At 32.4% G+C, this 109,591-nt stretch overlaps 14 protein-coding genes and 1 long non-coding RNA gene across 20 annotated transcripts; 5 read left to right on the top strand and 10 right to left on the bottom strand.

Annotated features, from left to right (window-relative positions):
- Positions 1–1,235: 1,235 nt before the first annotated feature.
- On the bottom strand, positions 1,236–7,039 carry LOC114413623 (ubiquitin-conjugating enzyme E2 variant 1A-like). 4 transcript variants are annotated; one of them, XM_028378112.1, is made up of 6 exons: positions 6,824–7,039; positions 4,644–4,783; positions 3,959–4,084; positions 3,759–3,885; positions 2,044–2,107; positions 1,236–1,509 (listed from the first exon to the last, which is right to left on the bottom strand). In XM_028378112.1, exons 1-5 carry the CDS (start codon positions 6,849–6,851, stop codon positions 2,049–2,051), a joined length of 480 nt encoding a protein of 159 aa, XP_028233913.1. In that variant the 5' UTR covers positions 6,852–7,039; the 3' UTR covers positions 1,236–1,509; positions 2,044–2,048. The 4 variants fall into 4 exon arrangements, with proteins under 4 accessions (XP_028233913.1, XP_028233915.1, XP_028233916.1 ...); XM_028378114.1 differs by having other exon boundaries at positions 1,236–1,489; XM_028378115.1 differs by lacking the exon at positions 1,236–1,509 and adding an exon at positions 1,746–1,832.
- An 806-nt stretch (positions 7,040–7,845) lies between these two features.
- LOC114413622 (histidine--tRNA ligase, cytoplasmic-like) lies at positions 7,846–14,437 on the bottom strand. The gene is made up of 7 exons (XM_028378110.1): positions 12,984–14,437; positions 12,045–12,224; positions 11,498–11,764; positions 10,748–10,882; positions 9,493–9,774; positions 8,849–8,989; positions 7,846–8,373 (listed from the first exon to the last, which is right to left on the bottom strand). The coding sequence occupies exons 1-7, from the start codon at positions 14,271–14,273 to the stop codon at positions 8,074–8,076; spliced, it is 2,595 nt and encodes an 864-aa protein (XP_028233911.1). The 5' UTR covers positions 14,274–14,437; the 3' UTR covers positions 7,846–8,073.
- A 1,867-nt stretch (positions 14,438–16,304) lies between these two features.
- LOC114413620 (40S ribosomal protein S15-4-like) lies at positions 16,305–17,716 on the bottom strand. Its single transcript, XM_028378109.1, has 3 exons — positions 17,608–17,716; positions 17,299–17,514; positions 16,305–16,766 (listed from the first exon to the last, which is right to left on the bottom strand). Exons 1-3 carry the CDS (start codon positions 17,608–17,610, stop codon positions 16,518–16,520), a joined length of 468 nt encoding a protein of 155 aa, XP_028233910.1. The 5' UTR covers positions 17,611–17,716; the 3' UTR covers positions 16,305–16,517.
- Positions 17,717–19,101: 1,385 nt separating this feature from the next.
- On the top strand, positions 19,102–22,770 carry LOC114413619 (protein XAP5 CIRCADIAN TIMEKEEPER-like). 2 transcript variants are annotated; one of them, XM_028378108.1, is made up of 12 exons: positions 19,102–19,325; positions 19,416–19,481; positions 19,568–19,632; positions 19,701–19,813; positions 19,975–20,053; positions 20,173–20,249; positions 20,466–20,527; positions 20,619–20,750; positions 20,881–20,934; positions 21,960–22,025; positions 22,184–22,258; positions 22,517–22,770. In XM_028378108.1, exons 1-12 carry the CDS (start codon positions 19,155–19,157, stop codon positions 22,565–22,567), a joined length of 1,011 nt encoding a protein of 336 aa, XP_028233909.1. In that variant the 5' UTR covers positions 19,102–19,154; the 3' UTR covers positions 22,568–22,770. The 2 variants fall into 2 exon arrangements, with proteins under 2 accessions (XP_028233909.1, XP_028233908.1); XM_028378107.1 differs by having other exon boundaries at positions 19,701–19,819.
- A 1,161-nt stretch (positions 22,771–23,931) lies between these two features.
- LOC114413618 (transcription factor MYB21-like) lies at positions 23,932–25,619 on the bottom strand. Its single transcript, XM_028378106.1, has 3 exons — positions 25,323–25,619; positions 25,078–25,207; positions 23,932–24,748 (listed from the first exon to the last, which is right to left on the bottom strand). Exons 1-3 carry the CDS (start codon positions 25,468–25,470, stop codon positions 24,073–24,075), a joined length of 954 nt encoding a protein of 317 aa, XP_028233907.1. The 5' UTR covers positions 25,471–25,619; the 3' UTR covers positions 23,932–24,072.
- A 7,555-nt stretch (positions 25,620–33,174) lies between these two features.
- Positions 33,175–35,107, top strand: LOC114411583 (transcription factor BEE 1-like). Its single transcript, XM_028375219.1, has 6 exons — positions 33,175–33,511; positions 33,616–33,735; positions 33,939–34,004; positions 34,115–34,183; positions 34,273–34,350; positions 34,722–35,107. Exons 1-6 carry the CDS (start codon positions 33,203–33,205, stop codon positions 34,818–34,820), a joined length of 741 nt encoding a protein of 246 aa, XP_028231020.1. The 5' UTR covers positions 33,175–33,202; the 3' UTR covers positions 34,821–35,107.
- Positions 35,108–40,988: 5,881 nt separating this feature from the next.
- LOC114411416 (putative F-box/LRR-repeat protein At5g02930) lies at positions 40,989–44,015 on the bottom strand. Its single transcript, XM_028375108.1, has 2 exons — positions 43,418–44,015; positions 40,989–41,398 (listed from the first exon to the last, which is right to left on the bottom strand). Exons 1-2 carry the CDS (start codon positions 44,013–44,015, stop codon positions 40,989–40,991), a joined length of 1,008 nt encoding a protein of 335 aa, XP_028230909.1.
- A 1,337-nt stretch (positions 44,016–45,352) lies between these two features.
- On the bottom strand, positions 45,353–48,709 carry LOC114413617 (cleavage stimulating factor 64-like). Its single transcript, XM_028378105.1, has 7 exons — positions 48,520–48,709; positions 48,371–48,448; positions 47,760–47,798; positions 47,133–47,675; positions 46,955–47,047; positions 45,730–45,897; positions 45,353–45,651 (listed from the first exon to the last, which is right to left on the bottom strand). The coding sequence occupies exons 1-7, from the start codon at positions 48,610–48,612 to the stop codon at positions 45,526–45,528; spliced, it is 1,140 nt and encodes a 379-aa protein (XP_028233906.1). The 5' UTR covers positions 48,613–48,709; the 3' UTR covers positions 45,353–45,525.
- Positions 48,710–53,307: 4,598 nt separating this feature from the next.
- Positions 53,308–56,575, bottom strand: LOC114413616 (NAC domain-containing protein 92-like). The gene is made up of 3 exons (XM_028378104.1): positions 56,252–56,575; positions 55,264–55,526; positions 53,308–53,967 (listed from the first exon to the last, which is right to left on the bottom strand). Exons 1-3 carry the CDS (start codon positions 56,403–56,405, stop codon positions 53,419–53,421), a joined length of 966 nt encoding a protein of 321 aa, XP_028233905.1. The 5' UTR covers positions 56,406–56,575; the 3' UTR covers positions 53,308–53,418.
- Positions 56,576–62,739: 6,164 nt separating this feature from the next.
- LOC114413615 lies at positions 62,740–66,469 on the top strand. Its single transcript, XM_028378103.1, has 6 exons — positions 62,740–63,136; positions 63,231–63,628; positions 64,128–64,436; positions 64,517–64,891; positions 65,383–65,597; positions 65,700–66,469. Exons 1-6 carry the CDS (start codon positions 62,988–62,990, stop codon positions 65,946–65,948), a joined length of 1,695 nt encoding a protein of 564 aa, XP_028233904.1. The 5' UTR covers positions 62,740–62,987; the 3' UTR covers positions 65,949–66,469.
- Positions 66,470–76,358: 9,889 nt separating this feature from the next.
- LOC114413613 lies at positions 76,359–78,503 on the top strand. Of its 2 annotated transcripts, none has more exons than XM_028378102.1 (4): positions 76,359–76,533; positions 76,808–77,054; positions 77,147–77,210; positions 77,813–78,503. In XM_028378102.1, exons 2-4 carry the CDS (start codon positions 76,891–76,893, stop codon positions 78,083–78,085), a joined length of 501 nt encoding a protein of 166 aa, XP_028233903.1. In that variant the 5' UTR covers positions 76,359–76,533; positions 76,808–76,890; the 3' UTR covers positions 78,086–78,503. The 2 variants fall into 2 exon arrangements, with proteins under 2 accessions (XP_028233903.1, XP_028233902.1); XM_028378101.1 differs by having other exon boundaries at positions 76,362–76,533; positions 76,831–77,054.
- A 1,138-nt stretch (positions 78,504–79,641) lies between these two features.
- Positions 79,642–88,560, bottom strand: LOC114411415 (kinesin-like protein KIN-14C). The gene is made up of 24 exons (XM_028375107.1): positions 88,452–88,560; positions 88,196–88,353; positions 87,998–88,108; positions 87,365–87,587; positions 86,793–86,920; positions 86,591–86,674; positions 86,364–86,441; positions 86,171–86,263; positions 86,026–86,055; positions 85,686–85,922; positions 85,183–85,407; positions 84,640–84,876; positions 83,711–83,962; positions 83,546–83,627; positions 83,361–83,456; positions 83,105–83,281; positions 82,901–83,007; positions 82,632–82,811; positions 82,374–82,540; positions 82,030–82,283; positions 81,766–81,929; positions 80,989–81,362; positions 80,052–80,152; positions 79,642–79,946 (listed from the first exon to the last, which is right to left on the bottom strand). The coding sequence occupies exons 1-24, from the start codon at positions 88,558–88,560 to the stop codon at positions 79,891–79,893; spliced, it is 3,723 nt and encodes a 1,240-aa protein (XP_028230908.1). The 3' UTR covers positions 79,642–79,890.
- A 1,745-nt stretch (positions 88,561–90,305) lies between these two features.
- Positions 90,306–91,522, top strand: LOC114411414 (AAA-ATPase At3g28540-like). The gene is made up of 3 exons (XM_028375106.1): positions 90,306–90,798; positions 91,113–91,245; positions 91,375–91,522. Exons 1-3 carry the CDS (start codon positions 90,306–90,308, stop codon positions 91,520–91,522), a joined length of 774 nt encoding a protein of 257 aa, XP_028230907.1.
- A 7,009-nt stretch (positions 91,523–98,531) lies between these two features.
- On the bottom strand, positions 98,532–100,405 carry LOC114413612 (zinc finger protein CONSTANS-LIKE 16-like). The gene is made up of 2 exons (XM_028378100.1): positions 99,444–100,405; positions 98,532–99,071 (listed from the first exon to the last, which is right to left on the bottom strand). Exons 1-2 carry the CDS (start codon positions 100,323–100,325, stop codon positions 98,844–98,846), a joined length of 1,110 nt encoding a protein of 369 aa, XP_028233901.1. The 5' UTR covers positions 100,326–100,405; the 3' UTR covers positions 98,532–98,843.
- A 2,189-nt stretch (positions 100,406–102,594) lies between these two features.
- Positions 102,595–103,302, bottom strand: LOC114411595. The gene is made up of 2 exons (XR_003666494.1): positions 103,155–103,302; positions 102,595–103,048 (listed from the first exon to the last, which is right to left on the bottom strand). It is a non-coding gene; the product is annotated as an uncharacterized LOC114411595 (long non-coding RNA).
- Between the last annotated feature and the right edge of the window lie 6,289 nt (positions 103,303–109,591).

The following is a 109,591-nucleotide window of genomic DNA, read 5'->3' as shown; positions in this document are numbered from 1 at the left end:
TAAATAGTGTAATTTGTTGTCTCCTAATAAAAATATTTATATTTAAGTTTCTTAACTAATATTCATAGGATACTAATTAACATTTTCTTTATACTAATACTACACACAAACTACATGTATGGATATGGGAACACAGAGACAAATTATTGAAAACCCCATACTGCTTATTGCTAGCCATATTACTTTGCATTCACCTTATCCACATGTCAAGTTGCCATTTCTATCTTACTCATTATTGTTATTATTTCATGTCCTAGTAAATGTTCATCAATGTATAGTGCACCAGCCATAACAAAGTTTTAAATACAATACCCAAAACTTGCTCTCTGTATAGGAGAAAAAAATTATATAAAAACCACATGTGCTGTATTAATTTCTTTTGTAAAAAATGGGGCCTAATTTTTTTGTGACTAAAATTAGCATTCACCCAATTAAAATTGTATCTCGCATCAAATGCCAGTTATCTTTATAACCTGGCGAATTAATCAAAATCTTCCATATGGATTTATCCCAAATAGAAAGTGGAGTTTACAAAATGAATGGATGGACATTTTTTCCCTTTCTCTTTTCTTCTGTAAATTAATTAGTGCTGTAGACAGCTCCACATTCGTATCACTCGTACCCATAAAGACTCGTATACTAACGTGTCCCTGCCACTCTCATTATTCATAATGCTTGGGGAATAAAATTGACAAAAATGTCTTCTTGCCCATATGATCATGTGCTGCTTCCATCTTCACACAAAATAAATGGAACAAAATTTGCACTATACTATGATTCGTATATCGAGTTAGATGAATCGTAACGCGATTATTGTAATATCAATGATCATATTATCTTATTATAATTATACTATATATATATATATATATATATATATATATATATATATATTTTTTTTTTTTTTTCTGACCAAGATTGGTTTATGATATTAATACTATTACCTTCCGCTTTATGTCTTCTGATAATAACTCACTCTTTCGCTCTTTTCCCTCAATTGTAATTCCTTAACTACGTAATAGTGTTTTTTATCAATTAAGTCGTTTCTTTTCACTTGCAACAATTTTTCATCAGTCTCTTAAACAATGTTCCCTGACTCACATTTTTCCTCTCTCTTTTTTAGTTCTTTAACTTCAATTCTCATTAACATCTCCACCTTCCTTTTTTGTCTTGCGATAATGATTGCTCGGACATTACGAAGTTAACCATAATTATGTTATCCATAGATCAAATAATTTTATGGATTGAATTTTACTTGATTGTCTATTGTCTATGCATCCAACACAGCCTCCTCTCCCACACCATTAGCCAACAATGTAGTGAAAATAATTTGAAGGTCTATATGGAAATGTAGCATGTTGGATTGTCTGCAATTATTGCATTTTGAGGGTTATGATGCAGCTCAAACACCACTTCTTCAACACCACTCTTCAACACCAGATCTTGTTGCTTCCACAAAACAAAACACAGCCGCAAGATCCAATTCCTTCTGTAGAGAACACATGCATTCTACAACTCCCATCAAAACAAAACCCTCATCATATTTAAAAAAAAATCTTCTTTTGACCTTGCAATTCTAATCCATTCCATCCCATATTTTTCTATCAATTCAAATACAGCCTAAAAGATAATGAAAAATAAGAAATATAATCCTGAAAGATATTTTAAGATATAATGATTAATAAAAAAAATTATATTCTAACACTTAATATAACCTAATTGTCATATGGTAAAAGCACATGATATTTTGGAAAAGAAGTTGGAAAACAATTCAATGATAAATTGAATGTTATCCCACAATATTAGGATCAAAGTGTGCATACGGTTCACACCTACACAGATGAATGTATACACACTTCCAAATTAGAAACCACAGTAAAATCAGCTTCAACACGATTGACTATAAATTTTCAAGGATTCGTAGTCGCTCTTTAATTGCTCCATGTTACATAAGCGAATGGTCCATAATTACATTTATAAATGAGTTAACCCACAAAAGGATTATCTATTGAATTATTTACATTATTATTCTTTGGTTCTCACCTGAATTACATGACACAACATCTCAGAGCAAGCCCCTTTTGGTCAATCCTGCCATCTTCATTGCCTAAAAGTCATAACACACGATTCAGCTTCATCTTACACTTTACGATTCATAGGAGAAATGCGAATCTTCTAACAACCGACTACAAGTTTCAACAGTGTCATATCACAGCAGCTTATAATCTAGTCAGGGACGGATCCAGAAACTTATTAAAGGGGGGACTAATTTTTTTTTCAGTAATTGTTTAAATGTCTAACTTTAAATAAGTAATAATTTCTTTAAAAAATATTTACTATTTTTACACATAAAATTGAAATTAATTTTTATTTTAAATGATAATAATCTTTAAATCATCATCATAAAAACAATAAACACACAATTGTTTAATACAATTTTATTCTAGTTATCACTTCAACTGCTTAATCATAAAACAATTAATTTTATACTAACTAACCTTAATAATTATTATAATAATAACAGATAATTAAATTTACACAATTTTACATTGACTAACTTAAAAATATATATCTATATACATGAGAAGTGCCAAGGAGGGGGCTGCCTGCCCCCCTTTCCATCCGTCCCCGAATCTAGTCATCACAAGCTAAAAGCTAGGAGCCTAGGAGCTTAAATTTTTCATCCAGTTAATGCAAGCTTTCTTACACTAATTCAGTGACATGCTTAACTTACTAGTGTTGCAAACTAAATGGGATTGGATTAAATGACACCAAGTATCAAATTTGGTAAAATGAAATCTGTAATAACGATTTTTTTAAAGGATTCTGTAATAATGTTTTTATCAAAAGTAAATTCTATCAACCCAACTGTTGAATTATGTTGTATAAATGCAATGACCATAAAAATAAAAGTTTACATGAATTAGATATTCATAGATATGAAATCAAATTGTAACTATTTAATTATATTTTAAAAAACATGTTAAAGTTGAAATAAAGTGGGATGATGAAATATCAATTTTTTTACAATACATGACAATAGCGTGTGGGTGTGTGTACTTCAACTTCTTTTTTTATGTAATATCATGAAAAAAGATATATAATGCTTTTGTAAATTACCAATATATAAATTTATAGTTACATACTGATCATATACATTAGGCACTGAATCGGTAATTTTTAGCTAAAATACTTGTCAAACATTCAAGTCTATAAATATCAAATCCTGGGAATACCCACACTAATGCAGTGTCTCAACTCTCAACTAACAACAAGGTGTCTACAAACAAAAACTCTTAATAAGATGACTAACACAGAACAATCCATTTGAAAATTATATTCTTGAACTATTCTAAGAAGTTAAATGCTGAATAGCTCATAAGTAATCAGGCACGTCTTCATGTTTTCAATTACCTCATTTCCAAAGCATTACAAGCTCAACAGGATCAACAATCTCAATAATCTTTGACAATTAATATTCAATCAGATAACCCACAGATACATAAAGTTCACATCCAATAACTAATCGATAGGAATATCCAACTAAAATTCAATCACTTACTTATCCAACAGATACAAAAATTTCACATCCAATAACTTATCGATATGAATATCCAACTAACTTTGTACGCAGTCCATCTAAATTGTAGAAAAAACTAAATTTGCAGAAAAACATAGCAATAGATAAAATAAACTCATAAAGATGAAATTATAAATAGACTAACAAGTAACAACAATCAGAAATAAGATTGACACACCTTCAGGTGGCTGAGCTAGCTTCCGATTTTGTGGAGATATCATTTCTTTCTTCAATTGCATCAAAATGTCTTCCATTGTACACTCTCTTTGCCAATTAGCAAGCATAGGAAACAAATGTGGCTCAACCTGGTAATTTAGATATTTATAAGTTCAAATTCAATCACAAGTACAAGGAATCCTTAGTGAAAATGTTACCTACCACTCCAGTTTCTTGGTTGACACAAGTCATGTTAATCCTAGTCTGAAATCTAACAGTTGGTGGATTGTCTGGATAATCCTTGCCACAAAATAATTTCAGCTGGTATATACGCCCTTCATGAACAGTCTGGTAAGAGAACAAGGTGGACAAGAAAAAATCATCATATCTGCATATTGTTTTGGCAGACACTACTGGTTCCACTTAACAACTAGAAAGCAGTACATACATCCTTTGTATGGAATTAATTTATTAAAAAATACTAGTGGTGATAAAAGTAATTCAGATAATGACAGAGTAAAAAAGTATCTTGGAAAGATGATATGGATTTAATTACTTGGAAACATTAACCTATATATTTTAAACCATGCTAGCTCGAATTACATGGTTCCATAAGAAAAAAGACTCCAAAGGAAAATGCTATTGCCCATAAGGTAATGACCATTTAGTTGCCAAAGCAATGTTCTTGGAAACCAAACCCCTGGTACCCACCTACCTCCCATTCTGATTGAACTATAATCAGTTCCAAGATGAGATACACAAACACCAAAGTTTGCTAACATAAGTTAACAAGGATGAAGTGTATTTTTGATAAAACTCATAAATTTCTATAAAAATAGTAAGTTCTACAATTTTGCAAAGAGGTTTTCATAGTAACACAATTTTTCCAAAGAACAGGACAGCTTACACCAGGGGGGCCAATAATAGTCCCAGTCCAGGACTGCATGTAGATATCATCAGCATCATCCATTCCATAGCTAACAGTTCCATCTCCAATTCCCTTCTCACCTCTCTCAAGCTCTTCCAATAATCTGAAGTTCCTAGGAACTACATACATAGACAAAAAAAGTTTGACAAGATAGGTGCCAATTACAAATTTAAAAAAAAAAAGTTACAACAAAAGATGAACACAATCAATGATAAGTTAAATTTACAAGTAAATTGGAAAAAAGGGAGCATATGCAAAAACATTAAATTGCATCATAACTTGAGCATATATTTGGTCACTTCTCAATATCTGAGTTCACATATCCACTATGATTGATAAAAGGAGAATGACTGGATCCAAATACTGTCAATTTTAGTACCATAGTTATTGGCCCAATGACAGCCCAAAAGTTGTTGGTCTGATTTTAGATCAAGTGTGATCAAGCTGGGTTGGTATTAGCCCACACGTGATCAAGCTTGCTTGATTTCAGCCCAAAAGCAAGTGGCCCAATTTCAGATTATTAATAATAGCCTAATAGGTCCCTATTCACCTGCCTGAATCTAGTCTATTGTTCCTTCAAATCCAATAAAAGAAAGAACCAATGTCAACACAGAAATCCCATTAACTGATCTTTAGAAGAGTGACAATTTTACAGTACATGTTACACAAAACTATGTTTAGCTGAATAGTTAGGTTTCATCTTCTTGCTCATCATATGCCGCCAGCACCACGAACAGCACATTCTTCCCCTGCTTCATCTCTGCAACTGGCAAATTTGTGTGCTCTCATTTCCTCCTTTTTTCGTTTTTGCAATTGGATGACAATTCCTCCATTCAATGTCTTTATTTTTTTTCCTCATATTTCATTAAGTTCAAGAAGCTGGTTCACCATTTTGCAAGATCTAAATTGCATTCCAGATCACAAAAGTACCACAATTTAGTTTTGAAACTTTGCTATATAGGACAAGGGTGGTAGGAGCAAATTTAGCAACTATGATGGAGAGAGTAAATGTGACAAGAAAAGGAAAGATTTCAAAGAAATAGGATTTGCCCCAATCACACATCCTCCCAAAATCGAAAGCAAAACCATTCCCCAGAAAAGGATAAAATAACAGGTGTAACAACAAATATAACTACCAAAAACTGACATGTGGCATGCCACCCATTCTAGTGTAGGTCAAATAACTACTAATTTTCAATAACACAGGTCCAAAGGGAAGCATCAACAGATTAACCAATAACCACTAAGGAAATATTTTTAGACACCAGATTCCCAGGGCCAGTCTAATCCATCCGACTTCAAAAGTCATAAAAGACATTTCCTAGCAGACTTGATCCCTCCTATAATCTCCTGCTCCTGACCAAAGAAAGTATTTCATAATCTCCTCCATCTTTTGCATCACATCCCCAGAATAAGTGGATATACAAGTTTTTAAATGTAATGACAATTTATTTTAAAAAGATTGAATTTTATTTTTATAAAATTAATAGAGAATTACATCACCACTTTGACCCTCCAGTTTTTTCCTAATTTTACTTCCACTCTACTCTTTCAATCTTTGTATTTAAACTATTTCCTAACCTTGCACACAATTGTGAGCTCATTCAAATATAGTGCCAGGGAATGATGCCAAAGTCAGTGGCATGGTTAAAGGACAGAACAACAATGCTGCAAGATGCAATTAAATATAGAGAGAATATGCTAGAGCATGGTGCCTAAGTTTCCACACTAAGTAAACTAAGCAGCAAAGAATTTATGTACAATCTCAGCAAGGAACAACACTGAAAAAGAAAATATATTCGCTAATAAATAGGAAAAGAAAAAAAAAACTCAAAGCTCATTATTACACACTACTCTTTAAAATCAAAGCTTTTTGGCTTTTTTATTTTTTTGTTTTGTTTTGCTCTTGCTGTTTGTTTATCATACCACTAATTTGTGGTTTATCTTAACAATATAGCACAAATTCCACGCAACACAGTAACAACTTCAAACACAAAGCATTTGTATCATCATTATCCATATACAACAGTAATTGTAGACTCTATCCAGAACAACCAAAAACTCATAATTATAATTAGCGAACCACAAGAGTAATTGATAGAGAGAAGGAAAAAAGATATTAGGAAATGAAGATGGATGTGAAGAGGTTGAATACTGACCGACGACAGTGGAACCTTCAGAACCCATGATTGAGGGTGAATTGGAATTGGATGGGGGTAGGGTTTTGGAATTGAAGAGAGAGATAGAAAGACACAAAGTAAGAGAGAGAGAGAGAGAGAGAGAGAGAGAGAGAGGGCGTGAATATGATCCTGAACAGACGATGACTGTGACTCAACTCAAGTCTAACAGCTGTTCGCAAAAGTAGAAGGTCTGTTACACTTACACTAACACGTACCAATATATATAAATTAAATATAATAGCAGTACTACCAACAAAGTTTAATCAAACAAACTCATCCATTATTTCCGCTACCGAATGATTCTGATAAGTTCCAACTCACATAATTTCTTTTTACTAAAAAAAATATAATAGTAATACTTAAGGTAATAAAGTGTACCTAGCCACCTAGGCTAAGTGCATGTATTTGACTTCCAACTTCTTGAATTAACTTTTTTTTTTACTAAAAAATAAAATAATAGTAACTCACATACATTACTTTAGATTAAAATTAAAAATACATCTTTTTGGTAACCAATATTACTACATCTTATTCCATGAAATTTTGGAGAGTTGGTATAATAATTCTTCAAATTTTAAAAATATTAAATAAATTTGTGAAATTAAATTTGTTAATCATATTAATGATAATAAATTATAAAAATTAAGAAGTATAATGATCATAAGTTACACATGTCAAGGACTAAAATGAAATTTTAGTTATTTGTTTGATATTTATCTAATTTCAAAGACTATTATCAAATTTCAATGACTAAAATGATAATTTAAACCTCTGATTGCACGTAGTTCAGCATTTTCCCATAGAAATTTACGTCAACTTAGAAGAAAGATAATTTAGCTTCCACGTATTTTCAATTTTTTGACGTGAAACTTTTAACATAATGTGCATTAAAATAATCTTCGAAATTGTCTTGGTTTAACTTCCATTCGCGCAAGAATAGCAATAAAAGCTAAAATGAATTACTTTTGGAGATTTACTCTAAGAAAAAGAAAGAAAGAAAATTAAGGCAGTAAAACAAAAAAAACGGCGGAAAAGTAATGGTACCATGGGATAAAAGGGACCATCAATTTACAGCTTAAGTCGGGATAAAACATGTCATTTGCGCAATTAAATTTGGTAAAGGAACATGAAACAAACACCAAATGTCATCAAAACCTGTACTCCTTCAAAATTCTGATGTCAAAATGAATGTGGAACTACAAAGTTGGCTCCGGCATATACTGGGGACCTTAAGGGTATAACCGTCTCCGAAGTTCCTCCACAAATTCTGCTCTAGAAATCTTAATATCGATGTTGGCCTCGAGATTTTTCAATTGCACCACGCCTTCTTTTATTTCCTGCTCATAAACAAGTACCATCCAAGGGATCCTTGATTCTTTTGCATATTCGAAGTGTTTCGCTCTTCTTTTATTGACCAAGAATTCTGCTTTCACCCTAGCATCCCACAGTTCTCCTGCTAGCTCTGCAGCAAGTGTAAAGTCATTCCCCACTATGCTCACTAAGACTTCTGTCTTGGTCGGACGAGCCATCTAACACAAAAAATAAAAAAATTAAGACATACTACAAAGACAATGCCACCGTTCAAACTTTCTTGGCCATGAAATAACCCAAACACGTTCACCACGTGATAAGAGCATATAAATTATAAACTTGTCGTCAAAATTAGTAACCAAAGGAGGCAACTGGGAGATCAGTTTTATTTATCATCATTATATGCAGCAAAGTGATGCAAAAGAACATGTTTCCACACTAAAAAAGCAAAATATTAGTTATACATAAAAGCCTTTCGGTTAGTATTATCATGCAGAACAAGTCACCGTAATTAAACCATAATAGAAAATGTTGGTTATCTGTGTATGCATGAAGGCATGTATATGTTCCACGATATTACAAGAAAATTGGTGTTCAAATGTGATTTTATAGTTGATCCCCAGAATAATAATCAAAATTTATTTTTTAACACAAGCAACTAATAAAGTTACTTATCACAAGCATTTTGGTCACCTGGTTCAGATTCTTCTGTTGTTGCTCCATTATGGCAAATACTCTCTCAATTCCCAGACTTACACCAACTGCAGGCACTGACCTTGAGCCAAACATCCCTATAAGGTTATCATATCGGCCACCGGCAGCAATTGAACCAACCTGCGTAAAAACCATATGCCCATTCCTAAATAAAAGCTGAAGATTTCAACAAAAACAATGTAAATGAAACACAGAAAGAACAGGGTGTGTGCACAAATTCAACTGTCATAAAACTACAGAGAGTTAACCCACTTAAAGAATCAAGAATTTCAATTTAATTTTTCATATTCTTAAGCTTTTTCAATAACAATTTTAATTACAGAAAAGTGGTTGCAAGCCTTCAATTTCAAATTAAATATGGTACTGATTGATTGAACTTTCTATACAATAAAACACGAGCTGAACTGAACTACAAATATCAAATCATATTTCTGATTAACGAAAAGTTTTGGTAAATGATAATATTCAATTAAGTTGAATTATGGGAATACATGTGCCCCAGTTTAGGGTGTCACACAATATACCTAAGCTGGCAGAATGCATTGTTGCCCCTGGAAGGATGAACAAGAGATGAAAGAAGAAGCATTTTACAATGGAGAGAAGATAAAAGACATGAAAAATACCTGAGTGCCTCCTTTAAAAACAGCTTCAAATATAACTCCAGTGTAATAATCCAGACCTCTGGCAAGACTCAAGTCAAAAACCACTTTATCAATGCGTTTTGATTTTTCCAGAGCTATAAATAAAATTTCCAGCTCTTTCAATGCTTCAGAAGCTCCTTTGTGTTTTGAGAAATCACTACCCTCTTGTTTAAATTTAGATAATAATGCTAAAGGAGATCCTTTTTCTTTAACAAAAGTTTCAATTCTGTCAGCTGTCTCAGCAGTTAATCCTTTTTCTTCCACCTACAGCATCACAGTATAAAGCACATTACCAAACATAACATAATCATTAAGTTAATTAACAAAACAATAACTTCCAGATACTAACAGTTAAAATGGGATATTAATGTAAATTTTAACCAGAATTATACCTAAAAGTAAGACAACAAAAATGACAAGTCTCAAAGACCTAAGCCAATGGAATGGATGATACTTGTAGTTCTATAGATATATAAATCAAGAAACATAATTTCTTTTTGATTTTATCGAAAAATGTAAATTAGAAACAAACACAAACACACAATATGAGCATATCGACAAACATACTAAAATGCAGCTAACACAAATGTATTACACAAGCTAGACTCTTAAAATAATATGAATACATGGAGACTGGATATTAGATCATGCCACTCAAACAAGACATATTCAAGCAGATTCCAGACCATTAACATTTGATGAGATGTAAGTTAGCTTTCTAACAGAATAGTAATACTTTACTATATTATAACAAATGCAAAAACAATATAACCAGTTTTGAAGATAATTAGTCTAGTAACTTCAGCACAACCTTTTCTCCTCAACTCCAACACATAAAGATCAGACATTTGTTACCAGTAATTTCTAAATACAAAATGAATGAATATGTAAAAAAAACATTTTTCTTACAACCCAGATGGTTCAGGGATGAAGAAACCGCACAAAAAATTCTATAGAATGAGGTGACCATACAAACAGTGACATGGTGTTTTGCTACCTCAACAAATCACATGAGAAGATTTACCCAAAAAATGTGAAGGTAACAAAATGAGTTTAATCCCTAACCAAAACTGCTTCCCATAATAAATAAAGCATAAATTATGAAGTATTTTAAAAATGAATATTGAAAAAATAAACCATACATCATTTATAATGTGCAACAGAATGAACAATATAAGATCAAAAACACTACCTAATCATCCAATAAATAAAAGACACAAGCAGCATATATCCTCACCATTTCTTTTCTTATCTGTTGAAAAGACTGTTTGTCTAACTTGTCAATGCTTGAACATATTGTTCTAAACTTTTCAGGAGGTACACCACATATTTGCATCATGCTATCCAGTAACTTTCTATGATTCAACTTTATCTGGAAAAAAAAATCAAGAAAAAGGTCAAACATGAACACACTTGTATTGCAATCTGAATACAGTATTGAATATGGTTTTTAACCATTAAGTAGGAAAACCACAGTCAATTGCCAGCCACATCCAAATGACTGATATTAGGTTGAATTCTAGCACATAAGCTGGGCAGAGTAAAGCTGATCAAATTTTGCAAGAGCAGGACAAAGATCACTTCGGTTAGCAAGTAATCTGATAATTGACATAATAAAGACTTGATAACAAAGTTAGGCTATACCACAAGTTAGGTAGGCATCAGCCAGCAGGTAGCAAAGACCTGATGCAATCAACAAAGATGCTAAAAATCCCACTTCAAAGTGTAAAATGAAACACAGCACATATATCAATTGTAGCCCAAAGTCCCCATATACTAAAGCACATTCTGATTTCTGACAGTATCACTTCATTCACTAGGCATAACTATTACAATGATAACCAACCACCAAATAAGTATTGACAGACCATGAAATAATAAACATGACGGTTTATGCCAATTTAAATTTATGAACTGAATAGACAGTTCCACAATTTCAGAAAATCGATACTATTAGAGATTAGAAAATGAATATTAAAAAATTTACCTCATATTCCCCGATGTCCAGCTCATCAAGTAGTTCAGTCAAAATCCTAACAACCTCAAAGTCCGGACCCATAATTTCAGATGGAGTAGGAGTACCAGCAATATCAAAGTCGCATTGATAAAATTCACGGTATCTTCCCTTAGATGGGTTATCCCTTCTGTAAACCTTGGCTATTTGGTACCTTTTGAAAGATGTCAGACCATTCATAGCCACAAACCTAGCAAATGGAACTGTCAAGTCATACCTCAAAGAAAGAAGCTCCCCACCCTGTCAAACAAGTTGATTACAAATTAGCATGAAATTAACATTCAACTCTCTATATGGAAACAGGAGAAGGGGGGGGGGGGGTTATCAATCTGGCATAGAATTCTAACTGCATACATTAAAAACACAGCTCCGATTCAGCATCAGACACAAACAAGAAAATTTCTAGATGAAAAAATATCCACTCTTCTCATACTTTTGAACATTTTAAGTTTATCCTCACCCACAGAAAAGAGAAAGGCTTTGTCATAACATCAAAATGAACAGGCAATAAACATATTACCTGGTCAGCAAGATCATAAATCAACTTCGAATCTTCTCCATATTTTCCCATGAGAGTTTCTCGCAATTCAAAAACAGGAGTATCTAAGGCAGTTGCGCCATGCCTCTCAAAAACTTCTTCTATTATTAGAAAAGCTTTCTTTCTAATTGTCATTTGTTCTTTAGCAAAATCACGAGTCCCCTGGTACGTTATATTGTGAAACTCAAGGTAAGACTACTGACAAACATATCCCATCCAGAAACAGAAACAAACATTAAACAATTCCATTATCTATAGACAACCCCATCACATGACAATATGACATAAAAAAATAAAAATAAATGATAGCTACATCTTGAACAAAATGCCTTAAACTATGGATTATACAATTAATATTATCATTCTCATGTCTCTATCAAAGTGAAATATGGCTTACAACAATCACTTGATATTACAAATACATAAGCATACACCCACTCTTCCAATACCTGGCCAACCCAGTGTATAATACTGCCATACAAAATTTCTAATTGATTGTTCTGTTATTAGAATGGCCACTAGCAAACAAAATAACATAGTGCATATTTCTTCCATTATTCTCTGCCTCTTTAGATACAATCTATCCATTCCATTGAAAATTGCCAATGACTGCACACTTCCAATTGCATAATTCAATAACAAAATGTCAACAAGTCAATTGGTAAATTACTTTTATATTCAGTCAAACTTGCTTAGTACTAAGAATGTAACTTCCTACAACTGATCAAACAACCAGCTCTTTTAATGAATGGTGATTTAATCTTCTCCTCATAGCAGTGTGCAAAATGCATTGGATAAAATGCCCAAACATAATTTCTCTTTGTCTACAAAAGAGTGGAAAATTTAAGCAGACTATAACACACCTAGAAAACAAAAATAATCAAAATCATACAAGTAACCAAAACTAGAGAGAATTACTACCTTAGGAATCTTGGGTAATCTCCTGCTTTCATTGCTCTCTACAACATCCTTTACTTTCAATAAAAATTCATTAAACTCAGGTTTAGCCAAATCCAAAAGTGATAGAAAATCTGCCACCCAAGTCCCTAAAGCTATCTCTCGACCACTCAGTAACCTCTCCTTGATCAATGCCAAAATCGAGCTAGTCCCTTTCCCCAAAACAACTTTCTTCTTCTTCTTCTTCTCCTCTACTTTCGTGTTCCCCTCTACTTTCATTTCCTTGACACCTAGGATCACATCATTCAACTCAGCAGCCTCAAGCACCGCAACCGCCGTCACAGCTTCCCACACCACAACTTTCCACACAAGTCCAAACATCACAAAGACCTCGTGTGCAAACTTACCATACTCCTTTCCCAGAAACAAGTTCACAGCCTTATTTAAACCACTGCTCAAACCATCCTGAGTGGGGCATTCCTTCCCAAACACCTCCCCAATGCCCAATCTCAAACCATCACCACCAATAACCTCCGAATTACTCTTGGCACGTGCGAAACTACACTCACCAAGTTCTTTCAGTGCTGCAGCCAACGGCAACAGCACAGTGCATACAGCTTCCTCACTCCCAACAACAACACCCTTAACCCCCGAATTCAACTCAACACGCATTCTCGAGTGCACGGCTTTGGCCTGCTCCCTCACACTCCCGTGAACCTTGGGAACCCTCGCGACGGATCGAATATTCTCCTTGCCGACGGACTTGGATCCGTTGAGCAGAACCCGCATGTCGGCGGCGACGGCGACCTCGGCCTTGGAGGCGTGTCCGTCGCCGGAATCCATCAAATTGAAGGGCGCTATGTCGGCCTTCAAGGCCTCACAGGAGAAGGCGGCGGCGACGTCGGCGAAGGCGGAGAGCGCGGCGGACTGGCGGTCGAGAATGGCGGAAACAGCGAGCAGCGTGGAAGAGGTGAGAAGGTCTGGTTGGGTGACGTCAGCATCGAGGAATTGGAAGGTGGGAGGATTGGAATTGAGGGTTTGGGATAGGAGGAGGGGAATGCGGGAGGGGGCGTTGGAGAGGACGAGGTTGTTGAGGAGGACCAGAAGGAAGGCGCGGGATTCCTCTAGGGTTAGGAAATCGGGGACGCAGATGCGGTGCTGAGACGACGTCGTTTCCGTGGCGGTGGTCTTGGAGAGTCTATCGAGCGCGGATGAGTCGATCCGCACGTGAGCGAGGCCCGTGGCGACAGCGAAGACGGAGGAGGAAGAGAGAGAAGAAGCCTTGCCTCCAACCGTTACGGAAGCTTCGGCCATTGCTAATGCTAAAGAGTGGCAAGTGAGGGTTTAAGTTTTCAGGGTTACTTTGCGGCCGCAACGCTTTCTATGTTTCTCTGTGCTTTCTTCCAACGGTAAAACGAAAACTACAGTTATTTACAAAAAGGTAAAACTATATTGCCTTGTGTTCACATTAAAATTTATATAGTAATTTTCACACATCTCACCCGAAGTTTGATTGAATTACATTACATAAGGCTTCCTTGCATTTTTGCACATTACTTTTATTTTGTCAAAACTGTTAAGTGAGGCAAATTAAAAAAAACTTCAAAAATTATGTTATTTCCCATCGTGCCCTTCTCGATTAACACCATCACTCTCTTTCTCAGCCTTCTAAGGACAACCATGGTGTGGAAGTTGTTGGTGGCGGACAGACCGTCGTCACCGGTGCTGGGAGGCGAATGAGCATGACATGGAAAGGAAGTGTGTGTCTGTGTTTGTGATGATGTCGTTGGACAATATGACTGCGGAGGAGGTTCCAAGTTAAGGGGATCCGGCCACATCTGAAGCCAAGAGGGTTCCTGTTCTTTCACTGCTTTTCATTTTTGCTTGATTGGTGTTTTGAATTGTTTCTAATTACTGGGTTCTATTTTACATCAACTTCGTTATTTTCCTTAATGTTAGGTTTGTGTTTGCTGAAATGGAGGGGCTTGTACCATGGTCATAAAAAGAAAGATAAACAAAATTCACTAAAAGTCATGTGACATGTAAATGACTCTTTTCTGTCAAAATTAGTAAGATGAACATTGGGGAAGAGGAAAGAGAATTAGAATGAGGAGACTTGTGTAATTTCAAGAAACTTTAAGTGAAAATTTGTGTAATTTACTTAAATTTATATTTACCAACACTCGTGCAATGCACCTAAATTATTCTTGTATGGCACAATTTTATTTTTTTTGCTGATATTGCATTGCAGGATTAAGAATATATTGTTTTATATCTTTATTTTAGTTATTCTTGCATTGCACGATATACAGATAAAATGTTTTAAATCTTTATTTTAATGTTTTTTATTATTATTAAAGAAAATCTAATTATGGATATTTTGTTCTTTGCTAGATGGCTTTTTAAAAAATTAAATCAAATTTACTTTACCGCAAACAAATTTGAATTTGAATAAATCCAATTATGTTAGAAATTAAATAACCAAGTAATAGACCAGATAACAAATTCAAAGGAAATGATAAATTCAAAGGAAATCAATCTTAAATTTAGTTCATCAACTTATTTAGTTCATCAATCGATTATATTGTTTTACATAATTAAATTTCCTATTCTTTTATATACGCATGATAGAATAATTTTTATTTATAAAAACCTAATTATACTTTTTTCATACTTTGTCACTCTACATACATGATAGAATAAGTTTAATTTTATCTTTTAAAAAAATTAAACAATAACTTTATCTCAAAATTTACTAATAAATTATTAAAAATTTGAAATGTACAGAATTTCAAAAACTGATATGGTTTCTCCTCATACAAAATGATGATACCGAAAAAAAAATTCTTTGGCATTTTTCACATGGCTTTTTTGAATAAATTTCCAAACATCCTATAAATGGGGCTGTCAACATGTTTTCTATCATTAGACAATCGAAGTCGATCCTGAACCATTTATGATTGTTTTTTCAATATCACCGGCTTTCGCATTTCAACAGTATATATATATACCATATTTTTTTAACTACTCTTTTATGGCACCTAGGATTTTTAAAAAATAACAAAAAAATGGGTTGCGTCATCCCATACAATTGAAATAACAAGAGTTGGACAAAATAGTAATGAACCTTGAAAGAACAAGAGTTGGGCAAAATGGGAACCACCGAACCAAACCAACTCAATCTGATAGAACAGCCAATCCGGCTCAACCCGTGAACTCATACAATTGGGGTACCAAAGTTCCAACCTTTTAAAGATCCAACCAAGAACGAAATTCCATTCTATCCATTAACACGTTCAAATAGCATGGAGAATCGGCCTTTGATTCCATCAAGTCCCAAATTCGTTTAAATACCATTTCAACAAAATAAAACTAACTTCAAAAGATTAAACAGAAAAATCTTGATACTATGGAATTAAGTCATGATAAACCATACGTCCAAAATCATAGATAGGCAACTCAAAATCAAATGCGCAACAACAAACAAAATCTCTTATAGGAGTTGAAATTTTCTTCAGAACCACTACAAACTAAAATGTAGCTTCCCAGTAACAGTTTTCACTTAAGAGGAATAAACCTGGATGAGTGAGTAGCACCAATACCAGGTCTCCCGTGCTTAACGGGTTTGTATGAAATAGAAAACTCTGCCAGATAATGCCCAATCATCTCAGGTTTGATTTCAACCTGATTAAAGGTCTTGCCATTGTACACTCCAATAATGCTACCAATCATCTCAGGCACAATAATCATGTTGCGGAGGTGGGTGCGGACAGGTTCTGGCTTCTCACCTGGTGGAGCTTCTCTTTTCTGTGAAAAAACAGAAAGGATTGTTAAGCAGACAAGTCATTTCCTACAATTAAACCTCACAGGAAATAAACATCTATAATCCATCTCAAACAACAGAATACACCTGTCAGCAAGTAAATGAAAAATGAACACATTAACAGATATTCATGGTATGAAGAAATTAAGAGTTTGCATGTTTTCATGGTGGGAATCATAAGAATTCACTTCGTAAAATATAGATGTTTGATTATTGCTATGTAAATTTGATTTTATCTCAAAACGTTGATTCAACTAAATAATAAACAGTAACTTTGTTGTTGTGTTAAAAAATTTACAACAAGTTTTATAGCAAACTTATTTTCAGGGTAAAAGCATCCAAACACGAATCAATTTTGCAAAGCCAAACCTTCCAGTCATCTGGGGCCAACACAAACTAAATTAAATGAATTGATTGACCTTAAAGTTCATCGTACGTGTCGTGCAGGACACTAGTAAAACATAGCACATAATACCGTATGCATTAGAAAGCATAATTGGAAGCAGAAAAGAGTACCGCTTTGCGAAGCTTCTTGATCAAGGCCATGGGCTTTCTGGTGAGGCCTCTCTGGAACCTTCTACGTGCGCGAGCACTGAACATCTTCACGAGTTCATCGGTGGACATGTCCAGAAGCGCATCGAGATCCACGCCCCTGAAACTGAACTTCTTGAACGTTCTCTTCTTCGGCTGCCCTGCTGCTGCTGCAGCCGCCACATCGACCTCAACGTCTGCCTGCAAATGCAATTAATTCCGACCATTAGAAACAGAAAAAATAACGGAGAAATCAAGCGTCAATGTCGTCGGAGAAGAAGAAGAATAACTCACCATTGTTCCGCTTGCTAGGGTTTCTTTCCAACAACAAGAAGCAGATCTATCTGGCTTGTGAGAGTCCCCCGGCTTTGCTTAAATATGAGGATTTATGCAGTAACCCTAACCCGTATAGAGTTAGTGGACTGGGCCTCAATATCAGTATCTCCATCCCAAAAGCCCGTTCAATTTCAATTTTTTTTTTTTACTACAATTTTACATTTTAGCTCAACAATATTATATACTCCATCAAATTATAAGAATTGTGTTTTTATTTTCGGTAAGTATTAAAATCACATGATCTTTTGTTAAATATGACGAGTAATAAGAATATTATAAAGACTAAAGTATATTTAAATTTAAATAAAAAATAAAATCGGAGGTGATATATTAATATTGCGAGCTCCACCCTCTCTTAGCTGTGAATGAGGCACCGTGGTAGCAAGAAAAAGAAGTAATATATAAAAGGATAACAGGTGTTGTACCAATAATTTTATAAGTAAAACAATGGTTCCCTATGCATTGAGTATGTGGGTGAATAGTGTATAAAACAAAGCATGCCCTATCTTGTATTAAGAGTGAAAAACTAAAAAACCCAAGTGTTGTGAATGGTGAAGGGGGAGTGCATGAGTCACTGGTGCCTAAGATCGTGCTCTATAAATTTGGTAGTTTTGAGCGATCCATCTCAGTCTAAGGGTGGTCGATCGACACAAAATTTTAAACATCTGTGAGACTTGTTCTGGTGCCCACCTTTGCAATGCACTAGTGTTAGAAATAAAGAAGTTGAGTGTTATTTTCAAAGTCTTGCATATTCTATGAGAGGCCAACCAAGTACCAATGTGCTTGCAAAATCTGCTTTATTCATGTAGTGTAGTTTTCAATTATCTACTCACTTATCTACTTTAATCTTGTATATTCTTCGAGAGGCCAACCAAGTAGCCATGTGCAATTTTCTCATATCGAGAGATGCTAATTATTTTGGATTCCCTCGGAGTTTTTAATAAATATTTGGTGTGGGATTAGTTGCCCATTTTTGTTAGAAAAAAAAAGCTAATAAATGTTAAAGGAAAAATGTTTATATCATATTTTGATAAATTTTAATTTATTTTACTGATAAAAACACATCTGGGAGTATTTGTAATTTTATCTTTTAATTAATTTAAACTTGTTGTAATTTTTCATTTATCGAACAATTATTTTAATTATATTTTTAGTTTCAATTATCATATTTTTTTTGTATTGTGTATTTTACTATTATCTTATACTATACCCTTAAATATTTCCAATCAAATTTAAAAAAAAAATAAAAAAAAAAACATACCGTTCATGACTTTTTGTTTGTTCTGTGTCAATTTCTTATCCAATATAATAATTTTAAATTGAAAAATATTTAATATTTAACAGCCACAAGATTAAAAAAGTATTTTGGGTTGGTTTGGGGCTTTTGGTATTATGATGGGCCGAATGTAGAATGGAAGCCCATAGCAGTAGTTAGTATTCTAGTGAGCAAGGCATAACATAACGCCAGACCACAAAGCTGTGTTGCGTGTTGAAGAGGGAAGAAGATGTCGGGTATGGGAGACGGGTACGTGGGCACCGCCCAAGACGCGGTGAGGATTCGACGGTTGGAGAAGCAGAGAGAAGCGGAGCGTCGCAAAATCCAAGAGCTCAAAACCAAGTCGACCTCCGCCAAGGGCCAACCCGGTCTCCTCCAATTCGGTTCCAGCACTTCCGAGGTGCCTTTTCTCTTCTCTTCTAGGGTTCTTTCTGCTTTTAAACCTATAATAATATTAGTTAACCTTTTTATGTTTGTTTGCATGTTTCAGATTCTTGAGACTGCCTTTAAGAAGGAAACTGTGGGTTTGGTCACTAGAGAGCAGTATGTAGAAAAGGTACCTACCCTCTCTTGGCTTTTTAATCCCTAATTGCACTACTATTGTGATGTGTCCGATGTAATTTTTGTATTCGTTGATTTTAGAGGGTTAACATTCAGAGCAAAATTGAGGAGGAAGAGAAGGAGAAACTTCAGAAGCAACAGCAAGAGTACGTCTTCTCCTCTCTCCTTCTTCTTCTTCACGATTTATTACTTATTATTCCCCCTCTCCAAACAGAGAGGAGGAGCTTCAATTAGAAAAGCGTAAAAAGAGGAAGATCAGGGGCAACTCTCGATTGTCCTTTGCTGAGGATGTTGACAATGATCCCCAAGACGACGAACCACATCATAGTAAGGGTAATGCTTGCTGTTTCAAATTAGAGTTTTTCTTCATTTATCAGTGTAGTGGGCATGTTGCCAAGCTGGTTAAATAGAGAATTGTGAATGTTCATTGATCAATGATTTATAGAAAATACAAAAAAAGGCATTAAACTTTGCTATACTTCTAGCAGATAATCTGGAAGCAAATAGATTACGGTGTGGTAAGCTTGGTAAAGACCCTACTGTTGAAACTAGCTTTCTACCTGACAGGTGTGTGTGTGGCATCTCATCTCTTATTCTTTCTTATCCCCCCTTTAGTACCCCTGTCCTTTCTTTATTGGTTGTTGCCCTAACATTTGGGCATAGGAGTGCTGAGGATTCTTGTTCAGTGAGCGAGAGGCTGAGGAGCAAGCTGAGCGTGAAAGGCTGCGGAAACAGTGGCTTCGTGAGCAGGAGCAAATTCGAAGTGAGTCTTCTCCCTCTTTTATATTAGTTTCCATTGTCTCTTAAACTCTTTTTAAACAATATCAAATAAAGGGTTAAGAAGTATAGCTAATGCAATATGATTATATTAGTGGTGAAAATTATGCTCATTTGACCCCTATGCATATAAATTAGCTGATGCAGAAAACCCTTATAACTAAATTAAAAAGTTTATGATTAAGTTATTTCTGGGCATCAGATGAGCCTCTTGAAATCACGTACAGCTACTGGGATGGAACTGGCCACAGGCGTGTGATCCAGGCAAGTAAAGACCTTAAGCTTCAAGTTTTCAAGTTCCTGAATATACCTTTACGATATGATATTGTCTGAACGATTTTATAATATGATTCAGGTACGCAAGGGTGACAGCATAGGAGAGTTTCTTCGAGCAGTTCAACAGCAACTTGCTCCTGAATTCCGAGAGATTCGAACAACTACAGTAGAAAATTTGTTATACGTGAAAGAAGACCTTATCATTCCTCATGTATGAGCTTTGAATTGGTTTTAATTTTAGAAAGTCTGTGTGCAACTTGCTATCTTGTTTGTGTCTGTATAAGCTATGTTAACCAAAGGATATCTGCTAACTTATTTACCTGTTTCCATGTTTATTACAGCAACATAGCTTCTATGAGCTAATTGTGAACAAAGCTAGAGGCAAAAGTGGACCGGTATGTTTCTTTTATTTATTTATTTTATGTTCTTCTCTATTGGAAGGTGCATCTTTTGTTGTTAATAATATAATCAATACTTAATTTCTTAATGCTCAGGGGCAAAGCATAGTTAGGATTTAGGTCCCTCCAAACTTTTCTGCAAATCATTACTCATTTGTACTTCATTTTTCCAAAATAATGTTCCCCTGCCCCAGTTATTGTGTTTGTTCTTTTTGGCTCCTGTGAGAAAATTTCCCTAGTTTTTCCTGTGTAAATGGCTTCTTTGATTGACAGTAGTAGTATTATAGATTTAACATTCTGCTTATAGGATTGATTTCTTTATCAGAACAAGGAAGAACACAATCAAAACTATATGGTTACTTGGAAGAAAGAAGTCATAAAATAAGCAAAAATAATACAAGAGTGACAAATGTAATAAGATGGAGGAAGATACAACACCGAGTGGAGATTTTTTCCACAACTGCTTACTTAATTGATAAACCAAGTTATTTTTTTCTATCAGTGATTTTAGTTTTTTAACCCTGGGAGGAGGGAGGGGATGCTGTACTGATTTTAGTTCCAACTTCCAATTTTTAAGTTGCATGGTTGTCTGTGTTGCCTTGTAATCCTCACTGATGGCTAATTAAATATGTTAGGTTCAAGCATGTCTCTTTTTTCCCCTCACAAATTTATTTCCTTTTTACAAATGGTATTAGAGATACTAAGTCGAAAAACAATTAATAATAAATTTTCATTTCCGATCTTCTGCAATGAACTTAACTGTGATGGTTTACATGACAACATTCAGTTCTCATGAGTCATGACCAGTTGGAATTCTTCTGATAATTGCTGGGTTTTTTCTTGTGATAATGCTTCAATGTTGTAGTGTTTATATGCTTGCATGCTCCTTCAAAATGGCATATCATCTGAAGTATCTCATCCCTAAATAACATTTGCATGCCATTATAAACTTGAAAGTGTCCCCTATTTAACTTGTGATTAATTTTGCGGTGTTAAAATTACTTGTTTTTCTATCTGTACAGCTTTTTCATTTCGATGTGCATGAGGATGTACGAACAATTGCTGATGCCACTATAGAGAAGGATGAGGTATACTTTATTCCTAATTATTACTGCTAGTCTACTACTATTTTCAAAATCTAAATGTTAAAGATAATGAAAACAAGTGTGCATATTTGTCTTTTCTGGTAAACTTCTGAGTTTTTTGCTTAATTATCTTACTCTGATGATATTGTCTCAACCAACAGTCTCATGCTGGGAAGGTTGTAGAAAGGCATTGGTATGAAAAGAACAAGCATATATTTCCTGCTTCAAGATGGGAGGTACTCTCTCTCTCTCTCTCTCTCTCTCTCTCTCTCTCTCTCTCTCTCTCTCTCTCTCTCTCTCTCTCTCTCTCACGTATGCATAGTACATGAGTTGGTCTTTTCACTCTTTTGTCCTCCTCTTGGCTTGAGCATTTGTAGTGATGTTTAATAAATCTCTATTAGTTAGGATATTCTGAACTGACTATTTATTATAACAGCCTGTCAGATTAGAGTGCATTCTGATTCCGGTCACCATTTTTTCTCCTTCTATTGCAGATATATGATCCAGCGAAGAAATGGGAACGTTATACTATCCACGGGGATTGATTTGAGGCTGCTAAATAATTTGCATTAGCATTTGCTGTATTGGCATTTAAATTGATCATGTGTTTGCACTCCTTGGTGTTAACTATGCTATTATTAGTCATTCCAGCGTTTAGAATGACTAGGTTTTGTGTTTCTGTGATTCATTGTAGACAACTTGGACTTAAGTATTTGGTAATTATTATAGAGGATTTCGTGTCAAATAAGCTAACTTCTAATCTATTTACTAGCTTATGTACTTGTTTACCGAAATTAAGTATTTGGTAATTAAGCTTTCAACAATTATAAAGTTTTATTTCACTACGTGAGGTGGGTTACATGATGAAATTATGATATTTGGTAATTAAGCTTATTTTACTATAATGAGCTAAGTTAAAATTTTGTAAACTGTAAATGTACCAAAAGAAAGTAGTATTTTATTGTAATACACTTCTTTTTTAGCCTTTTAAAGAAAAAAAACTCATTTTAGACCCAACCTTTTGAAAAAAAGTAGCATATTAGTGATGTGTATGGTTTAACTTTGATCGAAGCTAAAATGCCAGATATCTAATTTAAACATTTTGTATTCTTTTAAATATACGTTAATTTGGTTTGATAGTTAAATGAAATGTTAATTACTTTTTTCAGCAATATATCTATCCATATTTGTAGAATCAATGAGTTAATTTTAATCTGTCAATTAAATTGTTTAAGTTAATCTCTTGATAGATTGATTAAAACTTTTTGCACTAATTATTTATAGAAAGTATTGACATATAAATTTATAAAGATTTTTTCTATAATCTATTTGGTTTCGGGTTGAAGACTAATAACGTGCTTAAAAATTGTAGAAAGATGAAAGTTATAACCTGACTATAAACGTTGAAATTGGACATAAGTTTCCTTTCATATCATATTAATTATCATCAACTCACAACCTCTTTCCTCATAGTTCTTTCCCAATCACTAAAACCACCTTAAAACTCTTACCAAGTCCATTTACTTTTCTCATGGTCTTTTCTCAACCACCAAACTCATGTTATAACTCAGACCACGCCCAATTACTGAAAGACGAAACTATCTTTATTAGCTTCAAAACATGAATGTGGAAATCTACGTCGTGAATGGATAAGCAAACACGCTATGAGTCATTTTGCAGCTTTCTACTTTCATCTCCAATTAAATCCTCATTGGATCATGGGCCCTCTTCATTTATATATCATAGTGGCTGCAATTCGATTTCCACTACAAATACACCAAAGTTTCCAAAAGTGGTTACTTCTATATATTTACGAAATCTTTATTAGCACTCAATCTCCAACTGTTTGTGTTTTGAACTAGTGACTAATTAATGACTTTTCTCAATCAATACAAATTGCAAAACAGAGTAATGCAAAACAGATGTACAGAAAACAATCACCATCTGTATTAATTAATTTGGTAGTAGCTAATCAACAGTTCATGATAACAATAATAACATCACCAAAGATAGAGTCTTGGTAACTCCAAAAAAACCAAACCCTAAAATCTTATTTTTGTAACTTGCTAAATTGCCACAATTCATCCATGTTCCACATGTTACATGCAAAATCGCTGTTTACCCAATTGCTTCCTACCATTTGACAATCACCAGTTGGGTATTGCGCATCCTCAGCCACCCTTGTAGTAGGCGTTTTGAAGTTGTCCATCTCATAGACATTGTTGCTTACATTGTAGCCGTCATATGTGAAGGTGCCAAAGTCATTGTTATTCAAGGCATGATATTGGGTGATGGTGGTGCGTCCAAAATGCTGAGGCACTTTTGGAAAATTTGCTGACTCAGACAAGGAGATGCATGAACCATTGTTGTGTTCAGAGTCTGAGTTCTGCTCATGTTGGTCCATGTAAGTGGGACCAGCTTCATTCATACAAGGTCCCTGCCAAGGGGTGTGTGAATGTGATGGTATGGTCCCAACAGTTGAATGCTGAGAAACACCATCAAAAGGCATAGGAGTTGCCTGGTTTTGAATTGACATGGCTGAAGAAGATGATTCTTTGGCTTTTTGAAGCAATCTAGGCATCCAGAAACGCCTAACAAGTTCCTGAAACTCTCTGCTGTCAGTGTCAATTTTCAAATGTCTTGCCTGTTTCTGAATCCTAGTTCTCCAATAGTTCTTGATTTCATTGTCTGTTCTGCCTGGCAAATTTTGTGCAATTTTTGACCACCTACAGTCATTAAAGAAAGAAATGAAAATCCAGAGAAAAGACAATATTTTGGAATGGAAAGCATGCTTGTTGATAGTGGCAAGATTTGCATCTTTGCTTCTACCAGCATTTTGAAGAGGCAGGTTTTAAAAAACAGTATGTGATCACGATTTTGGCCGCGACCTCAAGGCTTTGAGAGTCTTTGTGACCGTTTCAAGGCTGCATTGGTCGCATTTGTCTACAATTTCTCACAATACAAAGAAATCGCGATAAAACGCCGACTGTAAGCACAACCTGGACCACAATTTAAAACCTGTGGAGCTCAAGAATCAAATGCACAAGATAAGCACCTGTTTCCCCACTTTGAGTGGAGTTCGAGGATTATAAGTTGCTCTTGTGGGGTTAAATTTCCCCGTTTTACATCTGGCTTTAGATAATTTAGCCACCTTAATCTGCAACTTTTCCCAGTTCGCTTTAATCCTGATTCATAAAAAGGAAAGAAAATTAATAAGCATGAGAATTGATAAAATTAAAATAAAACTACAGGGTAGCCTTTCATTTATGTATTTAACTTGTTGTGTTGTTGTCAAGTTACCTGAACGTTTAGCTAGCAAATTCCATCGCCCTTCTCCATGACTAGAAATATATTGGGAGAGCAAATTATCCTCTTCAAGAGTCCAAGGCCCTCTTCTAAGTTCATTGTCATCTTCACTAGAACTGCTGACGCTCTTTGAAGTAGACATGGCTATTCTCACTCACTAAAACTATAAAAAAAACTACGCATATATATGCAGGACTTAAATGGGGTCAAGGGAGAAACTAAAGTTACAAAGCAAATTGGCCTACGCAAGATGCATAGTGTATAATATACTATTACTATGTCTGTATCCCATTTTGGGGAGTGAGATCAAGTCAAAGTGAATACTATACACTTTAATACTTCTCTAAAATCATGCTCTAAATTCCATACGACACCTTCCATTCACCTTCCATAGTCATTGCCACAGGAAACATTGAAAGGTGGATAGGTTCATTGTTTGGCATCTTACCTTTATTTCTTGACAAAACGACACGTAGCTATGAAATTAACGTTACAAGCTTATGGCATGCCTTGAGCTACATTAAATTGTTCTCAGTCAAAGAACAGACTGAAATGAATTGAATTCCAAATTAATCACTCAATATTCCATGCAGACATCAATAAAAGTCTCCACATTTGTTTATATGGATAAAAATGAGTGTTATGTCACATTCTTTCTGTTATTCAATTTGCCCATCTAGGATGTGGTGTTGCTGCAGTCATTTCAACATTTATCTTTGAATTGTCTCGGACTCTTCCTTCTTTCTATTCTTTGTCAGTGGTTTTATATGTATTCTCGAGTTTCATCAATCAATCCAAGTGAAGTGGGTGAGAGAAAAGCTGTTAACTTTGGTATTATTTGGTTCCAAAATCATCTCAAACTTATTATTCTAAATATGGCCGAGAAAAGAAACAGGGATAAAAGAAACGAGAGAAATTGAGAAATTTCTTTCTACTTGTAGAGTGAGTGAAAAAATGTGTTAAGACTTAAAAAAAGGTAAAATAAATGGAAATAAAAATGAAAAGAGAAAATTTTCCGCACATAAAAGAAGTAAAGTAGATTTTTTTTTCTCACTCAAGTACTTTTAATCATATATTCATTTTCTCTTTCATTTCTTCTTATGTTTCTTTCTTTTTGTTATATTACATTATTTATTTCTTTTTTCTTTACTTTTTTTCGTATTTTCTATTTCTCTTCCTTTTATCTCAATTCACTCAAAATGAACAAATTATATTTTTCCACTTCTCTTAATACGAAAGAACTAGAGAATTTAATTTTATCCAATCTTTATCTTATTTGATTCTTACCACCGTGCTTGTTTCATGTTTCGAATGTAATTTTTTCACGTCTGGAATATATTTGTGATGAGTTATCGGTATAGTTTCCACATCTTGAATGTGATTTCTTTTTTCTAAACGGGTTTCCAAAGACATTATCTCTCCTAAAGCTCAAACAAACAAGAACGGCCAAGAGCCCAAACGTGATTAACATTTCATGCTCATAAAAAATTGGTTATTTTCAAATTCGTTATCATCAATGGTCGAAACACTTGAATGCAGCCCTTATCTTATGAAGCTATTGTCATGAGTCATGAGAAGAAGGCATTGAAAAATCGATGAAGTAATTGGCTATTTGTCATAACATAACAGTGACAGAAACGTGCTTGACTGAACATAACAAAAATTAATAATAAACTTACTCAAAACGTGTGGTAATTGGTGTTGGCAAAATAAGGGGCGGCATGGAAAGCCTGCTAGGAATCTTAGAACAGGACCACTTTTTATGTTTGATTGGTTGTCACTTGTCGCATGATGTCAGTCTTGGCATAAGAATAGCGTTCGGTACGTGGTTCGCGTTAATCCAATTTTTTTCGTTGGTGTTCTGAACGTAAAGACGAACAAACAATACATTAGAAATTTAGAAAATTTGCTACGATATTTCGCTGCTGCTTGCTATGTTTGACTTACGATGTACTATTATTTACTTTCTGCATTTTCTGTTGTTGATTTTTTAGTTAAAGACAACCACAGAGCGCTGCATAAATGTGACAGGAGTGATTATATGTGACATAAGTGATTAGTAGTTTGCATGTTTTTAGTATATGATACAGGTTTGATCCTTAATTATGCACATAGAGCAACACTTGTGGGTTGAAAACTTGTATCTTTATTAACTGCTGCTTTACCTTTTTAGAGATTAGTTTTATGACTTTTCACCACGAGGATATTTTAGAGTATCCAATTTTGGGATCATTCCATTTTCCAAATCAAGGGGCAAATTATAATTGTAATTGAAGCTGAGCTGATACGAAAAACTTGGTGGTCAAGAACACTGTAGGATAGTCAATGTTAAATTAATGTTAAATTGTCTCGTCTGTTCTATTCAAATTCTATGGGATGTGTTTGTCAATGATGGGTTCTTTTTATATTTGGAAAATAACCAATTTTTTTTTTCAGCATATATGTGCTAAATTCCAGCCTGATTTGTTTGATTGCATTAAACTAATCAGTTACCACCGGTAAAAGATGTATCAAGAATCATAGTTTAATAGGAGATATTGTAATAGCATGGATGAATCACATTTCATTGAAATGAGAGAAATTTAGAAATTATGTAGGTAAGAGATTGTACAATTAATGATAATTTAAAAGAATTAATTAGTATTATTTATAAAAATAAGATATATCTATTTTTCGGTATTATATAACTTAAAAATTTTCTATAATTAAGTGTGTTTTGATTATTTCTATTAAAGACTCTCATTCCAACCACTTAAGTAAGTTGCTAAGTGTTTATTTGTATATTAAAACACAATGAATATGATTAACTTCACCCTAATATTTAAAAAAAACAAATGACTTTATAACATCTTGCCATGGCTATATGTAAGGGTGACAAATGAATCAATTTATTTACTATCCATTAGATTCATCTACAGTAAATTCATTTAATCCATCTATCACAAAAAAATAAAACAAATGGATGGATCCAAATCCATCCATTTTATTTTATGGATGATTAATGATTCATCCACTAATTTTCAAAATCCAATTGATCCTCTTATCAATATTTAATGGATAAAAAATTGATCAAACTTAAAAATTCTTGACTAACATCAGTCAAATAATAGTCAACTGACGTCGGCAAAAAAAAACTTAATTGATATCTGTCAACATATATTATTTGTTGATGTTAGTCAAAAAATACTCTTGACTAATCTCCGTAAAAAATTACTCTAGATCGAGATCATCCAAAAACAACCTCAATCATCTTTTGTTTGAACTATTGTTGTTTTAGAAGGTATTGTGAATTTTTTTAAAATATATTAGTTTTAAACTTAAAATAATTAAGTTTTAAAATATATTTTTTTTTATGGATTGGATGGATATCCATCCATGAAAAAAATGTTGATAAATGGATTGGATTCATTAAATATTTTTAATGGATCAAAATGAATTATTTTGATTCAATCCATTAAAATACATATTGATTTAATCCATCCATTTGTCATTCCTAATTATACATGATATCATATGTGATTTGTGCAAATATGCAAGAGATACATTTGAGACATTTCAAACAAAATATTAAACACATGATGAGTGGTTTAAACTAAGATAAAACTATAGTGCTTCATCTAGATGATTTAAGAAATTTAGGTCTTCGTGTAGAAAAAAAAAATTAGGTTATAACTATATGCTATAGTTTTTCACAAAAATGATATGCGCTTGATTTATAATCCTCTTAGAGCGTTTTTGGAGCATTTCTAAAGCGGGTATTTTATAAGTTGGTTAAAATTAAATAATATTACGTAATAAGTTTGTGTCATTAAAGTAAATTTTTTGATAGTGTATTGTTTAATTAAATTGTTTATATAAATAATTGCTGCTTGATTCATTTTTATCAATTAAAGAATCATTTTTCAATTATAAAATCTATTGTGGTTTAAGTTAGACACTTATTCTAACAACTTTTGCATTAGAATAAATTTTTGTGTAAAAATTTTAAATTTATGTAACATTGTAATACTTACAAATTTAAAACAAACAACTTATTTAAAAAATGATGCATTATAATTACTCTTAACTAAAACCCAACAAAATATAATTAATGCATCCCCTTAGAATTGGGATAGAATCACGCCTAGGGTTCAAATGGCAACCAACAGAGCAAGTCTATGGCATTTTCATTTTGTGAACTTCAATAAATCTTTGATGATGTTAATGTTTTCGATTAGATTTCTAATAGGAGATCTAGAAGAGACAATAGACAAGACAGGTTGAGTGACAAAGTTGTACAAGTATTCGCAAGAAATACAACCAATGGAATGGAGAAAAAATTTGACCCTTGATTATTCACGGGCCCATATTTAATAATTAATACCACCAATCCACCGCCACATTAATTATAACAACAATTATATGTAAATTTATTTTCTCTCGTATTTTATATGTTTATCATATTTTGGAATGCGCATTCTGATAAAACATGTGTCCCTTATTGTCCAAGAAACATGTATCCCTTATTTTCTCTTTGATTTTTTTTATTTTTAAAAAAGGATAAATAATCAAAAGACCTAGATTATTGATAATGTTTATAATATTCCAGAATAAGTATTTTAAAATATGAATAAATAATTGAGAAATCTATTCAAAATACTTATTCTAAAATATGAAAATCTTATTTTGAAATATATATTCCAAAAGTATAAAAGGTGACATTGACAAATTTCTCTTTTTCTTACAAATTCCACACCCTCTTCGCATTTGCCCTAGTTTATTCCCTCATTCCTTGTGTGTCCCCATTCATGTGTGTGTTGAGGTGGATGCAAAATCTTCTACGAAGGGGCAAGGTCGACGCTCACAGTGGTTACGGAGGCTTGCCCTCTAGGGTTTGATGGGAGAGGCAGGAATGTAGGGTGTCTGATGAGGGGTATTGTTGTCCTTTTGGTTGTTTTTGGGGTTGCAAGTAGTAAAAAAGGGCAGGAAGTATTGTTTACCTCTCTTCGGTGTTTTTTTTTGTCATTATGGATTCAAATTGGATCTTTAAACGATACTGAAAGATGTATTTGGCCCAATAAGAAGTTGGCATGCGTCAAATATTGGGGATATCTTACACAAGGCCACTTTTAAATTTCTCCCAGAAAATGTTTCCTTGGCTGTACCAATGATGTGAAGGATGCACTTGGACATCCATAGCTCTACCTAAATCAGTGGGTGCCATATCAAATGATATTTTGCTCCAAAAGTAGCTACATTCACGTCCTTTGTTTTTTTTATCGGCATGTCCTTTGTTTTATCATTTTTCAATGTAATTCAAGTAAAGCGTGTATGATTGCATAACGGCTTTTATGATAAATTTATATGTCAACATTAAAGAAAAATAAAATAAAAAATGAACAGTTGAATTCTGTGTACTTGGATAAGCTTTAGATGTCACATTTGGAAGAGTCTATAGATGAGTTCTTCATATATTATAATCGATTATTGTGAATTTAGTTCTTTTGATTTAAACTAAAATATGAAATATCACAAAAGCTGATATATTTTTACTTTTCACTAAGAACCTAATCTGATTTTTAGTATGATTGAAAAAGAGTGACACTTTTCAACCACTTTTGCAAATGAACCCCTCTATTATCAATAAAGTTATATTATTTTATAACAATTTCTGATAACATTTTTTACTTACAACTTTACTTTTTCTCTATCATATAGCTCATTTTATCTTATATATTTTTCTTCTTATTTCTATATAATTGTATAAAGAATTGTGATTAATTTCCGTTGTACAAAATAGTATGGACAATTTACTCTCCCAATAAAATATATTTTAGGAGTGATTAGAATTTTTACCTGAATTAAAATATATATAAAAAAACAAGAGAAAGAAGGAGAGTAGGAAGCAAGGTAGAGAAACTAGAAAGTACATAGGGTTGTCCCAAAGGTCAAGTGCAGTTATGTGTTAGATAAATCCAACCTAACTAGTAGCCATTCATAGGCCATCTTTGTATATGGTATCCTCATCCAAACTCGAACTTGTTTGGCTGTAGTACCTTAAGGATTAAATGCAAGTGCATGGGCAAGTTGATCGCACGTTTATAACATGGAAGATAAATATATCATCGTCCAATTAATTAGGCAAATGTGATAACTAAAAAATCTCATGCAATCTCGTAAGGTCTTACATTCAAGTTGTCAAATTAGGCAATGCCTGCTATATGGCTTTGAAAAGGGATAGTAAGGCCTTACTTCTATAGGGAAGATTGTCCCAAAGTTTAACAGTTTGTCTTTGTATACGAATCCTCGATGCTTACAAATGTTCAAACCATGTCCACTTTTGTAAGGGCTACAACTACAATTGGGTACATAGGGCAACCACTATTGCTATTTGCCCATATGGTTTCTTTAGACATTGGAGGCCTAAGAATCTATCCCTTAAATGAGAATTGAATGAACTGCCATACGCCAAAGGTACACTCCACATGTCATAAGGCCGGTTCTATTCTAAAGTTTGGTTCATTCACTTCTCAAATGTCAGTTCAAATCAGAGGCAAGTCACCAAACAAAAGAAAATAAAGTGCGTGATTTAAACAGCAGTAATTGAAAGGTTTTAATAGCTTAGTAAAACTTGCTTGCCAAGAAATCCCGCAGAGTCTTTTCCCACTACGTGTATGATCAATTTTAAAATTTATACTTTCAAGTTTCAACACAACACTTTTTTAAAGAGGCAGAGGGAGTAAGGTTCCCAGTATCAAACATAAAGCACCATGATGATATGGCATCAAGTTTGAACAAAAATGCTGGAAGATCAACTTCGAGGAAAAGGTTGGGTTGCAAACATGTATCATTTGGACTATGTTTCTAAGTTCTACGGCTACAATTACCATATACTTGCTTATTACTGTGTTAATGATGCAGGTAGGTACCGAGTAATTCAACAGGTAAAAATTATAAGAATGGAAAACAAATAGTATTACAATCAATTTTTAAATTACTGTTGAGCAAAAATGGGAAGGATACAAAATTATTGTATACAAGGAGATATTGATATAACACCGATTGAGAAAAAGATAACAAAATCGGTTAAAGTGATTTTGGACACGTAAAAACTACAAAGAAAGTCACTATAGAAGCATCGGTGAGGAAATTATATTACATGGTTTTTAGTCTTTTGAAAAGGGGGATTTGAGACCAAGAAGGATATACAGAAAAGTTATTAAGGGATCTCTCGATAAATAATTTCTCTGAAAATCTAGTCTATACCCAAGTTGAATGACCCTATGTGATCCATGAAGCTGATTTCAACCGGTGGAAAAAGGATTTCATTATTGTTGTTGTTGATTAAGAATTTAGAAGTTAAAATCAGGAAATAAGCCCTTGCTTCCGAAAATGTTTGTCGAAAGAGACTAAATCTTCCAGTGCTAAAAGCTAGAAGAATAAGTTCCACTCTGGAATACAAACTCAAGAGTCATAAATCATAGTGTTCAAATCTGGGAAGAGTACTTGAAAAACTATGTGCTTCTACAAACAACTACCCTTTTCCCACTACAGTTTAAACTTTGATAAAAGATCTCAAAGATAGGATCCCAATTAAAGGTTTTTTTTTTCTTTCTAAAAGCTCCAAAAAATAGACCGTGCTTTCCTCATAAAACATTGACCCATATTACAGCGCTTGTCTCACAAAGCATGGGCCCATATTGAAATTGGACATTTCTCCTGTATATGGGGCCAACCAGGGGAACACAACTAAAGAAGCTTGAGTTGCCACGTGGGTTAGTTAGACTACTCCTATTGGTTAATGTAGCTGCAATCTCACATTATAAATAACAGTGTCAGGAACATTATCCAGATACCAGTTAAAACCTTTCAAAAACTTTGTTCTTAAAATCCACATGGCAGAATTCACTGCAGATTTGCAAAGTCTTAGATTTCCTTTCTTAGATATTGACAACATGGAAATGCAGAACTTGATGATGCCATTCTCCTGTGAAAGCTTCTTAGGTTCTCCAGAAGCTGAATTTGCAGGAAACTTGGAAGAGAATTTTCCTGATCACAATGAAGTTCCAGTTTTAGTTCCTATTATTAATTCAGTTAAAAATGAAATCCATGAAGGTCAAAAGAGGAAAGCAACTGATATATGGGAGCCAAGTTCTGCAAATTCAACTCCTGCTGTTTTTGAGAGTGGAAGCAAGACAAAAAATGTAGATTTTCTTCATCTAGTTCATTTTATTATTTTCTTCATGCATAGTTTTTTACACATATACGACACAGTGATTGATGTTTTATTTGTTCTGCATGTGTTCAGAGTTGTGGAAGAGGCAAGAGAGTAAAAAGGAATATGATAGAAGACAAGAAACCGAATGAAGTAGTTCATGTTAGAGCCAAACGAGGTCAAGCTACTGATAGTCACAGTTTAGCAGAAAGGGTATATTTTCTTAATCTCCTTCATCATTTGTGACTTTTAAGATGTTTATCCTAAAAGTTAACAAACTTATCATAATGATTTGTGTTTATATGACAATATAAAAACATTTTATACTCTCGTTACAGAGACTATATTTACTCTAATTTTTATGCTGGTTAAGATAAACGTGGGCTAATACATATTTTTCATTTATTGGTATTCAGGTTAGAAGAGGGAAAATCAATGAAAAACTTAGGTGCTTGCAGAACATTGTCCCAGGATGTTACAAGGTAAAGATTTGTTTATTTACTTATTTATTATTGTGCCAAGTTAGCATGTGTCTAACTTTAAATGTTAAATCTCTGATTTTCTTTTTCCTTTCACATAAATGGACTTGCAGACAATGGGTATGGCAATAATGTTGGACGAGATAATAAACTATGTCCAGTCCTTGCAGCACCAAGTGGAGGTAAGTGATAAAAAAAAAAAAGAGTGAATGATCGAAAGAATACTTGAAACGTAACATTAAAATCACTTAATGTTTGATTTTACTTGCAGTTCCTCTCTATGAAGCTTAATGCAGCAAGTACCTATTATGACTTCAATTCAGAGTCAGATGTTTTGGAAACAATGCAGGTGCCTACTCCTAAATATTTCTCAGCCTTATGTTTCTGAAGGATAGGCTAGTTTTAATGTTGCTCATTACTTCATTATGTGTGGTGTGCAAACAATTGAGACTTGTGATGGATAGTAACCTCCACTTTATAAGATTTTGTACATCTCCACTATTGTCCTGACTTTATAAAATATTGTAAGGACTAAATTAAATGAAATTCAAGCTAGACTAAAGTAATAGTTTTATAGATTTAGGAATCAAAGTGAATAATGTCTTATAACTATAGGAAGCTACGTGAAGGTTTACTCGTGAATATAGGTTAGACATGGTCATGAATTAATGAATAGTTGATTGTCAAATTGTTTATTTATTTATTTATTTATTGTGGCAGAGAGCAAGAGCATCCGAGGTGAAAGAGTTGGACAGGTATGTGAGAGAAGAATGTGAAGGAGTTTCTTGCTTTGAACCAACATGGTCATGGCCCCTGTGACTTGGGTTTTGGATGTTGTAACACAAACCAGACCATGAATTGAAGAAGCTCCATTGCATGCACTTCTTCTTACTTTCTATAATTTTAAAGGATCAGATTGTTTTCACTCCTTAGTGTATAAGTACAGAATAGACATTCTCGTTTGTACAATCCCATCAAACACGTGTAGAAAAGAATTGGAATGGAAGTGATTAAAAGCCTACATTTCATTTATTTTAGGGGTGTGGCTGTTGCACTTGTGTTATATACACTTTTGGCAATATATGTACTATTAAATTGAGAGTTAATTTGGATACCCTTTTTTTTAAAAACAAAACGGAGAAGGAAATAACATAAATTTTAAAGATAAAATAAATTAAACATATGTCATAAATTAAAATTAATTTATGAAAAAATGACAATATTTAAAAATATATTAAGCTAGGTACATAACTTAAAACATTATTTATTTTTCTTTTTTTAATTTTTTATTTTATTATTTATGAGTATTTATTAAGAAGTTTATATAAACTAAACATAATAAATAACAAAATTCATAAGAAAAAAAGAAAAATAATATGGTTAGTGTGTGATAACGACCTAAATAAAATTAGATTTGGAGGGCGAACAAGTTTCAGCTCAGTTAGTTGAACCTATCAAAAGTTGTTTAACCTTTTTTTGCAACAGTCCACTTGTAAGTGTTAAGAAAAAATCTCAAACAGGAAACTAATATTATATACGCCATTAATTCGGTGATAGTTACAAAATGACTTATAACAATATATATCACCTTTTATTACGAAGCCGGAGGATACATAATCTCTAAGTTTTAAACTTCAAAATGCCATTGTATAATCGCAACAAAAGATGATCACAGAAATTCAAGACAATAGAAATTTGAGCGAGCCATATTACATAAAGTATAAAAAAGAGGTGTGCGATTCAATTTGGTTTCATTTACCATATGATTGAACGCGAGCTACAAATCAATTTATGCGCGCCAAATTGAAATTATTTAAGAGTAGTTTTTATTGACGGTTTCATCATTTTTCGTCGTTCTTTACTTTACATTTCGTCAGTATGAAATTTAAACATTGACTTGAATATGTATATATGCCTTTCCATTCCCTCTCTCTTTTTGTTGAGATTGGCAAATCTTACACAAACCCCACATTATTATTCCAATGATCTTGCTACAAATCTTGGCAAATATTTCACATACAAATCTATTCACGTGATTGCCGTCATGGGTCAACTCGAGGTCCATGTCTTGTAGGCCCTACGGCAACATCAATGTTCTCAAGCTAGTTTTATTTAGAGAAACCTCCTTTCCCCCGTATAATAACAAAATTGTTGATCCATTTTCACGGTGCAATGAGTAGGTGCCAGTCTAAAATGGATCTTGTTATTTCAAGAAAATAGAGTAAGTTTGATTTTTTTTTTTTCACTTTTTTATTTTTAAAACTGTTTTTTAAATAAAATAATTTTTTAAAATAAAAATCAAGTATGCTCTTAAGGTTTATTTGGTTGTCAAAATATGATAGGATAATGGTCATATATAACCTACTACTTATATTATCTTGTTGACATCCTAACCATCATCTTGTCACTATTATCATCATCATTATCATTATCATTGACATTGTAATTACCACTACACTCATTATAACAATTATCATTATTAATATTATTGACATAATAGTTGTTACCATTATTATCGTCACAATCCCACCATCATATATCATTATCAGGTTCATTTCACATATAATACAATGTTATATACTGTGCGCCAAACATAGGATAATATTAAAACATATATATTTTTATCATATTATATTCTCATGATGCTTTTTGTATCTTATTCTATTTGACCGCCAATATAATAGGCCCTTAGTTCCTATCTTTTGATGGAAACGGTTTACTCAAAAAATGAATAGGTGGTAGTGCAACCAAATTTAGATATATGACCAACCGCAAGCCTTAATCTTATGTTCTTTGTCTGTTTTTAATCTTGTTTAATTTATCTTTCATTCGTATAATATGTTTTGTGTCTTATACCACTTTTTATCAGTTACTTTTTTTATATGTGAAATATTCACGAACTTCTAATAATATTAATTGTTTGAATATCCTTATTTATGTATGTTTTGAAAATTAAAAATATTTATTGAAACTAAAACTCAAACATATCTGTACGTAAATTTTATATTTCAATATGGGATGGTTCATCCAAGAAATGAGTAAGTGGAAGTGCAACTAATTTTAAATATATGCCCAACAACAAGCTAAATTGTAGAATCGGCTCATAACATCCACTTAAACTAATAAATTAGTAAAATCTTGTACCTGCTGCCAAATTCATCAAGTTAATGATTGAGAGGGGTAAATATTCATAAGATTACAACATATTTGTTGTCGTTGTTTAATGAAAAGTGAAAGGGGCCTGATGCATTGCATCAATGTAGTTAGGAGAAAAAAACAGTTTGAATGGGCCACAGCGTGATCAAAAGGGGATGGGCAACGTGGGCTTGTAACTTCGGAAAAATGATCAGACTTAAACCTTTTAAAGGCACTTTTGCTTCTTCACAACAACCCTTTTTTATTTGACTACTTGTCTTTATTTGTCAACTAGCATACATGAATGAGGAGGAATATATAAAGACTTGAAGTTGAAGGGTCTGTCCGAAAGGTAAGTTGATAGATGGTATATCATACCTTCCCAATATTGATTTAGATTTGGGGACATATTTAGGAGGTAGTAGTTGAAGGGAGGCTAGAAATTAACTGGGGCAAGTTCAAGGACTCAAGCAGTGTGCCCTCACTATCAAGCTTTTGAGGTTGTGAGTGGAACTTGTTGACGGGTCTGAATATTATAGATATAAACCGACCAAATTAGCCAAAATAAAAAACAAGGTTATACGTGCATGTATGATCTTGGAATATTGAAGATTCATAAGAAAGGTGGTCACCCAATTTCGTCAATATATTCTCAAAAGCAACATGTTAACCTCCCACTACTGAGCAATGATTTTAAAATTGATTAAAGCAGTTATATATGTATCATCAAGCATAACACGTTCATAATCCAACAGTTGAACTAATCAATGTGACGGTGTGTTAAGACGACAGTCCCTTCAGCTTCGGGATGTGACTTTTTATTTTAAATCTGCCACACTCAGTTCATCTTGATAATTTTTATTTGTCTCGCTCCGTCAAAAATAGGGAAACATAGAATCAAAAAAATAAAAAAGCCAATTCATCTAAATAATAAAAATATAAAAAATTAAACCAAGTAGAAATAAATGAATGTGAGCGAAAAAATGAAAATAAGCATCGAATTAAAGATAAAAATAATTTTATATTATTATCCAATCATAAATTATTATTCATATAACTTTTAAAATATTATAAAAAAATCAATAAACTTATTATATACAATAAATTCTAATTTGATAACTATGTAAAACTGAATTACATGTCATTTGTCATTATATAGCCTATTTTCTCACAAGGATAAAAAATGAAAAATAGTCAAAACAAATTTAAGTTTTTGGGAACTAATGACTTTGAAATTAATAATAATATAAAAAATAATTCAACTTGACCTATGTAATTTGTGAATTATATAATAACCAATAGATAAATTAACATTTTTTTATTCATGATAGATTAACATGTTTACAAAGACATATAATAATACGGTTCCACGAAAAAAAAGTATGAAAAGACAAAAAAGCCGTCGAAATTATTGTCCTTTATTTTACAAAAAGAATAACCAAAATGCTATCAGTTTGAGTGTTGGACTAGAAATGAAGTCATATGTGATTGACGCGTGCTAGTTGTGTAGAACGATTAGAATATTAAGTGAAACGTTAATAATATATTCTTTATGACACTTTTTTTTATTTATTAAAATTTATTGAGACTAAAATAAATTACAGCTCTTACTTTTTATTTATTAAATTTTACACGTAATTTGATGAATTTTATTAAATTTTAATAGATATTAGACCAATCTACTTTCAAATTGTGAGCTTTAATCTGAGTATTTTTTTTTTAAAAATAAAACCACAAGAAAAATGCAGTGCTGTGAAAATGGGATGAGGGGGTGAAAATGTTTGAAAACTGAGGAAGGGGTCAGGGTGAGGGGGTACCGTGGAGAAAGTTGGGGGTGAGGAAAATATTATATAAAATTTTGAAAAGCATGAAGGTGTGAAGATTAAATAGAGAACTGCAAATAACAGCTTCCTTTAGCAAATCGTTACCTCTCCCCCCTTTTACCAATCCATTTCTTCTTTTTCTTTGGGCCTGAAATGCCCATCTCATGCAGAAATTCATGGTAGTTTTTGAGATATGAGGTCCACAATCATGCTCCGTGTTATTCATGGTACTTTTAAAAGATTGAACGAGTAATTGTAAAAGAAAGATATACTTATAGAAGACCCATATGTTCTTGCTACTTGTCAATAGTAGGTTTCTATATGGCCCTAACCAGATATCAGATCAACTACTTCCAATTATTGTAATTAAACATAAATAATTAGATTGATTCAATTAATTAAATTTATTTTCAAATAGAAATATTTCAGTGAATAAAATTGAGAATGCATGCAACAATATCATTTTTGTATAGAAGCCAATAAAATATGCAGATTCAGTGAAATTAATTGGGATTGAAGGATGAAGGAAGGGAAGAGAGTAGAGGGTGCATTGGGGGCTTGAATCACAGTTTGACGTCTTATTTAGAATAACTAAGTTAACTATTAAATTATTCAGAATTGTATAACTAGTAAGAATAAAAAAGAAAATGGCTCTTTCCAATTAAAGGAGAAGATCCTAACCCAAATGATTGGGGTAGTGGTGTAAAACTCTTTAAGTTCACATGAGTGAAAACAATTTATTTAATAGAAGAATCTGTCTTCAATTCTTATTTTTGCAAAAAAAAATTTGGGCCAACAGCAATCACATATCATAAGTGAAATTAATCTCTAATCCAATAGATTAGAAAACACCCATAACTTCTAACCTAAAAAAAATAAAAGAGAAGCTCCACCAGTTCAATTAATTTAGTGATTGGTGAACGTTAACATATCAAAATTTTAAACACATGAAATTCTTTTTAGGGAGACATTTTCTGAATCAGCCTAATAATTGAAGCCCAATTTCTAATATGGGTCAAATGTCCTCTCCTAATGACATCATGTTCGTAAGATCCAGAATCCCACCTCAAGCAATCTTTCTTTCAACCAGACTTTCTTTTCTTGCATTCCTTAAGAACATTTTTAGTGTTAGAATAAATTTTGGGTTCTTGAATTGTTTTTATGGTTTTACGATGCTAAAAAAATGTAAGAATTTTTTTTAATTTTTTCTCTAGTGATAGGTCTCACTTTTATATTTAATTACAATAATTTAAAAGGATTTTTAAATTACTTTTATGAGTTTCACAATAAACTTTATTTAAATATATTTTATTAGAGAGACGTCAAAAAAGAAAGAATTCAACCTCTAGAGAGATCTCTAAAGTAAATATAATAGTAAATCTGGTATAGAGAGATTCTTGAACTCTCAAGAACCCCATTAAATATGCCTAACACAACATATTAAAAAGTTCAATGTTCATATATTTGACCATTGTTCTTTGGTATAGTATTAATTTGTACATTGACTCCCATCGTGAGGAACCATATAAATTTGAGTCAGCAACATTTATACATGGACATGGACAAGTAACTTGTTAGGACTCTATATAGTCAGATCCTACTATCCTCAACTCAATAATCGATATTTTCCCATTTCATTTGGTATTTTCTGACAAAACTGAAAAATGAATTATATTGCAGGGGAAGAGAATGATCATCTTGGCAAAACTCATTGATACTTCATTGTTTATTCGACCTTTTCTTATGCTTATTATCATTGTAGATTCGCCTTCTTTAATTATCTTAAATACAAGTTACAAACACAGTACCTGAGATGGATTTTTTTTTTTTTAATTTTTATTCCGAATTCAAACAACAAACAGTTCCCTGTATATTTTCAATGGAATCAAGTTTATTAATTAATGCTTCAAAAGTACTAGAAATTATATTATTAAAAATGAAAAAAGAAAGTCCTATCGGGAAAACTAGAACTCCATATTATTGGGAAAATAAATAATAAAAGAAAAAAGAGTGAGGAAAGTTGTTCATCTCATCCTGAGAAGAAGGAGGGATTCGCGAAGGTGAGCAAGGGCTTATTCAAATCGGATTCAAATACCGCATAATTATTGGCGTTGTTGTAATCAGGGATCAGCGGAGCCACGCAGTTGCAGCAACTACTCTCCACCTCCTCCGGCGACGCCGCTTCGTTCGCCTTCGGCTCCTCCTTCCGCGGCGGCGTCGGCGGTTTCAAGTCGGCCTCGTCGGCGTCCTCGGGGTCGTGGCCAGCGCGATAGAGTCCGGTGAGATTCTGAACGAGTTCCATGAAGTTTCTGCGTGCATCTGAATCACCTTCGGAGAATGCGTGTAGATTATCACCGGTGGCCTCTGGTGTGCCTCGTTCACTGATGATGATTTCTTTATCAAATGAGATTCCTTGTTCATTTTCAAAGCACCTTGCCCCTTTCCCATCGTCAATTAATTTGGAGGGAGAAAATTGATAAGAATGTGTGTGTACATAGGTAGGTTAGAAGGAGAGTGATGGAAGTGTTGGTTGATAGAAAGTGGAATGGCTAACTACATTTGTTAAGCTAACTTTCATGGCATCGAGCCAAATATTTTCTCACTTTTATGTTCTTTTCTAGTTAATTTGGATTGAGGGCGAGATGAATGGAACTTCTTCACCTACAAAGATGTGATTACTAACCCTATTTCTACACATAGCACATGTCATCTCAACAACTAGAAGGACATTTTGCCACACCCTTCTGCCAAATCCACTTGTAAATTCCATCATGTTGTATTTTTTATAATCAAGTAAAGAGATACATAAAATGTCTATCATTAGTATTTATTTATTAATCATCAATGATTAAACAACTCAGGGCACTTAACTGATGTTTAGTAGGAGTCGTCTAAGATGAAATTTAATAAAAAAATATATTGTTGATTTCTTAACAAATACTATATACTCTATAGGCACTAAGTAGTTAGACATTTTTATTTATTATCATCTTATGTCATTTACTTAAAAATATTAAATGTAATATATAAATAGACGACTATAAGTTATCTTTAAAGATATAATTTTTTATTTTTTTTAATTAATCAAAGTTAATTATTAATTTTTTTATTAGTTAAGAAAGAGATTCATATTCACCTCCCTCTTGCACCCTTCAACCCTTAAATCTTTTTTTTTCTAATCATCAAACCAACATTATAACTCCCAAATACGTTTTAGAATACTTATCTAATCGATGAAAATATGATCTGCCTTATAAGAGAAACTACTAATTTACAATAAATTAGTTAGTAGCCTTTGCATATCACGTCAAATAGATTTAACCATTTACAATAAATAGTAGCTTCTGCATATTTTCTCTTATTCAATGTGATTCGACGCACATATAAATTGTATGCCTAAACAAGCAGTACGTCTTACACCAAATGCTATTTTGTTCATTGCTATCATTTTGTAAGGAACATATTACCATTTATATCAAATGGTTAAATCTGAAAGATATATCGATTACAAAAAATTACCGTGGAAATATATGAAATATGCATTTGGCTCGCAAACAAAAGGACATAACATTAGATCATGAGTGCTTAAATTTGATCTTTACTGCTGTCATTGTAAATAAAGAAAATAAACAAGGCGCTGACAATATAGCAATCTATCATTTGCTACGAGTGCATCAGTGAGAGATATCTATAAAACGAAGTAAAAATTGAATAATTTGCAAAAATTCTCCACCCAAAGAGTTTAGACATGAATTTTACTAACCAGTCAAAATATATTTCCTAAATAGTTGAGCATGAAATAGGGATATAATTTTCAGCACTTTATCACACCAACTCTGCAGGTTAGTGGAGAGTTCTGGAGTAAGTACTCGGTTATCGTCTTTACTTCATCATCGGATATCATGTTCCACGGAAGAACCTTTTTCATTTTCAATGACTCCAATCTAACAAAACATGGAGGTTGAATTTTCGTTGCAGCGAGACTTGATAGATCCTACACAATTAGAAGACATATTTTAGTAAATATTTTGAAATTCAAGATTGAGCATTGAAAAAATAATGCAGACATCTAATGAGCATTATGAAAATAAAAAAGAGGAGAAAACAGAATAAAGTAACTTACCTTGATATGGGAAGAAAGTGTCAATATCTTTACATAAGAGAGCACTTGTAGCCAGCTTATGATGACTGAAGAATCTATAAGCGCACCGGTGTCAATATTTACTTCTTCAAGAAATGGAAGATCACATGTGGAGGCAAGTTCGTAACAAGATAAAAATAAACTAACATCAATTGTGACCGAAACAAGATTTGGAGTAGAAAGCACAATTTTAGGTTGAAAGGTCGGGTTGACGATATTGACCAGTTTCAAGGTGGAAAGGTTAGAATTAGATATGCAGAAGACTTGTGCATCATGGTGTATGGAATGTTGTAGGACCAAAGTATTCAACGACTTACAATTTGAAAAGGGCTCAGTGCAGCCATTGTCACTTGCGGCAAAACTAACATTGGTGAGATGCAGGCTTTTTAGTGATGGTAACAGCAGAGATTTTGGAAGATTCAAGGTAGAGCCAGAACTCATGAAAAGCTCAAGAGATTTCAAAGAATGACAGCCAAAAATGAGAGGGACAAAAGAATTGGGTATTTTTGTTAATGTGAAATCTGTTGTAATTGTCAGCTGCTGGATATTGTGCGAAGCAGCATGTTCTAGGATGTTCTTCAGGAGTTTGCTGCGTGCAGTGGAACGGAAGACAATGAAATCAAGATTGAGTAGCGAAATCGAATCATCACGACAAAACAGAAACCGAGACAGAAAATTGTTATAACTGTGAATCCTCCCATTGTAGTAACTCATAGAGAAACTAGTGAGACGTTTCCAAAGGTCCTTCCATCGTTTAGACAACACACAAGTCTGTACGGCATGTCTTGTGTTCATAAATTTCATTATATGGAGCAAAATGCACTCAGGCAAGTCACTCAGTCTTTCCCTCTCATAATCTTCTCCGTCTTTTCCACTCACCATTTGTCTCTTTGCATTTATCATCTCCTTTTCCATTTTGCACTGATGGTGGTTGATGTAATCGTGCAATCGGGTCAAGTTTACGCAAGTCTCCTATTTATTATTTTTAGTGGGCAATAGATATAAATAACATACTAAGATATGAGAGTAGAATACACCATAAAATATGATAAATAATCTTTAATAATATCTGTTATCAAATAACAATACTGTGTTTTATCTTGTACTGTATTTATCACGAATCAAATAGTTACAGGATAATGACAAAATTATTCTTTTTTTTAAATTACATATAATTTTTTAAATTTAATTTGTCTTAGGATTGTTTTATGCATCATGTTCAATCTTTTAAAGAGGGAAATAAAGTAATCATCCTTCATGGATGACAAAGAAATAAAAAAAAAATTGAGCGACATTTTTGTAGGTATTTATAAATAATAGAATTGAGTGAGCTTTTATAAGTATTTATAAATAAGTGGTATTTTTTTATATGTTGATTTAGATTAAATTAGAATTAATTATAATAGTAACATATTTTTTAGGGTTGCAGTTTAAAAAAACACATTTTAGGGATTAATTTCTTTTTAATCCCTGAGTTTTTTTAGAATTTTTGTTTTTAATTCCCAAATAATTTTTAGCGTTTCTAATCCTATAATTTTTAAAATAAATAATAAATAAACAAAAGCGATCGGTATTTCTAATGAAGTTAATTCAACTTGACAGAAAGAATAAAATTGATGTATTTTTTAAAAATTTAAAAACTAAATTAAATTTTTAAAAAACTTAAGAACCAAATTAAGTCTCTTAAAATGATTTGGGATCAAATTGATAATTAAATCTTTCCTTAGTATAGTAGGATAAGATATTATATCCTTCTTGTTTTTTTGGTAAAAAAATAATATGATAAGATATTATACGAAAACAAAACAAGATGAGAAATATTCAACTTGATTTTCGTAACTGTTCATCTAATTTCAAGAGTTGTTATCATTCTCGTAAATTGATTTTCTAATTGGGTATTGTTTCAACATTTTTTTTTAAAATATAGCAGATAGTTAAAAAATAATCTTATATCACAATATAAATGATTTATCATAAATTTAAATTATAATTTATATGTTCAAAAATCAATTAAAGTTTTAATTTTTAAAAACATAAAAAATAGCATTTTAAATATAGTTAATTAATGTACTTTTGATTTTTCATAAGTAAATTATGTATGTTTTAAAAAAATTATATATATTTTTCGCTGTACATTTATAACTTTGCAATTATACTTTAATGAAAGATAACATTTATATCATATATGAACTATAACTTAAGAATTTACTCTTTCATTATACAAAACTAAGAAAAGATGCAGTCGTGCCAAATTTCAGAAGAAACGAATAATATGGTCTATAATTAGTTGCATGAATTTGTATTAATTTCTATAAAACTTGGCAGCCAATCGGTTTGAATATATACGACATAATAACCTCTTCCAAACTAGGATTAAACTTTAAAGATTGCCTAACTTTCATGGTGAGTATATATGCGTATTATATCATTGACGCAACATCTGTTGTAGCTGCAGCACTTGATTTCTTTGTTCTGGAGGCAGGAGATTTATCTGCTCCGGTGTGAGGCTCATGACCTGCTGAAGCAGTGCCTTCTCCATCTCTGGTGTCAACTGCATGTACGCAAGAAAAGAATATCAATAAACAGCCAAACTATTTATACAAACTAGATGATAATTCAAAATAATTACCCCAGGAGGCCGAAGAAGCTGATTAGCAGCAGCACTCATCTGACCAGGAGGACCAGAAAGATGTGCTAGGTTTTCTGAGGGACCAGGCAACCAAGAAGACCCTCTATCTACTTGCATAGCATTTCCAGCTTGATTGCCAAAATCGGGCCCTAAAGGCATATTCCCAACCTAACAAGCAAGCATCACTTAGCACGCGAAAAGTCAAATACTACAAAGCACAGATATCAGGCACACATTATCATGATTGATACTACTCGCTTTGCAAGTCCTGCTATTTAGATTTACTTTCTTCTAGTCAAATCACCAAAATCAACTTGCTTTTAGGTCCAATGCCAGCATGGTTGTCAATCAACCAAGCTGATTAAGTATCTTAATTGTAAAATTCGAATGAAGCAATGATAAATTTGTCAGGAATAAATTGACAGTCATGTACAGAGAAGATTCACATAAGAGGCGGGAAAGAAATGATATCTCAAAATTCATGTTTCACTCAAATGAGGTAAAAAATGCTAACTCCAAATGTAAAAATAGATTTTTAATAAATTATCTGAGAAAACTAGAAAAGAAAAAATAACTTTCTACACCACAATTAAATTATTATTAATTGGCTTTCCATATTCAATTGTGCCCAAAATATATTTTTCTAAGGTTATGTTCCTTAAATTATGTAGAAGTTGAATTTTGAACAGAAAAGAAAGGAATGACAATTTTTCTATTTTTAAATTAAGAGTTGAAAAAATAAACAAAAAAATTAGCACATCAAGTTTATAATAATCTATCATTTGATTTCTTTTATTAGAAAATATTATTAAATAATTAAATTAAAGAATATTTATTAGAAGTGAAAATTTCCCCGTCTCATTTCCCTTACCCAAATCCTAAATAGACCCTGAAGCAAATATAACTTTTTGTTATAAAAGCTACTTTATAAGCCAGCATCCCCTTTAGCCGACAACAGTGCCATTACTAGTAGCAGATAGCATAATGACTAATAGTTTAGGGGGGAAAGGCCTATACTTTAAACAAAAGAATTAGGTTCAATGCAGATAAATTAGGATTTAACTAGCCAATGAAACAAGAAATCATAAATTCATAATGATAACAAGAAAGCCTAATAAAGCGCCAATAATGCAGGTACCATAGAGCCTAATTGCTTGCTCCCCTCAGAGTTCATGGTATCAATGCACAATCTTAAGTCTTAAGCATCAGTTACAGCTCAAAATACCTGATAAGGTGGCTGAGATGATGGTTGACCTGGAAGTGGTGTCTGCCCCTGTGGGAATGTGGACCCAACACTAGCAGAAGGTTTTGTACCAGGCTGAAATTTACCCAATATCATAATATTCAACTTGCATGAAACATGGGAATAGATTATGAATTGTAAACAGAAATATTCAACTTACATGAATCATTGATTGCGGAAGATTGTGAGAAGTACCAGCATGTTGGAAACCCATGTTTGCACCCACCTGTGGGGGATACTGGGGATGGAAAGTTGGCAATGCAGTTGGTCTGATCTGTGGTGGCAGAGGTGGTTGCAGAGGTGGAAACCCCGATGTCTGCAATGGTTGCTGTAACTGACTGGAAGCAGTTGCCATTTGAGTTTGATGAAGAGAAGGCAGAGGTACGTTTGGAAGTTGTGATGATTGTGGAAGAGACACTGGAGCCATTTGGGGAGTTGGATGTCCTTTATGCTGTTGTGGCATTGGCAAGGAATGTGCAGCCATGGGCTGAGATTGATGACTCATTGCAGGAACAGCAGATGAAATTGGCACTGAAGGTTGGTTCTGGTGTTTCCTCAGAGGAATTTGGGTTTGAGATACACCTGCTTGATCCTGTGCACCACCGTGCCCAGGCAATAATGGAGCAGGCTGAATATTTGGTTTTTGTATTAGTTGTACTGACTGCTGATTGCTCTGTGAAACCATTGGCCGAACTTTTGAAACCTAGAAGCAAACAATTTTCGTCACCCAAATTTCTACCGATGGATGATTGTGAAACAGACATCAAAAGAAAGCAAAAAACCATACCACTTGAGGTGCTTGCACCATTCCAAGCATAATTTGTGCCTGATTAAACAAAAGAAAACGGACAAAAATTTCAAAGTATAATGTGGCTGAAGAGTGAAGACCCTCAGGTAAATACTATGGTTACTGAACAATAAAACCAAAGTGGAAGTCCGATTTTTCCAAATATAATTCAAGGGAAGTCCAAGAAAAAGATACACTCATACATGCACGAAACATCAGGGACCCTCTAAAAGAATCTTAAAAGTGTTCAAATTTAAAGAAATAAATAAATCTCCATCACCTCAAACTGGGTAACTACATTGTCAAGGGCATCAACAATTGAAACACTAATCACGGGTGAAGAGTGAGAACTGTTTCTTTAAACCAGACGACAACTCAATACGAAAATTAATCGATTTAGGTTTAATCTCATGACAAAGCATTAGGGAAAATAGCTCCTCTAAATCTAATCAACCGAAAATAACTACACGAAAGTAACTATCAAGTATCAAACACGCGCATATGGTCATCAATGTAATTAACTGAAATTCAGAACTTGAATAAGCAAAATTCGAAGCATTTAGTGAATAAAAAAAAAAAAAAGAAGAAAGAGAATTGAAAGCCCTAAGAACCTGGAAAAGCGCTTTGGTTAATATAGGATTTTGTATGAGGATCTGCCTGGCCTGTTGCTGGTTCTGTTCGATTAGATTCTGAGGGACAACAAACGAAATGGTTAGCGTGTTGTTCTTCGCTAAGAGTGAAAAAGAAGTATTGTACGTACCTTCATCTGAGACATGATATCGTAGAGCTGATTCTTCGACATTCCGGCGAGGTTCGCCGCTAAGCCCTCGCCGCCGACATGTTTTCCGGCCATTGTTCAGCCCGCAAAGCCAGAAACAGATGTCGTTCGTTATTAGTAGCTATGAAGGATTCAATTCAAGAATCAAGGTGAAATTGACCCTGATTCATTTGGGCCTCATGGGCTTACCTTCGTGTGTATGGCGCATATTGGAACACAAAGTCAGGGACATGCTAGGCACACCAGCGTTATTGCATCCAGTATTTTTTTTATTAATGTTCAAAATGCTCCTAGCTTGTTGTTCCTTTTTAAGTTTCTTTTTCTGCTGTTTTTTTACGTGTTTATGGTTTTGTGTTTCCTGTTCTCCCTTTCGTGTTGGTTTTCCATTGTTGAGAGAGGTAACGATTCAGTGGAGGTGAAAGTGTTACCGGTTGGTGATTGTTGCGATTGTTGGTTCGTTTTCATCGGAGGTACATCAGATATGCTTTTCTGGCTGAGTAGTGATCCGTAAGCAGATTTGAACATACAGATCAACTTAATCCGTATGAATTATACAAATGAAGTTGATCCATAAGTATGAAATTCATATGTATAAAGCATACGGATGAAGTTGATCCGTATGGTTTATATGGATGAAGTTCATCCGTATAAAAAATACAGATCAAGTTCATCCGTATGGTTTATACGGATGATGTTGATCCGTATAAAGCATACGAATAAACTTGATCTGTATGCTTTATACGGATGAAGTTGATTCATATAAATCATATGGATGAACTTGATTCGTATTGGTTTTTTTAATTCCTTAAATTTTTATTTTTTTTAATTATTAATATGTTAAATTACTCATTTGGTCCATATAATTTCATGATTCATACATTTTTAGTCATTATAGTTTGATAGTGATTTTTTTAGTCCTTATAGTTTACATTTTATTACAAATTATGAATTATTTATTTATTACAAATTATATATAGTATTAGTATATAATTTAATTATTTAGCTACAAATTAGTTATAAATTATCAATTATTTTTTATTACAAATTTTCTTATGATAAATTAATTACGAATTACTTAGTAATATTTATGTAGTTAATTTTTATTGATAATATTAATCAAATTTTGATGGTAAGGACTAAAATGGAATTAAAATATAAAGTATAGGGACTCATATAGGGTTTTTGTTTATTGATATATATGACTATGAATTGTAGTTTGTATAGAATGGTGTGCGCTAAAAGATTGTGTAGAGTTTTGTATGATGTGAAAATTTTTTATTTGTTGTTAAGACGAATGAAGATTAATGGATGTATGAAAGTATAATGTATAAAGAAGTTGATATGGATGATCAAAATGAACAAGAATGTAGTGTGAATGAACAACATGTTGATTGTTTGGATGCGTTCAATACTTCTCAGGTAATAATGTTCATTATTGTGAGTGATTTGATAAAATGAATGTGTTGTAGAAGACTAAAATTGTCTAGGTTGTGTTGTAGGTGTTTGATACCCAAGATGATGTTTTGCAGTGTGCTCGGTCAGTTGCTCATGAAAATGGATTTGTTGCAATCATTATGAGGTCTGACATACAGACTGGTAGTAGATGAAGAACTTTATTTTTGTTAATTGATTGTGAAAGGAATGGTCAATATAGGTGTAGGAAGAAAGATTTTGTAAGAAGAGATATTGAGTAGGAAATGTGGGTGTCCCTTCATGCTTCATGGGAAACCAATGATTGGAGGGCAAGGACTTAATTCCTGATCGCTAGTGGCTAATGAACATGCGATCAAAGGACATAATCCTGTGACAGCGACTAGCCCTTCAATTTCTGGAGCAAGCCTCCCAAATTTATGAACCTTCCTTCCATGGGAGGATAACTTTAATTCAGGACGTTCCTGAATTGAAGTATAAATGATTCGATAATTTGTAAACACAGTAATTTAAATTATGAAAAATTTAAATAATAAGAAATACTTAACAAATAACTTTACTTAACAATTTAAAATATCTCTCCATTCCATATGCTCACTGCAACATGGTCACAATAGTCAATTAGCATTGATGGGTCACGCGGCTCACCTAGGAATCCCTCAGCATCATCAACAACAAATCCCTCAGCACCATCAACAGCTTCTACACCATGTGCAGGTACATCCTCAGTCATATCAGGAGCATCCTCAATAACATGGGCATTTTCTCGTTGCCTACGTGCGGATGTTGTAGACCTTCGTCACTAGGAAACATCATCTGAATCATGATGATCCTCTCTCCCTAAGGCTTTACCTATAACCTTACCTAGAGCACAACCTAACCCTCCAGTTCTAACCATGATCTGTAAATCATGACGCACATGTATTTTTTTTTTGTCAAATTCAATATTTACTATTCAAATAAGAATACGACTACATAATCTTAAACCCTCAACCCTAGCAACTAAACCCTAACCCTAATCCAAGCACACTAATCCCTAAACCCTAACAACTACACCTAAACCCTAAACATCTACATATTGTAAAACTACCAATAACATATGACCATATATGACTACCTAATTAAAACACAAAACACATAATTAAATAACATATGACTATTTTCATTCAAATAAATTAAACATAAATAAGAATACGACTACATAGCCCTAAACCCTAAACCCTACACCAAGCCCCAACATCCATAAACCCTAGCCCATGAGCACTAAGCCATAAACCCTAGCCACTACCACTAACCCCAAAACCCTAAACACCTACAAATTGTAAAACTACCAATAACATACGACCATATATGACTACCTAATTAAAACACAAAACACATAATTAAATAACATATGACTATTTTCATTCAAATAAATTAAACATAAATAAGAATACGATTACATAACCCTGAATCCCAAACCCTTGCAGCTAAACCCTACACCAAGCCCCCACATCCCTAAACCCTAGCCCATGAGCACTAAGCCTTAAACCCTAGCCACTACCCCTAATCCCAAAACTCTAAACATCTACAAAATATAAAATTACCAATAACATACGATCATATATGACTACATAATTAAAACACAAAACACATAATTAAATAACATATCACTATTTTCATTCAAATATATTAAACATAAAAAACTAAAAAATTCAATTATTTACTATTAAAATTTAAAAGTATTTCATACCACCATGCAATCATACATATTATTTTTATAAACACAAAAGATACCTATTTTTAATACAAAACAAACAAATACAAATACTATTTTAATTTTTTTTTCAAAACAAATAAAATTTTTTGCAAAAAAAATTAAAAACCTTCATATGGATGTTGCACTTATGAATCAACTTCATCCGTATGAATCATACGGATGAACTTCATCTGTATGAATGTTACAGATTAATTAACACTTATGGATGAAGTTCATCCGTACCAATACAAAAGGGGAAATGCATAAAACGCCATTAACGAAGACGCGAAGCTTACCCCGACCCTTGACGGTGGAAGCCCAAAGCGTAGCTGCAAGTCCTCAATGCCTCAAATCACCAAATGCGACACGGACGGAGGAAGAAGAAGTTCAATCGGCGGCAAGAGGTAGAAGGCACTGCGGAAGGAAGAAGAAGCGTACAGAAAGAGACCTGGTGTGCCACTTTTAAATTTTAAGTGAAGGACATTTTCGCCCATTCACTTACAATGCTGGATGCACCAGCAATACTGCTGGGTGCACCTAACAACACCCACAAAATCACGATTCGTTTGGGCCTCATAGGCTTACCTATAAGCTAAATCCTCGTTAATTTAATGACATTACCAAAAGTTGAGTCCTTGCTAATTTTATGAGTAATTACTTGGGACTAATCCCTCAATAAAAAAATACATCCATATCAATATACAAAGGGGTATAATTTTGTATAACTATTTTTTATCTCCATATTTTTAGAACATTTTATTTTTATTCTTAATAATAATATTAAAGTAATAGCAATAATTAATCATTTTTAATTATGTAGATTAAAACTGACTCATTTACCAAAATTAGAAAATCACTCTGTAACCACTTTTCATTTTTATTGGACAATTTTATCTTTAAATCATTTTTAAAATTTTCAATTTTTCTTTTAACTTACTTTTATATTATTAGTTTTTATTTTATCATTTTTTTATTAACTATATTTAACTTCTACTTTTATACTATTAGTTATAATAGTGAGAATTCTTATTTCCTCAATGAAAAAATATAATATTGTGGTGAATTTCTTATTTCCTCAACTCTTTTTCTTGTACTAAAGAATATAAATGTTGATGGTTTTTCTTATTTGGTCCAAAACAATGCTATTTTGGGTTTAGATGATCATGTGTTCATGATTCAGACTAATCTCTAGATTACAAATATATAATCTAGTTTTTCAATTTATTAAAAAAACACTCAATTATATATGATGTAAATATTAATTGAGACCACGGTAGTCTTCGAAATTTGTAATACAGACACAGATATCATCATCATCATACATATACAGATGCAACTGAACCCTTGAATGCATTGTAAGGATTCATAACAATTATTTTTTTTCCTTCACATTTTTCATTCAAGTTAATTCTGTTGCTGAGTACCGGCAAAGGAGATTTTCCTTATCAAGATTGACGAGGATAAACGTTGACAGTAATCCACAAGTTTCCTATAATTTTGACCCCACCTGGTTACAACAATGCATGAGCTAATGTTTAGTCTTTACAACATCAAGAGATTTGAGTTTAGTTTCTCTTGAAAAGGAAATAATGACGTACGTATAATAAAGTGATTCCATTCTACTTTGAAATGGCCTGGGACCATATATATATATAGCATGGACTTAGGATAATAATTCACAAGGTGTAAATGATTTACACAATTAACTTCGTTCACCAAATGGAGTCCATATTGAATGGTTGCTCCTGCTGCGGCACACAAGATTCTAAAGCTTTGGAAGAAGAAGAAGCACTGAGATTTGGGGGGAAGTGATGTTTATCAGTTCCAATATTATGATGAGAAAATCCTTGAGGAACATATGTTGCAAAGTGATGATCACTAGTACTGGTCGTAGTTTCTCTTTGTTGATAAGTATTTCTAAGTTGCAATGCCTTGAGAAGCAATGAATTCACAGAAAGGTTAGGATTCAGCAATCCAGAAGGCCATGGGAGAGATGGAACCAGCTCAGTTGAAGAAGGCCAATTCATGGTCAAATTCATATTATTGGTGTTAACATTGCTAGGATGATCACCATTGTATGCAATATTGTTGGTGAAGCTACTGGATGAATTTGCAATGCTATTAAGATTTGGTAGGTCGACATCACCAAATTCATTGACCATTGAGATAGGAGACTCTTGAGATGGTTGGGAGGATGATGTCTGCTGTGGTTTCTTTGGTGCTGAGCTCTTTTGGAAGACTCTGCAAATCACCCATTCTTCCTGCAAAAATGAGCAAACCATACCAAAATTTATTTCTCAACTATATACATAACAAGTCTAAAGTACATTAATAACACACAAACACACATGTATTTTATTACATTCATAATTGTTAATTTTCTAATAAATGATTATAAAGTAAAATTATACTTTATCCCACAAAATACACTTCTCACTTTAAAGTAAATAAATTGTATAATTAGTTTAAGTTAATTTAATATGATTATATGAATAATTAAGTACAAGGTTATCAATGTAGCAGAAAAAAAAAATACAAAATTATCATGAGTATATGTGTGTGTGATATCTCAGGCAGACTATAATTATATTGGAAAATATTTATTTAATGACATCTTAAAAAAAAGTATGTTAAATATTACAAAAATATTTTAAATTGTTTTAGATATGTGCAATAATTAATAGTCATTAGAATATTCCCAGAAAATGATATACTATTTATGTGTATCTAATTTATATAATAAATTTAAGTGATTATTTTTTAAAATGAAATAAATTTTAGATGTATTTTTTATTTAAACATAGTTATATGTCTTTTTCTTTGTATGATGATATGTCTTTTGAATTTACGCACACATACATCAAATCAATGTTTTTTTCTTCTTCAATTAGTTATTCAAAGAAAAGATATTTTTAATTTTCTTAAATTTTAATTAATATTTTTTAATTAGCATTAAGTATAATAAGATATTTGAAAATTATTTTTAAAATGATATTTACTAATTAAATTATTAAATTTTAAACACCTATAATTTTATATTTATCAATAAAACATTCTCCAATCAATTAAATTAAATTTCTCTTAAATATTTTTAAATTCATGTTTTCACATTTTGCATATATTTACAAAGTGATTCTGTTATTTGTTATTATCAAATGCTTAAGTGCAATAAGGGAACTTAATCTCACCTCTACTAAGTGATTTGGAAAGTTATTAAAGTGACGAGCATCTTTTATTTAATTTGTTATCTATAACGAGAATTGGTAATAATTAATATATTCATTATTTTAATACACTTTTAATATTAAAAATTGTTAGACTGACTTATAATGTTATAATTTTCAGTAAATTTTAATCTTACTACATATTTCTATACCAAATTTTAGAAGGAATGCGAGTGCATAGCTAACATTAATACTCTTCATATATACTACATATTTATATACGAAATAATTATCCTTCAAAAATAAAAAATAAAAACAAAAAATGTAAAGACTAATAGTAGTGAGAATGAGAACATTTTTTATCTGTGGTGCATGAATGTATTTACTAATTACCTTGGAAGAATAGGGTTGCTTGTTTTCAAGCCTATATTCGTGCATAACCCAGTTACTTTTCTCACCCCTCGGAGCTCTTCCCATATAAAAGACTAAGGTTTTCTTCATCCCTATCAAAACTCCACCCCCAAATATTTCCTTGTCTTTTCCTGTGGTTTTCCAATACCCTGATTCAGTAGCTCGGTTGGTTCGAAGCCCAGTTGGATATTTCCGATCTTTCAAGCTGAAGAAATACCATTCCTTCTCGCCCATCGAAGCCTTACCTATTACCACACAACATCAATAATCCTAATTTAGTTTATTTATTTTTTCACTTAAAAGCATATATATAATACTACGCGCTATAATATATAGCGCATATTTATTCATATATGCACATCAAAACTGTATTTAATTAATTATATATATGCATAATGCATGGATTATGATTAAAGTGTCAAATGAAGGTTCAGTTTGTGTGAAGTATGAACAATCATATAAATGAAAATTAAATATCTGAGTTCAGGTAAAGCATGCTGCAAATTAAAGCTAAGTGCTAAAACTATATCTGTGTAGGATGAATAGAGATGAGAAGCAGAAACAAATTAAGACTACTTTGCTTGAATAACCTGAAAGTCATAAATCATGAAATTAGTCTGAAGAATGATATGCCAATGATGTTTTATTTACACCTCGTCATTTAATTAATTAAGCTTCCAATGAAAGTGAAACAGTGAAAATTTATAGAGATGTGCAGAAAGAGATCAATCTGAAGCAATTGTTCAATAATTTGCTGTTTCTTTTTGCTTCAATTAGTAAAATCTTGCTTTAGAAAGACATTCGATAAGTAGCTGTCCTTAAAAGAAAAGTTTTTGTATTGCAAATGATAAAATTGAAGAAAGAAAAAGGATATAGGTGTAGTTTTTTAAAATACAGAAAATAAATTTTAAAAAAAAGGAAACCAATTATATATACAGAGAGGTGAACCAGGAACTACATATAAAACTACCTGGGAGGTCCCAAGGTTCAGATTTATTGAAATCAACAACTGCTACAGCTTTGGATGTGAAGCTAATATCGGACACTTTCCTTAATAAATAATATGTGATGAGTTCTTCGTCTGTGGGATGGAACCTGAACCCAGGAGGTAGCTTTTCTTCCATTCTTAATTAATTGTGAACCAGCTTTTAATTGATTCCTTCAAGAAGCTAGCTATCTTATCAAAAAGTGAAGAACGTAATAATGCATCACAAGTACGGACAACAATGATTCACAAAATTAAGCCAATTTACATCACCAAGACGAGGTCTTATATATGGCTTCTCCACTTTTCACAAGTTGCATCCGTACATATACTTCTCGTATTATTTTTAATAAATACATAGACAGCTAACTCTTTGACAAAGATGATATATCCCGGGAAACATGCAGTTTTTTTCTACCTATATATTAATTTTAAATGACTATCAAGCTTCGGTTGTGTATAATGGTTAATTCCAAAATTGCCACTTTATTTTACGTGTATTTACTAACCAATCCAATAGTAAATACGACCATGAATATACCAATATTGTACGCCTCTTATGTGCCACAAGCAATAATCCACCAAAAAACAATTGTGTCATAATCAATACATATAATAAGGATGGGAAAATATGTACTAGTAGTATTTATTAGGAAGGCTAGTTGCAATTATTTGTGCACGAGGGGGTTGAGTCTATGTTACACCCTATTTGGGATGTAGATTTTCGTCATCTTATGATCCTCGATCTCCAACTACCTTCACCCATTTCTACCCACCAAAACATTTGCCAACCTTGCGCTATAGTCCAATGAGAACGTGTACTTAATTGAAACCACATTCTCTTTCATTATAGATTTATAATTATTTACACAGTAGCCAACACCCACCGTTATCTCCCTTTTTCTCTCAAATTGTAATAAGCAAAATGCATTAGACTGTAGTACATAACATATATGATATTTTAAATGTGTGTGCATATGGCCGCGCGTCTATTGATTAATACACTATGATAAAAAAAATTGATTAATATATACACTTAAGATCAAAATGATATACATGGTTTTGGACGATAATGTAATCTCCACTAAAAACAAAAATACTAGGACAATAATTAAAGAATTAAAAGTAGAAAATTTTATTAAAGGGTGTTTAATGTAATTAATTTATTTTTTTAATAATTTTTAATAAAAATGTTTTAAACGTCTTAAATTGTTTTTGCAACAATTAATGTTTAGAAACCGATCGATAGTTGAAAATCCCAGCAAAAGAACATGTTAATTATAATAATTGATTTTTTTTCAGGGGGGGAGGGGGTAGTATTTACGTCGGGTATTCATATATATATATATATATATATATATATATATATATATATATATATATATATATATATATATATTTCATTGTTTTGACTCTAAAAAAAAAATCATTGTTTTGGGAGGTTAGTGCTTACGTCGACTAATATTACTACGAGTGGTTAAAATGGTCACCAACCCACGATATTACGTCCATTTCTAAGGTATGCGTTTCAGTTGGATATTTCATGGGTAATCTTCAAATCATCCCAAATTTCCATCCTACCCAAAACTTTACGAATTGAATCCCCATATCTTGATGGTTTTTACGAACATAATGATTCTAGAAGAACGCCCAGTCATCTACGTACACTTAACACTTTGCTGCCGTTTACTCTCTTTCTCTTTTTTCTCTTCATATTTTTAATGGCCTTTTTGTTACGTAGGGATGGGAGCACCCAATTCTCAATGACCACTAGGTCATTGCTCTAATTAATTGAAGCCACGTTCTCTTTCATTCTAGATAACTATGGACACATGCAGTTGCATACACCCTCCGTTATCCTCCATCTTTCTCTCAAATTGTAAGAAAAATAGATATGTTGGTACATAAATATGATCGATCCTTTTTAACCATAACGAAAGTTAATTAAGGAGTTACAAATAATATCGATGGGTGATTTAAGGAAGAAGGAAGGAGAAAAAGACCATAGACTCGAATCCCTTCTATTAATAATTAATATTAATCGATAAAAAATAATAATAAAAGTTAATGGGTGTTAAATTTGAGAGTATATTGATCATTAATGCACTCAGATAAAAAATACTGCTATGGTTGTGCACGATAGAGTGATAATTTTGACTTAAAAAAAGAATATTAGGACAATAATTAAAGATTTGACTGATGATTAATATTTATCTAAAGATAATCACTGTTATTAGATTCATCATTTTTAACTATATTTTTTTTCATCTACCTATAAAACTCAAATTGAAGATGTTAAAGGAAACCAAAGTCAACTTCATTTAAATTAATGATATATTGGTTCTCTACTTTCATATTTTTTATGGTCTCTTTGTTACATGCATAGAGATGGGAACACCCATTTCTCAGTGATCACTAGGTCATTATTGTAATTATGGCAAATAATTATATATAGAAGTATAATGTCTTATAATTAAAACAAATTCTTACAATATTATTTTATAATTTATTTTTTTTATTTAACTTCATTGCAACATTTGTCTCACCCCACACTTCTCCCTCTTAAATTATAAAATCGTGGTAAAAAAATTGTGTGCTGATAAAATTATCCTTGTTTTAATTGCCTTTTTTATTTGTCAATAGAGAAACTGACCTAAAGGCCTTCATTTGTTTTTTAACAAGAGAAAAGTCATATTAATTTGGCAAATGTTTTCAGCGCGGTGCTCAAATTAAAACAATATATATACATTTTTCTGTGAGAGAAATGAAGTGGATGCCTAAAACAAAAAGGTGAAGTGGTTATGATATATATATGTGTGTGTGTGTGAATTTATTTAGGACATATGATATGACCCATGTATATTTTATCATGTTATTTGTGTTGTTATTCATTATTAGGCCCTTTGGACAAATTTTGTACTCTAAACGAAGGCATTAGTGTGTTAGTTACCTACTTCTCTATCAATGAATTGTAATGATGGTCGTGATTGCAGCAAGGCTGCTGCAGGAAGTCCGCCATTGTGATTTGATGTAGAGGTCTGCAATGATTTATGATGAATGGACTTTAAAGTGGTTAATATATAGGACAAGAATTTTCTGTGAGGACTACAAGCATTGTTACAAAAGTTATCTTTACACTCCTTCCTCTCAAAAAATCTCTACACTTTTTCTTTCTTCATTTAACTAATCGTACTTAGGTTTGAATTTTAGTATAATGAGGAGGATTAAAAATACACTCTTCTAATACAAAAGTTATCTTTACACTTCTTCCTCTAAAAAAAACATCTCTACACTTCTTTCTTTCTTCATTTAACTAATCATATTCAAATTTTACTAAACTGAAAGTTTCTTTCATTCCTCAGCATGTTGCATTTTATAACGTAATTTCGTCATTAGTAACTCCTAGTCCAGGCGTCGATGATCTACGAAACAATTGTTGGCTTTTTTTTTTTTTTTTTTCCAGCGTGTTGCTATACAGACATTTAGTGGAAAGGTCTTTCTAGCCGCAACATGTAAATTACTGGTACATCAAACATAACATGTGTAATTCTAATTTTATCTTTTTACAAAATTGATAGGGATTGATAATTTGTAAGTCTCATAAAAATTGTCAATCTGCATGAGATTTATAGATTGTCTGATCTGTAAGTAGTTCATATGATATTTTTTTTTAATTTTCAAAAATAAATTTTATAAATTAATTTAAAATTAATGACCTAAACATAAATTAATCATGTAACTTTCGTATTATTAGAATGACGTTCTAATCAATTGTGCTAATAGGTTAATTATGTTATAAAATAATTAATGTGTTATATATAATACTAAAACTTCTAATGTATATTTAATGCACATATAAATTTATAGAATAACTTTTGTGACAATTAATTTTGATCTAATAATTAATTTGTTTATATATATGAATTTTTATGAAATCTATAATTTTTATTTAAAATTTATATATGTCAAAAAATATATTATTAGATAAAAATTAATTGTAATAAGGTTAAAAAATATATTAGTGGATTCATGTTAATAATGTATTTTTTTACGTATATAAATTTTTATTAAACCTATTATTTTTATTTACAATTTATATATGTAAACAAATTAATTATTAGCTCAAAATTAATTGACACAAAATTTATTATGTAAATTTACATGTGTATTAAATATACATTAGAAATTTTAGTGTTATATATAATGATATTAATTATTTTATAACATAATTGACCTATTAGCTTAGTTAGTTGGAGCATCGTGTTAATAATGCGAAAGTCACAGGTTCAATTATAAGGTTTACGGGTGTCCAATCGTTGTGAGGCTTACGGATTGCCCAATCCGTATCAATTTTACGAAAGGGTAAAATTGGAATTACACATGTTATGTTGAGTGTACCAGTAATTTGCATTGTACGGTTAGATTTACATATATATATAAATGTTGTTTTAAAAAAAGATTTCTAAAATTTAATGTGATTATCTCTAAAATATTTACCAAACAAAAATATATATAAAAAAATCAAACAAAACTTAAATGTATAAAAGATATTAATTATCACATTTTAAAATATCTTAATCATTTTTTTAAATTGTTGTTAACTCATCATCATAACCAACATAATTATTGTTATCATTATTAGCATAATCATTGTTGTTATAATCATAATTGATGTTGTCACACATGTTTCTGTGTGCAATTATGTGACAATAAGAACAATGATGATGATAATAATAATAATAACAATAATGATCATGATAATTATGATATGATCATAATGTTAATAGTGATATGAATGGTTACAAATTATTTTATTAAGTAAAAAACAGATGAATCTCTCATTTTATGATAACTAAAGAAGTAATTTGTGGTGACTTTTAATGACTAACAATCTTTTATAAAAAAAAAAAAATTGAAAATGTGAAAAGGTGTTTTTGAAAAACGATTACTTTAATTTTTATATACAAAATCATTTTTCAAAAACGACTTATACATTTTCATAATTAATAATTATTATAAATCTTTTGAACCGTCAGTTGCACTCAGTCACGTGTAACAGTATGCAATCTTCTCATCTTTTATTTTTTCTTTTGCATTTTAAAATATATCCATTTTGATAGTTAATTGAAAAAATTACACCATTTTGATAATAAAAAATCTTTAAAATATTTATTATAACTTTTTTTAATTGAATAAATAAATTGTTAATAATTTAAATTTTAAATAGAAAAACATCAAAACAAAATATAATGATTTATATAACGAAGAAAGGCATTAAAAGATATAATGATCATGAAGTCTCAATTCTTAGACTATATAGCTCAATCCATGGTTCATTATTAGATTATATATCAATTAATTTCTCTAGGTTGAATGGGATCGATTGATTTGAACTGAAAAGAGATTTTCTCTACTACGTAACTGAAACTTCTTTTCATTTGAATGTATACATCAAGTTCCACAGAGCAACGAATAAGTTAGATAAACTCTAATTAATAATCATATAAAATTTTGTAACATCTGTTCTACAACCTGCAATCTTAGTAACCACGTTAAAGACAAGGATCAATAAAGAGGAGTGCCACAAGAATTCGCACTTGACACAGCCAACACTATCTTTTCCAAATGGATCTTTATTCCATCAATAGGTAAGGAATACACTAAAGCCTGGAAATATACAAGATTAAAAAAAAAATCCTGTTTTGGAATCGGAAGAATCGGAACTCAGAAACAAGACCTTATTATACGTGCACCCTGAGTTAATACGCATAATCTATTCAAGTAAACAATATAGTAGTTCAACTTCTCCACGAAGAATGTCATGTAATGTAATTCTTTAGTAAAGTGTACTTCATATTTGTCTACCTATGCGTGTGGCTTGGTTTTGGTCTCTTCTTTTTTGCTTTTTGTTCTTATAGGAAAAGGGACCCTCTTAGACTGGGATTTTCTGCGTTAAATACACACTACAAAACATGACTTACATGTACTTTTTCCATGAAAAGTAGAATTAAAATGATTCCCCTTGCGTTATTTTATACATATTAAGAAGAAAAAATTACAGTCCCGAAAAGTTACGTAATAGCTTGCACATTATACTGTTTAACACTCTTCCAATAAATTTTTATTTGATGAAATTCATGTAAATCTCATATCTTCTTTGATGGGTCTCATTTTCAAATCAGTAAATAGAATTTACCTAAATTTCAATAAATAAAAAAGAGTGTATTAGAAAAGAGTATGTTATTAGCACTGTTATTGAATCATAGAAGGACCATGAGACACCCTTCTTTCTGAATCAAGTTTGGACTATCAAATCAAAAGCAAAAATTTATGATAGAAATGGATACCTCATACAACTGAAAGTTAATTTCTGAATTATAGAAAATGATGACTAGTGTCCTTCTCTAATAAAATTACATTATAAATTGCATGCTCCTACTAGAAGGCTTGTAGATCTTTATTGTAAGAGTGAAGCCACGAATACGATTGTCCAATATTCCAAACTATGTGAACTTCACGACAGGTTTGTCCTTGGTGCTTAGGGCTTATAACAGACATGAACCAGTTGGGGATATCAGAGATTTTGACATTTCAGTTCAGACAATGTTATTGTTGACCAAGAAGGATACACATTACAAAAGCATCTGAAGGGCACTTAAAGGAGTTGCTTTGCTTAGTGGTGGAGTCCTCTGAGGCTCACTTTGGAGCCACCACAAAGAAAATGCCGCTATGTCCCAAAGAAGAAGCACTTGTTAAACTCTTCTACAATGTCTCTAGCCCTTTCCAGCTTCTCTTCCTCATTCTCTTCTCCTCTGCCGTTTTCCTTGTCACCTTCTTAACCTTCACAGGCAGATTCCCCTTAATCCAAAGGTCTTGTCCGTTTCTCTGCTAGTTTCTTCACTTTTACATTTTATTTTATTTTATTGTGTTTTTTGCCTCCAGAATCTTACTTTGTTTGTTGCAGGGATCAAGAATATGAATATGTGTATACCGAGGATGAAGAAGAAGAGGAAGAAGAAACTCAAGAAGGGTATTCTTGTGTTGATTCTACTGACAGATTAGAAGTAACTTGTGGCAAGGAGACTCGTGTGTTTCTGCACAATGAGGGGCATCAGAGGACTCATTCTTATTCGGAAGAATTCATAAGCCCCGAGGAGAGCTTGAATGAAGAGTCAGAAGAAAAGCATTATTCTGAAACGTTGTCTCTCCATAACTCAGCACAAGTTTCTGACTTCGAAAATGAAGAAGCGGAAACGGTTCAAGTAGACTTTCCAGCAAGAGATGCCGATTCTGCCCAGGTTGAAAGAAGGACCACCTCTCCCATCAACCTCACCGCATACAAAAGAAACAAAAACCGTGACGGTATCTCACATTATAACTAATATAGCATTCTATTCTATATTATATGTTGAAAATCCTACATTCATAAGTGATATGGTAAAAAAAACATTATATATATGTGAGGAGACAACTCTTCCTTTTTGAGCTAATTTTTTGGTTGAATTAGGCTCAAACTCAAATTTTAGAAAGATATCAGACTCTATCTTAGTGATTGTTGTTTGGACTATTAGACCATCCATTATCAGGCCGTTATGTGTTATCAGATCACCCAGATGTCCAATCTTGCGAACTTTAGGTTGAAGTATTCAATCTTTAGCATAAGGATGTGGTAGAAACCCCACATTAGATGTGGCCAAATTTAATACTATATATAGGCAAGGAATCTACCTTCATCTCATAGGCCAGTTTTAGTGGTTGAGCTAGGATTATAGTCATTTGTGAATTCAGTTGTGAATTATTCACATACACCATTACTCCTTGAGTCCTAGTTCAACTGTCTGATATTAATTACTTTCTGCAGACGATCATGTTAGCGTTGAAATTATTAAAAACAAGAAGGTGCAAGAGACAAACCTTGCAAGGGATGAGAGATTCTTTGTTTTTGCTTCTACCCAATTGCAGAGTAAGAAGTTAATGATTGAAGAGAGGGATGATGAGTCCTCGAAATGGAAGAGCTCCATCATTGGCAGGGATTCTGATACTGAAGACGCATTTTCTTCTTCATCAAGAAGAAGTTGCCCCAAGTGGGAATCATACACATTGTTCCAAAAATATGATGAAGAGATGGCAATCCTAGACAGAATTAGTGCACAGAAACATCATGAAACTGGTAACCACCCTTTTTCTAATTCCCTGTGTATTATTGTAAGTGTAGATTATTTTGTTACACATTGGCAAACCAATTTTCAGAGTCATTAAGGTCCATCCAAATGTCTCCAAGATCAATGTCAGAGCGTATTGTGTACAAGTTTCAAAATGTAAATAAAAAGCCCGCTGAGGTTGGTCACAACCCATATCGTGAACTAGAGGCTGCATATGTTGCACAAATTTGTTTAACATGGGAAGCCCTTAGTTGGAACTACAAAAATTTTCGTTCCAAACATGCCTCACGCCAGGATCATGATACCGGTTGTTCTGCCACCGTTGCACAGCAATTCCAGCAATTTCAGGTTTTGTTACAGAGATACATTGAGAATGAGCCTTATGAGCATGGCAGGAGACCTGAGATCTTTGCTAGAATGAGGCTTTTGGCACCAAACTTGCTCCTAGTGCCAGAATATCAAGGTATGGAAGTTACTTTTTCTCAACTCTCAAGTATAAGATCAAACTTAAACCCATGTAATGTAACAACCCAACCTTACTTAAATCATTTTTTAGTTAGAAACCTTAATTAAATCATTGTTCATGGACTTGGAGTGCGTAGTGTATAATTAGTGTTGTTGGTAAAATAGAACCTGACTTTTAAAAACAACTCTATTTGTACATCATTATTTAGTGTAAATGTTACATTTTTACAATTCCAATATGGCCATCGATTCTGTTTTCATTTTTCTCTTTTCTCTGTTTCCTAAACAAAATTTTGAAAACACAAAACAAAAAGATAAATCAGATGATGGTTTTGTAATTAAAAATATAGAAACATTTTCTCAAATCAAATATATGCTGGAAAAACAATGTATTGTGGTTTCACAAGGAAAAAGATGCGCAAAATCATTACCCTGAAATTGAGTATAGAGCATTATTCTGAAAAAATATTTTTCTTGATTGTTGAAAAGATTTAGAGGAGGATCAGAAGGATGGTGGTTTTCAATGCAAAATATCATCAGCTTCATTTCTAAAGATAATGGAGGACGGGATCAAGACATTCATGAATTTTCTGAAGAATGATAAAGAGAAACCCTGTCAGATCCTTGCAGCCTGCTTTAGGAGAAACCAAAGAGGCACGGTTGATCCAGCACTACTCCGACTAATGAAGAAGGTTAATCAAAAGGCAAGTTCCAAATTTCAAATCAATCTTCCTTCAATTCTTTATAGATCACTTGTTTTTAATTTAATTTCCTAACACATGTTTTTGTCTCCACCTAATCTACAGAAGAGGGTGAAGGTTAAGGATCTTAACCATGCAGGGAAATGCTTGAGGAAGAGAAAGTTAAAGGTGGAAAAGGATATGGATATTTTGATGGCACTCATAGACCTAAAAGTGGTGTCAAGGGTTTTAAGAATGCATGACTTAAGTGAAGAGCAGTTGCACTGGTGTGAGGAGAAGATGAGCAAAGTGAGAATCATGGAAGGGAAACTTCAAAGAGATTATTCCACCCCACTTTTCTTCCCCTCACATTGACCCCTCCAGATGGTATAATTTGGTGACTGGATGATGATTATACTTAACTGCACCAGAGGAATATCCGAATATGCACAGCACTCTTCTGTATTGTTAGATTAAAGAAAATGGAGCTGCCCTGCAAATCAAAATAAAAAAACATGTTGATTGTGGAGCCTAAAATTCAGAGAAAAGAGATAGAGATGAATGTTTATGTTGTTGATGCATTTTGAAGGTAAAAGATCAGAGCCAAATCAAGTATCTACGTTTGATTTGAGCTGAATCAAAAGAAGAATGAACAAGGCTGCAACTGTGCCACACATGAAAGTTGAATAAAACCATAGTCTTAAGGAGAAATAAATAGAGAAAATAATACGAACCAATGGCAGGCCTAACTGTCTACAAGTTACTTGTAAAATTAAATTTACAGCAGCATACAATACGTTATAAGAAATTAACAATAAGAATTTTTAGGAGTATTCAAAATTGTATATTGACATTCAAGTTCTAGTTGACTCCAAAATACAATAAATCATGTCTCTTTTGGGAAACTTGTCCTCATATATTTTGACATTTTATTATTTAACTATTAATTTAATTGTTAATGTTTTTTGTAAATGGTGCTCTTAGATTTTACTGTACTGTTTGAATCAGTGCAAATGGTACTGACTTTTCTTTCTCAAATGTTAATTACTCCCATGCAAAAGGCATTTCCTAATTAAAATTCGTGGAATACTTGCTAGAGCCCCAAAGAGCCCCAAAGTTATGTACACTTGGGTAGTGTAATTCAGTTATGGAAAAAAAATGAAACAATAGGTTAGTTATATTACCATCTAAAACAAAATTATTGTCACTCTGAATTTCATCTTGGACATATGAAGTAGTAATATTTTTCTTTATAATTTTCTTTGACTCATATGAAATACTGTTAATTTTTTTTACAATATTATGCTATGGCCTATGGATTAGATTGATCATCCCGTGTTGTTGCTTTGTTCATCTTCAATTAAATCTAATATTATCAAGAAATCATGCTGATCATTTTTTTTATGTCTAGATAATTTAAGAATGACTTTTCAATTCAATTGTAAAAAATAGTATTTTATTAATTTTATAGTTAAATAAAATATTTATAACGACTATGAGTATGTCTTATAGAAATAATAATGATGATTAAAATTGTTACTCATGCACACACACTATATATAAACACGTGAGATTTATTAACTTACACACTCATGTTTTTTAGTATGAAGACATTAGTAAATTATAATTAAAAATTGTTTTAAAATACACCAATAAGGTAGTTTATTAATGTACTAATACCAAGAAATAAGAGTATTTATGTTAGTAAAATCTCATATATATATATATATATATATATATATATATATATATATATATATATATATATATATATATATATATATATAGAGTCAAGGATAAGTTATCTCAAAAGACTAGCTTATGGCCACTCGAGTGAGAAGACCAATGATTCAAACTAATTAAAGACTAGCTTATGGCCGGTGATGAGCCACCAGCAAAATGGGCTTAGTTCGATTCTCAGTTATCTCAAAAGTCCGACATTCCCTTCCTCAAAGCACACTTCCTCATCTATTTGTATTTATATTCTCTTTAAATTGAGGTATTTTTTAATATGACTTATTTGGTATTTTAATATAGGTATACAAGGCTCGGTATTTTAGTGTTTTGGGGTATTGATTCAATGATTTATTGATCAGACCACTAAATACATAAATCAACTGAAAATTATTTCAATTCAATCAGAAATCTTGTATTTAAATTTTAAATATATAATTATATTAAATACTTGATAGTAATCTTATCTTAGTCGAATACGATTGTTTCTAGCGAAGGATAACTGTGATTTTTAAAAAAATGATTCATCCATAGGAACATATAACGGAGCACCACTTGTTCACTGGCATTATTCCAAAACGAAAAAAAATAAATTTTGAATAAACAGAGTTTTGTGTTACAAATGAATTTCCATCCGTTAATTATGCTGTGATTGCTGCCCAGTGATTCGATTTGAATGTACTGAAAAAGATCCCAAATCAGCCAGCATTTATGAGACAAAGTAAAATCCATGGCGACTAATATGCCAAAAAGATTTATTTATTTTTTACTTTTGAGATCATCGAGATTAGATTAGATTAAGGGATTTAATTTAATTGGTCAAATAATATCCGTTAGTTATTAATAAAAAAAAATGAATTAGTTTAGTTTCACCACCAATTAATGATGGCGTGATTGTTATTTGTTCTAGTTGTACAGAAAAAAGGTCGAAAACCCACTAGCATTTATGAGACCAAGCAAAATCCATTCTGATGAATGTATGAAAAAATAATAATAATCTTTTTTTAAGATACATTCTACCATATGCAAATTATAATAACAAAAAAACTTTATTTTGTCATTGTATCTTGAATTAGTTTTTTTATTAAAATTAAAATAATATATTAATAGCTTTTATAATAAATATTAATATCAATTATTGAAGTGAAATTCAGTTTTAATTAAAAAACAATATGAAAAATATCTAAAATATTATACTTAAATTTTTTTCTTATAATAAATAATCCGTAGATAAAAATATTATGCATGTCCGGTTCATGTACTGGGCTAATAAAGTTATTTAGTAGGTTTGATAAATTTTTAATGATTTGTAGAAGAAAATATTATATTTTTTTATTTATAGAAATTAAAGGAAGTTTCAAGCATTTATAACAACTCATAGACTTTGTTGAACTAATTAAATTATACCTTTTTGACTGAAAATATTATAAATGCATATTCGATTCATGTATTGAGCTAATAAAGCTGTTTAATTAGTAGTTTTTATAAACCAGCTATTAATTTATTTTTTGTTACAAGTTATTATTTTATTATCTATAATTCTTTTATACATTTTCACACATATAATATAAATGCATTTTTCAAGTTTCCAAGTAGATCTAACTTAATTAGTTGGTTAAACAGAATGCTTTAAGTATGTTATTGTAAACCCTATCACATTAATTTGTGTTTGATTTCTGTATAAGAAAAATATATATACATTTTCAATCGTATATAGCATGCAGATTTTATAAATTTATAATTAACCAGCACATATAATTGATAAGATACACGTTAATTTTGTCATTTTGATTTCAATCGAAAAAGGAAAATCTTTTTTTTTTCCTCAAGTAATATGTGGTATGTATGTTGTTATTGGTCTTCGATCTCTTTAATTATAATTTTTTTTGTTTGTTCTGTGGCATCTTTCATCTTTGTTTCGTGTGGGGTGGAGGAACATAGTCACAAGTCACAAGGCATCTTAAAATCAACCCACACGAGATACCAAAGCTCTGGTCCACGCTTCGTGCATGCCCACAAATATTGGTAGCATCCAACGTACACCGCTTCATCAAGTGGTATATCGGTTCACCGCTAATATCTAACGTTGGATATAACTAGTATTTAGTGATGTAAAGTGGTATTGGTTCTCGATTCACACCCAGCACCGTCTCAATTCAGAGATTCCCTACCCCCACGATGTTTTCTTTTTAATGTTGTATGGTGCATGTATCTTCCATATTAGTGTCGGACATTATGCAAATCTAATTGTGATAGCTAACGTCATGTTTGATCTAGAAAATTTGTTGTGTTCATTAATTTCTCTAAAAAACCTAATACTGCTAGCTAGTTTGATTTCTGAAATGGTACTTTGTAGTTTCTAGGCAATATACTCTTTTTGAGGCAGCAAACTTAATTTTTTCTGGATTCCAATTTGCGTTTAGAGCTTGCTGCGTTGAACATGTGCTAGAAGAGAGCTATTTTTAATCCAATTTTGCCACGGTTAAATGTGCGTATATGACTTTCTAGATGACTTGTAATTGTTTATTGTATAATTGTGGTTTTATGTTGTTTGATTAAAAGCTACATGGATGTCTTAAACATCAAGTTAAATGAAAATTTCAAACGTCTGGTATTATATTCTTGATATTCTTTATTAGGTTGATTGACTTGGCTCATCAGTATCTGTTGTTGGTTAATCAATTCACGAAATTGAAGGTGAAAGCCATCTAATTATACTCTAGGGGCAAAGAGATTGGGATGCTGAATTATGAAGAATTATTATATCAGTTTGGCCTTGTTATTTTCTATCTTTCTTTCTCTCCACTCTTTTTTAATATTGTAGTTTGAAAAATGTGTGTGGGAACTTTCAATTTGGAACAAGACATTGGAGGAGAGATAAATAGTGGATGCAAGTTACCTGGCCTTCATAATTTCAGTTTTTAACTAGTGATGTTTTTACTTTTTTTCTTTAAAAATATATACCGACATGGTCTCTCGCAAATTAAAGGCTTAACTCTAGAGGCATCACTCCTCAAAACTAAGTTACTAAATCAATTTTTTTTTTTCTTAAAAAATGTCAGGTTCATCTTGAATTGCATATTTAAAAGGATTTTTTTTTTTTTACATCAAAAGCTATTTGACACCTAAAAAAAGAGTGAAAAAAAGAAAAATATAGATATAATAAGTGATATTATGATAGAAAAAGAGCGACTGAGAAATAAGAATTATTACTGAAGTATTTAAAATACGTATATATTAAAATATTATTATTTTATTTTTAGTTGCACCTCAAACTAATTAAAATGTATCTCACTTTTCATATTACATGATCTTGAATTAATACACCATAAACTACTTCAGATTAATTCTAAGATGTCCTAAGATTGCCTTTTCCCATCTAATAAATCCAATGCAAATACATATTACAAGATATGTCCCATTACATTAAAACAGTAATGTCTCCTAAAAATTTCCATAGTCCATACACCCGCATCACATCAATTGTCTTGTTTACATCAAGTGCTTTGAGATGATTGCAAAATTAATCCGAGTCATTAATCTTAACAAAAGTAACAAAGCATGACAATTAAATTTAAACTTTTGATGCCTGTTCAATTTCGATTTAACTTTAACGAGGAAAATTCACTTTGAATAAATTCAGGATTAATAGGATTAAAATTAGGTCAAGAGATTTATTCATTTGTCTTACCCTACCCCATCTACACATGCATGCATACATACTTATCTATTAGAGTTAAAATTTTATTTTCATACTTTCATTTTCTAATTATTAAAAATATGAATTAATTATTTTAATAGTTAAATAATTTAAATTATAGTGATTAAATAATAAATTTAATTAAAATATAATTTAATTCCTATTTTTTGGAACTTTATTGTTTATTAATTATTATATATTATTTGAATTAAGACGTATTAATAACATAATATATTTATTTAAAAATAAATAAGCAAAATAAAATTTTAAAAAGTGTGATTCATGTTTTTCGTGGATTTCTCCCAAGTGCCATAAAACTTGACAGAAATAGGATTAGGTTTATACATTTTATCCTAACCTCTCCTAAACTTAACCCCAATGCCTTTTGCGGGATGGAACCAAAGACAGCTAAACCTACCCCTAATTTGTCCAATTGCCATGCCAAATTAAAGTTGGTAATTGGCTCTAGCTTCAGGGTAAACCACCCTTACTTATATGCACCTCCTCAGTCCTTCTCCATCCCATTATACTATTATTTTGCTAGAATTTCCAATTACTTGAGTATCAAAGTCTCGGTAGGTGTTACCACCTCCATCAGCCTTGCTCAACTGCCTCTCAATTTCAATTGGTGTCATCTATGTGAATTGGTCAATTAAATGTATCCCCATCATCACCTTCCTTAATTTTCAAGCTTTCATTTTTCTAAGCGTTTTCCGTAGTTCCTACCCTCTGTTTTTCACCAAGCGAAGCTCATGTCATTAATCTAAAATTGTACCTCCTTAATTACTAATGCTCTATTTGGTATAGAAAAAAGAAATAGAATATATGAAAATAAACAAAATAAATAGAAATAGGTGAGAAATATGGTGAAAATTAAAAGTATTCGAATGAAGAAACATAGAGAAGAGATAAGGAGAGAAATGGAGAGAGATAATGAGATGAGTAAAAATAGTACAATAGACTCCACAATTTTTAAAACTATAAGTAAAGTAAAATAATTTTTAATTCATTATTTTTGTTCTCCTATTTTTTTGACAATTTTATTCTTTGTGCAAAATAAAGAGAATATGCAAAATTAAAGATTTGATGCATCCCGAATTTTTTTATTTCTTTATTAATTGCGTAATGATATATAAATATTATTTTATTTTAAATATCTTTTTTTTTCATCTCTCTTCTTATAATATATTACTATTTATATTTTTCTTTTTCCTGCGATGCGTGTTAGATAACACATTAGATATCTATCAAGCATTGTTTCCAATCACATAAGAGTTTCATTGTTGGACTTTGAACTTTGTTTTGGTTTTACTTAGGTTTGGAAAAGGGATGAAATGCCATTGGTTAACAAAAATGTGAAAAATTAATTAAATTAAAGCGAAATGCAGCACAAAAGTAGCTTATAATTTTAACGAGCTGAAAAATAATTAAAATTAAAATCCATTGATGATGTACTTGTCCCAGCCGTGTCATGGTGACACACTTTTTGTTGACTCTTTGTGGATTTATTATGATCGACCCCACATGCATGCATAGAAGTAAAATAATGTAGCTGCTTTTCTTGATGGGATCCTACTCTTGTACGAGTTCGGCTTTGGATTAAGGGCTTGTTTGGTTGTGAAGAGGGGAGAAGAAATAACAGAAGAGAATAAGTGATTGCAAATTTATCCAGACATTCTGTTCATCTTGTCATAGAAGGTTGAAGATTATTGCAAATTTATTTTTATTTTCTTCTTACTTTTAAAGAAATTTATCCAGACATTCTGTTCATCTTGTCATAGAAGGTTGAAGATTGCAAATCAATGATGATATTATAATTTCTAAAGTTTCAAAGTTAAATACTATTCATTTGAGGATTTTTTTGGATGTTCATCTGGGACATAATTAAAGTTTTGTCAGGCTTAGTATCTATGTTTCACGGCTATTGGCGAGAAGGCATCAAATGCAGAATTGAAAATGGAGAATCTATCAAAATTAGGTCCCATCCTTGGCTACACTCATGACAATTGCTACATCACATCTCCCCCAATCTCCGGGCACGAAAACATGCTCGTAAGTTCCCTTCTTGATCGTGATAATAATGCATGGAAAAAAGATGTTTTTGATGTTTTATTCTCAGAGGAAGATGCCCAGAAATTTTTGAAGTTGTCTCTGCTCAACACTTTCGATGATGACAAGTTGATTTGGCACTTATCTCAAAATAGTATGTATAGTGTTAAAAGTGCTTACCATAACATTATGGATACTATTAGATAACCAACATTTAAAAGTTACCGGAAACTGGATGTTTCTTCGGAAAATGCACATACCACCCAAGATCAAACAATTTTGCTTGGAGACTTCTTCGAGGATTCTTACCATTGCTTCAGAAATTAATCCATAAAGGGTGTCCAATGTCCAGCTGCTTGTGTCTTTTGCTCCAACAACATAGAAACCGATTGACACTTGTTCGTAGATTGCCAAAAGGCTAAGTTATTTTGGAAAGAAGCAAATTTATGGCCTCTCATTGGGAGCAAAGTTCACTCGATTGATAATTTAAAAGGCTTGATTTTTTACATTGGCCAACATTCCAATCAAACAGTAAGTGCAAATTTCTTCACAACACTTTGGGCAAACTGAAAAAATAGGAATGAAAAGCTCTGGAATGAAGTGGACATTACTCCTTCCATATCAATCAGCCTCTCCAAACATTTTCTTTTTGAATGGTTAGCTGCAAGGAGAAATTGCTCAACAAGAACCGTGCAAATACCATCAACGCAGTGTATTAAATGACAGAAACCAACTCCTAACATGTTGAAATGTAACCTTGATGCTGCCATTTTCTCAAACAGAAACGCTTTTGGTGTTGGCATATGCATTCGAAATGAACAAGGAGATTTTATCAAAGCAAGGACCAATTATTTCCATGGAGTCTCGAAACCAGTAGAAGCTGAAGCGTGGGTCTTATACTAAGTGATTCAATGGACATCAAAGCTTGGTTTCAGCAATATTGTTATTTTTACAGTGATTGTAAAACTATTGTGGATAATTTAATAAATGTATCAACATGAATCTCTAAGTTTCATGTCATTATGGCCAGATGTAGAGATATCCTTCCGGATATTACAAACTCATGGTGAGTTTTGAGAGGAGACAAATTAACAATTAACAATGTTGCCCATATTCTAATAAAGACATCATTATTTAACGCTTGTAGTCAGTCCTTTGATAATATTATTACTTAGTATTGAAACTTTGATTTGGGGTGGAGGCTAGCGTGGACTAGTCATTTAAGTGAATTATAATGGACCACTTTACCCACCATAAGATTTATCTCATCCACAAAATGTTATGATGCACCTACTGCCTATATTTTTTTACCTTTTCCTATTTCTCCTTCATTTCCTCTCTCCTCCATTCTCCCACCGTCATTCTCCAACCACCCCCCCCCCCCCCCCCCCCCCCATTTAGATGAACAACAATTCTCCTGATATTATTGATATTAAAAATTTGCCCACCACGACGCTTCATCATGTCACCTATTCCAATGTGAGCAACAATTTTTTTTTAGCACGAAAAAAGAAATGTGGGTTTCCCATAAAAAAAAGTAATCGTAGCTTCCGGCAACTAAAATTCCTCCCACCATCCGTATTGGAAAATTCCTCCGACCACCTTCCTTTTTTGCCTCGTTTGCTTTTTGTTTGCCTTCCCCTTTGACTTAAGAATTTGGGTCACATGAAAATACATAGTGAGGACAAGACGCACCATTGAAAGGAAACAACACTGAAGGAAGAGAAAAAGAGAGTGGTGAACGACACTGTTGCTTGGCACTCGATCAATAGACGATTAAATACACTAAAATAGAGTAGAACGTCGTCGACGAGGACAACAACAAGGTCAAGAACACCAACACCACGCGCACCCGCAAATCCACCAACGCGTGTGTTTTCGCTACCAAAAATCGATGGTGATGATGAATAGTTGTTAGGGTTGCAAGAGAGTTGACAAAAATAATCAGGTGTATAAGATGCATGATACATCCTACTGAGATGGATTATTTCAATAATTTAAATTTATTATCCACGATCAAACACTTGATAGGTGTGGTCCATGATAGTAAATTAGTAATGGCCTTGATTTGGAATGAAAAATTCTACGGGTACTGCTAGTGACACCTAGTAATTTTGCTGTACACCCAGCATAATGTGTGAAATGTCAATTTTGTCCTTATCAATCCGTATTAGGTCTACGAATTGCCAATCCCTAAGAGACTCATAGGATTTGAATTGAACATGTAACTTTCAAGTAATTAGTATAATATTCTAATCAACTGAACTAATAAATCAATTATGTTATAAAATAATTAATGTCGTTATATATAATACTAAAATTTCTAATATATATTTAATACATATGTAAATTTATATAATAAATTTTATGATAATTAATTTTTATCTAATAATTAATTTGTTTACATATATAAATTGTAAATAAAAATTTACATATGTAAAAAACACCAAATTTATTTAGTTATCAATTGTTGTAATAAATATCTAAATACATCATTCAATTAAATATCATATTTGTTTAATTTTCAATCACTATCATAAACTTCCAAATACATCATTCAATTAAATATCAAATTTATTTAACTATTAATTATTGTAATAAACATTTAAATACAACATCCGGTTAAATATCAAATTCTGTAAATAAAATAATATATAAAAAAATTATAATTTTTTTTAAAAAATTATAAAAAAAAGTTATAATTTTAAAAAATTATATTTTTTTAAAAAAATCAAAACATAAGGATTGGCAATCCGCGGATTGATAATCCGTATGTTTTGATTTTTTTTTTAATACGTATTTCTTCTTCTCCGATAATGAAAAATCAATAAATTTCACCGTATATTTGTAAATAACGCACGTACATCACTGACGACAACAAACACTCACAAAAAGACACTAACAGAAACAAGTTACAATAAAAGAATATGATTTTAAGGAAAAAATGCTACAAAAATTAAAAACTAATATGCTATTTGTAACCAAAAATACATATAAAGATATTTTCATTATTTTAAAAAACTGCTAAGTATACAGCAAAAATACTGGGTGACCCAAGTTTTCAAATTCTACTTATATTTCCTATAAATAAAAAAAGAACTAACCGCTTTAGGCCCAATAAATACATACACGTTTTCAACTGTAGAACAGAAGGGTAAAAGAAGAGAAGAAAGATGTTGACAAAAGGCAGCATCAGTCATCACCACGTGTGTGTGGATCACATTCACATCGCCTTTTTCTCTCTCACTACTCACAAGACGACACATCACTCTGGACACAATCCCAGATCTCAATCATCAATCAATGTTCCACAAGTGCGGCCTTACATCACTGCCTCTGCACCCGCCTCCACTGTAGCACTTCTCTCTATTCATATCCTCTCACCCTGCTACACCCTTTTTTCTCTCTTCTGTTTCTTCTTCCTCTTCTCCTCTCGGGGTGTCCCCTCTCACTCTGTGACTGTCGCTGGCAGCTCAGGTACTCTCTTCTCTCTTTACAAATAAAAACCAGCTCAGGTACCCTTTTTTAATTCAAATTTACTTGTAAAGTCTCAAAATTTAAAGCCTTTTTGGGTTTTCATCTGCTGAAAAATAAAGGGCCTGAGAAGAAGGTGGGTGTTTTTCATGCTTGCTATCAATCAAGTTTCAAACTTTTTTGAAGCCCTTTTGGATTTATAAAACTGTGAAAATGGGTTTCTTTCTTTTTTGTATGGTTTCATTGGGTTTAGTTGAATTTTCCATGGCTTCTCAAGCCATAAGAACTGTGTGATTGCAGGTGTTCCTTGTTAAGATCTGTGGTTTGGTTTTCGGGAGGGAACAAGAAAAAAAGGAAAAGATGAATAGCTACAGCTACTATGGGTACCAAGAGAAGAACACCTTGACAAGCTGTGAGGAGACGAGGATGGAATCAGTGATTTGCCCCAAACCTCGCCGATTGGGTCTCATAAACCACTCTTCCATCAACACAGAAGTCGGACCCTCGAGGCACCCCATCATCAGGAAATTCTCTGTTCTTTTTTCTTTTTGGTTTTTCAAGCAAATCGGTTATAAAAATTATGACTTTTCTGTATTTGTTCACTAAAAATAAGCAGCTTCCAACCTGAGGTGGAAGATTCAGGAGTTGGGGCAGCGCTTCTGGACATGCTCCTCCCCAAGGTTCTTTACTATGTAATCTTTTGTTGTATTCTAGGAAACAATATTAAATTTACTTGAAAAAAATGTTAGTTTCATACACAATCTTCGTATTTTTCCTCGTACTAGTATTTTCATGAGAAACAAGCATATTTTTATGATTAAAAATGTTGATATCTTGTGTGATAATCCACTAAATCAAGCCTGGAGATGTTTATGATCAAAGGTTATGCATCCGTTTCGATTTTTCTAGTACAAGAATTTCCTTGAAAAACATAACTTGTAAAAACAGTTGTTTTCTTGTGATACCTAAAAGATCCATTTATTTTAAAGTTGGATAAAATTGGTTTTTGTTAAATTGATTTTAATAAAGTTTTTATTTCGGCCACTGAATATAATTTGGGATGTGTGTTCAAATTAATCTCAGCTACAGACTTTATATTGGAATATGTGCAACTGGGAGGAATTGATTATGGGTATTTGCCAATTAGGCACTAAATCAATTTTTAGTGATAATGATTCATGATCAAAGCTTATGTGCCCTTTTGACGATAGTAACTTCATCATCATTTTTTGTCATGGGGTTCAAATAATCTAACTAAAGATTTTTTACTTTTTTTTTGCAGGAAAATTGCTATCTGGAAAGATCCGGAGGCCAAGAGGTAGCATCATCACCACCATTTTTCTCTGGATCTCCTCCTAGCAGGGCCTCTAACCCTCTAATCCAAGATGAGCAGTTTGGTAATGGGAATTTTATTCCATTTACCGAGGCATCCTCTTCTTCAGCTCGTGGTTGTGTTCCAAAGAAATTTGGTCACACACCAGCTGCGGTAAGGATCGAAGGTTTTGACTGTCTTAACAGAGATAGGAGAAGCTGCAGCATCTCTGCTGTAGCATAAACCATTTTTGAACTAAAAATATATATAAAAAAAAAGAGAACTAATACAGGAAGCAGAGAAAAGATGGTAGAGGACTAAAACTCAATCAAGTTCAAATAGTACTATTGTGTATATAAGTGGTCTGTGCTACTCTGTTTTTGAGTTTGGTGTTATGTAAAATTTCAGATGGGCAGGATTTTTTTTTTTTTTTTGTGGTTTTTCCTTTTGATCAATAAAAGAAAACATGGCAGGGGGAAAATGAGCAACTGTCTTGTTAGGTTCGTAGAGTCTTACAATTGTTATGTGTCTGTCACTAAGGTCCTCCCGTTGTAATTGTAATTTGGAGGAAATTGAGGAAAAATCTTTGGAATTTTGTAAATCAGTTTTATTTATTAATTTTTGTGGGTGCCCTTTTTTGGAGGTGTTGCCTATTTGATAATATTATGTTATATGATAATCTAGAAGAGAAGTTGTCTGTTCAACGCAATCCACCCATGATGTTGGATTGTATTTTTCTATTAGTGCATATACATGATTTGGTTCTTTAAAGATAGAGACACAAAGGGAAAAAAATATTGATATAGGAGGATCTTAAGAAGCAACAAAGCGCATTTTATGGTCAGATTTGAGTGGCTGTCTAGTGTTCTAATCATGGACTAGTTGATTGATTTGCTGGAAAATGATGGGTTAGTATTTGCTTATGTGATGGTGTCGTGGAATGGTGTAAAATATGAGATGTGGAGTCGGCTATGTCGGATATGCATGTTACCAGTGCGGCAAACAGGGTGTTGGAGTGAATGTTTATAAAAATTAATATTATTAATTTTCTAAAAACAAGGTAGTAGTAGCATAGTATATATTTTTTTATTCTCTACTTAAAAAATAGTTATTTAACGCAAAAGTTATTTTAGCTCAATTAATTTTTAGTGTATGAATAAATTTGTCGACTTTAAATCAAATATGTAAAGATTGAATGTGTTTATCAAGGCATTTTAGTAGTTTATAAATTACGTTGACTGGGTGATTTAGATATAAAATCATATTATTTGATATTTCAACGTGGTACTTGGTGATTTAGTGGGAATTCAAAGTGATTCTGAATGTGAATTTAAATAAGCGCTTAAATGGTTTTATTAGGGTGTCCATCTAGGTAATCCTGCTGGGTCGACAGTGTTTCACAAAACACCACCTTTATGTGCATGTCACAAACTAACCGTATGAATATAATTTTATATATTACCAGCTACCCTAACAGAGTGGGCAACGACCCCAATAGAGTAGTTGCTGCTAGGCATGCGTTGATTCGGAAAATAAGAAAAATACATGAGTGTGAAAACTATGTTTTACTGTGTTTGTATCTTCATGATTGCTAACATATTTAGTTTTGAACATGCGTGCTTGATTTGCTGTTATTTATACGGGTGCACTAATGTAATGTTCTTTTTTTTAGTATCCTGTCTTTTTGTAAGTTTGGTTGGCCATTTTCAATGAATGATGCTTTGAAAGAAAAGTATAATTTTGCAAAGTAAGTGATATAGAACAGCACATTGTTGTCAACGCGTATCAAACTTTGTACATCAACTTGTTGAATGCTTGCTATAAATCCTTTTCTATTTTAAACTGATGGAATTTAGCTCTTGCGTTTATACATAAACTAGCATTTTTTTTTACTTAAGAATACAAAATTGGACTGGAAGCAAACACCCACAAAAATGACCAAAACTCAAAGTGTTAGAACATAGCAACGAAACAATTCTATTTACACGGTGTGCGCGTGTCACATAGTGGAATAGTAAATAAATAAATTGTAGCTTCTGCTTCTTACTTTACTTCCACAGTTTTGGAGGTTTAAGGTTGCCTATACTGACGCTCTTTTTTATACCTGACATCAAATTTGTGAAAGAAAGTTCAAAAGTTAAACGAACATAGGTTTTAAGAATAGTATTCATATCCCCAACGGAGACTTCAACTTTATGTTAGTACATACCTGGTGACTTCTTCAAGGGGTCCTTTACTGGGGTGGTCGCGATAGATGAAGTTCGGTTTAATTTCCTCATCACTTGAATAGTTTTGCGAATTGGTTTAGATCTGCAAAACATATGAAGAAAATTAAAAAAATTAAAAAAATTTAACAAATGAATACACATAATAGGCTTCAACTTACAAATGAATATAATATGCAAATTTAACATTCATCAATCCTGAACATTGTAATAAGAAACTGGTATATTAGAAAAGCAAAGTTGTCATCAGACGGCTCAAGTAAACTATATTCTCCAGAGAAGAAATATATTTGTAGTTTGACATCTTGCTTCTCAATTATACTTTTGGTCCCTCAGTATTCTTCAAGTTTCAATTGTGCCAAAATTAAGTCTCTCAGGCTTCATAAATGCCTGATTTTAATTCCTGAATTTCAATAGTGTCAATAGGTATTGCAATTGTGAGATTTTAATCCCTAGCTGATACAATTGCGTGATTTTTGTCCTCACAAAATTAGTTTCAATCACACAATTAAGAAATTTTAAAGACTAAAATTGTACAATTATGATATCCACCAATTGACACAATTGAATTCCAGAAACTAAAATTGCATATTTGCGAAACCCAAGGAACCAATTGAAAAGATGAAAGATTAAAATTGCACAAGAGAAACCAAAAGTGTGATAAAGCCTTTAATCAACGTGGTAAAAGTTCCTACTCAGTCAATGAAGAAAACCCTTTGTACCGTACGAAATGTTTCATTAGATAGTTGAGTCCACGGGGAAGGGGTTATAATGTTACCAGATATATTTTGATAACTTTAGTATAGATAACTAGCTAGGAAATTAACAAGAATTCCCTTTCTAATATGAAGATTTAGTAAACTGTTTAGCAGGAATGTAAAGGGCAGTGACCAAAGCTGTAATAGAATAAACACTACTCACCTCTTATCTGATGATGTTGTGCGTTCGGTGAGACTAGAATTTTCTGAACCGTCAGTTTCTGTGCCTGGAGCAACAGCACTGTCAGAAAGATCACTTGATTTTTCATCAAAATCAGAATCTGTAAATCTTGAAGTTTCTGCAATTGCAGCAATATTCTTTCCTATATTTCCCTCATGAAGTTCAGATTGATGGAGAAATTCATTTTGGTGTATATGGTCATCCATCGGTTGCTGGTTAAAAGCTTCATAGTGCTTAATACTTCTACTTCGTGAAATTTGGTTTCGCTTAACAATGCTACCAACTGAACCTTTGAGTAATTGAAGCCTCTCAATCTCCTCCTCTTTTGCAAAAATAGCGTTCTTCAAAGAAGACACCTGGAAAGTCAGGCAAGGAAGAGGATAATTAGTTGTGTTTGGTAATCAACTAATTTTGGCTATGTTTCGTTTCCCGTTCAGCTGCCTTGAGCATACGTTTGTTTTGCTAAACTCAGTTTGGTGATATGTTTAGTTTCTCGTTCAATAACTATAGACACTTATGTTTGGCTTTAGACCAAGTTTCAAATGAAAGAAACATCAGGGTTGCTTTTAAAATTTTGTTTGTAATATGAAATTCATTCAAACTTTACAAACGTTAATCCAAACATGCACTTCAAAAGTATAAAATGAAAGCAAAGGAAACAGATATAAGATCAACTGAAAGACATTTTGGTTCATTCACAAAGCTGAAAAGAATGTAATACAGTCATGCCAACATAATTTGGTAGACAAAAGGTAGTACCTGTTCCATTAATTCTCTCACATCTTTGCTCTCTTTGCTACTTCGTGCAGCTCCTAATTCAACTCCAGAAACCCTTTCAGCAAACTTTAAAGTGCTCAGTGTTTCAGAATATGAACTTACGTCTGAATTAATTTGAACAAACATGAGTGTCTTCGCTTGGTCACCTGTGCAATAAAATCAAAGACAAGAGTCAAAGATCATAAGAAAATCTACATAGAAAAGATTCAAGGCATGTGACATAACAAATGATGAATAAAGATTTACCAAGAGAAGTTTGTAGAAGTTGAGTAAGTTTGCTGTTTCTGTATGGTACATGGGGGCTTTTTTGAGAAAGGGCAAAAATAACATCTCCAAGGGCAGATAGTGATCTGTTTATATGTTGTGCTTCCTTAAGCCTATCCCCAGTTACTTCAGACCGATCTACCCTTTCACTTCCTGCCAAATCTACCAAATGAAGATTACCAACCATAGTAGAACCAGTCTTCAAGTCCTTCCCACGAATATGAATTGAGACAACACTGTGTACATAAGTTTACATGGTGTTATCATAATAGACGCCTTTGCTTTCAATGTTAAATCTTAAAGAAAGGGGAAAAAAGTGGTGTGACCTGTGAGAACGGCTACTTCTTTCATTCATAGCAGTTGCACCAATGGCTCTATTTTTAAGTCCAATGTCCATTAGCTTAATTACATCTGAAGGCGATTTCACAGGAAACAAGCTAGCATCTGGTACTGCTAAGCCCTTTGGTTGAGGTCGAGTCAATATCCCAAGTGTGTGCATTTAAGGAAATCAGAGAAAGAAAAAAAGTAGAAGAAGAAAATCCATGCAAAGAATAACATATTAAAAGTTAATGAAAAAAAGGATATCTTTTTGGAGAACCATCTGTTATTAACAAGTCACGGACTTGCTCATTATATATCTCAACCATTTGAACTCCAATCTCGTAGTCCATGAGGCTTTCTCTACTTGTGGCAATCTTGAAGAGGTCATTTAGAGCTCGATAATTAACACCAATAGTCTCGCTTGTTGCCCCATTTGGACCAGTCTGAGAAAAGTTGGCATCTTATAGAATGAAGAATTCCTTCAATAACATGATGTATGAGATAAAAATCAATTTATTCAGAGGGTTCATACCATTGTATAAGTTTTCCCTGAACCAGTTTGGCCATAAGCAAATATACACACATTATACCCATCTAGAACTGATCTTATAAAGGATTGAATGTCAGAGTATACCTCCGCTGCATTATTCAATTTAATATCATTAGTACAACATTAGAAGGTTAACATAACAACTAAAAAAGGGAGAAACTGTGTTAAAAAAATTAATCTTAAAACCTTGAGTTGTGGCAGAGCCGAAAACCTTGTTAAATTTAAATGATCGAAGAGCATCTTTTCCTTCTTTGGATGGATTTGCCACAACCAAATCATTTTCACCAATGAGTTTAACAATAGATTGTTTTTCCTTTTTGCCTGAAAGAAATGGTCTAATTCGACAATATACTCTGATATTTCCTGTATCAGAAAAAGTTTGTGTGAATTCAAAGTACACTTGCATCAATAGCCTAGTAGACAGACACATAGATAATGCCACCTTTTAATTCTTGAATCTCATTAAACATTTTTTGATTTTCAGCAAGAAGAGTATGGTAGTTCTCAGCTGCATGTAACAGCGGTTTAAGATAAACACCTGAAAAATTAATTTACAATCAAGTGATGAGTTAACTCTTAAGAAGGAAAGACGGTGCACTAAGATGACATTCTACTAAAAAGGCCTACCTAACCGATCACAATCCTCTGCATAAACCGTTTGCTCTTTCATAACATTTTGCTTAATGCATTCCCAAGATAATTCCAATTTCTGGATGTTTGCAAATTAAGTACAAAATTGAAATGTTTGACATCACCAAGATAACATTGACATTAACACATTTGTAAGTGTACCTGTAGGGAACTCAATTGAAAGTTTATAACAGTCTGTATTTGGTTCATTTTCATGTTCCACTTCTGATCTTTTGAATCAGAAGAAACCTCAAGCTCCTTAATCTTATTTCTTAATTCGTCCAATCGATGCTCATATTCTCGAGACTTTTGTTCCAATGTTGAAATTTCCAAATTTTTGTCCTCCTGCTCTTTCATCAACCTGATGATTTCTTTCTCATCTGCCTCCTTTTCTTCCTCTCTGATCTTCTCAGCCTGTATTGAAGGACCAAAGGACTCATAATACAAATAATTAACATGAAAATAATCAATACTATGTAAGAACTGTATATTGCTTGCTGTATCTATTCAAACCTCTCTTGGAAAGTTAGGACATCAGTCAAAATGTTGCACAAGCGAACACATCTTACACATATGATGTCTCCCGAAAATCATTAAAGTGCTAATTAAAATAATAATAATAATAATATAAAAATTAGTTAATACTGCCGCATTATTTCGCTTTAACATTTTTTCTCTTCCCCCTCTCCTGTATCTTAACAAAATAATAATATAGTTATATCAATAGTCGATAAAATTAAAATATATTCAAATCATAGTAAAAAAATATTATTATTATATTTAAAATGTTTTATTATTATTTATTTTAAAATAATAGTGTTATTATTTTAACTGCTCTCAATATTTTACTTTATTTATGATTTGGCATTTTATTTATCAAAATAAATAATAATTAAAATAATATTAAACTAATTAATATTACAATTGATATTATAAGAATAGATAAATACATACACGTAGGTTGCTGATAATTTTTTTTTAAAAAAAAATCACGTACGTTGCCGGGATGCCAATCTAGATTAATTGTCTCTGCATATAAAACTAAAAGTGTACCAAAATGTTGCATATCTTGAAAAGTAAGAAACCGTTACCTTATTTCTTAATTCTTCCAATCGGTGCTCATATTCTCGAGACTTTTGAGTTAATTCTACTTTAGCATCCTTAGCTTCTGTTTCCAACTGTGAACGTTGTACTTCATATGTTCTTTTGGTTTTTTCTAGTTCTTGCTTTAATGCTGAAATTTCCAAATTTTTGTCCTCTTGTTCTTTCATCAACCTAACAATTTCGTTTTCATTTTCCGTTTTTACCTCCTCTTTGATCTTTTCAACCTGTATTGAAGGGCCAGAGAGCTCATAATACAAATACAATAAAGTAATTTATTTAAGGATAAAACATAAATAAAGTTCCTTATATGTTTTTTATGCTATTTTCCAATCAGAATTAGTTTTATCTCAAGAATCCGTAATAAAAGTTTCAGCATAGGTTACTAAGGTGAAACTCCTATTCTGATCAGAGAACACCAAGTGCATCTAAGTCTTGTATTTCAAGTTTTAACTAAAACCTCTTGATCTTGTCCTGCCTCTCAAAGTGTACTAATCTATTGTTTATCATGCAAACTGCAAAGAAACCATTACCTTATTTCTTAATGCTTTCAATTGATTCTCATATTCTTGGGCCTTCTGTTTAGCATCTTTAGCTTCTTCTACGAACTGTGAACATTCTACTTCATATGTTTTTTTTTTTGTTTCCAGTTTTTTCTTCAATGATGAAATTTCTAATTTTTTGTCCTCCTGTTCTTTCATGATCCTAATAGTTTCCTTTTCGTCTGTCGTTTTTACTTCCTCTTTGATCTTTTCAGCCTGTATTGAAGGGCCAAATATTTCATAATACATGAAACTAATTTCTCCATGGATAAAACTCAAATGTTTTTAGTGCTACTTTCCAATTAGAAATAGAGTTCTATGTCAAGTATCTGAGTAATAAAAGTTTCAGCATAGATTACCGAGGTGAAATTATATTCTGATTGGAGAACACTGCCAAAAACATGTATGCTTTTTTAACTAAAACCTCTTGGTCTTGTCCTGTCTCTCATGGTGTACCAATATATTGCTTTTTGTGCAAAATAAGAAACCGTTACCTCATTTCTTAATTCTTCCAATTGATGCTCATATTCTTGGACCTTCCGTGTCAATGTTGCTTTAAAACCGTTGGCTTCTTCTTCCAACTGTGAGAATTGTACTTCACATGTTCTTTTGGCTGTTTCCAGTTCTACCTTCAAAGCTGAAATTTCCAAATTTTTGTCCTCCTGCTCTTTTATCAACCTAACAACTTCATTCTCATCTACCTTCTTTTCTTCCTCTTTGATCATCTCACCCTGTATTGAAGGGACAGAGAGCCCAAAATCCAAATAACTTGAACATGATTTAATTAAAAGTGTATCAATACGTTGTTTATTGTGCAAAGCAAGAAACCATTACCTTAAACTGCTGAACCTGGCTAGAACATATCTGTTACAAAAGTTCCCTCTGATAAATAGAAATCTCATACCAATATGCAAAATTTGAAGGTATATAAAATTGGTATAATTCTAGCAAAATAACTAGACAAAACTATTTGTGATACCTCACTCTCATCTCTAGTTCCAGATGCAAGTGCCTCAAGTACTCTTATTCTCGATTGGTATTTTTCTTCCCGAGCCTTGAAAAGATTGTTTTGCTGAAGTCATAGGGTAAGAAGTGATATGGAGAAAATTATTGAGAAACTAAAAGTAACTAAATAACTAGCTTTTGAAAATAATGTAACGAACATAACATACAGTTCGCAAATGTTCTGCTTGAGTTGACATGCGCCGCTCAATCTCTTGGGTAACCTTTTTCAACAAGCATGCCACACGCTGAACAACAAAGATAATAGACAGTGTTTGTGAAACTGTTTGTGGCACGTGTTAGGGGTGTAAACCAATTGCATGGATTATATACATGTAGGCTAATGAATGAGTTTATGAACATATGTAACACCAAACCAAAGTCTCCGAGGCCATACATGAGGTATTTCCCCATTTCTTCTTTCAACACTTTCTTCAAGAATACCATTCACAACACTCAGAAGAGACTGAGTGGGAGCATTCTGCAACATTAGACTGAAACAAATCAGTGATGTATCAAACAGAAAAAAAAATGTATATCTATATACATACACACATACATTAAGCGCGTGTATCTGGTGGTTGACTTTAAGAACTTACATCTATACTGTTTGATTTCATCATTTCTGATATTTTTGCAGCAGGAAGATCTGCGTAACTCCCAGGTTTCAGTTGAAACTCCTCATGAAACTTATGACCAACATGGTGTATTAATGAAACTGATGGTTCTGTAGAATATACAAATGACTAAAACTAATCACTTAAAGACAAGAACACCATCTATTTGGAAACTGATGATAGACAAACAGTATAGATAAATAGTATTTAACAAGAAATTTCAAGGAAAAGGTCTTCCATACAAAAGTTAAGATTTAACTTTAGGACAAAGATATAATGTCTCAAGTTCTTTTGACGCTATTCTCTAGTTAAAATAGTATTTCTTCTTAGTAACTAGTAACTGCTGCTATGAAATGCCAATTTTGATTAGAGAGTAGTACCGACACTTTTTATAATAGCTTTTTAATAGTACAAGCTAGAACTTCACAAATTTTGTTTCTTAGGAAATTCAAGTTACAAATAAGTTTTCTTAATTGTTAACATAACCATGTCACCATGTTTAATATTGTATGCTTAAACACACACAAGTCTGAGTTGAATAAAATTCACCGGACCTGCCATAATAATAGGGGTACTATTAACACGTTGCAACATCGACCCAGCTGCAATCTTCCTCTGCTCTCCACCAAATGTTGGAGAACAATGAAAATTGAATGGTGCATTCCCATGAGGGCTCACCGTGTTGGAATTAGTTACAGATATATTATCTCCCAAAGCATTCTGCAAACTTTTCTCTCTAAGTGTTAAAAGACAATCCACAACAGCTTTCATAGACCCCTACACAACAAAAGAGTCATGGTATGCATCAAAACAAAACCAATGCTATAAATAAAATTTTGATCTAAAAAAATTGATATAAAAACTAGGCAGACATATAATAAGAATTTAATTAGAATATTCTGATAATATAAAGATTTTTACAAAGTCATTTAATTATTGATTACCATGCTTAGTAAAATTATTTATTTTTTAATGATTACTTTAAAAGATATATTTAGAGTAGTAGAGTTATTTTGTAATTGGTTAAAAGTCTAATTTAAAACTCGAATTAAGTTAATTATATCTAGTATAAAAATCTTTTCACAAACAGGGTATCAATTTAAACTCAACAATAATAATAACGCCTGATTGATTACAATTGTGCAACTCTAATTTGAATGCTTGACACAAAGTTAGGCATCTTATACCTTCTCTAGGTCGGATATTTCAAACCGGGGCAATCCCATTCCGTCCAAAGCTTTCAGAAACGATTTAACATTTTCTGATTGTGATGGCAGAAAATTATCAGGTTCACTAACCTACATAAGAGAATCCAGACTAAAAGGTATATCTCAAATCAAGTTACCAATTACAGTCAGAGTTAGTAAAAGGTTAAAAAGTGTTACCACATTCACGGTACCATGTCGTAGCTTGTTCAGTATCTGGCACAAAACTGTACCATTGCTCAAGCATGCTCTTAATTCACCATCCGTGACATTTATTGGAAGGTTCAATGAGGGGACAAGACTAGTTAACCACTGAACCAAAAGCAATCGATGTTTGGCTGAAAATATTCAAGTAGAAGGAGATCAACATATGAATGAATACATAACATGCAAATTACTAATAGGTGTAGTGACTAAGTAGGTCATATTCCATTACCTTCCACCTCACCATATAAGGATAGAAAATTCTCAATTTCATTGGAACTAGCATCCGGGCTGCCCAACTCTCTAGGTTCTGAATTGTTGTCATCAGGCGGGGAATTCATCACTATGTTCCTGTAGGAGGGGCATGCAACTTCAGATCCATGGAGACATGTTTCAAAGAAATTATTTTATCGTATCATCCTAGAAACTCTTAAAAGCATAAAGCCTGGAATTAATATCCAACCCACCCCCAATGAAAGTAAAAAGTTAGAAATTGTAATCATGGTAGTCTGAATTAAATTACACAAATACAATGCTATCAAAGCATTATGATTCCAATTCCATTCACTAGTTAAGGCACAATCTTTCTACCCTTGTACGTAATTGAGGCTGAGTATATATGTCACTGTTTTGCTCATAAACACAAAACATCAACTTGAAAAAATGGTCCCAAGAGGTTTGGAGTAAAAAAGGACAACTTTTTGTGTGCTACGTTTCAATGCAACAATGTATTTCAAAGATTTTCAAAATAATATTCCAGAAATATAAAGAATACCAAGAATAATGTGAATTCAACCCATGCATAGTAGTTTTCAGAACCCTTTAATGGAAGCCTAACATTCCCATTTGTTGTTGTTGACCCTTCAAGAATGGAAAAATTTGTAAAACTGCAACATGGAGAAGGACAAAATAAAAGAAGGGAAAAGAAGAAGAATTTGAAAAGTTTGAAAAGAGAATATAATGATGCATTAATTCAAACCCGAGAATGCAGTAAGACGTTCACGTAGAATCAAAGATGGTTGTTGAGATTGAATATGAGGAGACTCAGAGAGAGAAAAATCCATTCAATAATTATAATTTTGAAAGAAATTAGTATAATTATAATAATAATAATTTAAAAAATGATGTATGTTAGCATGTTAGTGTTGGTAATGTTTGTTTGTTTGGAAGTGAGAAATGAGAAAGATGCATGATAGAGTGTTCCGAGAAAGTAGGAGAGCAACACTCTCTGCGTCACGATCATTTAGCGCCAGCGCCAAAAGAGAGAACAATCGCAAGTGCCACGTGTTCAACACCCGTTTGTGTTCTTTGTAACTGTTTTCACTACTCATGCATCACTCAAATTAATCTTCCTCATCATGGATTTGCACGTGCATTAACACAACCATGTCCGTGAGCTTAAGAAAAAAAGCTGAAAAGGCCCCGGCTCGTTTAATTTGCCTGCTGTTCCAGCTTATCTATGAAAACACAAGATAATTTGTTTTTATATCATTAAAATTCATAACAAAATACTAAATAAATATGTTTAATTATATAAATGATCAATTTAAAATTTTGATACAGAGTTATTTTTAATTATTGAAATTCAATTCAAAAATAGAGATAAAAGATGATAGTTTAAATGGGATAATTTGTTGAGAAGATCATGCACAGAATTAAAGATTAAAAAAAAAAGAATTTAGTTTGAAGCCGTTGAGAGGGAAATTAATTGTTGAGAAAATATTAAGAATGTTTAGTTGAGATAGTGAGAATTTTATTAAATCGGATTGACTTGATGAATTCGATTATCTAAACCAAATCAATAAATTTGATTTAGATTGGTCCCATTAATACGTTTGTTTCACTTCAATATTCTGAATCAACTTATTTTCAAAAAAAAAAATCTGAATTAAATCAATATAATTGATTTGGTTTTTGATTATTTTTTTTCAACTTAACAAACCTATCACATATTATTAGTCCATTTCACTCTCTATTATAAATACCACATACCCAGACCGAAATCACTCGACATAAAGAAGAAGAATGGAGTTTCATGGAAGGATGGGAATTGTGGTCATATCCACGGTCACAGCTAGGAACAGTTATGGATAGCATTATATTTGTGTACGTCACGTATGAGCAATTCCTCCCGTACAGTGTTCGTAACTATATCATAAAGTACGTACGCAAGTTAACAAGCCATGTGCACTCTTACATCCATGTATCCTTCCCTGAATTCACAGGGGAACAAGTCCTCGAGAGAAAGAGAAGCCAAGCCTACATTGCCATCCGAACCCACCTCAGTGTAAACTCAGCCCAAAGAGCCGGCAGGCTCAAAGCCGAAGTGGTGACGGATAGCCAAACCCTAGTAGTCCTCGGCATTGACGACAATGAAGAAAACACGTTCCAAGGACTTACAGTGTGGTGGAGTGCAAATCATAAATCCTCGAATCCCTCCAAAGAGAATAGGTTCTTAAAACTGACCTTCCACAAGCGTTATTGGCGCTTACATCCAACATGTCTTCAAAGAAGGCAGGGCCATTGCGTTTCAGGACAGGACGCCAAAGCTGTACACCGACAACTCCAGCTGTGGTTGGGTATACTTACAAGACAAATGTTAACGTTCTGAACCCAGCTCATGTACCGCTTTAATTGACAAACAGCCCAACCCTTGGAATATACTACAGTCCAACGACTTATATATTAAGACGGTTCTTGATCAATCATTATCGTTTTGCTGTCGTAAAAAATGTTTTTCCTAGTAGTGAAATTTCATGGTGCTGGCCAAAAGCTACTTGGATGTTGAGTCTCACAGTTTGTTTTCCAGTACTGTTGAGAAGTTTTGGGGGACGTCAACTTGAAACCTGCTGATATGTTGCTGAGAATCTCATGCCTAAGTCAATTGCTCAAGACTCTGAGACTTGCTTGAAGAGTCTGATTGAGTCCATTGAGGAGACCAAGAAGAAGCTGCTGACACAAGATGAAGTAAAAAAGGCCAATAAGGATGAGAAAGCACACTTGAAGGAAGAACGAGAAAAGGAACCGTTAGCTAAATAGGAACTGATAAAAAATCTGGGGAATTAGTTTAGGAATTTTTTTTATTTGCTTTAAATCCATTAGTTTAGATAGAAAAAGATCAATAATAGTTTTAATGAATTTTCCTTTTTTTTAAGCAATAAGTTGAATTGGCAGTTTTGGTATTGGCCAAGTTCTGAGATCATATATGCTACTATCGAATTTGGAGATGCAGTTGCAGGTCTATTTGTTAATCCAATATTATCTGAAAGATACTTGGTCAAACCGAGTACATACCTCGGCTAGGTGACACAATTTAAGCCAATATCAGGAATATATTAATCTTATTTTTAATATGAATCTTTTAAGTGAGGATTTTTAGTTATTTGGTCGTTCTAACATTATTTTTTATAATTTCCACTATGTCTTATTTGTAAGAAATCCATCAATAATTATATTCCAATGTTAAAAAATTTCAAAAAACTCGTACTTTTATATTTTTTAAATTATTAAATAAAACACAATGACATTGAACAAAATCAATAAGATAAATATTATTCTTTGCTAGTAAGAAATTGTTTTTTTATAAAAGATACAACTCTTATTTCTTTCACATAAATTTGTTTTAATGGAAAAGAAACTACAAGAAATAGTTTTTTCACTTAAAAAATCCTCCAAGAATCTTAATTGGAAATGCTTTAAACTGATTTATTTATTACTCTAAAAATTACGGATCGAAAATGATAGATATAATTATCTCCTTAAAACAGGAAAACATGATCAAATCATTACCAGAGATTAAAATAAGATAATTTATAATTAATTACGAAATATCATCGGTATCCTGATCATCTTATTTTTTGAATCGGTAAGAATTAAACTTAGGTATCAAAAATTTAAAACAAGTCACACACGGTGTCCAACTAAATAATTTAGAGCCTAGATTCCTTTCATTGAAATATTATCTAACCATGCGATTGATAGAGCGGTTCTCCTTTACCTCTCATTTGTTTTTTTTAATCTATTAAAGCACCATTTATAAATGATTAAAATTTTGATTTTAAATTAAAGTAGAAGAGTTTTTGAAAGTAAAAGAGAAATATCAACAAAGTTCACATTTTCCCTTTATTTTTATTCTATTAATAGCTATTTTATTTATCAATATTTATACATATTGTTATGACTAAGCTCCAGTGAGCTGTGATCGAGTTTTGGAAGTTGTTTACTTGCCAACTGTTCTGACTAAGTGCTGGAGTCGGAGAAAATATCTGTAAAAGGATTCTAAGGATCAAGTTAATTGGGTTTGAATTCTCTAAATGTTATGTGTGATCATAGGAAATTAGAGATTATCAGTAGTCGAATAACTACCGAATTCATGTATTATACGATACATAAGCACCACTAACCGAGTAACTGTTGAGTTTATGAATTATATAATACACATACATTTTTTTTACATCAAGATTTATAAATATGTGTGTGTGAAGTATCCAACGGTTAGGTATATTTTTTATCTGGCTTTTTCTTTTTCCTCCTATCTTAGAAGGAAAAGACAAGAATGATAATACTGAAAGGATAATAATTGAGTTATATGTTCACAAATTAGTAGTGGATTGTGACCCTGCATGCGCATGTTCAATTCTTGTTGCTTTGGTGCTAATCCCTCTATGCATAGGTGTTCAAATTCAAATCAATCTAAAATAAAAATAAAAAATTGCTAAAAAAACTTGAAAATCAAACTAAATCAATTCTTTTTGAATTTTTTTCGATGATTTTTTTTCTCAAACCGATTGGTTCAGTTCAGTTTGTATTTTTGAAATTGATCCAAACCGTAACACTTGTACTAACACTTATATTACTTTAGTATTATGTATTTTATGTGTGTACCACTTAAATTTCACAATATTTTATAGTGTTATGTATATGAAACTTATATAATGGATATTACTTTTTTTTTAAATGACTTTTTAAGATATATTTGATTTAAAATAAATGAAATTTTGTATATTTTATTGTAAAAGGTTTAGCATATTAATAAGTTAAGTGGATTGTTATCAACATATTTTTAATGTAATTATATTTTAGTAAAAACTACAAAAATCGGATCGAATCAAACAACACAATATTTGTTTGGGTTGGTTTGAATTTAAAAAAAAAAAAAAAAACTGAACCGTATATATTTTTTAAGTTTGATTCTAAGAGACTTTTGATGAAAAATTGAATCAAATGGAGCCAAAAACAACGTTACCTCTCTCTCTATAAATTAGAATTAGAATGATTATCTTTTACAATAACATTTTTAGTAATTGACATTATTCAACTAGAGCGTTTGTATGAGGTTTTTTTTTTACTGCTTATTTTGTTAATCTATCATTTTTAATATTTTTAATTTTAACTTGAATTTCAATATATTTTTTAAAAAATTATCAATAATTAAAAATAACTCTATATTACAATATAAATTATTTATTATAAATATACAATATAATCTATACACTCAAAATATTTCTTTGTCATAAAATTTAATTGTATTATATATATTATAATTTATATAAACTTATGTTATATAAAATAAATATTTAATTTAGATTAAAACTATATATTTGTTGGCCTGGGTAGAAAATTTTCTCATGTACTTTTAGCTTTGTGCTCCTTGACCATTTCCATAGAAAGCGACAGGCAACAGTAAAGACTACGAGATTAAGATTAATCTCTTCAGGAGTAGGGTTAACAATGAGTAAAGCTGGATCATAAGTTTAGTCGTAACTTGATTCATTAACTACTTAATGTTGCTTGTTAAATTGATTCTTATTTTTAATGAAGTAAATGTTACGAAACAATAGTTATCTTCGGTAAAATTTAGTTGAAAATTTACCTAAAAATTAAAAAAATAATAACCGTGAAATTTGAGTTAATTTGATAGTCAATTTTATTTAAAAGTAATTATAATTTTTTTTATTTTATTGTTGTTTTTAATGGAAAAAATTAATATATTTGCAATTTTTTATTAGCAAAATTTGAAAGAAGAAGAATTCAAGTGCTTTGGAAGAAAATGAATGCAAATATTGAAAGAAAAAACTTTGAAGAAAAAATTAGAAAAATTGGACAGCTCTCTTAGTAAGCCATCTTAGGTCCATAAAAGGAGTACGAAGCACAAGAAAAATACACACCGAGTCTAAGATTTATCCAAAGCCTGAGTCTATCTCTTAGGAGAAATCATCTTCCTTAGTCATTCCCTTTTTTTTTTCTTGTTATTAGTCATCCAACCCCTTCTTTCATTAGTTCGTAAGGTGTAAAGTCTTTCATGGTTATGAGAGGCTAAACTCCTTTTGTTAGAAGACTGAGACCAAACTCTTGTAATGTAATTCTTTCATATTATCTATTTAATGCAATTTTGTTTCTATTATTTCTCTTTATGCTTTCCTGTCATTATGGTCTGACCACTCATATAATGTTTAGAGGGTAATGAATTGAAAAATGATTATTTTCTAAAAAAATTGAGAAATAATATCTAAATAAATTCATTGCTAGAAATAGATTGACATTTGTTTTGCCCAAATTAAAGAATCTTTGCATCTCTTATCTTAATATGATTTGTTATTTTTGTCTCTGCAAAGAAATTTGGGGGTAAATGATAAATAAACGGTCCTTCATGTGGGAAACCAAAGATAGTGTAATTGAATAGATGCGGGTGGAAACAAGGATAAGTCTTTTACCTTTCATTATAAGTAGTTTTGACATACTAGGCTCTAACATTATTGGATTCTAACTTCATCTTTTCGCATTTAAACTATTATTTATTTTTCTTGTTATCTTTCTTCTTTTCTTTTATCCCAATTTTCACACTTACAATTCATTTTATTTTCCACTTCTTCTCATTGTTTAATAATTGAGTTTGCATCATTTAAGTACAATCAAAGTTCATGTGAATTCAACACTTGTACTTCCATTTTAATCTTTACTACTTGTGATAAAATTGATACATTTATCAATCTATTAACAAAAACCAACCATTGAAAGCTCAAAAATTAACTTTTAAAATTATAAATGTTCGGTAAAACTAACGGTTAAAGCAGGTGAAAAGTTTAAAATGACAAAAAAATATTAAAACTATGATTTATTTAAAAAGAATAAAAAAATTGGATAAATATATTGAGGATAAAAATTAAAAAAATATAAAAAAAACTAACTAAAAATTAGAAGCTGACATTTTAAAAATATTACTTCAAGTAATATTTCAACAAACGTTACAATATGTTACTAAAACTTGTTTAATGAACAATAAAATAAGTTTTTAACAACAAATTTTTCGACTAGTAAAAAATGTTAGAAGTTAACTAAAATATATTCTTGAACATAACCAACATTAATGGTTAAGATGTTTGAAAAAATAATTCTAAATCTTTCTACAAATTTTTCTTACCAATATTCTTACTAAATAAAAAAAAAGTATTGAATATTTTAATGTTTTTAAATCATTAATATACATATTTTTCATTTAATTTTTTTGCCAAGGTATTACTAAGATTTGCGGAAAGATTTGTAAGATATAATAGTACTCCGTGAAATTGATTTTTTAGTGAATCAATATTATGTCATGCTTGAATAGACTACCCACACCATTCATCAATAAATTTCAATTAATAATAGAGTTAATGCGTTCAAAAGATTCTTTAAGGAGAAGGAAAATCCATCTTGTTGGCTCTATTTATTAAGATTGCTTGGGGATATTCAGAAAAAGATAATGAAAATCTATCTCGGTGGCTTGGAAAAAGTAACTAAGAAGAGATAGGGTGGTTTGGACGTTAGGAAAGTCAAACGCATGAACTTAGCATTGCTGGCCAAATTGAATTAGAGACTCGTGAAATAAAAACAACTTTGAGTCAATTAGGAAATGATATGAACTAGCAATGATATGAAGTGGGAGGAAAAAAATCCTAGACACATTCCTCTCAATTATGACTTAAAAAAAAAAAACATTCCTCTCAATTAGGAAAGGACCATGCATGTTCAAAAGTGCAAGTTGAAAGGAGACGGAACAGCTAGCATATATTGGGTGGCTCTACTCCTATTAACGGGAAGCTAATTGCAGCAGAAAGGGACCCATAAAAAGGAAAGTAATTCATAAAGAAAAGTTAAGGATCGTGTGAGTGATTGGGAGGGACCAAGCAATACAAATTGAGACATGATGATGATTATATGTCGTGTGCTGACCCATTTGCCATTTTGAGTTTCTGCCTGAGCCAATTACCTTTTTGAAGTTTCCGTTATTTCATTTTCATAAAATCTGGTCCAGTAACCACTCATTGCTCATATATAGGGAGAGAACAAAACTTGCATGTCATGATCTGTCATCTACTGCGCTTATGCATGTAGCTCTCGAGCTATCAGAAAGACAATTTAATTACAAGTTATTATATCATTTATAATTGTATGTACCGACCATGGACGCAAGTGGGCACATCTTGTTGAATTTGTATCCTGAATAAATATAAATATGACCATACATGCAGAGGTCATGACTCATGATGATGAGCTTGTGGTTGTTGATAGGAGTTTTCATTTTTGATTTCAGTAATAAGCTGCCACTGTTGGGAAAAATGTAAATTATATTAAACTTAAAATGATACAACAATAAATGGGACATATCCCGCAGCTAGAGAAAATCAAAAGTATCCCTAATACAAGAAGGTCTACATCAAGATGTTAAAACAATTGTAACAAGTACGCTTGTCTATACATAAGAAACTTAATCTTGTTAATAACCTCTATTACAGAAAATTGATAATCTTCAAAAATCAGCTTGTTCCTAGACAGTCAGATGCAGTAGACTGTAATTGTTATAGCCAGACAACGAAATTTTCTTTGAACACCTGATGTGGGTCAGCCCCTAATTAAAGAGTCAGTAATGCGCTGCAAAGAAGTGAAACGTCTGCGAAAAGGAGCCAAATCACGAATGTGAGCCCAAACTTAGAGAGATTTCCTGCAAGAAAAGAACAAACGAGCATTTGACTCAACCTCATTTGAACATAAAGGACAGACGAAACCCTTGTTCAAAAAAGCAGCTTTGTCAAGAGTAAGCAGCCGGTTCCTTTTAACAAGCCATAGAATGAAAGACATCTTAGGGGGAATTGCTGGGTTCCATATAACAGAACACCAACTAATAGTAGGCTTGGTACCTCTAATGTATTCATAGACTTTGCCAACAAGCAATTGTTCATTAGTGCTCCAAGATTGAATTCTCTTTTTGGCTCATTCCGTATTTAGTTCTTTGGAGATAATAAAATCTTTTATTTGAATGATTTTCTTTATCAAAACTAAATCTAATGAAAAAGTATTGTAATTCCACACATCGTTCCCTGTGAAATAGTAATGGTGAACCCCCATAGAAGTATTGTATGCCACTGTTAGTTCTATGTGTTGGGGGCAAAACCCCACATAGTAAGGATGGATGATGAAAATACAACAAATAATATACCATAAAGAATAAAAAAAAACTTATTAACGTGATTTAATTTGTTACTTAAAGTTTTTTATTTCTTCTGATAAACTACTTTACTCATGTCTATAAAAATTCTTCGCAAAAGTGTTTGTTATGTTAAATAAAACTTACACGTTTTCTAAACAAACTTAAAAAGATAGTGAATAACCCTACAAAACTTTTGTCCCCACTCAACGGAATAAGAACAATTTCATAAGAGACCCTTTAACTTGCTATACTCCTTGATATAACAAATTTAATTTTACCACAAGTATATGAGATTGTTCTTGGAAAAACATTTGATATGTCTATTTGGTAAGAATAAAAGAAATATAGAGCATGAAAATTAGGAAAGAAATAAATTACATGACATAAGTGAAAAATAACATGAATTTTAGGAGTGTTTTAGTTTGAGTGAAAACTGATTATGTTGCCTTAAAAGAAACTGATTACGTTTTTTTAAATCCATTCTTATATGCTTTTAACAGTTTTAAACCACCACTAAGCAGAAGCTGGATTTATTGTCTTAATATATATAGGTATGGGGTGGCTTTCCTCTTTCCATAACTACGCTTCCATATATTTTTAAATCCAATTAATTGCATTAACAACTATTCCAATTTCCAACCCGGCCTTTCTCACTGAGATGAATTCCAGATTCCCATCATGCAGTACATAACTTGAGAAGATTATTAATGAATTTGTTCAAATTTGTGATGCATTAATATTTGCAACTCTGACCCTCATGTTGTTTTGTTCTTCATGTACATAAAACATGAAACTGAAGTCACGATCTAGCAGATAAATATATATAAAATCCAGCAGCCTAAAATATCAACTAGCTAATAACAGCATCAGCATTGAACAATTGAATTTCTAATAAGAAACAATGAAAAGGGATTCCAAAAGGCTTAAACCTGCCAATAAAGATGATCATTAATTAGTACTAATTACTAAACCTGTCTAGAGATATATATAGACAGAAATATCCCAAGCAACAATTCTAGTAAAATTAACCTGGCCCAGTAATATTATTTACTAGTATTTATATAATACAGGCTATATATACGTACATATATATAGCCAAACCAAGTATTAACCCAAATTTGCAGAAAAAGCAAAGATGGATCCGTTAATTGATTGATGTCAGTGGTAAGCAGGAAAAGCATTGGCTCCAACAAAGCATGTCCTCTTCACAAAACGACCTTTCATTCTAGGCCTTTTCTCTGCGTTCAACTTCCTTACTTCATATCTTATCTTCTTTGCAAACAAACGAGTCCTTCTCTTCTCTCTATACCTTGACACTCTTGCTTCTCTTCCACCATCTAGGTGCCCCCTTAAGCTTCTTACTTCCCCACCTACACCACTCAAACCCTGAAAATAACAAACACTCACATGTCAATCATAGATGACGATAGATACAATTGTGCATGCATAGCTTATATACTAGCTAGCATTACTCAAAGAGATAAAGGGCATGTTCGGTTAATTTTCAGTTGGGAGGCTCCCAAAGTCTATTAAAAAAGTAAAATTGAAAAAGACTCTTGTTTAGTTTTCAGTTGGGTTGCATTGTAAATTGTGTTTAGCTTCAATTTTTCCTTAAAACTTAATTTGAAATGAAAGAAAAGGGAGGACTATTTTTGCAAACTCGGTTTGAACTTTCAAACTTAAATTTGTAAATTTTAATCCAAACAAGCACAAAATCATTGAAAAAAGAAAGTCAAGTATTAGAAGTAGTAGTAGTACCAAGGAGAAGTCATAATCAGAGTTGAACTTAGGTGGGTTTGAAGTTGTCCATGGAGAAGAACCTTGGCTAGACCAAGCAGTAATAACCTCATCATAGTTTAGTCTCAAAAATATGTCTCTCTTTGTTCCTCCTTCTTCATCACCGACACCTACATCACACGCCACCACACCCTCCTTCTCTTCCCGTGCATCTGACAGCACAGACTCAATGTTATTCCAATGAAAGGCATCATCAAAAACCGATTCCAGATAACACGCTACATCACCATCAATTTCTTCTTCATCCTTAACCTTCACCATTGCACCTTGAACTCCCTCTCCCTCTCCCTCTCCCCCTCCCACACACGCACTTATTTCATCGTCTTCTTTATCAAGTAGGCTTTCAACATCAGCAGCAAACTCAGCGAAATCCATGTCAGAAAAACTATCCAAGTCATCGGTTCTCACATCAAAAGGGTCGAACACGGGCACCCGACACAGCATCTGCTCCTCCGTCTCATCGTTATCCACAACCACCGGTTCTTGTTCTTCCCCTCCGAGCTCCGGCACGAGGGGAAGAACACTGGTGTTGTTGAAGAGAACTTCGTCTTTGAGACGCTGTTGCAGCGCAAAGTGCTTGCTGTTGTGACGCGGGGTTCTTGCCTTGCGTGTGAATCCACTGTGCCATGCGTGCGTGGTGGTTACTTTTGAGGAAGCAGTTTGAAGCCGAACCCTTTCGTGCCTGCTTGCTAACTGGTTCGCGGAATGAACCAAAGTGTCGCAGCCATGGCAGAGGAAAGCATCATCAGCTGCACAGAACCACCTTGCTCTTCTGCTTACGCAGCTGTCGCAGGCTCTTGCTGTCTTGCCTCCCAAGGCACCTGCGTCTTTCATGTCTCTCATCGTAGAAAGTAGAAACCTTTGTTTTTTTGATATGTTAAGTGTGAAATGCTTGTAACAATGGCTTTTCGTTTATTTATTTGCTTAGAATCAGATAGGCAAATGGTTCAAATTCAATTATTGTTAGTGTGTGTTGAGACTTGACAGCGTGGTGTGGCAGTGTGGGGTCTGTCTTGCTTTTGTTTTTTTTGTTTAGGGTATCTTTGTTTCAGAGAGTGAAAGATTAATCTTTTAACATATTACATTCTTGCATACATATAAACTCTAAGTTACTCTTTATCACATATTTAAGAGAAATAATTATTTATTAACCATACTATATATACTAGGCAAAACTTTCTCTTACTAAATAGGGTGCTTTCTCTCTCTCTGCCCATGCATTTTTGGTAATTTCCTAGTGGGGGTTTTTGGGACCTACCCTTTGGCCTCATCCCAGTGTTTATACTTTATTGGCTGGAGATTTGATGTTCATCTTGTTCTCTGAATCCCCATTGGTTGCCTTTCTGATTATGAGATTTCTCATGGACCCATTTGGTTTTGGGTCTACTTCCCTACTGGGGTTAGTGTGGGTTGTGTATTAAAATTTGATTGTGATCCTTTTGTTGTGTTGCTTTTAGAATTCAATAATTTCTAATAGAACATTAAATTTCCAATTAGTGGTCCCCACCTTGAGGTTGCTATCATAGTGCATTTTCAACCATTAGAAGCTAAGTGATGCCTGAATAATTTATGTATGATTCTGGTTAACTAATTTTTATACTAACTTTCATTTTAGAGCTCGTTACTTCTGTTTAAGAAAAATTTAAACCATTAATTTTAATTTGTTATGTTCTAATCATTTTCTTTGCGTACGTGACATGTAAACATTGATCTTATGGATAGAAAAGGAAAATTAATGTACATAACCTGATCCTACCAGCAGAAAAACGGATATATTGCCTACCAATGGGTTCAAATTTAAAGGACGGTTAGTTCAATCATATTGTCAATTTTAGGAAGCAGTATCTGCTGAGTAAGTTAACTGCTTAACTTGGATTTCTACGCATGAAAGGGCAATTTTGATGTAACAGATAGATTTGAACCCCGAGTGTTGACATTTTAGGAATCAGTCCAAAGAATAGTTCACCATACAATTTTATATATTTTTTGGGCCAGTAAATTTTCTTTGATACCAAAACCATGAATTACAACCAATAAAAGTTTAGTATGATAGAATGGACTAGTTTTCACGCAAGTCATGGTTCGAATTCCCATTAAGCACATTTAGACTTTCACATTCTAGGAACTACCTATAGGCTATAGTCTATCTTATCATGTAAATTAACAGGGGAAAGTGGGGGACAGAGGCATATACAGAACAACTATATGTTCACTATACAATAACGCGTGGCATGTGGATAAAAGCCTAAAATACTGACTGAGGAATCTTAGTACAATGTTAATGACAATCTGATTGCGGTATTTTAAAATCTTCATAATTGATGGAATCATAGTAGAAAGTCATTTATTGACACCTGTTTTCACTCAACGTCAACATGAATGTAACTTATCGATCAGATATTGTTGCCAGAATAGGAGGGAAGGTGTTCTTGCAAAAAACAAGGTGCTGGTAATTGGTCAAAATAGCTATCACTCAGATGATAACGTTTTGCTTATAATTGCTTCTCCCTATCAGATTTTTTTTCTCAGCGTATTTTATCAATATCAGCATTGTTGGCTTGGAACTTTCTTTTACTTGCCTTCCAATACATGACCCGTACTACTACTAACCTTGTCATCTACACTATTTATAGAAAGGAAACCTAAAAAATAATGTAGAGTAATCCTTTAAACAGAATTCGGAATGGAGTATTGTTTAGCATCTGGTAAACAAAGTTACTTTTGAAGGCGTTCCAAATTTCCAATAACAAGTGTAAGAAATTAATGAATTTAAGAACAAATTTTCTAAATAATGTTAAGCTTCTTACCTCCTAAAGATTGATTTGAATAAGTACAAATTTGCAAAACTTACCTTTAGAATTTTTACCTATGATATGTAGCTTCTAACGAGGGACAGTGATAATGATAGCGGACAAATTCTCTACTTGCTAGGCCTTTTGAGGAGCAACAAAACATATATATGTATATATATATATATATATATATATATATATATATATATATATATATATATATATAAAATATAAAAATAAATAACATGGTTAAAGCAAGAAATATCAATATTTACATGCAAACCCTTCTAAATAAGGGTATAAACTGCAGGTCCACAAGATCAATAAACGGAATTCCACTATAATCAAATGGGCATAAAAATTGTCTAAATTAAGTCCTCAAACCATGTAAATAGCAACAAAGTTTACAATAGAGAATAAAAAAGATGAAAAAAAAGAAAAATGGCTTTGTACAAAAATTTTGTACACCTAAAAACACCAAATTGAAATCTTTCTTTTCTTTCAGGGGGGAAGGGTAAAGGTAGAATTGAATAAAAGACATGGGTTATTCTCGACTAGATATGCTTATTCAAATCAGAAAATAAATGATAAATTTTAACAAGAACAATTGTAGCACATTGAATAAAAATTGACCGAGGAAGGCAAGAGTCCTCAGAGCAGCCTTAGAAACTGGCAGTGGCAATGAAGGGGATGGCCTTGGAGACATACCAAATGGGTCTTCAGGATATGGTGATGAGGAAGGCCAACATGATGGTCCACTATGACACAAATTATCTACAACAGAGAAAAATATATTAGAGTGAAAATCAAATCAGTAATCTGAAACTTCTACATCTCTTGCTATAGAATAATAGAGATAATATTGTTTACTAGTAATTACCCGGGTACTCGTGGTAAGAAGATTTCTTCACACTGCAAAAAAACACAACATAAAACTTGTGTAAGAATGCTTCTAAAAGAAAGGTTAACAAATTTTTTTTCTGATATGTAATTTAGCATTGGTTTGTGTTATGGCTGGTTTTGGCTTTCTTTTGTAACTTTCCTAACATTAACGTACACCTTGTGCTGTTGTGTTGGGTTCATTAATAAAAGCTTTTTTTGCCATTAAAAAAAACAGAAATCTTTTTTCTCTTTGTGGTCCCATATTCCGTTATTATGAGCATTCAATTTGCTTAACTACTCAGAATTTTGCCACCCCTATGGCCACGGTAAACACATTGGCTTACATTGCAAGCTGTTTGTGAATGATCCACACATTAATCACCAATAATAAGATTGGATCCTTTGCAACGTAAGTTATAGCAGGGGACATCAAATCCAGAAGGAACACATTGCAACCTGGTTAAATTATGAGAGCAAGCAACCATATTTTGAACTTAAATTTTGTAATTAAAAGTCAAATTTGAATTTGTATGCAGATGTAAGTATCTTACGTGATATCCGTTGGTTCACAAGTGCATTTGATGCAGTTGGTGGCAGTTAATGTATATGAGGCATTTGGGACAATCATACTCTCATCGTACCAATTCAAGGTTGCTGATGAACATGCTCCAAAGGATGGTACAATTCTACAGAATATTATGTCAATGTAGTAAGAAATTAACACTTAAAAGAGTTTCCCTTATTTTCTTTGTATTATTATGTTGTGTTATTTATGTTTTACACGATTGATTATCCATGTATATTTATGCTTGGATGAAAAACTTGAGGCTGCAACATTAGGACTAACCCACATCCAAATTAAACAGCATGATACCTGCGAAATTTGAGTTAATTTGATAGTTAATTTTGGCTAAAAAAATTATAATTTATCTACTTTAATGTTATTTTTAACGAAATAATAAAGAAATTAATATATTTATAATTTTTTATTAGTAGAATTTGAAAGAAGAAGATTTCAAGTGCTTTGAAGGAAAATTGATGCAAAAACTTGAAAAAAAAATCTTGAAGAAAAAGTTGAAAATTGGGACAGCGCGCAAGACAGATCCAACGCATCTCCTTGTTTAGCACGACCAGCTCATGCTTAGCGCGAAAAAGACCCACAAAAAAACCCAAAGGCGCGCTTAGCGGAAAAATCCGAGTTAAGCGCGAAGTGAAGTTAGATTGAAAAGTAAGTTATCTTAGTCCTATAAAAGGAGTAGAAAGCAAAAGGAAAAGACACAACCTACATACCGGGAAAACACCACCTCAGAGACTAAGAGTTTTCTAATGAATATATCCTAAGCCTGAGTATCTTTAATAGGAAAAATCCTCTTTTATGTCCATTATCCCATTTCCCTCCTTTATCTATCTCTCTTCTTCTATCCAAGTCCGTCCCTAAAGTATAAAGTCTATCATGACAATGAGAGACTAAACCCTATTGTTGGGAGTCTAGCAGTCGAGTGTCCTTGTAATATAATATTTTCTTATTGTCTATTTAATGCACTTGCCAACGAGCGAAACGTTCTTGTAATGTAATCTTTTCTTATTATCTATTTAATGTACTTGCCAACGAGTTAACAAAAAACAATTTGTCGATAGTGACAATTTTTTTGAGGGATTTCTTTCTTTTCTTTCTTGTCTCTTTCTTTTGTGAGGTGGTAGCGAGGGAAAAGTTTGTACTTTTGTGTGTGAGAGAGACTAGCTTAATTTTCATATTTTTTTTATATAACCTTTACATTTTGCCTCTCATTGAAGAGAAAAAATCAAGTTTTAATTTTTTAATATACTTTAAGTAATATTTTTTTCGTCTAAAAATAAGTATTATTTCAGGTTGTTTTACATGAACTGATAAAAGTTACTAATAAAAATATGAAAGAGAATAATAATTTTATAAAATTAATCTTAATATTAATTTTACTGTAAAAAAATTAAAATAACACTTATTTAGAATATTAATGAAAAAAAATTAATAAAAAAACTTCGTACCCCATTGCCCAGAGGCTCTTCGCTATGCGAAGGTATGAGAGAGGGATGTTGTACGCAGCCTTACCCTTATTAAAAAATAAAATGTGATATTTATTTTAGAACAATTTTTTCTTGAAATGAAATATTTATTTTGAACTGAAGAAGGAGTAATAAATAAATATCTTAGACCCACGCTGAAACTTATTTTCTACAAAAACAAAAGAGAAAGAACATGTGTACAAGACGTAGTACTAATTACAACTGGGGTGATACTGATATATACCAACAAACCAATGTCTCCCGGGTAGCTTCCCCAAACCCATTTACCGATTCCAAGTTCGAAGCAGTTGTACCAAACTTGGTTGCTATGCTCCCCAGGCTCTCCCTTCTCTGCACCACACATGACATATAAATAGCACTTCCCCCATCATTCACATTATCAAAACATGTGCATGGCAATGGAATAACAAGGGTGCCTCCATATGTCTGTTCACAATCTTGATTTGTTCAGCACTAACTAATCCACCATAGCCTTCTACACAAGAACATGAAATTGGTATTTTCACTAATGATTTGGCACTAAGGATTTGGTGTGCACTTGATGGTGTTATGGGGAAGATAGAATTTGAGGCCAAGATATCAGAAAAGTTTACATTGAAGCGAGTGGCGATTTCGGAGAGCTTGGAGTCCCATGGCAAGAGATAAGAGAGAAGAGAGGGACAAGAATCTGAGGAATTGCATGGTTCAATGGTGGACTTTGATTGAACTAGACATAATGATAGTGCACTGAAAAGTATAATTGTACAAGATCTGATGAGGACTAAGAAAAAGCAAATGATTTATATTGACATATATTTTAAAAATATATAGTATATTAATTTTGCTGTAAATGATTAAAGTATCAAATAATTTTAGATTAATATAAATTTTTTAAGTATAACAGTAAAAGAAGTTTTTAATGTAGTGATGATGAATTTTGAGATAAAGTTATTTAATTAAATGACTAAATAATATATACAAATATAATTAGATTCCTCTCGGAACATACATTTTTAGCACCTACGGCCACTAATCAATATTTTTGCTATAAAAGCAAGACATGTACGCAATGCATTAAGGAATGGCATCAGGACATTCAGCATATCAGGAGTTAAAATTAAACTTGTGGATTTCAGATTTTTCCACTATTATTATAGTCGGACAACAGAAAAGAAATTTAGGCTTACTAACCAAACCATCGATTTCTCAATTCTCAAGATCAGAAAATTAAAACAATCTTTTTAAGTCTTGCCATGTTGAAGTTTCCTAATAATAAAAGAAAAATTAAGTCAGAGTAGATACAAAGATAGAAAGAGTAAAATCTAACATACATATTTCTTGGTTATAAAAAAGACTTTAATATATTTTTATCATTAACAATTAATCAATTATGGATTAGTGGCTTTGGGCACCCAACGTTTCTGTTAGTATATCCAATAATTTTTCAAAATGCTAAAACGGTCCTTATAGGTATTTTGGGTTATAAATAATATTTTATTTTATTTGTGTATTTTTTTTGTTTTCGTAAAACTTCACTCTGTGACTGCATGTAGTTTCTTTTTGTTTTCGTAAAACTTCACTGGGTAACTGAAATTTACTCCTGTTACCTTTTGTTGGTGTGTGTTTTTTTGTTGTAAGTGGTGCATGTACTTTGTTAAGGATATATGATAAAGTTTGGTGGTTGTTTAATATGCTTTAAATAATATTACCAAATCAATATTTATAAACTTGTTAAAACTATTGTTAACATAAAAAAAATTCTATAACATGTTAAAAAATTAAAATAATTTAAAATAAAAAAAAACTCATACAAATTATTAATCTGAATGAATTTTTTTAAAAAAAATAATTTTAAACTTTTTAATTTTAAAAGAAAAACTGATACCGATTGATGATCTATATAAGTCATATGAATTGTCAATTCATATTACTCATATTTTAAAATAAATTTTAGTTTTAAATTATTTTAAAAAAATAATTAAAAATTATAAGAAAAAAATCATAAAAATTAATTATTTGTATGAGTCATACAAATTGTCAATTCGTATTAAAAAAATGTAAAAAATATTTTAATTCTTTAACATGCAAGAATACTGGATGCGCAGAGCAACTTCCTTTTTTATTTTGTTTTTGATTCCTCCAGCGCTGTCTGAATGACTTTTAAAGCATTAACTCTAGTATCTGTAACTCTCTAGTGCTTAGTGGATTTGTGGATTTCTCGGAGATATAAGGCTGAGCTTATAGCCATATTTGAGGGTCTGGAATTAACCTGGGAGTTGAACTTTGATAATGTTGTCTGCGTTTCAGATTCTCGATCTGAATGCTATATGAACCTCATCAAACAAATCGGTATGCGTCTATTGTCGAGAGCATTCGTGATTTCATTAAGGAAGATTGGCATCTGGAGTTTGTCCATTCGCCAAGTATCAGCTTTATTACCATTAGATTTGTATATATCTAAATTAGTTAGTTTTGTAATTAGTTAGTTACAATTCTGTTAGGAGGTTAGAAGATTTCTCACCTTGTATAGATTAATATATAAGGCCTAATCCTATTTGTAATAAGAGAGTGTTTTCCCTTTTCACATTCAATGAGAATGAGTTTTCCTTTGTTCACCTTGATCCTCTTGTCAACATGGTATCAGAGCTCACATGAGTTCTGGTAGCCATTGTTGCACTTCTTCCAAAATTGTTATTCTTCCCATTTCTGTTGAATCTTTGATCTCCTTCTATCTTTTGATTCATTCTTTCTTTTGAAGTTTCATCAATGGCACTCCAGAACTTCGTTGATTTTTCTACAAACTCTGCGAATCCATACTATCTGCATCCGAATGAGAATCCAGCTCTAGTTCTTGTTTCTCCTTCTTTAACGGCCAAGAACTACCACACTTGGTCCCGTTCGATGCACATCGCGTTAATTTCGAAGAACAAAGACAAGTTCATCGATGGATCTCTTCCCAAACCTCCCGTTTCCGATCCGTTATATGCACCGTGGATCCGCTGCAACACTATGGTTCTCGCTTGGATTCATCGATCAATTTCTGATTCCATCGCAAAATCGGTACTTTGGATCGATACCGCTGCTGGTGTTTGGAAGAATCTACGTATTAGGTTTTCTCAGAGTGATATCTTCCGCATTTCCGATCTACAAGAGGATCTGTATCGTTTCCGTCAAGGAACGCTTGATGTATCTGATTACTTCACTCAATTGAAGATCTACTGGGACGAATTGGAGAATTATCGTCCAATCCCTCACTGTAAGTGCTCAATTCCCTGTTCTTGTGGTGGAATTGATTCTATTAGGGTTTATCGCGAACAAGATTACGTTATTCGCTTTCTTAAAGGCTTGAATGACCGGTTTTCGCATTCTAAATCACAAATCATGATGATGAATCCTCTCCCGGACATTGATCACGTTTTCTCCCTGGTTATTCAACAAGAACGTGAAATGCTAGGCTCTAATTCTGATTCAGTCTCTGAAGCTACTTCTGACTCTGCTATGGCTATGCAAGTCAATTCCAATCAGAGCAATTTCAATGGTAAAGGGGGATATTACAACAAAGGCAAGAGCTCTTCTAAAGGTGGTAATCGAGTTTGCACTCACTGTGGCAAAACAAATCACATCGTCGACAATTGTTTTGAGAAGATTGGCTACCCTCCCGGATACAAGACCAATAAGTCCAAGAATTCATCATCATCATCTCAGGCCAACAATACCTCAAATGCTTCTGCTCTGGAATCAACCCAACAAGGTTCCTCTGCACAGTCCAGTTTTCAGTTTACACAAGAGATGTACCAAGGCATCCTTGAAGCTCTTCAACAGTCAAAAGTTGGTTCTCAACCAAAGGCCAATTCAGTAACCACATCTCCCTTTGCTTTGCATTCCCCTTCCTCCAATCCGAATGGTAAGAATCCTTCTCTTTGGATACTAGATACCGGTGCTACTGATCATATTACTTTTGATCTTTCCTCTCTTACCACTTATCAAAACATTGTCCCTGTCCCTGTTTCTTTACCCAATGGATCACAGGTTCTAGCTTCCATCTCTGGTAGTGTAGTTATCTCACCTTTAATTACTATCCATCATGTTCTTTACATTCCTTGCTTTCATGTCAATTTGATGTCTGTCACAAAATTAGCTAGTACAAATAATTGCCATTTAAGTTTCACTACTGATTTGTGCAAGATTTTGCAGAATCATTCTCTGGAAACGATTGGTACAGCTAAGCTTCAAAGAGGATTGTATGTGATAGATACTGCTGATATGATTCGTTCTTGTAATTCAATTTCTTCTCATCCTTTTGAGCTTTGGCATTCCAGATTAGGACATGTATCAAATTCTGGTATGCAAGCTATTTCTAAACAATTTCCTTTCATACCTTGTAAGAACAAC

The sequence above is a fragment of the Glycine soja genome, chromosome 5, assembly GCF_004193775.1.
Source record: "Glycine soja cultivar W05 chromosome 5, ASM419377v2, whole genome shotgun sequence".
In the NCBI taxonomy this organism is placed as follows: domain Eukaryota; kingdom Viridiplantae; phylum Streptophyta; class Magnoliopsida; order Fabales; family Fabaceae; genus Glycine; species Glycine soja.
Note: the sequence above shows the minus strand (reverse complement) of the source record. Positions and strands in the feature narration are given on the sequence as shown.

What these genes read in the sequence shown, in the direction of transcription:
- LOC114413623 (XM_028378112.1), bottom strand. Translation starts at nt 6,851, where the DNA reads ATGGGTTCTGAAGGTTCCACTGTCGTCG. An exon ending in CTATTATTGGCCCCCCTGGT is followed by an intron (nt 4,085 to 4,643) that starts GTAAGCTGTCCT and finishes TTCTCTTACCAG; the next exon opens with ACTGTTCATGAAGGGCGTAT. An exon ending in GCTAGCTCAGCCACCTGAAG is followed by an intron (nt 2,108 to 3,758) that starts GTGTGTCAATCT and finishes TATGACTTTTAG; the next exon opens with GCAATGAAGATGGCAGGATT.
- LOC114413622 (XM_028378110.1), bottom strand. Translation starts at nt 14,273, where the DNA reads ATGGCCGAAGCTTCCGTAACGGTTGGAGGCAAGGCTTCTTCTCTCTCT. An exon ending in AACAGATAAGAAAAGAAATG is followed by an intron (nt 9,775 to 10,747) that starts GTGAGGATATAT and finishes GTGATGCTGTAG; the next exon opens with GTGGAAGAAAAAGGATTAAC. An exon ending in TTTTTAAAGGAGGCACTCAG is followed by an intron (nt 8,990 to 9,492) that starts GTATTTTTCATG and finishes GTTTTTACGCAG; the next exon opens with GTTGGTTCAATTGCTGCCGG.
- LOC114413620 (XM_028378109.1), bottom strand. An exon ending in TCAAGAAGCTTCGCAAAGCG is followed by an intron (nt 16,767 to 17,298) that starts GTACTCTTTTCT and finishes GTTTTTTCACAG; the next exon opens with AAAAGAGAAGCTCCACCAGG.
- LOC114413619 (XM_028378107.1), top strand. Translation starts at nt 19,155, where the DNA reads ATGTCGGGTATGGGAGACGGGTACGTGGGCACCGCCCAAGACGCGGTG. An exon ending in ACTAGCTTTCTACCTGACAG is followed by an intron (nt 20,054 to 20,172) that starts GTGTGTGTGTGG and finishes ATTCTTGTTCAG; the next exon opens with TGAGCGAGAGGCTGAGGAGC. An exon ending in TTCCTGCTTCAAGATGGGAG is followed by an intron (nt 22,259 to 22,516) that starts GTACTCTCTCTC and finishes CTTCTATTGCAG; the next exon opens with ATATATGATCCAGCGAAGAA.
- LOC114413618 (XM_028378106.1), bottom strand. Translation starts at nt 25,470, where the DNA reads ATGTCTACTTCAAAGAGCGTCAGCAGTTCTAGTGAAGATGACAATGAA. An exon ending in TTTGCTAGCTAAACGTTCAG is followed by an intron (nt 25,208 to 25,322) that starts GTAACTTGACAA and finishes TTTATGAATCAG; the next exon opens with GATTAAAGCGAACTGGGAAA. An exon ending in CACTCAAAGTGGGGAAACAG is followed by an intron (nt 24,749 to 25,077) that starts GTGCTTATCTTG and finishes TAATGACTGTAG; the next exon opens with GTGGTCAAAAATTGCACAAA.
- LOC114411583 (XM_028375219.1), top strand. Translation starts at nt 33,203, where the DNA reads ATGGCAGAATTCACTGCAGATTTGCAAAGTCTTAGATTTCCTTTCTTA. An exon ending in GTGGAAGCAAGACAAAAAAT is followed by an intron (nt 33,512 to 33,615) that starts GTAGATTTTCTT and finishes GCATGTGTTCAG; the next exon opens with AGTTGTGGAAGAGGCAAGAG. An exon ending in ATGTTTTGGAAACAATGCAG is followed by an intron (nt 34,351 to 34,721) that starts GTGCCTACTCCT and finishes TTATTGTGGCAG; the next exon opens with AGAGCAAGAGCATCCGAGGT.
- LOC114411416 (XM_028375108.1), bottom strand. Translation starts at nt 44,015, where the DNA reads ATGGAAAAGGAGATGATAAATGCAAAGAGACAAATGGTGAGTGGAAAA. An exon ending in CACTGAGCCCTTTTCAAATT is followed by an intron (nt 41,399 to 43,417) that starts GTAAGTCGTTGA and finishes ACGATGGGAAAG; the next exon opens with GGGCAAGGTGCTTTGAAAAT.
- LOC114413617 (XM_028378105.1), bottom strand. Translation starts at nt 48,612, where the DNA reads ATGGCCGGAAAACATGTCGGCGGCGAGGGCTTAGCGGCGAACCTCGCC. An exon ending in TAACCAAAGCGCTTTTCCAG is followed by an intron (nt 47,799 to 48,370) that starts GTTCTTAGGGCT and finishes TTGTTTAATCAG; the next exon opens with GCACAAATTATGCTTGGAAT. An exon ending in CATCTCAGCCACCTTATCAG is followed by an intron (nt 45,898 to 46,954) that starts GTATTTTGAGCT and finishes CTTGCTTGTTAG; the next exon opens with GTTGGGAATATGCCTTTAGG.
- LOC114413616 (XM_028378104.1), bottom strand. Translation starts at nt 56,405, where the DNA reads ATGGAAGAAAAGCTACCTCCTGGGTTCAGGTTCCATCCCACAGACGAA. An exon ending in TGAACCTTGGGACCTCCCAG is followed by an intron (nt 55,527 to 56,251) that starts GTAGTTTTATAT and finishes GTGTGGTAATAG; the next exon opens with GTAAGGCTTCGATGGGCGAG. An exon ending in AGCAACCCTATTCTTCCAAG is followed by an intron (nt 53,968 to 55,263) that starts GTAATTAGTAAA and finishes TCATTTTTGCAG; the next exon opens with GAAGAATGGGTGATTTGCAG.
- LOC114413615 (XM_028378103.1), top strand. Translation starts at nt 62,988, where the DNA reads ATGCCGCTATGTCCCAAAGAAGAAGCACTTGTTAAACTCTTCTACAAT. An exon ending in CCTAGTGCCAGAATATCAAG is followed by an intron (nt 64,892 to 65,382) that starts GTATGGAAGTTA and finishes ATTGTTGAAAAG; the next exon opens with ATTTAGAGGAGGATCAGAAG. An exon ending in TGAAGAAGGTTAATCAAAAG is followed by an intron (nt 65,598 to 65,699) that starts GCAAGTTCCAAA and finishes CCTAATCTACAG; the next exon opens with AAGAGGGTGAAGGTTAAGGA.
- LOC114413613 (XM_028378102.1), top strand. Translation starts at nt 76,891, where the DNA reads ATGAATAGCTACAGCTACTATGGGTACCAAGAGAAGAACACCTTGACA. An exon ending in TCGAGGCACCCCATCATCAG is followed by an intron (nt 77,055 to 77,146) that starts GAAATTCTCTGT and finishes AAAAATAAGCAG; the next exon opens with CTTCCAACCTGAGGTGGAAG. An exon ending in TGGACATGCTCCTCCCCAAG is followed by an intron (nt 77,211 to 77,812) that starts GTTCTTTACTAT and finishes TTTTTTTTGCAG; the next exon opens with GAAAATTGCTATCTGGAAAG.
- LOC114411415 (XM_028375107.1), bottom strand. Translation starts at nt 88,560, where the DNA reads ATGAATTCCCCGCCTGATGACAACAATTCAGAACCTAGAGAGTTGGGC. An exon ending in GAAATGGGGAAATACCTCAT is followed by an intron (nt 86,442 to 86,590) that starts GTATGGCCTCGG and finishes TTTGTTGTTCAG; the next exon opens with CGTGTGGCATGCTTGTTGAA. An exon ending in TGAAAGCATTAAGAAATAAG is followed by an intron (nt 84,877 to 85,182) that starts GTAATGGTTTCT and finishes CCTTCAATACAG; the next exon opens with GTTGAAAAGATCAAAGAGGA.
- LOC114411414 (XM_028375106.1), top strand. Translation starts at nt 90,306, where the DNA reads ATGGATAGCATTATATTTGTGTACGTCACGTATGAGCAATTCCTCCCG. An exon ending in ACAACTCCAGCTGTGGTTGG is followed by an intron (nt 90,799 to 91,112) that starts GTATACTTACAA and finishes CAATTGCTCAAG; the next exon opens with ACTCTGAGACTTGCTTGAAG. An exon ending in GAAGAACGAGAAAAGGAACC is followed by an intron (nt 91,246 to 91,374) that starts GTTAGCTAAATA and finishes CTTTTTTTTAAG; the next exon opens with CAATAAGTTGAATTGGCAGT.
- LOC114413612 (XM_028378100.1), bottom strand. Translation starts at nt 100,325, where the DNA reads ATGAGAGACATGAAAGACGCAGGTGCCTTGGGAGGCAAGACAGCAAGA. An exon ending in CTGATTATGACTTCTCCTTG is followed by an intron (nt 99,072 to 99,443) that starts GTACTACTACTA and finishes TGTTATTTTCAG; the next exon opens with GGTTTGAGTGGTGTAGGTGG.